A 144,179-nucleotide genomic window follows, 5' to 3' on the forward strand; every position below is an offset into this window, starting at 1 on the left:
TCCCGAGTGGCGCAGTGGTCTAAGGCACTGCATCGCAGTGCTAGCTGTGCCACTAGAGATTCTGGGTTCGTGTCCAGGCTCTGTCGCAGCCGGCCATGACCGGGTGACCCATGGGGCGGCACACATTGCCCAGCATTGTCCGGGTTAGGGGAGGGTTTGGCTGGCAGGGATGTCCTTGTCCCATTGCTCACTAGCGACTCCTGTGGCGGGCCGGGCGCAGTGCACGCTGACACGGTCGCCAGGTTTACAGTGTTTTCTCAGACACATTGGTGCGGCTGGCTTCCGGGTTAAGTGGGCATTGTGTCAAGAAGCTGTGTGGATTGGTTGGGTTGTGTTTCGGATGACACACGGCTCTCGGCCTTCACCTCTCCCGAGTCCGTACGGGACTTGCAGCGATGAGACAAATCTGTAACCATGAAATAAGGGGGAAACAAAAATGATAAAAAATTATAAATAAATGAAGTATTAAACTTCATAAGATCAAAATCTTTAAACCACAGGCAGTTTGTCTCACTGTTGGAAAAGACAGAGTCGGGTTATGCAGATCTCCCCTACCACACAAACAAGAGATGGCTGAGATTGGGGAAGGTGCTTAAAAGGGTGTGGGACCTGAAGTCGGAGATTGAGAAGTTTTTTCAAATGATAGGAAAATATGTGGATTTGTCTCCCTCATGATGCCATCTATTTTGTGCACTAGTCCCTCCAGCATAAAAGCACCCCCACAACTTGATGGTGTTCTTCGGCTTGCAAGCCTCCCCCTTTTTCCTCCAAACATAACGATGGTCATTATGGCCAAACAGTTTCATCAGACCAGAGGACATTTCTCCAAAACGTACGATCTTTGGCCCCATGTCCAGTTGCAAACCATAGTCTGGCTTTTTTATGGCAGTTTTGGAGCAGTGGCTTCTTCCTTGCTGAGTGGCCTTTCAGGTTATGTCGATATAGGACTCATTTTACAGTGGATATCTTCACAAGGTCCTTTGCTGTTGTTCTGGTATTTATTTGCGCTTTTCGCACAAAAGTACGTTAATCTCCAGGAGACAGAACACGTCTCCTTCCTGAGTGGTATGACAACTGCGTGGTCCCATGGTGTTTATACTTGCGTACTATTGTTTGTACAGATGAATGTGGTACCTTCAGGCGTTTGGAAATTGCTCTCAAGGATGAACCAGACTTGTGGAGGTCTACAATTTGTTTTCTGAGGTCTTGGCTGATTTCTTTGATTTTCCCATGATGTCAAGCCAAGAGGCACTGAGTTTGAAGGTAGGCCTTGAAATACATCCACAGGTACACCTCCAATTGACTCAGATGATGTCAAAAGCCCATCAGAAGCTTCTAAAGCCATGACATCATTTTATGGAATTTTCCAAGCTGTTTAAAGGCATAGTCAACTCAGTGTATGTAAACTTCTGACCCACTGGAATTGTGATAAAGTGGATTTTAAGTGAAATAATCTGTCTGTAAACAATTGTTGGAAAAATTACTTTTTTCATGCACAAAGTAGATGTCCTAACCGACTTGCCAAAACTATAGTTTGTTAACAAGAAATGTGTGTAGTGGTTGAAAAATGAGTTTTAATGACTCCAACCTAAGTGTATGTAAACTTCTGACTGTAGGTAGTTGGTTGGATGGGCTATTTACATATGAGCTGTGTAAAGCTGCAGCGATCAGTAAGCTGCTCTGACAGCTGACGCTTAAAGTTAGTAACTAGTAGCTAATTAGCTGGCTATCTTCTGATGTAGGTTCCAGTTATAAGGTAAAAAAAATAGCAGATCCGTACCACATTGGGTGAGGCGGATTGCATTTAAGGTATATTTAATTCGAAAATTGAAAAAAAGAGATTGAAATGTAAACAAAAATATTTCTCAAACACCCCCTGACCTATAGCGCTAATTAGATTTATCATTGTGTTATGTTTGTTAAAATAGAGCCCTAGGACTAAATCATATCAAACGTTAAATACACTTTAGATAAAGTTTGATTTAGTCCTATTGTTTAACTTAGAAATTTGGGTGAGATGAAGACGTAAATCCACCATATCAATTATTAATTTGTAGACAAACTGGAATAAAAGTAGACAAACTTGGACAAATTCAGTGGCACAGATGGAACTATCCAAGCAGAAGATACATCTCCTTCAAATGTTGATATTTGGTTGGGTTGACAACCAAACACAATTCAATATCACTAAATATCATTACATTTGAAATCAACCAGAACTTGAAACCCTAGGTGTCACAGGCGTCGAAAGGATTAGACCAAGGCACAGCGTGGATAGTGCTCATCTTTAGATTTTAATGAATGCACTTCAAACAACAAAATAACAATCCCTCAACAGTTCCGTCAGGTACAACAACTAAACGGAAAATAACCACCCAGAAAACCCAAAGGAAAACAGGCTGCCTAAGTATGGCTTCCAATCAGAGACAACGAAAGACACCTGCCTCTGATTGGAAACCATACTCGGCCAAACATGGAAAACGAAACATAGAAGTAGAAAACTAGAACAAATTCCCCTAGAAACAAAAAAAACCAAAACACACAAAACAACCCCCCTGCCACGCCCTGACCATTCTACTATGGAAAATTACCCTTTTCACTGGTCAGGACGTGACACTAGGCCTGTTGTATTGTCCATTTTTAGTTGAATTCACAGTGGAGTTGAAACAATAGCTGTTGATGACTTAGCACATTTTTTCAAATCCAATGTATTTTCCACGTAGATTCCAAGTCACAATATGTTGACAAATTACATTGAAACAATGTTGATTCAACCAGTTTGTGCCCAGTGGGAGGAGATGGATTCACACCACTAACTGCTCCTCCCCTGGTAGCAGCACATTATTATCTAGGATAGAGTTTTAATGTACAGATTTAAAATCATGCGAGCATCATGTTATGCGAACATCATGTTTGGTGGTAGTCCCCGAATGATTTGGAGTTATTACTGAACGGAAAGTATTAATTATTAATGACTGGGAAGAGATTGAGAGAGAGAACGATATAAACTGCCTGGAACTCAGATGCTGGCTCATTTGTCAATCAAAAGAGCTGAGTGTACTGGAGCAGATACTGTGTAGCCTGTTATAATGTTTTCAAGTGAAAAAGCTAGAGTGTGTGGTCAACCTAATCATGCCCATCAAAACCAGGGCATGCAGGCAGCCAGAGACATGGTCCTCATGTGGATTAGCTCATGAAACAATGGGAAGGACAGGGTTGTGGGTTCGATTCCCACAGGGGGGCCACTACAAAACTTTTTTTTTTTTAAATGCATGAAATGAAATGTATGCATTCACTACTGTAAGTCGCTCTGGATAAGAGCGTCTGCTAAATTACTAAAATGTAAAAATGTAAAAATTGAGCACAGAGCAAAAATAGAGTTAGAGGAATGAATTTAAGGCACATAACCTACACTCCCCTATGTACTTATTTGGACAGTGAAGCTAAAACTTTTAATTTGGCTCTATACTCCAGTATTTTGGATTTGAGATCAAATGTTTCATATGAGGCGACAGTAGTGAATATCACCTTTTAATTGAGAGTATTTTCATACATATATTTTTTATTGTTTATAAATGAAAGCACTTTATGTATCTAGTCCCCCCATTTGAAGGTGTCATAAGTATTTGGACAAATTATGACTCTACAAACTTGTTGGATGCATTTGCAGTTTGTTTTAGTTCTGTTTCAGATTATGTTGTGCCCAATAGAAATTAATCGTAAATAATGTATTGTGTCATTTTGGAGTCACTTTCATTGTAAATAAGAATGGAATATGTTTCGGAACACTTCTACATTAATGTGGATGTTACCATGATTACGGATAATCATTAGTGAATCGTGAATAATGATGATTGAAAAAGTTAAGAGGCACAATGATCATACTCCAAGACATGCTAACCTCTCAGCGTTACCAATTAACAGGGGAGGTAAGCATTTTTTCGGGGGAATGATCTTTGTTCTTCTGTAATGTTCTCACCCACATTATTCAGGATTAATTCATGATTATCCATAATCATGGTAGCATCCACATTCATGTAGAAGTGAATTTGTCCAAATACTTACACTACTGGTCAAAAGTTCTCGAACACCTACTCATTCAAGGGTTTTTCTTTATTTTTACTATTTTCTACATTGTAGAATAATAGTGAAGACATCAAAACTATGAAATTGTCACACCCTGATCTGTTTCACCTGTCCTTGTTATTGTCTCCACCCCCTCCAGGTGTCGCTTGTTTTCCCCAGTGCTTTTTATCCCTGTGTTTCCTGTCTCTATGTGCCAGTTCGTCTTGTATGTCCAAGTCAACCAGCGGTTTGTCCCGTTCTCCTGCTTTTTCTCCTTTTTTTTGTCCTCCCGGTTTTGACCCTTGCCTGTTTCTGGACTCTGTACCTGCCTGCCTGACCATTCTGCCTGCCTTGGCCTCGAGCCTGCCTGCCACTCTGTACCTCCTGGACTCCTGACCTTTTGCCTGTCAATGACTATTCTCTTGCCTACTCTTTTTTGAATTATTAAACATCTGAACTCCAACCATCTGCCTCCTGTGTCTGCATCTGGGTCTCGCCTTGACTTTTGATAGAAATAACACATATGGAATCATGTAGTAACCAAAAAAGTGTTATATAAAACATGTTTTGATTTGTTTTTGAGATTCTTCAAATAGCCACCACTTGCCTTGATGACAGCTTTGCACACTGTTGGAATTCTCTCTACCAGCTTCACCTGGAATACTTTTCCAACAGTTTTGAAGGAGTTCCCACATATGCTGAGCACTTGTTGGCTGCTTTTCCTTCACTCTGCAGTCCATCTCAATTTGGTTGAGGTCGGGGGATTGTGGAGGCCAGGTCATCTGATGCAGCACTCCATCACTGTTCTTCTTGGTAAAATAGCCCTTAAACAGCCTGGAGGTGTGTTGGGTCATTGTCCTGTTGAAAAACAAAGGATAGTCCCACTAAGCGCAAACCAGTTGGGATGGCATATCGCTGCAGAATGCTGTGCTAGCCATGCTGTGCTAGCCGTGCTGGTTAAGTGTGCCTTGAAATCGACATAAATCACAGACAGTGTCACTAGAAAAGCACCCCCACACCAAAACACCTCCTCCTCCATGCTTTTCTAATCAAACGACTACCCAGACTATTTGCATTGCCCCCACCTCTTTTACGCTGCTGCTACTCTCTGTTATTATCTATGCATAGTCACTTTAATAACGCTACATTTACATATTACCTCAATTACCTCGACTAACCGGTGCCCTCGCACATTGATCTTGTACCGGAACCCCCTGTACATAGCCTCACTATTGTTATTTTACTGCTGCTCCTTAATTATTTGTTACTTTTATTTTGTATTTTGGGGGGGTATTTTTCTTAAAACTGCATTGTTGGAAAACTTCTTCAGGATTGGTGGGTCCCCTGCGGGATGGTTGAGCTAACGTAGGCTAATGCGATTAGCATGACGTTGTAAGTAACAAGACCATTTCCCAGGACATCAACATATCTGATATTGACAGAAAGCTTAAATTCTTGCTAATCTAACTGCACTGTCGAATTTGCAGTAGCTATTACAGTGAAAGAATACCATGCTATTGTTTGAAGTGAGTGCAAAGTTTTGAACAAAGTTATTAATAAACAAATTAGGCACATTTGGGAAGTCTTGACACAACATTTTGAACAGAAATGAAATGGTTCATTGGATCAGTCTAAAACTTTGCACATACACTGCTGCCATCTAGTGGCCAAAATCTAAATTGCACCTGGGCTGGAATAATACATTATGGCCTTTATCTTGCATTTCAAAGATGATGGTACAAAAAAAGGTTTTTTTTCTTTGTATTATCTTTTACCAGATCTAATGTGTTATATTCTCCGACATTCCTTTCATATTTCCACAAACATCAAAGTATTTCCTTTCAAATGGTACCAAGAATATGCATATCCTTGCTTCAGGGCCTGAGCTACAGGCAGTTAGATTTGGGTATGTCATTTTGGTCGAAAATTGAAAAAAAGGAGCCGATGTAAGTCATTTGATTTGATTTGATTTACGGTGGGAAAAACACATGCGGAGATCATCCGTTCACTCACACTGCGTTTCACAAAGACCGGGCCGTTGGAACCAAAAATCTCACATTTGGACTCCTGACCAAAGGACAAATTTCCATCACTCTAATGTTCATTGCTCGTGTTTCTTGGCCCAATTAAGTCTCTTCTTATTGGTGTCCTTTAGTAGTGGCTTCTTTGCAGCAATTTTAACATGAAGGCCTGATTCACACAGTCTCCTCTGAACAGTTGATGTTGAGATGTGTCTGTTACTTGAACTCTGTGAAGCATTTATTTGGGCTGCAATTTCTGAGGCTGGTAACTCTAATGAACTTATCCTCTGCAGCAGAGGTAACTCTGGGTCTTCCTTTCCTGTGGCGGTCCTCATGAGAGACAGTTTCATCATAGCGCTTGATTGTTTTTGCGACTGCACTTGAAGAAACTTTCAAAGTTCTTGAAATTTTCCGCATTGACTGACCTTCATGTCTTAAAGTAATGATGGACGTTGTTTCTCTTTGCTTATTTGAGCTGTTCTTGCCATAATATGGACTTGGTCTTTTACCAAATAGGGCTATCTTCTGTTTACCCCACTACCTTGTCACAACACAACTGATTGGCTCAAATGCATTAATTAAGAAGGAAAGAAATTCCACAAATAATCTTTTAACAAGGTAGACTTGTTCATATTGAAATGGATTCCAGGTGACTACCTCATGAAGGTGGTTAAGAGTATGCCAAGCATGTGCAAAGCTGTCATCAAGGCAAAGGGTGGCTATTTGAAGAATCTCAAATTTAAATATTTTTTGATTTGTTTAACACTTTTGGTTACTACACGATTCCATATGTGTTATTTCATATTTTTGATGTACTACTGTGAAAAGTGATCTTAGATGTATGAAGGCAAATGTTTTTGTATGTTTTTTCTTAGGACTAGTTATACTGTACACTGTATGTCTTTCCCTGTGTGTGTGTGTGTGTGTGTGTGTGTGTGTGTGTGTGTGTGTGTGTGTGTGTGTGTGTGTGTGTGTGTGTGTGTGTGTGTGTGTGTTGTGGCGGATGAATCAGAATTAGTTGGGTAACATAGACAATTAAGATGTTTTATTTGCATAATATGCTTATGTGAGATACTTGTCATTAGAATGTATCCCTTTGGACTCTGGTGTTGGCAGTGGCACTTTTCCCTTAGCTAGGGCTCAGTCACTTGGGGCCCTGAGAGGGGAGAGGTCAGGCTTGTCTTTCACATATCCCTGGTGCTATGCAGAATATCAGAAAGAGAAGAGGACAGAATGGAACATTGTCTTTATATGTGAATGTGTCTTTACCTATTCTTAAACCATGTGAAGGGATGGCTTGATTAATGGGGAACCAATTATTTGTCTCCACAATGTCTGTGCACAAGTCACTCCCCTCAGTGAGCTTGTCCAGGAGTGGAATCAAGAGGGGGTTTACTTGAGATGGGAGTATCTAGAGTTGACAATTGATATATGCCATTGGATGAGTTGGTGTTTTTGTGCTATGAAGTACCAGGAACGAGATTAGAACCTCGTCTTAGGGACAAAACTGAACGATAATTTATAGAGAATGTTATCTGGCTAAGGGATACTCCTTTCTCAATTATAAAGTCCCTTTGTGAACTGTTCCTAAGATCTGTGGTTCGTCATGTAAGTTGAGAGGGGTGTATCTTGGCTTTAAAAGATCTTTGTACTTTTGTGTTGTCACTTTCAATGGTTCATTAGAGATAGCGCTTCATTGAAAGTCAAGTGCTTTTGCAAAGCTCTTATTATTAAAGATGTACAGTGGGGGGGAAAAGTATTTGATCCCCTGCTGATTTTGTACGTTTGCCCACTTACAAATAAATGATCAGTCTATAATTTTAATAGTAGGTTTATTTGAACAGTGAGAGACAGAATAACAACAAAAAAATTCAGAAAAACGCATGTCAAAAATGTTATAAAATGATTTGCATTTTAATGAGGGAAATAAGTATTTGACCCCTCTGCAAAACATGACTTAGTACTTGGTGGCAAAATATATGTTGGCAAACACAGAGGTCAGACGTATCTTGTAGTTGGCCACCAGGTTTGCACACATCTCAGGAGGGATTTTGTCCCACTCCTCTTCGCAGATGTTCTCCAAGTGATTAAGGTTGAGGCTGACGTTTGGCAACTCGAACCTTCAGCTCCCTCCACAGATTTTCTATGGGATTAAGGTCTGGAGACTGGCTAGGCCACTCCAGGACCTTAATGTGCTTCTTCTTGAGCCACTCCTGCCTTGGTCTTGTGTTTTGGGTCATTGTCATGCTGGAATACCCATCCACCACCCAATTTCAATGCCCTGGCTGAGGGAAGGAGATTCTCACCCAAGATTTGACGGTACATGGCCCCGTCCATCGTCCCTTTGATGTGGTGAAGTTGTCCTCTCCCCTTAGCAGAAAAACACCCCCAAAGCATAATGTTTCCACCTCCATGTTTGACGGTGGAGATGGTGTTCTTGGGGTCATACGCAGCATTCCTTCTCCTCCAAACACGGCGAATTGAGTTGATGTCAAATAGCTCCATTTTGGTCTCATCTGACCACAACACTTTCACCCAGTTGTCCTCTGAGTCATTCAGATGTTCATTGGCAAACTTCAGACAGGCATGTATATGTATTCTTGAGCAGGGGGACCTTGCGGGCGCTGCAGGATTTCAGTCCTTCACGGCGTAGTGTGTTACCAATTGTTTTCTTGGTGACTATGGTCCCAGCTGCCTTGAGATCATTAACAAGATCCTCCCGTGTAGTTCTGGGCTGATTCCTCACCGTTCTCTTGATCATTGCAACTCCACGAGGTGAGATCTTGTATGGAGCCCCAGGCCGAGGGAGATTGACAGTTCTTTTGTGTTTCTTCCATTTGCGAATAATCGCACCAAATGTTGTCACCTTCTCACCAAGCTGCTTGGCAATGGTCTTGTAGCCCATTCCAGCCTTGTGTAGGTCTACAATCTTGTCCCTGACATCCTTGGAGAGCTCTTTGGTCTTGGCCATGGTGGAGAGTTTGGAATCTGTTTGATTGATTGCTTCTGTGGACAGGTGTCTTTTTTACAGGTAGCAAGCTGCGGTTAGGAGCACTCCCTTTAAGAGTGTGCTCCTAATCTCAGCTCGTTACCTGTATAAAAGACACCTGGGAGCCATAAATCTTTCTGATTGAGAGGGGGTCAAATACTTATTTCCCTCATTAAAATGCAAATCAATTTATAACATTTCTGACATGCGTTTTTCTGGATATTTTTGTTATTATTCTGTCTCTCACTGTTCAAATAAACCTACCATTAAAATTATAGACTGATCCTTTCTTTGTCAGTGGGCAAACGTACAAAATCAGCAGGGGATCAAATACTTTTTTCCCCCACTGTAGTTTAAGTATAACTCTGACTGGTGTTTGAAGTTTGTAACTCTCCTCATTTGGTAATGCAGAAATTAGCCACCACTCTGTGTGTGTGTGTGTGTGTGTGTGTGTGTGTGTGTGTGTGTGTGTGTGTGTGTGTGTGTGTGTGTGTGTGTGTGTGTGTGTGTGTGTGTGTGTGTGTGTGTGTGTGTGTGTGTGTGTGTGTGTGTGTTATGGGATATTGATGGCCTGATTGTTGTGTGTTATGCCAGGCACTGTTAATTGCAATCCTCCTGCCATTGCATGTGTGAATTCACAGTTAACGCCACGCTAGCTGGCATAGATTGATATCATATTAATGAGCCTATATTGCTCTTTGCTTGATTCGATGAAATGAGATGGAATCAGCAGCCAAGTCCCTCTAGTGTAAACCAAACCACATCTCACTACCACATTACCCCAAAGGGCAGCAGCAACCTTGTCCACATGCTGTGCCTGGTTTATAAGCACTTAGGGTGATGGTCAGTCAGAGTGCCAGCGTGGAGAGCCTGTGGCTTTGTTTGGTGGCCATAAGGCCTTTGTTTTGGTCTTCAATCTTTAGTTTTAGCTGTTGGTAGTTTTCCTTTTCGTAAATATTGGTTTTCGTCACCCTCTGAACATAATAACCCGCTTGGGCTCGCCGACCCAAAGGAGTCAAGACAGAGCTGGCCCTGGACCTAAGGTAAGGTTGCTGTCTCCCTGGGCACATGTGCATCTAACACAGTCCTCAAACACTTTCTCACATAAATGCACACATTCATTCAGGTTACGGACCATGTAACTACACCTATAACCTCTAGACAGTTATGAGTGAGGCAACAATGTCTGTAAGCTAGTTATGGGTTTCGTAACACAACAGAGTTTATGTGATCGTAGCTGTTATCATAACATAACTTGTGTGATATAATATCTCATGCTGTAGATTTTGCCATTGCAAAAAGTTCTATATCCATTTGTTTAGGAAACACTTTGACAGCGACTAGGATGACAATACTTTATACAGCAATCCAAAGAAAGCTTATTATTCAAATGCCTAGGCTCTAAGTTAGCACTAGCTTATGCTGTAAAATATTTTGAAAGCAGGACACCAATGCCAACTGTTAGGGAATAGGTCAGGTAGTTTAGACTGCACACTCATGTCTGTGTGTTTCAGTGTGATGGGAATAATGTTTGTGGGTGCAGACTCATCCTTGTGTTTACAAGCAGTTGTGATTACTATCAGTCTACACTCTTAGAAAAAAGGGTTCCAAGAGGGTTCTTCGGCTGTCCCCACAGGAGAACCCTTTTTGCTTCCACGTAGAACCCTCTGTAAAAAGGGTTTTACATGAAACACAAAAGGGTTCTACCTGGAACCCATCTCCTATGGGGACAGCCAAAGAACCATTTTAGGTTCCAGATAGCATCTTTTTTCTAAGCGTGTACAGTATTTCTAGCCTAAATATGTGTGTGTGTGCTGTATATGTGCACCAATAAATGTACTACATTATTGAGTGTGTAACTGGCTGCAGGGAAGTCAGGCGCAGGAGAGCAGAAATGGGTAGCAAATGGAGCCCTTTATTGAGGCGAACAAAACACGGCACTCAGAAAACTAAACACACACGGGTTACAATAACCTGGCGCAAACCAGCCTGGAGTACACATACATTTACACACAACAATTCCACACACAGACATGGGGGTAAACAGAGGGTTATATGCAAGACGAGTAATGAGGGAATGCAAACCAGGTGTGCGGGAAAACAAGACAAAACAAATGGAAAATGAAAGGTGGATCAGCGATGGCTAGAAGACCGGTGACGTCGACCGCCGAACGCCACCCGAACAAGGAGAGGGACTGACCTCGGCGGAAGTCGTGACAATTGATGATAATTTGTTGGAGTTGATCAATAATGGATTTGATCTAGCTCATTTAACATCTCAGGGATGTGCTGATAATGTGTTGTGGGAATCTTCCTAAGATGTTGAAAGTTATCTCAGCAGAGGGTGAGAGAATGCATAAGAGTTGTATTCCCCATAATACCTTTAATCCAACATTGAATAAGAGGTGAATTGTGCATGTGAATGTCGTGGGCATATAGCAGTTCAAAATCTCTCACCCCCACTGGGTTAGTCTATACCTGCATTCTTCCTTATCAACATGTAGGCTACAGTCCATTGGGTCTACCAGTAATAATCTAGTTTTTACACTGAAAAGATAACGTTTATTGATTTGCCCCAAAATATAAGTCTTTCCTAGGGCTGTGGCGGTCATGAAATTTTGTCAGCAGGTGATTGTCAAGCAAATAAATATAAATACATAAACACATTTAGCATCTCCTGACTTCCACGCATAGCCTACAAGCCACTGAAAAAGACCTTTGGAACATCTACATTTTAAAAAGTCTAATAAATCCATGTAATATAGCCTACACCATCACAATAAATCCATAATTTATTTTAGACAGGTCTAAAGAAACATGATATGAAGAAAATGTAGTCTATTTCAGAAGAACAGTATAGCATACTCTGAGTTGTTCTTATGTTAGGCCCTGATCTGGCTATGCCACATAGCTATTCTGTGGTGAGTGGTTAACAAAGAAACAGCTACTCCTGTATGCTTAATCTAGAGGTATTTATGTCACTTTAGTTGTGATACAAATGTTGGGCTATATGTTTTGATTTGTATTACATTCTAAGGCTGCATGATGCGACTCTAATGATGATTTGAAAAAGTAGCATGGAAGGTATTAGCTCTGCTGTGTTTTTTTGCGCAGGCTGTACACACTTCATCAGTCTCTCATTCACAATTTGACAAACACTTGATAATGTCTAAATGTTTTCCAGAGGCATCCCCTTTGTGTGGCTTTAATGCCCCCTATAAAAATCCATGCCTTTTGTGGCCAGTGGCTGAATATAATAATTATAATTCCCTTCTCCCAGCTACATGCTCCAAAGCACCTCTCACTCACATGGCTCTCCGCCACGTGATCGGGTCTTTCTCACAAGCTACAAGTCAAGACAGACACATTGGGGACGTAACTGCGCGGGTCCTTATCAAATTCCGAGGCGCATAATGAAGATATTGGAAGAACTGCCACATTTACTTTTCGTCAGCTAACAAGATGAGTAGGCCTAATAAACAGCAAAAGCCCTAGCCCATGTAAATCTACTATTCCCCATAGTACAAAAGTTGTCCTATTTTGTGTGAGAAATAAATATTCCAAACATAGTCTGGGACAGTTGTGGGATGCTGTAGATTCCAAATTAATACAACCACCAGCAAAAAAAAATCTGTTTTATGCAATTAGCCTGACGCAACAGATGAGAACGTTTAGCTTAAAATGTTGATAAACTATTAGGCTATTTCTTCACATTATAAGCACAGCAATGCGCACAGGGCAGTAGGCTATAAGCACAAATGTTCCATTAGCAGGAAAACATAATTCTCAAAAGTGACCACAAACGCGATTTGCATGTCATGTTTTTATTATAAAGGTGCATTTTTATGGTGAAAATTATCTTCCCCAAACTTGAAACTCATGCGCTGCATATGTATGCAAGTTATGCTCTACACCCCTTGTAAAGTGGATTAATGTGCTCCATTTTAAGAAGTTATTTGGCCACTTTTTCCTAGGTTTAAGTGTTTACACAGATAATGATTAATTTATATTGCTCATAGCTTCAGGGCTTTTATAAATCTCCTCCTAAAGGCTCTTCTTGTAATTCACACAAGAAGCTGTAACAATTCTCATTCCTATGAACATGGCAGCATCCCTCATATTGGGTCATTGATTGCAGAATCAGCCAGAGACAATCATTATTGCTAGTTTAAAACCTCCTAACTTACAGAAAGTTTGTTTTTTATCTTGCCACTCATTCTTATAATAAGTTTGTCCTGTGGGATCTCTCCATCCAGAACGGAGTGAGACTGACTGCCAGGCAGTATGCCCTTGAGGAACAGGCTGCTAACAGGATTAGCCTCGCTAGCAGGGTCCTGCTAATTACAAGGTTTCTAAGCTAACAGTTAAATCACAGCTTCTTAGTGCCATAATAAAAAATAAAAAAATAGCTTATGAATCTCTTCACTCCTTTGCTTTCATCTGAATGCATGTGTTTATGAAAGATAATGAAGCCTCCAAATGTGATGCTCGAAACAGGAGCTTTTTGGTTATCCCCTCTTTGTCGTTTGGAAATGCTTTTGTGATTAATGTAATTGACTGCATTGTTTATCTTTGTTTGCCACCTTGGTGGAAATCAGTGGTGGTGACAAACATGCCATGTGTATTATTCACCAGACATGGCTCTGATCTGGCCACTGTTAAGTAGATAACAAAGAAACTGTATCTTCGCAAGGAACATATCATTCAAGGTGTATTTATTTCATTGTTTTTGCTTCTTCTTGTCTTATTGTCCTCATCCTGAGAGCTTCCTGAGACATACCATTCAATAATGGTTGATAGTATGTCATTTCTATCGAATCAAATGTTTTGTTATTTTCTATAGGCCAACACTACAGGCTTACAGCCTTCCTGCTTGGAGAAAAAGTAGGCTGTGTGTTCATTGTGCCACAAGAGGATTGACGATATTGACAATTCCTAATTCAAAACTGAGCCATGTACCAAATCATGTGTAAAGCATGCAGGCACAATCCCTGCTGTGCGCAGGTTTCAGTAGTAGATACAGTATTTCTGTATCTTTGGAATATCACTTTATTTTACAGTTGGCGGGCAAAGGTCTGACATAGAGAGCTGAGACAATTATCTAATTTGCAATACATGCTCTCCTGTGGTGACTTAATATGCATCTCCTGCACCAAGGATAAACCTGGATGTGAGTGCAAACAAACACAACAAACATAATTCGGCACAGCAGAATTAGTTAAGCTTAGGCAATTTATATGTAATTTCCTTCATTATATATTCTAAAATACATTAAAATGTGTTGGTTTAATTGTTCATAGCATGTCCAAATCGTTTCTAGATGCTAAATGGGTCATTTTACTATTTGTATCCTATTTTTCCCAAACGTTCAGTGCACATACTGTATGTAGGTAGACATACTGTACACTGAGTGCACAAAACATTAGGAAGTACCTTCCTACTATTAAGTTGCACCTCCTTTTGCCCAAAACAGCCTTAATTCGTCAGGCATGGACAAGGTGTCGAATGCGTTCCACCGGGATGCTAGCCCATGTTGACTCCAATGCTTCCCACAGTTGCGTCAAGTTGTTTGGATGTCCTTTGGGCACACTTTACAATCCATGTCTCAAGGCTTAAAAATCCTTCTTTAACCTGTCTCCTCCCCTTCATCTACACTGATTGAAGTAGATTTAACTGGTGACATCAATTAGGGATCATAGCTTTCACCTGGATTCATCTGGTCAGTCAGTGATGGAAAGAGCAGGTGTTTCTAATGCTTTGTACACTCAGTGTATATACTACTCACACACTTTGTTTGTTTTGCATATTTTAAATATTTACCTGAATTCCTTACCACCCCACAAAACGTCACTACCGAAAACAGTGAAAAAGTTGCAATAAAGGGAGAACCATGCACATCAATGATAATTTTGATTAACCTTCTATTAAACATTAATTTTAGAAATTGTATTTTCATATCAAATTAACAAAATAGTAAAAACATGAATTTTAATCTGATTTTCAAAACCTTTACATTTTTGAGAAATATAATCTGTATTGTTTTCTGTAAAATGTTCAGTGTTGATTGTATGAACCTGAAACTTGATTGTTTTAATTGATTATGCATCAAATTAATTATGTTGTTTGATGTTTAAATGATCACTTTACCTACCTTTATTTTGGAAAAATAGCAGGCGTTGCGGTGTCAATCATAGAGATAAATGGAAGACTATTGATGGATGTAACTAATTTTAGTATAGACATTACCGTTGAGAGCTTCCACCATTTAAAAGTAGTCAACTGAGTGGGAATTCCTATGGGTTGGGAGTGATCAGCCAATGATCAGAGAGCATTGTTTCTTCAAATTGGGTTGCCTGTGGTTTGTAAACCAAAGACTAAGGTAATATCCAGGAGCCAAGAACAAGATTTATGCCAGGACATTGGTCCTAAGATCCAGACCGAGACTCAGTGAGTTGAGACCATGACAAGTTAAAGACCAAATGTATGAGGTCTTGAGTGGTCTCAAAACCAAGATCACTATATCCAGTACAGTAGAATACAGTACAGTAGGGGACAGTACATTACAGTACAGTAGAGTACAGTACAGTAGACAGTGGTGTACTTAAGTAAAAAATACCTTAAAGTACTACACAACTCTTTTTTTTTGTTTGTACTTTACTATCCATATTTGACAACTTTTACTTCACTACATTCCTAAATAATACATTTTCCCTGAAACCCAAAAGTACTCGTTACATTTTGAATGCTTAGCAGGACAGGAAAATGGTCCAATTCACACACTTATCAATAGAAAATCCCTGGTCGTCCCTACTGCCTTTGATCTGATGGACTCACTAAACACACAACTTACTTTGTCAATGATGTCTGAATGTTAAAGTGTGCCTGTCTATCCGTAAATAAAAGAAAGAAAAGAAAATGATGCCGTCTGGTTTGCTTAATATAAGGAATTTGAAATGATTCATACTTTTACTTTTGACACATAAGTATTTTTCAGCAATTGCATTTAGTTTCGAAACTTACATATATTTAAAACCAAATACTTTTACACTCAAGCAGTATTTTACTGGGTGACTTTCACTTTTATTTTTACTCAATTATGACCATTGGGTTATTTTTCCCCCACTGACAGTAGACTACAGTACAGTAGAGAAGAGCACAGTAGAGTAAAGTACAGTGCATTACAGAACAGTATAGCACATTATAGATAATATATTTATGTTTTGGCTAAATACTGTTTTGGCCAAATTTTGACTGATTTTGGCCGAAATCAGGTACTAGGCTGTTTAAAGAAAAAACAGAAACTATAAGTTATAACTATAAGATGACACACAATTAATCTTATCCTTTCCCCCTTCTGATAACCAGGCGGCGAATCGCATCTCTGCATGTCTGTCAGACATATCAGTGTGGATGACGGATCACCACCTCAAGCTGAACCTCGGCAAGACGGAGCTGCTCTTCCTCCCGGGGAAGGACTGCCCGTTCCATGATCTCGCCATCACGGTTGACAACTCCCTTGTGTCCTCCTCCCAGAGTGCTAAGAACCTTGGCGTGATCCTGGACAACACCCTGTCGTTCTCCACTAACATCAAGGTGGTGACCCGATCCTGTAGGTTCATGCTCTACAACATTCGCAGAGTACGACCCTGCCTCACACAGGAAGCGGCGCAGGTCCTAATCCAGGCACTTGTCATCTCCCGTCTAGATTACTGCAACTCGCTGTTGGCTGGGTTCCCTGCCTGTGCCATTAAACCCCTACAACTCATCCAGAACGCCGCAGCCCGTCTGGTGTTCAACCTTCCCAAGTTCTCTCACGTCACCCCGCTCCTCCGCTCTCTCCACTGGCTTCCAGTTGAAGCTCGCATCCGCTACAAGACCATGGTGATTGCCTACGGAGCTGTGAAGGGAACGGCACCTCCATACCTTCAGGCTCTGATCAGGCCCTACACCCAAACAAGGGCACTGCGTTCATCCACCTCTGGCCTGCTGGCCCCCCTACCTCTGAGGAAGCACAGTTCCCGCTCAGCCCAGTCAAAACTGTTCGCTGCTCTGGCACCCCAATGGTGGAACAAGCTCCCTCACGACGCCAGGACAGCGGAGTCAATCACCACCTTCCGGAGACACCTGAAACCCCACCTCTTTAAGGAATACCTAGGATAGGATAAAGTAATCCTTCTAACCCCCCCCTTAAAAGATTTAGATGCACTATTGTAAAGTGGTTGTTCCACTGGATATCATAAGGTGAATGCACCAATTTGTAAGTCGCTCTGGATAAGAGCGTCTGCTAAATGACTTAAATGTAAATGTAAAATGTAAATGTAAATAAGTCTGACATAAGTATGACATATCAGCTCATCGCCTTGCTTCCACCCTTACGAAAAAAGGTTGCAGTCCGATTGCAGTGTAACTGCAGCACACTAACGCCTCGATCACACCGATAGCATCATTGCGCAAAATGGCAAGCAGCAGCATCTGGATATGTGTGCAACAAAAGTTCAACATTAACCTTCTGCTATCATTTCTGTCAAGCCTTCTACGCATACAGTTTGACGCATATGTATTCATATGTATGCACTGCAACTGCTTCTGCAACGCAATGCTGCAAGGCTATTAGCCTTCCATTTGAAATGAATGTGCTTCTGCTGTACCAAAATGCAATGACGCTATCGGTGTGATCGAGGCGTATTGGTTTAACTGCAGTGAGACTGCAATATAACTGCAGTATGCGGCAAATACTGCGTCCAAAATTACACCTTTTTCTTTAGTTTTGCAGTGTAACTGCAGTCATTCTGCAATTACTGCTCCAAAACACCACAGTCGTCTGCAGTTTCGGCACTTTTACTGCAATTTCAAAACTGCAATCTTTTTTTTGTAAGGGCGATGTTGTGCATTATAGTGCCATAAAGTCGATTTAAGCGGTACTACATTTCCTATGACATCTGGGGTGAAAAATCTTGTTTTAACTTTATAATGTCAATACATTTTTTTTATATTTCGTATTAAAACTGTAAATAATGTTCTGTAAACAAATCCGATCTGGACAAGAGAAATACCTATGTAAGAATGCTGTTTATTGACTATAGCTCAGCATTCAACACCATAGTACCTTCCAAGCTCATCATTAAGCCTGAGGCCCTGGGTCGATGGCGATGAGCTGATATGTCATACTTATGTCAGACTTATTTACATTTACATTTTACATTTACATTTAAGTCATTTAGCAGACGCTCTTATCCAGAGCGACTTACAAATTGGTGCATTCACCTTATGATATCCAGTGGAACAACCACTTTACAATAGTGCATCTAAATCTTTTAAGGGGGGGCGGGGGGTTAGAAGGATTACTTTATCCTATGCAATTGGGTCCTGTGCAATTGGGTCCTGGATTTCCTGACAGGCCGCCCCCAGGTGGTGAATGTAGGAAACAACATCTCCACTTCGCTGATCCTCAACACTGGGGCCCCACAAGGGTGCGTGCTCAGCCCCCTCCTGTACTCCCTGTTCACTCATGACTACGTGGCCATGCACGCCTCCAACTCAATCATCAAGTTTGCAGACGACACAACAGTAGTAGGCTTGATTACCAACAACGACGAGACAGGCTACAGGGAGGAGGTGAGGGCACTCGGAGTGTGGTGTCAGGAAAACAACCACTCACTCAACATCAACAAAACAAAGGAGATGATCGTGGACTTCAGGAAGCAGCAGAGGGAGCACACCCCTATCCACATCGACGGGACAGCAGTGGAGAAGGTGGAAAGTTTCATATTCCTCAGAATACACATCATGGACAACCTCAGGAGGCTGAGGAAATTTGGCTTGTCACCTAAAACTCTCACAAACTTCTACAGATACACAATTGAGAGCATCCTGTCGGGCTGTATCACCGCCTGGTACGTCAACTGCACCGCCCTCAACCGCAAGGCTCTCCAGAGGGTGGTGCGGTCTGCACAACACATCACCGGGGGCAAACTACCTGCCCTCTAGGACACATGTAACAGTATAGCTTCCGTCCCTCTCCTCGCCCCTACCTGGGCTCGAACCAGGGACCCTCTGCACACATCGACAATAGTCACCCTCGAAGCATTGTTACTCATCGCTCCACAAAAGCCACGGCCCTTGCAGATCAAGGGGAACAACTACCTCAAGGTCTCAGAGCAAGTGACGTCACCGATTGAAACGCTATTAGCGCGCACCACCGCTAACTAGCTAGCCATTTCACATCGGTTACATAGATACAGCAGCCGATGTCACAGGAAGGTCAAAAAGGTCATCAAGGACAACAACCACCTGAGCCACTGCATGTTCACCCCGTTACCATCCAGAAGGCGAGGTCTGTACAGGTGCATCAAAGCTGGGACCGAGAGACTGAAAAACAGCTTTGATCTCAAGGCCATCAGGCTGTTAAACAGCCATCACTAGCACAGAGAGGCCGCTGCCTACATACAGACTTGAAATCATTGGCCACTTTAATCAATTTATCACTAGTCACTTTAATAATGCCACTTTAATAATGTTTACATGTCTTGCATTACACATCTCATATGTATATACTGTATTTTATTTCATACCATCTATTGCATCTTGCCAATGCCGCTCTGTCAATGCTCATCCATATATCTATATATTCTTATTCAATTCCTTTACTTAGATTTGTGTGTATTAGGTAGTTGTTGTGGAATTGTTAGATTACTTGTTAGATATTGCTGGACTTTCGGAACTAGAAAGGGAAAGGTGGATACCTAGTCAGTTGTGCAACTGAATGCATTCAACTGAAATGTCTTCCGCATTTAACCCAAGCATTTCACTTCACTCGCAATAACATCTGCTAACCATGTGTATGTGTATGTGACCAGTAAAATTTGATTTGATACATGTCATTAAAAATAATGTATGTTCAGTAAGCACAACATTTATTTTGAAACTCTCACGCCTCGATCACACTGATAGTGCCTTGCATTTTGGTACACCAGAAGTATATTAATTTCCAATTGAACGCTGCATTTGCCAAGCATTTTGCACAAACACTGTTTGATCGAGGCATCAGACCAGGGATTCTGTTTATTTTAAACCCTCTATGCTAGGTTAGGGGTGAAAAAACAGACTGCTGCAACCTGATTGGCTGAATGCGATATGCAACATCCAGGACTAGTATTTATTTGCTCTAGCATGATTGTGGAAAATGGTGTTTCATAAAATAAGTAGGCATATTTTTCCAACTTCTCACCATTAAATCGAGTTAAGGATGAGCGTATTACCTGCTTGGCACATTAAGCCCAGACAATAGAACCTTCGTGCCCACTAACGGCTCCCCAGGCTACAACAGCAGTTGCATACAGCAGCCTATGCACCCTATTCAGTATCCATCTGGCCAGGTTCAATTAATTGGGAACGTTATGTAGGCTAATTATAGTCCATTTGTTTGTTTTAGGAGAAAATGTGAAAGTGATCAAATTTGGTTTATATTCAAAATTATGAAATGGAATTAATCAAGTTATGACATACATTTTTAATTAAGCCTACAGCTGCATAGGCCTACCCTACACATTGCAAACATGCATAAGCAAGCTCAGCTCATCTTCCCCAGGGCCAAGAGTTTTTCCAGGAGTAAAAAAAAAAACATGTGACCTGATTATTATGGTCCCATCATAGCCCATATAAAACCTTTTTAAAACAGATGAATCACTGTCATAACCTATAGGGTCCAGAGTTTTAACTGGTAAGGTTAACACATCAGGAAAAACTATGGGCCACACGGAAAAACATTTGCCACCTCTGGCAAATATTATGTTGTTATGAGTAATCAAAGGCATTCAAAAAATATTTGTATCCTAGTTTACGTCTGCTTTAATCAAGTGATTATGAGAATGTTGTGTAGTGCCTGTTTATATTTTTAATTAGGTTAATTAGACTTTCTCCTCTTAGATGGGCCTCATGGTACGCTCCAAGGTGTGGCCACTGGCCATGGGCTATGTTCTTATACCTGCATGTGGGCATGGCTCAAGCATGCAGAAACTGGTAAATGCCTGGTAGACAACCTGTGCCAAATTAGCAGACATGCTTATAGTAGTCATTTTGTTATTGTACGGTTTCTGTGCTTTGATTAAAACAGTCTACATTTTGCCGACCTTAGTTGTAGTACCTATTCTTTAATAACTCTAGGAAGCTACAGTACACCTGTTTTTTCCCTCTGCTGTGTCATGGTGACCGTGGGACGGTCGTCCTACGTTTTGACATCACATTGCCTACAGTCGCGGCCAAAGGTTTTGACAATGACACAAATATACATTTTCTCAAAGTCTGCTGCCTCAGTTTGTATGATGGCAATATGCATATACTCCAGAATGTTATGAAGCATGATCAGATGAATTGCAAAGTCCCTCTTTGCCATGCAAATGAACTGAATCCCCAAAAATATTTCCACTGCATTTCAGCCCTGCCACAAAAGGACCAGCTGACATCATGTCAGTGATTCTCACGTTAACACAGGTCTGAGTGTTGACGTGGACAAGGCTGGGGATCACTCTGTCACGCTGATTGAGTTCGAATAACAGACTGGAAGCTTCAAAAGGAGGGTGGTGCTTGGAATCATTGTTCTTCCTCTGTCAATCATGGTTACCTGCAAGGAAACACGTGCCATCATCATTGCTTTGCACAAAAAGGGCTTCACAGGCAAGGATATTGCTGCCTGTAAGATTGCACCTAAATCAACCATTTATCAGATCATCAAGAACTTCAAGGAGAGCGGTTCAATTGTTGTGAAGAAGGCTTCAGGGCGCCCAAGAAAGTCCAGCAAGCGCCAGGACTGTCTCCTAAAGTTGATTCAGCTGACTTTAGTAATTTTAAATAATACTATTATACATTTTATACATACAAATTATACCCATCCACCCCAAAAAAATTGTGTCAGAGGAAACACCATACACCTGGTGACCGTGTCAGCGTGCATGCGCCTGGCCTGCCACAGGAGTCACTCCAGCACGATGGGACGTGCTGTGGCACGAAGGATATCCCGGCTGGCCAAACCTTCCCTAACTCGGACGACGCTGGGCCAATTGTGCATCCCCTCATGGGTCTCCCTGTCGCGGCCGGCATGGGTCTCGAACCAGCATCTGTAGCAACGCAGTTTGCACTGCGATGCAGTGTCTTAGACTGCTGCGCCACACAGGAAGCTCCATCCGCAAAGTTTTTTATGCTTATCAATTGCCTTGCACAAAGTATCAAAATACTAAAATACTACACAGGACTCTTAAAGAATTTCATTTAAATGTTAATTGTATTTTTTTGATCACAGAAACAATGAGAAAATACGTTAAAATAAATAATGACAATAATAATAAATAATATAAAGCAGCCCGTGTAATCATCTGCCAGAGTAGCCCCAATCGGCCCGAGCCCCAAGTAATACATTTGGGCCAGATAGCTGACACCAGAATCGGCCCGAGCTCAGCACGCCCAGCACCCCTACGAGTCTACACACTAATGCCAAATAGCCTAAAATGAAAGAAAAACCTCAATGCAGCCTATAGATATAAATTGCACAATAATTAAACATTTTTGGACTGTAAGGTATTGTTTTCTTTTTAAGTCAATCCACACATCACTAGGCCTACTGCAGATGTTAATAACATTCTCTGAAGATTATAATTCCTCACTGCAGGAACTATACAGTGCCTTCGGAAAGTATTCAGACCCCCTGACTTTTTCCACATTTTGTTACGTTACAGCCTTATTTTAAAATGTATTAAATATATTTTTTTCCTCAATCTACACACAATACCCCATAATGACAAAGCAAAAACAGGTTTAGCAACATACATAAGTATTCAGACCCTTTACTCAGTACTTTGAAGCACCTTCGGGTTTTTAGTCACCTCCCTGACCAATGCCCTTCTCCCCGATTGCTCAGTATGGCTGGGTGGTCAGCTCTATGAGGAGCCTTGGTGATTCAAAACTTCTTCCATTTAAGAATGATGGAGGCCACTGTGTTCTTTGACCTTCAATGCTGCAGAAATGTTTTGGTACCCTTCCCCAGATCTGTGCCTCGACACAATCCTGTCTCAGAGATCTACGAACAATTCCTTCGACCTCATGGCTTGGTTTTTGCTCTGACATGCACTATCAACTGTGGGACCTTATATAGACAGGTGTTTGCCTTTCCAAATCATGTCCAATCAATTGAATTTACCACAGGTGGACTCCAATCAAGTTGTAGAAACATCTCAAGGATAATCAATGGAAACAGGATGTATCTGAGCTCAATTTAGAGTATCATAGAAAAGGGTCTGAATACTTATGTCAATAGGTATGTGTTTGAATGTTTTGTAATTTTGCAAAGAATTAAAAAAAAAAAACCTTTTTTTCGCTTTGTCATTACGGGTTATTGTGTGTAGGTTGCTGAGGATTTTTTTTTTTTTTTTTTTACATCTATTTAATCCATTTTACAATAAGGCTGTAACATAACAAAATGTGCAAAAAGTCAAGGGGTCTGATTACTTTCTGATGGCACTAGCGACTCGGGGAGAGACTTTTTCTGGTCCACACGTAATTTTGTAGTGCGTTCACATTTTTTTTTTGCAGCCCATATAATTATTTGTTGAGGTAAAACTTTATTTGAACTCACAGGTCACAATCTGACATGATGGCAGTACAATTTGTAGGCTTACATTAGACATTAGCTATTTTTACATGGTTTTAGGTAGCCTACATTTTTAAGCGCTACTGAACGAAGAGCGATTTGGGAGCCAAATGACCCTCTTTATTAAATGAATGGAGCCAAATGAACCGGCTCACTGAGAGTCGCTTCCGCCGTTAGTTGTTGCTAAGATACGCTCCCAATTTTCTAACCACAACAAGCAGCAAGCTTAGTAGTGGTGCGACGCAAAAACTTGTCAGTAAGGCTAAGTATTTAGCTAGTAGTATCTATTAAAGTAGTAGTGACATATAAATTACTTACCAAGTTAATTAACGTTATGTTAGCTAGCAAGCTAGTTATTTGCTAAAGCTAGCCAGGCTCGGCTAAGTTAACATAGCAACCACCTGTCAAGACTGAGCATCATGGATCTTCACATTCGCCAGTATTTGACCAAGGCACGCCAACAAAAAGGTAACACACTACTAGCTAGTTTCTTAGCTAGCTAAATAGTTGACTGACAATATTGTTGAACACGTTTCATATCATGTGGTTTTGTCTTTAGACACTGATGCGCTGAATGCAGCCTATGACATGATCAGAGAGGGGACACCTGAAGAGACAGCGTCAGATACGCGATGCATCTGCCCGGAGTTGTACGTTATGTGCGCAGAACAAGCCCTACAGGTAGGCCTATGATGTGCTATAATGTTGCAAACAATTCTATTAGCTACAGTGTTACAATGTTGTTACATTGTTGTTACAATGTTGCATTGTTACCATAGGTAGTTAGCTAGTGTTTGCTACAATCATGCAGTGGTGATTTTAGTCTTGTTGGGGCAAACTCCCCCCAAATTACTTTTAGATGCATGTCAGCAAAGCCACTAGACAACACTAAACAATACATGAATTGCACTATAATGGTGCCAAACGTTGCCCACAAACTAATAGGTCCTACATAAAGCTGTCCCAACCTCAGATTTCTTTTCAGCACCAGGGAGTGAATCCATACCACCGCTACACCTGGCTATCAGCGGTGCCTTGTCTGGCAGCGAAACTGTTCGGAAACAGTTCAGTTGATATGGCTGACTTGCTTAAACAATTGAGATGTACAAACTATGGCATAAGGGAATGATGAGCGGATAAGAGGCAATCCGTAATTTCAATTAAGACATGAATGAACGAGCTAATGATATGTACAGCGACAAAATTCAGAACATGGGCCATTCTTACAGTATTCTCCCTGTACACCAAGTCAAAACCGTAGGATAAATAAAGGGGCCTATAAGCAGACAATGAAAGCTCTTACAATATTAAATTATGACATTTCTCTAAAACAGGCTATAGGCTACATGTACACCAAGTCAGAACAGTATGTTAAGCTATGAGGGGTAAGGGACCAAATTATTAGGGTGTGGCACATGGGCTACTAACAGCTAACTACGCAACATACACTTAGTATTGCTTTCTTAGCTACAGTATACATATCTCCCTGGCATATTACATCATTTATGTAGTAGCATACAAATTTTTTTTGGACTCACCTTGTTGTGCTGTGCTCACTTGAACAGGAAGGTGGTGCGACAGTCCTTGTGGGAAAAGTTGGTCATCAAAGTCTGGCGTTCTCTGGATTTATGGTGCTTTCAAGAAAACTGGGAACTCTGGAAATCGAACTCTCGAATCATGGCGTCAGTGATCTTCAGGTCAGAGCTCTAGAAAGAGGCCAGAGTTCCCGACTTGGAATTCTGATTTGGATGACCGTTCAAAATGCATTTTCCCAATCGGAGCTCGTTTTTTTCCTGAGTTCCCAGTTGTCTTGAACTCACTGAAGTTTGAGATTTCCCAGTTCCGAGTTTCCAGTTGTTTTGAACGCTGCAGAAATCATGCTGGATTAACAGAATGGCCAATGTATTCAACCTTTTCATGCCCATGGTGTTGCATGTGAATGTTTATTCTTTTAAGCTTGGAAAAGGGACCCTTAAAACCCAGACCTGGACCACACACACACTCTCCACTGAATAGCAGGCAAGTGATTGCTTTTCAACGCTTGCAGTTAGCCACTGATTCCTTCCAAACCACTTATTGTTGAATTTGCGATTTCCAACTTGTAGAATGTTTGTCCAATGAGCACTGATACGTTTTATCTATAATTTCTCTTCAGATGACAAGGATTGAAAAAGATTTGCCAGTAGATTGTCAACTTGATTCATGATGACTGCTTGTCTAGCTTGCTAAGATTTTGAAAGTATGATGTTGACATGAACAGTCAAATCAAAGCTACGGTAGATACAGTTGGAGTCGAAAGTTTACATACACTTAGGTTGGAGTCAATAAAACTCATTTTTCAACCACTCGACAAATTTCTTGTTAACAAACTATAATTTTGGCAAGTCGGTTAGGACATCTACTTTGTGCATGACAAGTAATTTTTCCAACAATTGTTTACAGACAGATTATTTCACTTATAATTCATGGATCACAATTTCAGAGGGTCAGAGGTTAATGTGCACTAAGTTGACTGAGCCTTTAAACAGCTGGGAAAATTCCAGAAAATGATGTTATGGCTAAAGAGGCTTCTGAGAGGCTAATTGACATCATTTGAGTCAATTGGAGGTGTACCTGTGGATGTACACTGCTCAAAAAAATAAAGGGAACACTTAAACAACACAATGTAACTCCAAGTCAATCACACTTCTGTGAAATCAAACTGCCCACTTAGGAAGCAACACTGATTGACAATAAATTTCACATGCTGTTGTGCAAATGGAATAGACAACAGGTGGAAATTATAGGCAATTAGCAAGACACCCCCAATAAAGGAGTGGTTCTGCAGGTGGGGACCACAGACCACTTCTCAGTTCCTATGCTTCCTGGCTGATGTTTTGGTCACTTTTGAATGCTGGCGGTGCTTTCACTCTAGTGGTAGCATGAGACGGAGTCTACAACCCACACAAGTGGCTCAGGTAGTGCAGCTCATCCAGGATGGCACATCAATGCGAGCTGTGGCAAGAAGGTTTGCTGTGTCTGTCAGCGTAGTGTCCAGAGCATGGAGGCGCTACCAGGAAACAGGCCAGTACATCAGGAGACGTGGAGGAGGCCGTAGGAGGGCAACAACCCAGCAGCAGGACCGCTACCTCAACCTTTGTGCAAGGAGGAGCAGGAGAAGCACTGCCAGAGCCCTGCAAAATGACCTCCAGCAGGCCACAAATGTGCATGTGTCTGCTCAAACGGTCAGAAACAGACTCCATGAGGGTGGTATGAGGGCCCGACGTCAACAGGTGGGGGTTGTGCTTACAGCCCAACACCGTGCAGGACGTTTGGCATTTGCCAGAGAACACCAAGATTGGCAAATTCGCCACTGGCTCTTCACAGATGAAAGCAGGTTCACACTGAGCACGTGACAGACGTGACAGAGTCTGGAGACGCCGTGGAGAACGTTCTGCTGCCTGCAACATCCTCCAGCATGACCGGTTTGGCGGTGGGTCAGTCATGGTGTGGGATGGCATTTCTTTGGGGGGCCGCACAGCCCTCCATGTGCTCGCCAAAGGTAGCCTGACTGCCATTAGGTACCGTGATGAGATCCTCAGACCCCTTGTGAGACCATATGCTGGTGCGGTTGGCCCTGGGTTCCTCCTAATGCAAGACAATGCTAGACCTCATGTGGCTGGAGTGTGTCAGCAGTTCCTGCAAGAGGAAGGCATTGATGCTATGGACTGGCCAGCCCGTTCCCCAGACCTGAATCCAATTGAGCACATCTGGGACATCATGTCTCGCTCCATCCACCAACGCCACATTGCACCACAGACTGTCCAGGAGTTGGCGGATGCTTTAGTCCAGGTCTGGGAGGAGATCCCTCTGGAGACCATCTGCCACCTCATCAGGAGCATGCCCAGGCGTTGTAGGGAGGTCATACAGGCACGTGGAGGCCACACACACTACTGAGACTCATTTTGACTTGTTTTAAGGACATTACATCAAAGTTGGATCAGCCTGTAGTGTGGTTTTCCACTTTAATTTTGAGTGTGACTCCAAATCCAGATCTCCATGGGTTGATAAATTGGATTTCCATTGATAATTTTTGTGTGATTTTGTTGTCAGCACATTCAACTATGTAAAGAAAAAAGTATTTAATAAGATTATTTCTTTCATTCAGATCTAGGATGTGTTGTTTAAGTGTTCCCTTTATTTTTTTTTAGCAGTATATTTCAAGGCCTACCTTCAAACTCAGTGCCTCTTTGCTTGACATCATGGGAAAATCAAAAGAAATTAGCCAAGACCTCAGAACAAGTCTGGTTCATCCTTGGGGGCAATTTCCAAACGCCTGAAGGTACCACGTTCATCTGTACAAACAATAGTACGCAAGTATAAACACCATGGGACCACGCAGCCGTCATACCGCTCAGGAAGGAGACGCGTTCTGTCTCCTAGAGATGAAAGTACTTTTGTGCAAAAAGTGCAAATCAATCCAAGAACAACAGCAAAGGACCTGGTGAAGATGCTGGAGGAAACAAGTACAAAAGTATCTATATTCACAGTAAAATGAGTCCTATATCGACATAACCTGAAAGGCCACTCAGCAAGGAAGAAGCCACTGCTCCGAAACCGCCATAAAAAAGCCAGACTACGGTTTGCAACTGCACATGGGGACAAATATCGTATTTTTTGGAGAAATGTCCTCTGGTCTGATGAAACAAAAATAAAACTGCTTGCAAGCCGAAGAACACAATCCCAACCGTGAAGCACGGGGGTGGCAGCATCATGTTGTGTGGGTGCTTTGCTGCAGAAGGGACTGGTGCACATCACAAAATAGATGGCATCATGAGGCAGGAAAATGATGTGGATATATTGAAGCAACATCTCAAGACATCAGTCAGGAAGTTAAAGCTTGGTCGCAAATGGGTCTTCCAAATGGACAATGACCCCAAGCATACTTCCAAAGTTGTGGTAAAATGGCTTAAGGACAACAGCATGGCTACCACAGCATTCTTCAGCGATACGCCATCCAATCTGGTTTGTGCTTAGTGGGACTATCACTTGTTTTTCAACAGTACAATGACCCAAAACACACTTCCAGGCTGTTTAAGGGTTATTTAACCCTTAAGGAGAGTGATGGAGTGCTGCATCAGATGACCTGGCCTCCCCAATCACCCGAACTCAACCCAATTGAGATGGTTTTGGATGAGTTGGACCGCGGAGTGAAGGAAAAGTAGACAACAAGTGCTCAGCATATGCGTTAGCAAAGCATTCCTCATGAAGCTGGTTGAGAGAATGCCAAGAGTGTGCAAAGCTGTCATCAAGGCAAAGGGTGGCTCCTTTGAAGAATCTAAAATATATATATATTTTGATTTGTTTAACACTTTTTGGGTTACAACATGATTCCATATGTGTTATTTCATAGTTTAGATGTCTTCACTATTATTCTACATTGTAGAAAATAGTAAAAAATAAAGAAAAACCCTTGAATGATAAGATGTGTCCAAACTTTTGAGTGGTACTGTATATATATTTTTTGCTAAACAGGTGTCTCGGAACAGGTGGGGTTTAGCCTCAGCTGCCCTGAATGACGGGTCGCCACTGCAATCATGTCCCTAATCCCACATTCTATGCGTCTAACTTTTCTTTCTGTGCTTAGCACAGTCATGTCATGGTTGTTGGTATTAAAAGGATATAGTTAAGTCTAGGCTTCTCTATAAAATGTTTCTATTTAAGGTCAGGAAGTAGGCTATTTACTTTGAACAAGATTGAATACTCAACAATGACATATACAGCAAACAATGACATTTTGTTTATGAATGCAGAGCCAACCTAACAGGATAACACTATATTAAGAAAACATGAGAAGAAAAATAACATAATGGATTCTATAAGGATTCCTGTACAAAACACATTTTAACCGTACAGGAATTTCATTAAAGAAAAGACAAAATTGAGATGCTAAAATCCTCTCAATGAAAAGTTGAGACATGTCCTCTGTGTGCATCTGGCATTTGTTTTGAAAAGTGAGTGATCATGGTGTAAAGAGATCCTGGGGCTTGTGTTGGTAAGACCTGATGTTGTACAATGGGTCAAGTGTTCCCAAACTTTTTCACTCAGGCCCCCCTTCCAGGATTGGGGAAAGGTATGCAATGACTGACATGATGAGAAAAAACTGATGATGCACTTCCCAATTTGTGCATTCTACTATTACAACTTTCAAGAGTAAGTTAAAAGCCGGACTGAGTTGTATGAACTGAATGCATTCACTACTGTAAGTCGCTCTGGATAAGAGCGTCTGCTAAATGACTATAATGTAAATGTAAAAATGTCTAACCTAGAAGTGACAAAAGCATGGATACATTTTTCTGCATATTTTTTGGACAGAAAGTTTCTGATTTTTGCAATGTTACGTAGATGGAAAAAAATCTGTCCTTGAAACAGTGTTGATATGTTTGTCAAAAGAGAGATCAGGGTCCAGAGTAACGCCGAGGTCCTTCACAGTTTTATTTGAGACGACTGTACAACCAATAAGATGATTGTCAGATTCAACAGAAGACCTCTTTGTTTCTTGGGACCTAGAACTAGCATCTCTGTTTTGTCCGAGTTTAAAAGTAGAACATTTGCTTCCATCCACTTCCTTATGTCTGAAACACAGGCTTCCAGGGAGGGCAATTTTGGGGCTTCACCATGTTTCATCAAAATGTACAGCTGTGTGTCGTCCGTATAGCAGTGAAAGTTAACATTATGTTTCCGGATGACATCACCAAGAGGTAAAATATATAGTGAAAACAATAGCGGTCCTAAAACGGAGCCTTGAGGAACACATTTGTCAGAGGACAAACCACCTACAGAGGCAAACTGATATCTTTCCGACAGATAAGATCTCAACCAGGCCAGAACTTGTCCGTGTAGACCAATTTGGGTTTCCAATCTCTCCAAAAGAATGTGGTGATCGATGGTATCAAAAGCAGCACTAAGGTCTAGGAGCACGAGGACAGATGCAGAGACTGACGCTATTAAAAGGTAATTTACCACTTTCACAAGTGCAGTCTCAATGCTATGATGGGGTCTAAAACCAGACTGAAGCGTTTCGTATACATTGTTTGTCTTCAGGAAGGCAGTTGTCTTCAGGAAAGCAGTTAGTTGCAGTGCAACAGCTTTTCTTTTTAAAGGAATGGGAGATTCGATATAGGCCGATGAGTTTTTTATATTTTCTGGGTCAAGGTTTGGCTTTTTCAAGAGAGGCTTTATTACTGCCACTTTTAGTGAGTTTGGTACACATTCGGTGGATAGAGAGACACTTATAATGTTCAACATAGGAGGGACAAGCACAGGAAGCAGCTCTTTCAGTAGTTTAGTTGGAATAGGGTCCAGTATGCAGCTTGAAGGTTTAGAGGCCATGATTATTTTCATCAATGTGTCAAGAGATATAGAATGAAAAAAGTTGAGTGTCTCCCTTGATCCTAGGTCCTGGCAGTGTTGTGCAGACTCAGGACAACTGAGCTTTGGAGGAATATGCAGATTTAAAGAGGAGTCCGTAATTTGCTTTCTAATGATCATGACCTTTTCCTCAAAGAACTTCATGAATTTATCACTGCTGAAGTGAAAGCCATCCTCTCTTGGGGAATGCTGTTTTTTAGGTAACTTTGCGACAGAATCAAAAATACATTTGGGATTGTTCTTATTTTCCTCAATTAAGTTGGAAAAATAGGATGATTGACCAGCAGTGAGGGCTCTTCGATACTGCACGGTACTGTCTTTCCAAGCTAGTCGGAAGACTTCCAGTTTGGTGTAGCGCCATTTGAGTTCCAATTTTCTCTAAGCTTGCTTCAGGTATTTTCTGTATACCAGGGAGCTAGTTTCTTATGACTTTTTGTTTTTAGGGGTGCGACTGCATCTAAGGTATTACGCAAGGTTAAATTGAGTTCCTCAGGTGGTTAACTGATTTTTGTACTCTGATGTCCTTGGGTAGGTGGAGGGAGTCTGGAAGGGCATCTAGGAATCTTTAGGATGTCTGAGAATTTATACCACGGCTTTTGATGATCCTTGGTTGGGGTCTGAGCAGATTATTTGTTGCGATTGCAAACGTAATAAAATGGTGGTCCGATAGTCCAGGATTATGAGGAAAAACATTAAGATCCACAACATTTATTCCACGGGACAAAACTAGGTCCAGAGTATGACTGTGGCAGTGAGTAGGTCTGGAGACATGTTGAACAAAACCCACTGAGTCGATGATGGCTCCAAAAGCCTTTTGGAGTGGGTCTGTGGGCTTTTCCATGTGAATATTAAAGTCACCAAACATTTTTATATTATCTGCCATGACTACAAGGTCCAATAGGAATTCAGGCAACTCAGTGAGGAATGCTGTATATGGCCCAGGAGGCCTGTAAACAGTAGCTATAAAAAGTGATTGAGTAGGCTGCATAGATTTCATGACTAAAAGATCAAAAGACGAAAATTGTAAATCGAAATTTGCTATCGTGAATGTTAGTAACACCTCCGCCTTTGCGGGAATGTGCGGCGGATATGCTCACTAGTGTAACCAGGAGGTGAGGCCTCATTTAACACAGTAAATTCATCAGGCTTAAGCCATGTTTCAGTCAGGCCAATCACATCAAGATTATGATCAGTGATTAGTTAATTAGTTAACTGCCTTGGAAGTGAGGGATCTAACATTAAGTAGCCCTATTTTGGGATGTGAGATATCACAATCTCTTTCAATAATGACAGGAATGGAGGAGGTCTTTATTCCAGTGAGATTGCTAAGGCGAACACCGCCATGTTTAGTTTTGCCCAACCTAGATCAAGGCACAGACACGGTCTCAATGGGGATAGCTGAGCTGACTACACTGACTGTGCTAGTGGCAGACTCCACTAAGCTGGCAGGCTGGCTAACAGCCTGCTGCCTGGCCTGCGGCATATCTCATTGTGGAGCTAGGGGAGTTAGAGCTCTGTCTATGTTCGTAGATAAGATGAGAGCACCCCTCCAGCTAGGATGGAGTCCGTCACTCCTCAGTACGCCAGGCTTGTGTGAGTCTCAGAAAGAGGACCAATTATCTACAAATTCTATCTTTTGGGAAGGGCAGAAAACGGTTTTCAACCAGCGATTGAGTTGTGAGACTCTGCTGTAGAGCTCATCACTCCCCCTAACTGGGAGGGGGCCAGAGACAAATACTCGATGCCGACACATCTTTATAGCTGATTTACACGCTGAAGCTATGTTGCGCTTGGTGACCTCTGACTGTTTCATCCTAATATAGTTGGTGCCGAACATGGATAACAATATCCCTCTACTCTCTACCCTACATTTAGGCTACTCTACTAGCCAATTCATTTGGTTCACAGGAGTGTATTGTTGGTCCAGAAATAACCATGTCCATATTATTTAGGGCAGTATTCAGACTTCACTTTGAGCGTAACTCAGACTTTCAAGTGAATCATTCATTGATGTCAAAGGGAGACTCGCAGATGTCACATCTCTGAATACTGCACTTACTGTGTATAGCCCTGGTATACCTGAAATAGGACATTGAACTGTTCAAAACATCAGATTTGATATGATCTGACTGTGTTTTTACACTGACTGAGTAGGTAACTCAGGTGAGAAATACACTACGTGACCAGAAGTATTTGAACACCTGCTCGTCGTACATATCATTACAAAGTCATGTGCATTAATATGGAGTAGGTCCCACCCTTGTTGCTATAATAGTCACCACTCTTCTGGGAAGGCTTTCCACTAGATATTGTAACATTGCTGCAGGGGCTTTCTTCTATTCAGCCACAAGCATTAGTGAGGTCGGGGACTGATGTTCGGCGATTAGGCCTGGCTCGCAGTCGGCGTTCCAATTCACCCCAAGGTGTTAGATGGGATTGAGGTCAGGGCTCTGTGCAGGCCAGTCAAGTTCTTCCACACCGATCCCGACAAACCATTTATGTATGGACCTCGCTTTGTGCACGGGGGCATTGTCATTCTGAAACAGGAAAGGGCCTTCCCCAAACTGTTGCCGCAAAGTTGGAAGCACAGAATCGTCTAGAATTTCATTGTATGCTGTAGTTTTAAGATTTCCCTTCACTGGAACTAAAGGGCCTAGCTCAAACCATAAACTGCCCCAGACCATTATTCCTCCACCAAAACGTTACAGTTGGTACTATGCATTGAGGCAGTTAGCGTTCTCCTAGCATCCACCAAACCCAGATTAGTCCGTTAGACTGCCAGATGGTGAATCGTGAGTCATCACTCCAGAGAACCTGTTTCCACTGCTCCAGAGTCCAATGGCGGCGATCTTTACACTCTAGCTTGGCATTGCGCATGGTGATCTTAGGCTTGTGTGCGGCTGCTCAGCCATGGAAACCCATTTCATGAATCTCCCGAGGGACTGAGTAATGAAGTGGCTGTACATAATTTGAAAAACGTTTAAATGAAGAGAATCACAGTTTGCTAAGTAATTGACTGAAATTCACTACAATTGTGTTTATTTTCCACTTCGATGGTGAACTTTCTGTACTGCTAACATTCACTTCCAATCATTTCTGCTCGCATTGCTAGTCCCATTGTTTCTAATTCTTCCACATGTATGCAAATCGTTATGGGATATTACAATCCTCTTGTCTTAATCTGTATATTTTCATCCTAGCCTGTAAACTAATCCTGCCTGGCAGATCTTAATGTGCCTTTAGCTTCTACCAAGCCCCATTCCTCTCTTACATAATCTCAACAACAGCCATTAGAGTGTTATATGATGCAGAAGGGAATAGCCTAAGTTGTTTTGTAAATAAAAAGTTAACACATCAAAATACTGTTTAATTCCTAATGAGCCATCCTTGTTTACAGCAATTAGAGATTCAGGCTAATGACAAATATATTGTGGTTAAGATGAGCTGAGATGTATGTTGTTCATATATGGGTCAGGTTGGATAGCACAGAAGAAGTCAGCGTGAATAAGAATCACATTTGTCTTTTGCTCAGAGATCCATGGGCCATAAAGAATGGTTGAATAATGCTTAATTCTTGCCAACAGCAATATGAGCTCACATGGGGCAAATCTTAGGCATGAAGCCTACATGCTTCACAAGATTAAGCATTATTCATATGAACCCTTTAAGAAGACGTACGGGAAATCTCAACAAAGACTCATCATGATTGTATGCTTTTGCCCAGAGAAACACGTGCCATAAGAATTGTTGAATACACCAAACTGAATATTTACAGTGCCTTCGGAAAGTATTCAGACCCCTTGACTTTTTCCACATTTTGTTACAATACAGCCTTATTCTAAAATGGATTAAACTGACACGGATGTCGAAAGGAGGAGCGGACCAAAGTGCAGCATGTGTGTCGTTCCACATTTTATTTATACTGTGAAACTATGCAATACATAAATAAACTGAATGACAAAAAACAACAAACTGTGATGCAGAGGTGAAACATACACTACTCAAAATTATCTCCCACAAACCCAGGTGGGACAAACACCAACTTAAATATGACCTCCAATTAGAGACAACGATGACCTCATTTCTAATTGGAGATCATCCCAAACACAGCCCAACATAGAAATACAAAACTAGAACAACCCAACATAGAAATACAAAACTAGAACATAACAACATAGAAAAACTAAACTAGAAAAATATACTGTCACGCCCTGACCTACTCTACCATAGAAAATAACAGCTTACTATTGTCAGGACGTGACATAAAGCGTTTTTTGTCCTCTTCAATATTACAAACAATACCCCATAATGACAAAGCAAAATGTTTTTTTGAATTTTTTGCTAATTTATAAAAATGTTAAAAAAAAACGATGACATTTACATAAGTATTCAGACCCTTTACTCAGTACTTTATAGAAGCACATTTAACAGCTATTACAGCATCAAGTCTTCTTGGGTATGAGCTTGGCACACCTGTATTTGGGGAGTTTCTCCCATTATTCTCTGCAGATCCTCTTAAGCTCTGACAGGTTGGATTGGGAGCGTCGCTGCACAGCCATTTTCAGGTCTCTCCAGAGATGTTCGATCGGGTTCTGGTCAGGTCTCTGGCTGGGCCTCTCAAGGACATTCAGAGACTTGTCCCGAAGCCACCCCTGCATTGTCTTGGCTGTGTGCTTAGGGTCGTTGTCCTGTTCGAAGGTGTACCTTCGTCCCAGTCTGAGGTCCTGAGCGCTCTGGAGCAGGTTTTCATCAAGGATCTTTGCTCCATTCATCTTTCCCTCTATCCGGAGTAGTCTTCCAGTCCCTGCCACTGAAAAACATCCCCACAGCATGATGCTACCACCACCATGCTTCACCGTAGGGATGGTGCCAGGTTTCTTCCAGATGTGACGCTTGGCATTCAGACCAAAGAGTTCAATCTTGGCTTCATAAGACCAGAGAATCTTGTTTCTCATTGTCTGAGAGTCCTTTAGGTGCCTTTTGGAAAACTCCAAACAGACTGTCATGTGCCTTTTACTGAGGAGTGGCTTCTGTCTGGCCACTCTACCATGAAGGCCTGATTGATGGAGTGCTGCAGAGATGGTTGTCATTATGGGGTATTGTGTGTAAACAATTTAATCCATTTTAGAATAAAGCTGTAACGTAACAAAATGTGGAAAGGGGTCTGAATACTTTCTGAATGCACTGTATATTTAATAAACCCTGTTCTGGATTCAGACCGCAGTCAGCCTGTTGAGTAGAGCTTTTGCCCGTGAAACACTGGCTACCATTGCAAAGTGAACTTTGTTTAATGGGAAAACACATGTATACAAAGAAGGAAATAAATCAACATCGAACTCCGATTTCTGTCAACTTGTTGAATTACAGATTAAAAGTAGAATACTGTTTGAAAACAGCATATTTCAGGGTCTGTTTTGTGTTTTTAGCTGGGATGTGCAGATATCAGCCGAGACTGCCTAATGATGTACTTTGAAGTGAAACCCCCAGCCAATCAATTCCTGTGCCGAGCGTACCTCTGTCAGGGCCAGCTGGAGTCTCCACAGAGCTTTGGGAGTGTGGTGAGGACAAACACGACTAAAAGTCTTCTAGTTTGTGGTTGTTCAGCGATGTTTGATCGTCTAAGTGTATCTTCTCTGATAACCATTGGTTTGACATTTTATAATGGATGAACAGAGACAACCTTTGTGACTCTAGCAGCACTGTCTGTATTTTCCCATAGAACCAGCAGCTTAGCATTGGTTCCTCTGCTCTGACCTCTGCATACTTCCATATGAGGCTCTGGGCCCGGTTGCATAAAACACCTTAAGTTAATATCCCCGTTATCTTTTCCTTAAAGTTTCCCTAACTTTAAGTCCGTTGCACAAAACATTTTAAGGTGAATTTCCCCCTTAAAATAAGTGAAAAGTTAAGGGTGCCCATGAGGTCCCTTAACTGCTTAATTCAGTATGGATATCAATGTAAACAGCAGTGGTGTAAAGTACTTAAGTCAAAAATACTTTAAAGTAATACTTAAGTAGCTTTTTAGTCTATCTGTACTTTACTTCATTTATTTTTTTGACAACTTTTACTTTTACTTCACCACATTCCTAAAGAAAATAATGTAGTTTTTACTACATACATGTTTCCCTGACACCAAAAGTACTCCTTACGTTTTGAATGGTTAGCAGGACAGGAAAATGGTCCAATTCACACTTATCCAGAGAACATCCCTGGTCATCCCTACTGCCTCTGATCTGACGGACTCACTAAACAGAGAACATCCCTGGTCATCCCTACTGCCTCTGATCTGGAAGACTCACTAAACAGAGAACATCCCTGGTCATCCCTACTGCCTCTGATCTGACGGACTCACTAAACAGAGAACATCCCTGGTCATCCCTACTGCCTCTGATCTGGAGGACTCACTAAACAGAGAACATCCCTGGTCATCCCTACTGCCTCTGATCTGGAGGACTCACTAAACAGAGAACATCCCTGGTCATCCCTACTGCCTCTGATCTGGAGGACTCACTAAACAGAGAACATCCCTGGTCATCCCTACTGCCTCTGATCTGGAAGACTCACTAAACAGAGAACATCCCTGGTCATCCCTACTGCCTCTGATCTGGAGGACTCACTAAACAGAGAACATCCCTGGTCATCCCCCACCACTGGTTAACAGCATTTGTTGAGGTGAATGTTGCTTTCATCTGCTCTGGTTACAAAAGCAAAACATCAACCGGCTACCTACTTAGCTAAACAATGGAAGGAGCACAATCCATGGATACAAAGCTACTGTAGCTGGCCATTTCGCTATAGTTACTCTGTAAGCTTGCTTGAGGTACTAGAAAGTAATATAAACAAGTTGAGAAAAAAGTAAATACAAGAAACGTGGTTTATTATTGTCTGAATCAATTTGGTTATCCTGTCTTGATTGTAGAAGTTCTATTTTGCTATCTAACAAAATGAAAGCAAATCTATCTGAGAGAAGTTTAGTCCAATCAGGCCGTCTCCATGGAAACCAGATACTCTTTCTGCCATACATGCCTTCAAACTACCGTAAAACCCCTTAAGTATGCCCTCGACTAAGGAAATATTTGAGGGGCTCAATGCAACGCCCTTAAGCAATTCCCTTAGGTAAGGGAACATTGTGCAACATCATAAAACATCTTAGGTTATTTTTCCATCATCTTTTCCCACAAAAGTTTCCTTAACTTTAAGTCAGTTGCACAAAACATTTTAAGGCAAATTTCTCCCTTAAATTAAGGGCCCGGTTGAATAAAACATGGCTATAAAACCCTTAAATTATGCCCTTACTTGAGGAAATGTTTGAGGGCCTCTATGCAACACCCTTACATAAAAGTGTTTCTCTTAAGGGTTTACCTTTAATAAATCATTTTCCCTTACCTAAGGGAATTGTGTAAGGGTGTTGCATAAAGCCCCTCAAACATTTCCTTATGCAAGGGCATTATTTTAAAGGTTTTACGGTAGTTTGAAGGCACGTAAAGCAGAAAGAGTATCTGGTTACCATAGAGACGACCTGATTCACTGACAATGTCTCTTCAAAGAGATCACATTTATTTTGGATGATTGCAAAATAGAAGTTCTACGTTCAAGACAGGAGAAACAAATTGATTCAGAAGATGATAATAATAACGCGTTTCTTCAACTTTTTTTGTCTCAACTTGTTTCTATGACTTTCTAGCAAGCCAAGCTAACTTACAGAGTAACTTAGGTACCTAGCTAGCCAGCTAGCTTTGTAGCCATGGATTGCGCACCTTCCATTGTTTAGCTATGTAGCTAGCTAGATATCTATTTAGCTGGTGGATGTTTTCCTTTTGAAACCAGGGCAGAGGAAAGCAACATTCACCTCCACAAATTCTGTTTACATTGAGATCCGTAATGAATGAAGCGCGTAAGGGACCTGCACCCTTAACTTTTTCACTTCATTTAATAAGGGGGAAATGCACCTTGAAATGTTTTGTGTAACTTTAAGGGAAAAGATAAGTGGGAATTAACTTAAAATATGTTGTGCAACCAGGCCCAGATCCCAAGCTTTGATATAAATACGATGAATGACTCATATAACATACATCTATAGTGTTTATTATGATATTCCTCCTCTGCCTCTTTGTTATTGTGACCCCTCCCTTTCATACTCATTATTTCACTCTTAGGAGGAGATTGAAAAGGCTGTGATTTATTTTCTGAAGGCTATTGAGATTTCAAAGATCACACCAAGGTATGCAATCTAACATGAGTCATTTTCCTGTCTCCATAGTTGACCAAAGTGAGCCGTACCCACACTCTTTGTGACAGAAAAGTTGAATTATTTATTTGATATGTGGTCCGTCTTTCATATTGTCTAGCACAAAGTGGCATCATGTCAGTCTATGTTAAAATAGATCATAGAGGGGAAATATTCACAGGATGACGACAGGCTTAGGTGGGGAGTATGGGGGATGAAGGTTTACTCTGTTGCTGGGGCACAGAAATATCCAGGAGTGGGAGACTTAGTGAAAATGTAGGCCTTTTTTCGATATAGTTCATCTCTTGGTGCGCAAACATATGGTACAAGTATGAAGTTGCTCTTAAGATTCATATTTGTTTCACCTTAAGGGTGAAAAGGCTAGCCATAAGCAAATAGCAAAGCAATAAGAATATCAAACTGAATTATCTACTGGCTTATATGCCTTGTGACTGTACACAGATATGTTATGAGATTTATGCAAAAGGCTCTACAGACAGTAAGAGGTGCATTATTAAGTCATAATATCATATAGGGCCCACAGAGATCCTATTAAATTACAGATCTAATATGTAATTATATGTGTCAATGAAGGGCTGCTGGAACAATCCCAATTAAGACCAAAGGGAATGACTAACACAGCCCAGACTAAAGTACTCCTTCATCCCTGGAGGATAAATTAGTTTTAATTATGTTAGAAAAACTCCAGTAATCTCTGCATCCTTTTTAGTTGATAAATTCCACCCTCGTGGCCTGTAAGATTTACCATAGGGCTAAACTCTCCAGTCACTCATTGAAAGACTGCTAATTTATAGGAATTTTCATCCCAAAGTCAACACTTGGCTTAAATTAAAAATGTACTGTATAACTGTACTAAAAAGATCAGATACTGTTTTTCTGCTGTGTAAATTATTGATCTCAACAACAGGTTTTCTTCTTTCTCTCATACTCTTTACTTTCGGGCAGATACCACTTTTTGGTGTTCAATGCTTCAGTGCTCTACTTCCAGATGGTCCGCCCGCTCCTGCGGTCCGGGCCACGCCAGCACCTGGTGCCCACCCTCACTCAGGTGGTCAAGGCACTGGAGGAGGTTGAGGAACAAGACTACAGTTGGAGGGCTCAGCTCATGCTGTAGGTGGCTCTAACTGTCATGCTTTGTCTCATCATACAGTAACAATCAGTAATGCCAAATGTCCCTCAATTATGACACTGAACATTTATGAATCAAGATTTTTTTTAAATATATTTCAGTACAACGATTTGTATTGAGGTGCAGAGTATAGTGATTGTTGTATCCATTGTCTCTACATGCAGACACCTTGTCGAATGCCTTGTGGATGCTGGGAAAGGGAAAGAAGCTTCTAGTTTTGCCAAGGCCACCTCAGACTTCATAGAGTCACATATCCCTGACCTGTATCCAAAGATATTTTCCCTACAGGTAAAGCCTCGTTTTTTCTTTTTCTTATGTGCTGACTAAAGTCATGAACTCTTTTTTCGAATGTGGTGTCAGAGTCTGGAAAGACACAACTAGGGTCTCCCTTGTTTTGACTGTCTTTTGGTAGAGCATGGTTACATGTGGGGTTAAACTGGGTCGTTCTATTTATCTACTAATACAATTACGTTACTCCTAGGTACGACACAAGCTGTTTGACTTCACTAAAACCCCCCAAAAAACTGAAGCAAGTCCTGTTTTATCAGTCATCTACAAAATGCAGAAGCTCAAACAGTAAGTGTTCTCCCCACCTTTATCTAACATGATATTATTTGGTTTAATCAACTTAAGAGTTCTTTGTCACTTAACTTTTCCATGCCCCGTTGAGCGTCTTCGTAGGCTCAATGTTTTTTTTTGCGACAAGAGATTACACATCAGAGTATGTTTCTTTTCCAACTATGGATGTATTCTGTATCTTCATTGATGAGACTGAAAAGCAATAACCACAATAACCGTTAACAAGTTGCAGCTCCATATTTTGAAAGTGCTTCTGGGATTAGGTTGTGATGTGCATATTGATAGTCTTTTCCTTTGAAAAAGCATTTGAAGAATCATACTGCAGCCACTGTCATTTTTTCCCCAAAATTGTTTACAAGAAGCGAAAAGCTTTGATATCATTTTTTTGCAGCCATACACATTGTGCTTTTTAAAGACTAAAAGGTTATTGTTTGCTGTGGTATGTCTGTTTATTTGTTTGCCATGGTTTAATGAGTTGCGAGTGGGCTGTTCTTTATTAGTGGTCCTAAAGATCATGTTGCATAAGTTGATTTGGACCCTCTGTACCCACTGGACCTAGGTCATTGGGTTAGTGATATGCTGTCTCTCAGCTAGACCCGGAGCATCTCAGAGGGGACAAGGTTATTAGACCACTGATATTTATTGCCCGTTAGTATGGCTTTTGGTACTACTAAGAGGAAGACCAGCACCCTCTCCGCAGGCGTGTACTCTACATGTCAGACTATCTCACGGTTAACAAGCGGAGCTATAGACATGGGCAGCATGAGTCATACATCACCCAGACCCTACCATCATCATGAGAATTATAAACAGTAGGTTAACATGCCCTGGTTTCAGTGTGTGTGTGTGTGTGCGTGTGCGTGTGTGTGTTCATTCTGTGTTCCACAGTAAGGTTGATGACGTTTGCGAGGCCAGAAAAGAGGACGCTGCCAGGATTAATGAGATTTTCCGGATCCTTATGCATTCTGCTGCAGCCCAATCCCCTGTTATAGCTCGTGGCTCCAGCCCTTGTCTTGCTGAGAGCCCCTCACCCATCCCTCCAGCTGACAGGTCTACATCTCCTCTCCTGTTGCAATACTTACTATCATCACTACAATTGGCCTAGTAATTGCCCATATTTCGTTTGACTCTATTGACCTGTTGTTGAATTCATGTGAATTGATAGTCTATCTTCAACACCTATACAGTTGCTTTACATCTCAGTAGCATCAGTCTGAATATTACATCGATAAATAGTTTTTACTCTTACAGATGATCAAAGTATTGTGAATGTCTTATGAATGTCTGACTAACCATGTTAATCTTATACATTGTTTCTAAAGAGTTGCCTTCCTCCTGGAGCTAGCCTTTCTGGCCTTGCAGTTGAAACATCACCAGATGGCAGCGGACTGTCTGAGAGAGCTGAAGACAGCGGGAGTCACTGTGAGTGGCGGCCAATCACAGATAACTCTATTATCATGTCTCTATATTCCATATAGAGTAATGCAATTATGCAAACACATGCACGTAAATTGACCCAATTTTTCAGTCGAGGTCTCGACAAGAGACTTGATTAGCTAGAAGAGGCCCACTTATTCCCTTTACCATCAGTTGTATTTCTCAGTAATTCTACATTACATGTGTGGGTGGAAATGGGTATTGGGTAAGGATAAAAGTTAGACATACAACGTCATCTACACTCTCACTTTTTTTCCCACAGAGCATCTCAAAGAAATAATGCTGATCAAGGATCATTATTATAGAAAATGTATCATAATGAATACGATTATGGACATGGGGGTCCTGATCCTGAATCAGCGCTCTACTCTGAGACACTGTGGATACACATGGCTGGTCTCACTATAATTTAGTAGTAGAAATGCCATGCTCCTTACATGTTTTGAAATTCTCTATTTGTAGAGTGTTGGCCAGTGCATCATGATGGAGTGTGTCCAGTGTGACCTGGACCTCCAGAAGAAGCAGGAGGGGGGGATGAAGGACTACTCCAAAGCCAATGTGGAGGTGCCCTCTCCTGTGCATGAGTTAGCAACGTTAATGTGCCAGTTTGCCACCCAGAACATATTATAGTTCATCAATACAGTGTTAACTGAGCTCAGAAGAGCCTAGCACCCTTTACGCATTCATTCTTTTTACTGCAAACCAAGCTGTGGATGTCATTGGGAATGTGTGTTGTAGTATCATGATGTTACAGTATTATCTAGTTATTATACTGTTAGCGTGATTCAATATATTTGATGCACCATACTTTGTAGAATCTGTAGATGCATTAGGCAGTCCTTGCTGTAGTTGTTGCCTGGTCCCTTAGGCCCAGCTGAAGGTGATAGGCAGACTGGACAAGGTGCTGCAGAGTGCAGTAAGAGAGGGGGATGCCAAGGTGATGCAGGCGGTGTGTGCCTCACAGTGGAACACCTGTCTGCCCCTCCTTCAGCACAACCTCAGGAGGAATGTCAAGGGGGCGCTCCTCAAAGTGGCCCAAGTCCTGGAGGACACATACAGGTGACTAACCCACACACAGAGGCCATTATGTGTGTTTGTGCACTTTCATGCCTGCTTGTGTGTCCAATCTAGTGTTAACTTTGTTCTCGCTCAGTGTGCAGCTGGAGATGCGCTGTCAGGTCCACAGTGAGCTGGCAGTGATCGAGGAGGAGGAAGGGAGGCTGGAGCCCGCTCTGCTCCACCTCCAGAGGGCACTGCTGCTGGACGAGAGGGGGGTGCACCACGAGCGGCTCACCTCAGCCCTTAACCTTTTGCAGCTTCGCGGCACCCTATATCAGACCCCCAGCAGCACAGAGGACAAGGCTGCCATGCTCATCCAGCAGGTCTGCGGGCCCCTTTACACTAAATACAAAGCAGGACTGGGGAGACTTGACCTGACTTATCCTACTGTAAGGTGAAACCTGGCAGTAGGGTGAAGCAGGCATTCATTATAATTTCTGTGAAATATAGATTGTGATGTTCCTGATAGGCATGTTTGTTGTTGCCCGACTGTGTGATGAAAAGTCAAACTGTGATGATATGTCAAACTGTGAGATGGTCAGTCAGTTGGTAAAATGCTTTGAGTAGACATCAGAGTCGGCCTTGCAGAGAAGAGAGATCATAGTAGGTGAAAACAGCATGGGTGTCAGTCTCTGTTCTCATCTTTGTCTGTCTGTCTGTCTGTCTGTCTGTCTGTCTGTCTGTCTGTCTGTCTGTCTGTCTGTCTGTCTGTCTGTCTGTCTGTCTGTCTGTCTGTCTCTCTCTCTTCGTTGAAGGCTAAGAATGGTCAGCCACAGGAGGAGGTGAGAAAAAGACGGCCCATGCTGGTCAACGCAGGCCTCACCCTGGCCCCCGACGCTTTCCAGGTGGTGCTCGACGCAGAAAGCACTGCAAAAAGTACAAACTATGTTTTTGAATAGCCATTTCATTTTAGAATGACTTTCGTCTTTCACCAGCCGTCTATAGGATTGCCTAATCCTCCTATGTAAAGCTCATTATTGGTGATAAAGGTACCCTCAAAACTATGACCAAGTTTGGAGGGGGCTTAGTTGGAAAGAAAGGCTTACTTACTTCACAGCCCAGCATCCAAGTACTAGAACCATTTCTTGGAGGATTTGACTGACTCCTTGGTTCGATATTTCTGCATGACAAAAACCCTATAGCTCATATGCACTGGATCAAAGAACCTATGGAGCCCTGGGGCTAAGGGGCTGGCACTCTTTGATCTCTCCCCTCTTTGGCCCCCTTGTGCCCAGGATCAAATGAACACTCAGTTGCCTAACGACCCAGCCAGGGCCCTACATCTGACAGCCAGGCCATGAGACTGGAGCAGACTAGTTGCCTATACAGACACGGGTCATGACTACTTTTACCTAGCGATACCTCCTGTGTTACGACACTAACACCTCAAGCACAAACTGGCTTTTGAGGCATAAAGGCAAAGAAACCCGATGATGAAGCCGTTTGAACATCTAAGCAACCCGAGTGACCCCGGAGAAATGTGCTGAAGATGAACGAATGAATAATAGGATGTAGTGTTTGTACCATGCTGTCATTGGTCCCCAGATTGTCATCGGCAATGTGCTGTAGTGAGACGTGTCTGGCTGTCTGCGAACTCCGCAAGCGAGAGCAAGGGACTAACCTTGGAGCACTCTGCCTTTTAAAACGCTGCAATCAGACGGAGGCAGAGACCTCTTTTACATTATTCAAGCAGGAACACTATGTGCCTCTCGCTGTTGCAGACACAGTTGTGTGGATCCTTTGTTCAGGGATGTCGTTTCTTGATTTCTGATTAATCACTGATTCCTGGATTTTCGGAGTTAATTTTCTTTTTAGAAGCCGATAGCTTACTTTTTTTGATTTTATGCCAATCACAACGCTGTTTGTAAGGGCTGGGAAGAGTCTGTGGCAAGTTGTAGGCTCCTTGGATTCGTTCCAATTTGAAAGTGATTGTCCATCATTGTCATATGACGTATTTTTGTATTTGTTTGTGTGTACGGCACCAATATGATGGACTATTTATCACTATTCCAATGCAGTTGGTTTCTTCATGTAAATGTGTATTCAAATGTGTTTAGTCCCCTCAGGTACCAGTGGACTTGGCGGTGTGGCTCATCTCTCTGCTAAGGCTCAGCACCACTCTGCATGTGTTGAGAAGGTACAGGGACACCTGACCAGACAGGGAGCTGGCAAGAATGACAGGGAGAGGTGTGTATCATGTAAATATGAGTGAATCTGTGTGTGCATGCGTGTTTATGAGTGAGTGAGTGAGTGAGTGAGTGAGTGAGTGAGTGAGTGAGTGAGTGAGTGAGTGAGTGAGTGAGTGAGTGAGTGAGTGAGTGAGTGAGTGAGTGAGTGAGTGAGTGAGTGAGAATATATCAAGGTTTTCTACAAACATGTGCTCTTGTCTTGATATCTTACCGGCATTAATACAAATGAATGAACATGGTGCGTAATCAACATTTTATGAACATGAACCATTTGGTAGCTAGCAACTTTAAATACGTTTCTATGTGCTAGGACACTGATGAAGTCCAGCTGAACTATGTGGCTTATTCAATTTTTCTGAATACTACTGGTACTGAATATCATTAGTAGGAGGTTTTTCAGGGTGAGGATATGGGATGATGTGTAGCAGCACAACCAGCCTTCCACCAGGCTTCAGTAATACCCTGAAGAATAAACACATCAAAAAGATCTGGAATCACACTGGGGGAAGAACATACAACCAGGGCAGTCGAACTAGCTAAAGGAAACAAAGTATGGATAATTGTATACATTTTTTTCAGGGTGAAATTGTGGGCAGCCTTGGCAAAGACAGCTAGGAAGCAGGAGGTTTGGGATGTGTGTCGAGCTGCCTGTCGTTTCTGTCTGCTCTACGACGATGGACGATGGAAAGCTCCTAAATCAGACTGTGAGGAACTTCCCTTTTGACAACAGAAGGGATATATATATATATATATATATATATATATATATATATATATATATATATTTATATGTACTATATATTTATATAATATATATATATACAGTGCCAGTCAAAAGTTGGGACACACCTACTCATTCAAGGGTTTTTGTTGGCTGCTTTTCCTTCAACCTGCGGTCCAACTCATCCCAAACCATCTCAATTGGGTTGAGGTCGGGTGATAGTGGAGGCCAGGTCATCTAATGCAACACTCCATCACTCTCCATCTTGGGTCAAATATCCCTTACACAGCCTGGAGGTGTGTTGGGTCATTGTCCTGTTCAAAAACAAATTGTAGTCCCACTAAGCGCAAACCAGATGGGATGGCGTATCGCTGCAGAATGCTGTGGTGGCCATGCTGGTTAAGTGTGCCTTGAATTCTAAATAAATCACTGACAGTGTCACCAGCAAAGCGCTCCCACACCATCACATCTCCTCCATGCTTCATGGTGGGAACCACACATGCAGAGATCATCCATTTACCTACTCTGCGTCTCACATAGACACCGCTGACGGGCCTCATGAGGCAGTTTCATCATTGTGCTTGATGGTTTTTGCGACTGCACTTGAAGAAACTTTCAAAGTTCTTGAAATTTTCCGCATTGACTGACCTTCATGTCTTAAATTAATGATGGACTGTTGTTTCTCTTTGTTTATTTGAGCTTTTCTTACCATAATATGGACTTGGTCTTTTACCAAATTGGGCTATCTTCTGTATACCACCGCTACCTTGTCACAACACAACTGATTGGCTCAAATGCATTAAGATGGAAAGAAATTCCACAAATTAACTTTAAACAAGGCACGCCTGTTAATTGAAATGGATTCCAGGTGACTAGCTCATGAAGCTGGTTGAGAAAATGCCAAGAGTGTGCAAAGCTGTCATCAAGGCAAAGGGTGGGTGGGGTTCTACATGATTCCATATGTGTTATTTCATAGTTTTGATGTCTTCACTATTATTTTATAATGTATAAAATAGTAACAATAAAGAAAAACCCTTGAGTGAGTAGGTGTGTCCAAACCTATGACTGGTGGTGTGTGTGTGTGTGTGTGTGTGTGTGTGTGTGTGTGTGTGTGTGTGTGTGTGTGTGTGTGTGTGTGTGTGTGTGTGTGTGTGTGTGTGTGTGTGTGTGTGTGTGTGTGTGTGAGTGTGATATAAACTCAGCAAAAAAATAAACGTCCTCTCACTGTCAACTGTGTTTATTTTCAGCAAACTTAACATGTGTAAAAAGTTGTATGAACATAACAAGATTCAACATCTGAGACATAAACTGAACAAGTTCCACAGACATGTGACTAACATAAATGGAATAATGTGTCCCTGAACAAAGGGGGGGGGGGGGGGTAAAAAGTAACAGTCAGTATCTGGTGTGGGCATCAGCTGCATTAAGTACTGCAGTGCATCTCCTACCCATGGACTGCACCAGATTTGCCAGTTCTTGATGTGAGATGTTACCCCACTCTTCCACCAAGGCACCTGCAAGTTCCCGGACATTTCTGGGGGGAATGGCCCTAGCCCTAGCCCTCACCCTCCGATCCAACAGGTCCCAGCCGTGCTCAATGGGATTGAGATCCGGCTCTTCGCTGGCCATGGCAGAACACTGACATTCCTGTCTTGCAGGAAATCACGCACAGAACGAGCAGTATGGTTGGTGCCATTTTCATGCTGGAGGGTCATGTCAGGATGAGCATGCAGGAAGGGTACCACGTGAGGGAGGAGGATGTCTTCCCTGTAATGCACAGCGGTGAGACTGCCTGCAATGACAACAAGCTCAGTCCGATTATGCTGTGACACACCGCCCCAGACCATGACAGACCCTCCACCTCCAAATCGATCCCGCTCCAGAGTACAGGCCTCGGTGTAACGCTCATTATTTCGACAATAAACGAGAATCCGACCATCGCCCCTAGTGAGACAAAACCACGACTCGTCAGTGAAGATCACTTTTTGCTAGTCCTGTCTGGTCCAGCGACGGTGGGTTTGTGCCATAGGCGACATTGTTGCCGGTGATGTCTGGTGAGGACCTGCCTTACAACAGGCCTACAAGTCCTCAGTCCAGCCTCTCTCAGCCTATATAGGACAGTCTGAACACTGATGGAGGGATTGTGCGTTCCTGGTGTAACTCGGGCAGTTGTTGTTGCCATCCTGTACCTGTCCCGCAGGTGTGATGTTCGGATGCACCGATCCTGTGCAGGCGTTGTTACACGTGTTCTGCCACTGCGGGGACGATCAGCTGTCCATCCTGTCTCCCTGTAGCGCTGTCTTAGGTGTCTCACAGTACGGACATTGCAATTTATTGCCCTGATCACATCTGCAGTCCTCAAGCCTCCTTGCAGCATGCCTAAAGCACGTTCACGCAGATGAGCAGGGACCCTGGGCATCTTTCTTTTGGTGTTTTTCAAGAGAAAGGCCTCTTTAGTGTCCTAAGTTTAGTTAGTTGCCTACCTACCGTCTGTAAGCTGTTAGTGTCTTAACGACCGTTCCACAGGTGCATGTTCATGAATTGTTTATGGTTCCTTGACAGTATGTTTATGGTTCCTTGACTGTCAAGGAGGTGTGTAAACAAAAAACCTTAAAAATTTGGCAAGATAAGAAGTTGGGTCCACCCTTTACAATGAAGATCTGTGAAGTTATTTGGATTTTTACGAATTATCTTTGAAAGAAAGGGTCATGACAATTGGACGTTTTTGTTGTTGTTGCTGAGTTTATAAACACCACCGTTCAAAAGTTTGGGGTCACTTAGAAATGTGATGTGGGATATGAGATATGGCTTTTCTTTGCAACTCTGCCTAGAAGGCCAGCATCCCGGAGTCGCCTCTTCACTGTTGAGACTGGTGTTTTGCGGGTACTATTTAATGAAGTTGCCAGTTGAGGACTTGTGAGGCATCTGTTTCTCAAACTAGACACTCTAATATACTTGTCCTCTTGCTCAGTTGTGAACCAGGGTCTCCCACTCCTCTTTCTATTCTGGTTAGAGCCAGTTTGCGCTGTTCTGTGAAGGGAGTAGTACACAGCGTTGTACGAGATCTTCAGTTTCTTGGCAATTTCTCGCATGGAATAGCCTTCATTTCTCAGAACAAGAATTGACGAGTCTCAGAATAAAGTTATTTGTTTCTGGACATTTTGAGCCTGTAATCGAACCCACAAGTGCTGACGCTCCAGATACTCAACCAGTCTAAAGAAGGCCAGTTTTATTGCTTCTTTAATCAGGACAACAGTTTTCAGCTGTGCTAACATAATTGCAAAATTATTTTCTAATGATCAATTAGCCTTTTAAAATGATAAACTTGGATTAGCTGTGACGGTGTTCATAAGGAGTGGACCAAGGTGCAGCGTGGTAAGTGCTCATTATACATTTTATTATAACTCAGAACACTAAACAAAACAACAAACAAAGGAAAACGAACATCACGTTCTGCAGGCTTTCACTGAGCTGTACAAAAACAAGATCCCACAATTGAAGGAGGGGCTGCCTAAGTATGATTCCCAATCAGAGACAACGATAGACAGCTGCCTCTGATTAGGAACCATACTCGGCCAAACACAAAGAAATACAAAAACTAGATTGCCCACCCCACATCACACCCTGACCTAACCAAACTAGAGGAAATAAAACGTCTCTCTAAGGTCAGGGCGTGACATTAGCGAACACAACGTGCCATTGGAACACAGGAGTGATGGTTGCTGATAATGGGCCTCTGTACGCCTATGTAGGTTTTCCATGAAACAATCTGCCATTTCCAGCTGCAATAGTCATTTACAACATTAACAATGTCTACACTGTATTTCTGTTCAATTTGATGTTATTTTAATGAACAAAAAAGTAGTTTTTCTTTCAAAAACAAGGACAAACTTTTGAATGTGTGTGTGTGTGTGTGTGTGTGTGTGTGTGTGTGTGTGTGTGTGTGTGTGTGTGTGTGTGTGTGTGTGTGTGTGTGTGTGTGTATATACTGCTCAAAAAAATAAAGGGAACACTTAAACAACACAATGTAACTCCAAGTCAATCACACTTCTGTGAAATCAAACTGTCCACTTAGGAAGCAACACTGATTGACAATAAATTTCACATGCTGTTGTGCAAATGGAATAGACAACAGGTGGAAATTATAGGCAATAAGCAAGACACCCCCAATGAAGGAGTGGTTCTGCAGGTGGAAACCACAGACCACTTCTCAGTTCCTATGCTTCCTGGCTGATGTTTTGGTCACTTTTGAATGCTGGCGGTGCTTTCACTATAGTGGTAGCATGAGACGGGGTCTACAACCCACACAAGTGTCTCAGGTAGTGCAGCTCATCCAGGATGGCACATCAATGCGAGCTGTGGCAAGAAGGTTTGCTGTGTCTGTCAGCGTAGTGTCCAGAGCATGGAGGCGCTACCATGAGACAGGCCAGTACATCAGGAGACGTGGAGGAGGCCATAGGAGGGCAACAACCCAGCAGCAGGACCGCTACCTCCGCCTTTGTGCAAGGAGGAGCAGGAGGAGCACTGCCAGAGCCCTGCAAAATGACCTCCAGCAGGCCACAAATGTGCATGTGTTTGCTTAAACGGTCAGAAACAGACTCCATGAGGGTGGTATGAGGACCCGACGTCCACAGGTGGGGGTTGTGCTTACAGCCCAACACCGTGCAGGATGTTTGGCATTTGCCAGAGAACACCAAGATTGGCAAATTCACCACTGGCGCCCTGTGCTCTTCACAGATGAAAGCAGGTTCACACTGAGCACGTGACAGAGTCTGGAGACGCCGTGGAGAACGTTCTGCTGCCTGCAACATCCTCCAGCATGACCGGTTTGGCGGTGGGTCAGTCATGGTGTGGGGTGGCATTTCTTTGGGGGGCCGCACAGCCCTCCATGTGCTCGCCAGAGGTAACCTGACTGCCATTAGGTACCGAGATGAGATCTTCAGACGCCTTGTGAGACCATATGCTGGTGCGGTTGGCCCTGGGTTCCTCCTAATGCAAGACAATGCTAGACCTCATGTGGCTGGAGTGTGTCAGCAGTTCCTGCAAGAGGAAGGCATTGATGCTATGGACTGGCCCGCCCGTTCCCCAGACCTGAATCCAATTGAGCACATCTGGGACATCATGTCTCGCTCCATCCACCAACGCCACGTTGCACCACAGACTGTCCAGGAGTTGGCGGATGCTTTAGTCCAGGTCTGGGAGGAGATCCCTCAGGTGACCATCCGCCACCTCATCAGGAGCATGCCCAGGAATTGTAGGGAGGTCATACAGGCACGTGGAGGCCACACACACTACTGAGCCTCATTTTGACTTGTTTTAAGGACATTACATCAAAGTTGGATCAGCCTGTAGTGTGGTTTTCCACTTTAATTTTGAGTGTGACTCCAAATCCAGACCTCCATGGCTTGATAAATTGGATTTCCATTGATTATTTTTGTGTGATTTTGTTGTCAGCACATTCAACTATGTAAAGAAAAAAGTATTTAATAAGATTATTTCTTTCATTCAGATCTAGGACGTGTTGTTTAAGTGTTCCCTTAATTTTTTTGAGCAGTGTATATACACACACACACAAACTAGATGTATATATATATATATATATATTAAGATTAACTAATTGTATCAAGAGGAATTGATTATGAATCCTAGACTAGTAACTGATTAAACCTAAGTAGTGGGTATCTCTGGAGGATTGTAGTGTCCGATACTCTTTGAGTTTACATGTATGTGTAAAACATGTTTTCACAGCCTAATTGATTTCACTAAGCCAGTCTATCCACAGCGCTCAACTGCTTAATTGAAATCATTAAATCATCTTACCTGTTTATTTGGGTGGAAATTAGTTAGTTATCAACCAATGATATTGATAACTAGCAAGTGGCTCACTGGTTAGTGTCAGCGGTAATGGAGATTAGTGTAGGAGGGAGGAGAGACTGGGTTGTTAACAGAACCACTGATGCATAACTGCACATGCTCACTCTGGCTCACTCGATACCCTCTGGTCCCCAGGTGAGCACAAGGCGGGGGACGAGAGCCCGGTGGAGAGTGGACTCCATGGTGACCGGCGTCCATCAGCAGGGCGACTGGCCCAGAGTGCGGAGAAGGACCTGCTCCGTCTGCTGGCTGAAGTCTGCTTCATCAATGCTGAGGTCAGATGACCACCTTTGACCCTTGACCCCTGTCCCTTAATATGCTGAGAAAATCTGTCTTCTAACGAAAACTTCTGTAGCCTTCAAACGGTTTGGCTTACAAACTGCTATGACCACTCTATGGTAAGATGAGACTAACGAACACGATGTTGTTCTTCATTTTTCTCGACAAGCATCACGGAACTCATCTGATGTCGGTACCGTCGATCTGCCAAGTTCTCTCCGTAGCGTACAAACAGTTTGGGCTACGCTCACAAGCCTTAAGACTCATCTGAAGGTTGCCCGGTACCACTTAAAAAAAATGAATGGAAGTGTATTCGGAAGTAGTTTAGTGGCCAATTTTGGGGGGGGAAATATGGATCCCAAAAAATATAAATCATTTCATGATCTTTCTTATATCTCTGATATTGGACAGACAATTTAAAACAAACTTCCTTTTGATTTATTTTTGGACTGTCTGTTTTTCTATGTATGAATCTGTTATTCAATGCTTTTCTATGGGCTAATAGCAGTAAAGCCAAATTCAGTGTTTCATCAAATAATGTTGATTCTAAAATCCAAAATCAAATTGCTAAACTATCCTTGGTATGACCATCTTAAAATAATTCCATATGTTAGCTTACTAGAACCCCCCCCCCCCCAATCCACAGAGGAGGGTGTATTATGATGTGAGATAGAGAGACCAGTTAGAGAGCTAACTTTGGTCAACTCTGAGTTCATCTCAGGATAACCGGGCACCTGAAAGTGGCTCACCTTTAATGGCAACGAATCCTTCAGAACTTACCTGCTCCGGGGAAGACTAACTCAGGGCCAACTCCAATTATCCTGAATGAAATCAGATTCTCCCCTTCTTGCAAAGATGGCGTCATCATCCCCTTCATTTGAGGAAAACAACTGAGTAAAGGTAGAGTCAGCGATATGATGTTTATTTAACAGAACGCAACATGCAACAATTTAAAATATTTTATTGAGTTACATTTCATATAAGGAAATCAGTCAATTGAAATAAATAAATAAATTAGGCCCTAATCTATGAATTTCACATGACTGGGAATATAGATATTCCTGGCTGTATCACAACCGGCTGTGATTGGGAGTCCCGTAGAACGGTGCACAATTGGCCCAGCATCGCCTGGGTTAGGGTTCGGCTGGGGTAGGCCGTCATTGTAAATAACAATTTGTTCTTAACTGACTTGCCTAGTTAAATAAAGGTTAAATAAACATGTACAAATATGCATCTTTTAGTCACAGATACCTTTAAAAAAAATGACCTCACAATGGGCCTCAGGATCTCGTCACCGTATCTCTGCATACAAATTGCCATCAATAAAATGCAATTGTGTTCATTATCCGTAGCTTATGCCGGAACATTCAATTCTCTGGCAACAGCTCTGGTGGACATTCCTGCAGTCAGCATGCCAATTGCACTCTCCCTCAAAACTTGAGACATCTGTGGCGTTGTGTTGTGTGACAAAACTTTTATTATCTCCAGCACAAGGTGGACCTGTGTAATGATTAGGGCTGTCCCCGACCCCAAAAAATATATTGGGCAACATTTGTTTTACTTGTATATTTCCATACATAAACACATTTTAATCAAATCAACTATATGACCTGAGCTTTTCTGATGCTTTAAGCGACCTGTTTGATGAAATATTTAAGACACACATGACTAGAGGGAGTCTGACCGCAGTTGATTTGATTGTGCCGCCTGGCTCAGACTTGATGCGCTGTTAAAAAAAAATACAGCGAGTGACTGTGACTAGCCCTCGTTGCCTTTCTCTCCTCCCTGCTGCAGCGACCACCACAGAACATCAGTGTGTGTATAGTGCTGTCTGTGTTGCTGAAGCTGCAACAAAATTACATCCATTTCTGACTGAAAAGTTATCTTACCAAAATCCCTAATTTGTTTAGGAAATAGATTGCATATTCCCTCAACCCTTGCTCTCTTTACGTGACACATGTATTCTTCGCATGCACGTGACCAATAGGGCCTGACCTATAGCATGATAACATCAATAAACTGGTTATATCAAACTATGAATACTGTAACACATGTGACAGCAAAATGGATGCAGAGGACGTGACAAATAAACTCGAAATGGGGGAAGGTTTATTGGTTGCTCATGAGGTAAAGGGGAAGTCAGATGTGTGGAATAAATTTGAGTAGTTGTGGAAAATAGGTATGGAGCAAGCGCTGTGTGTATATTAGGCCTATGTGTGCCAAACAGGTGCCGTTAAATTACAATAAAAAAATTATGACAGTTTGGAATGATGTAAACTACACAAAATAAATTATAAGTGTACCAGAGAGTCTGTAGAAGGAGATCAAAGAAAAAGGAGGGTTATTATTATTAATATAATTTTTTCTGACAATTTGGAACAGTGTAAACAACACTAAATAAATAATATCAGAGATGTTGGTCTAACAAAAAGTGTAAAGCCTTTATTACAGCATAGCAAAGATTAAAAACAGCCAAATTTGTGAAATCGTTGCGTGAGGCTTGGTGCTCACGGAATCAGTAGCCTATCAACCAAACACTCAAACAGACAACAGAAGCAAGATCTGTCTTATTTCCATTTGTTCTTAGAGAGGTTGACTCTTAAAAAAAAAAGTGCCCCATGTGACGATACACAAAACGTTTTAAGTTTCACCTCAGTTGTCAGACAGCCACAGGAGTTAAAATCATTGTTCTCTGAGTTCACCAGTTATATTTGCTGCCTTCGATGACTATGGCTGTGTAGCTGCCCGTTTGTCTCTTTGCTATTTGCTAAGTGGTGTTATTTGCTCCTTTGAGGCAGAGTTATGGGGAGGGCAAGTCATCATCAATATCATCCGAGGTTGTCCTTTACAGGCCACCATACACAAGCTCCGCTCTGAGGGGGTACAGCTCAACACCCCAGCCGCCCCTCCAGAGGAGAGAGGACTCCGCCTCTCTGAGGACAATCCACAGTGGGCTGTCTACAGGTGAGGACACATCATCAAATCAAATGTATTTATAAAGCCCTTACATCAGCTGATGTCACAAAGTGCTGTACAGAAACCCAGCCTAAAACCCCAAACAGCAAGCAATGCAGGTGTAGAAGCACTGTGGCTAGGAAAAACTCCCTAGAAAGGCCAGAACCTAGGAAGAAACCTAGAGAGGAACCCGGCTATGAGGGGTGGCCAGTCCTCTTCTGGCTGTGCCGGGTGGAGATTTGCACACACTCATGTTTTTTTTTTATTCTGTCCTAAAATGTATTTCCATTCAAAATCCTATTTTTCTTACCCTAAGCTTAACCTTTCACCCAAACCCTAAACCTAACCACTAAACCCTTACCTTAACCCTAATTCTAACCATAACCCTAATTGTAACTCTAAACCTAATCCCTAAGCTTATAATTGCTTTTGTCCTCATGGGTATGTGGAACATTTTCCGTGTTTTCCTATCCTCGTGGGGACTTTTGGGGATTTTAGGTCCCCACAAGGCTGGAAGAATACACACACACACACACACACACACACACACACACACACACACACACACACACACACACACACACACACACACACACACACACACACAAAACATGCAGATAAATGGACAAAGCACAGCATATAATTTTACATTAAATTTAAACACTATTATAACTTATTTGTGGTTCTCAATATGACCAGTCAAGTGTGTATATGTAGTTACGGAGCTTGGTTCACCAGTTTGTTACATGTAATATGTAGTGTGTTATACAGTATTGTCACAAGCGTCGTATAGAGGAGACCAAAGCGTGTTGCGTGCTCATAATATATTTTAATGAAAAACTAACACTTATACAAAAGAAACAAAAACGACAGCAAACAGTTCCATCAGGCAAAATACAACTAAACGGAGAACAACTACCCACGAAAACTAAAGGAAAAAAGTCTGCCTAAGTATGGCTTCCAATCAGAGACAACGATAGACAGCTGCCTCCGATTGGAAACCATACCCGGCCAAAACATAGAAATACAAACATAGAATGCCCACCCTCTATCACACCCTGACCTAACTAAACAGAGAAAAAACAGCTCTCTAGTTCAGAGCGTGACAAGTATATTAAAACTGTAGTGTGACTTCCTTTGTTTTCTCATATATTATGCACTGCCGACAACATAACTATTGTTCCCCTCCTTCCCACTCCCAGAGATTGGATCCAGGACTTATCTGCCTACGCCACCTCCAACTTCCTGCGGGCAGCCGAGCTGGGAGCAGAGATTCGCGAGGCCTGGGTGGTGGTCAACGCAGCCGTGTACTTATGGAACTACAACAGCCACCTGGTGGCAGCTGGGGAGCACCGACGCCTCCTGCCCACCTTCCAGAGAGCCGTGGAGCTGCTGAGACAGACCGGACACGCTGGGTAAGTCTAAGAGGAACATCTCACTGGACGGTAACACTTAAACACTACAAATTGTAACATTTTCTTGTTGCTGTCACACACTTAATGCTCATCAGCCTTTTAGTGACATAGTACATATGTGACCCGATTCAGGAACCTAGGCGTATGTCGCAAGTCACGACTTCACAGGAGAGCTGTTTGATCGTAAAATAAAAATAATAATCAAAATGCGTTTTTTGGCAGAAATGCCTTCTCGAACATGTGAACTTTCATCTGCCTTAATATCAAACTTGTATGTAGGGTTGCACAATTTGGGGAATATTCAGAGGTGGAAACTTTCCGTGGGAATTAACGGGAATATATGGAAATGAACGGAAATATATGCAAATTAATATTAATATCATTTAAATGTAGATGTTTTTTGCATTGGATATATTTACCATATCGTATGGAGACAGAAACATAAACCTTTTACCTTATCATAAGTACACATAATTGCAAATGATTAAATCCTTCCAATAGAAATACCAAAAAAAACTATTTAGTTACGAATTGAACTTTAATTAAATTAGTTGACTCTTCACATGGGATGATTTCACTGAACAACAAAAGAAAGGGAATATTGAATTATCCCCAATGATCCATCACATCTCCCTTAAACGTTTTCAACATACATCTGTAAAATGATAGTCTAGAAACTAAAGCTTTGGTTGTCTTCCTCTCAGGCTTCCATGTCTTCTCCCTGGACCTCCTCAATGTTCACCGCTTGAACATCAGACTCTGAGGCCTCATCTTCACTGTTACTTTCCAACCTTGTTGAGGATGGCTCATTGTCAGGCTCAAAAAGCCTCAAATTTGCCCGGATGGCCACCAATTTCAACCCTTGTATTGGTCAGCCTGTTGTGTGCTTGGTGTGTTTTTCCCAAACAAGGACCAGTTGCGCTCTGAGGCAGCTGATGTTGGTGGGATTTGGAGGATGATGGAGGCAACAGGGGAAAGAGCCTCAGATCCACAAAGTCCCTTCCACCAGGTGGCTGATGAGATATGTTGGCACCATAGGCCTTGTTGATCTCTGCACCAAACAGGATGCTCTTGCCAGCATACTTGGGGTCCAACATGTATGGGCGTGTATGGGCTTCAGGCAGGAGTCTTCACGCTTTTTAATTTATTTCAGAACTGAAGTTTCCTCTGCTTGGAGCAACAGTGAAGTGGGCAGGGCAGTACGGATTTCTTCTCATACATCTGCAAGCGGAGTCTGAACATCAGACAGTGTGGTATTGTCTCCCTCAATCCATGCAATGCCTACTGCTATAGGTTTCAGGAGTTTCAAGCTGCTTACCACTCTCTCCCAAAATGCATTATCCAGGAGGATCCTCTTGATGGGGCTGTCCATATCGGCAGACTGTGATATGGCCATTTCTTGGAGAGACTCCTTCCCCTCCAGGAGACTGTCAAACATGATGACAACACCACCCCAACGGGTGTTGCTGGGCAGCTTCAATGTGGTGCTCTTATTCTTCTCACTGCTTGGTGAGGTAGATTGCTGCTATAACTTGATGACCCTTCACATACCTAACCATTTCCTTGGCTCTCTTGTAGAGTGTATCCATTGTTTTCAGTGCCATCATATCCTTGAGGAGCAGATTCAATGCATGAGCAGCACAGCCAATGGGTGTGATGTGAGGGTAGGACTCCTCCACTTTAGACCAAGCAGCCTTCATGTTCGCAGCATTGTCTGTCACCAGTGCAAATACCTTCTGTGGTCCAAGGTCATTGATGACTGCCTTCAGCTCAACTGCAATGTAGAGACTGGTGTGTCTGTTGTCCCATGTGTCTGTGCTCTTATAGAATACTGGTTGAGGGGTGGAGATGATATCGTTAATTATTCCTTGCCCACGAACATTCGACCATACATCAGAGATGATTGCAATACAGTCTGCTTTCTCTATGATTTGCTTGACCTTCACTTGAACTCTGTTGAACTCTGCATCCAGTAAATTAGTAGATAAAGCATGTCTGGTTGGAGGGGTGTATGCTGGGCGAAGAACATTTTGAAATCTTATCCAATACACATTGCCTGTGAACATCAGAGGTGAACCAGTTGCATACACTGCTCGGGCAAGACATTCATCAGCATTTATCTCACTATGTTCCTCTATTTGGGTCAAAAGAAGCTGTTGCTATCGATAGGGTGTCTGGTTCATCATTTTCACCTTGAATAGAAATAGAGGAACTTTTGTCAGAGGTTGCTTGTTGTGAGCACTGAGGGAACTTTATGCACTTGGCCAGATGATTCTGCATCTTTGTTGCATTCTTCACATATATGATTTGGCACAGTATTTGTAAATGTACACAGCTTTTCCTTCTACATTAGCTGCAGTGAAATGTCTTCACACATCAGATTGTATGTACAGAGTATGACGCTCTTCTGTGCTTCCAGGGAGCCGGTGTTGTTGGTTATGCTATGTGATGCGGTGTCCCAGGGGCTGATCCAGCCCTGGTCTGTGTCGGCTGCTGGGCCGGGAACTGGCCAGGGAAGGGAGGACAGCGGAGGCAGGGGGGAGCTGAGGAAGAAAGGAGCCGGGAAGGGAGCCGAGAGGACAGGCAGCATCCACAGCCTCCCCCTCGACCATGCGGCCCTCCAGGACATACGGAAGGCTCTGGAGGTGTGTGTGTGTGTGTGTGTGGGTCAAGTAGTGAGCTAGCCAGGAGACGGGGCCATGGGAGATTTTAGAGGTGACTTGCTAATTGGGTTTGGCAGAGAGTCAGGTTCTATTATCCTTCAATGTGCTGTCAAGGGTACTCCCTCCCCTGAAGTGGTCTTAATTTGGGCTCTGCAAAAACAAACACCCTCTCTCCCACTCTGAGCTTATTGGGATAGGCAGAGGGCAGAGGTGGACCTGCATAGAGACCTGGACTGTATTACTGCAGGGCAGTTTGAGGGATCAGAGAGCTGTGCCTGTGTATTCCTCAAGGGCAGCCTCTGGTCTTCAGGTTTCCCAAGTTTCTCTGAATAAGTGATCTCTAAATAAGTTCTTTGAGGGCTGTTGAAACTCTTTCTGTCTTACATCTTAGTATCTGCAGTATCTTTCTCCTATCATTTTTTTTTTAAAGGGGGGGGCAAAAAAAATGAAAGAATCAAGGCAAATCAATATTTCTACAACTAGGGCTCTATTTTAACAAATCAATATATCTAACCTAGCGCTATGGTAAATCTTAGTGCAGCCGCTGTTGAGTTGTGGTTGTTTTTAAATATTTATTTTATTTTCACAGCGGGAATCATGGGCGCAATAGCTGGCGGTGGCGAGGAAAGGCTGGGTTTTGATGAATAAATAAGTTGCAGGTGTGGCGAGGGCTTGACCACTCACTGGCTAATAAATGTTCTCCATAGCTTAATACTGCATGCTGTTGTCTCAAGTTGTTTAGGCTATTGACAGTCTTTGCGTTATCATCAGCTCCAATTCGTCTGGAGGGAATGGAATATTCTCGTCCTAGTCCTTTGTGGATTGATACTGTTTATTAAATAGTGTACAGCAACAAATAATAGCAGTAACAGTAAAATACATTGTTTTGCTTAATGTTTGGCATATTTGCGGTCTACATTGTTCTATTTGGCTTCAACATGTAGGCCTAAATGTCTTTACGTATCACATTTTCACTTCTCCAGAAAGAAAATAACATTAGCTCCTATAAATTGTGAATTTAGCAAAAGCATGAGGGCAAAAACCTCAAATATTTCAAGGCATTCTCACGAGTAGAATATTTTAGAACCTTTCATTGATAGACTGCTTGGCTAATGTATGGCCAGAATAAACAAAAAAGATACAAAGACACATTGCTGTTGAACCAGACTTATAGTAGGGTAGCCTACTGCGGGCTTGGTTTTTAATCAAATAAAATAGAAAACAAGGAATTGGACAGGAAAATAACTTAAATATTTCTAAATATGAGGGTCACCGGCATCATCGAATCTCTCGGACCATATGGACACATACATTATTATTATTTTTCATTAAGCAAGGAAGCTGATGTTAGACAGGTAAATTGCCGAACTTGGTTGCAGGTTATGGCAAATGCCAGAGCGACAGTTTTTACAAGCCTAAATTGCCAAATACCGTGCATTTGACAATAGCGGCGCCTTAGAGGCAGCCAAAATTAGAGCCCCTAGTCTGTGTGAAACCCAAGTGACTCATTCTGACATTCATCCATCTTTTACAGAGATTGATCTGCTTTGTTTTAACTATTTCATGTGAATGAAGTGCATTTGTTCCCAATTGAATCCCATTTCCTCCATCTATTCTGCTTTTCTCCAAAGGGTCTGCTATATCATCAGCACATACTCTGGATAGAAGTAACTTTATCAGTGAATTATTAACTTAGTGTTCTCTTTCAGAACTGAAGATAAAAATGGTTCTCCATTTTCAACATATAGGCCTATATATCAGATAAGTCTTAGATAGCTGACTTAAACAAACTCAGATTATGCAATGGATTTTCTCTAGATACTGTCATATGTGAAACTCAGAGCTGCAAAGCCCCGGCTATGGAGTCCCAAGGTTATGAGTGTATGTGGATTCGAAAAGAGTATTGTGCAGATTCACATGGTTAAGCTAGTTACTTTGCTAACTGCTATGGTTATGCAAACAGTTTTTAACCCTTTTGCAAAGCAGACAGCCTAGCTGTTAAGAGTGTTGGGCCAGTAACCGAAAGGTCGCTAGTTCGAATCCCCGAGCCGACTAAGTGAAAAATCTGTCTGTGTCCTTCAGCAAGGCACGTAATCCTAATTGCTGCTCTAAGTCGCTCTGGATAAGAGCGTCTGCTAAATGACTAAAATGTAAATGTAACCCTTATGCTGTTATGGTTACTATGCTAACTTTTATTTCCCCCACTTTATGGGCTTTTAGCTGTGTGACTATGCACTGCACCTGTCTAATGGCAATGTGCCGGGAGAGAGCGTCCCTATCGCAGCGAGGAAGCAGGTAATTTCTACGTGGGTGTGGACCAAGAGGCTCCTCCAGCAGCAGATTGGACAGAAGCTGGACATTGATGATGAGGTACAGTAACATAACAGTTGTCACGTCCTGACCAGCAGAGAGAGCAATTGTATTAGTTTTGGTCAGGACGTGGCAGGGGTTTTTGTGTTATGTGTAGATTGGTTGTTGGACTCTCAATTGGAGGCAGGTGGTTCTAGTTGCCACTGATTGGGAGTCCTATAAACAGGTGTGTGTTTTCCTTTGGGGTTGTGGGTAGTTGTTTTTGCACTGTGTTTTGTGTGCCTGCAAAACTGTTCCTGTCGTGTTTATTGTTTTTTTTTTCCTGTGGATGCTTTACTTGTGTTTATTAAAAATATGAGTATCCACATTCCCGCTGCGCCTTGGTCCATTCCTGACGACAGACCTTACAACAGTCCAAGTCTCCCTTGAGAAATATGTTTTCTGACCTCAATGGGACTTCCTGGTTAAATAAAGGTGAGATAAAATCAAATAAAAACATGCTCACCCATTCAAGTTAGTCAGTATGATGAGCTGTTCATGAATCTGCCTGGCTGTCAGCCCAGCACCTCAAGCTCAACCTCGACAAGACGGAGCTGCTCTTCCTCCTGTGGAAGGCCTGCCCGTTCCAAGACCTCCATCACGGTTGACAACTCCACAGTGTCTCCCTCCCAGAGTGCAAATAACCTTGGCTTGACCCTGGACAACCCTGTCGTTCTCCACAAACATCAAAGCAATGACTCTTCTGCAGGTTCATGCTCTACAACATCCAGAGTACAACCCTACCTCGCACAGGAAGAGGCACATGTCCTAATCCAGGCACTTGTCATCTCCCTTCTGGACTACTGCAACTCTCTGCTGGCTGGGCTCCCCGCTTGTGCCATCAAACCCCTACAACGCCGCAGCCCGCCTGGTGTTCAACATTCCCAAGTTCTCCCATCTCACCCCAGTTCTCCGCACACTCCACTGGCTTCCAGTTGAAGCTCGCATCCGCTTCAAGACCCTGGTGCTTACCTACGGAGCAGCAAGGGGAACTGCCCCTCCCTACCTTCAGGCTATGCTCAAACCCTACACCCCAACCCAAGCATTCCGTTCTGCCACTCCGTTCTGCCACCTCCCGCTCAGCCCAGTCAAAGCTTTTCTCTGTCCTGGCACCCCAATGGAGGAACTAGCTTCCCCCTGACTCCCATCCCCTTCACTCAAAAGTCAGTCACAGCAGCTGCCAGACAAGGGGAAAGAGACTTCTTCAAGTATGGGGATTATTTTATTCCAACAGCCATTAGGCTGTATAATCGATAGTTTGTTGTTCCATCGAGTATACAGCATATTGCGTTTTCACTTTAAATGTGTAGCTATAGCACTTTGAATGAATTCTATGGTGTAGTTTCTGTTTCATGTTTTATGTACTGTCTTTTTAAGCACATGACCAAATGAATTTCCCCTGATCAATAAAGTTGATCTGAATCTGAAGGACAGAGTACCTGCCCATCTTTTGAAAATGTCTGAACCCCCCCCAAAACACAACTAACTAACACCCTTGCCTTTTGTAAACTAAAACTTGCACTTTACTTTTTTCTACTAGCACTGGCTTTGTTAATAGCTACTTTGAGGAAACTATAACTGAGATGTAGTTGTCTCACCTAGCTATCTTAAGATGAATGCACTAACTGTTTGTCGCTCTGGATAAGCGCGTCTGCTAAATGACTAAATTACAAAATGTGGTTATTTCCCCAGACTCTGAGTCAGTGCAGTGTTAATGTGAGAAGAAATATGATTCATCACCCAACCGTCTGTATATAGTAAATCATTGTTTTAACTCAAGTTACAGTCATGGCCAAAAGTTTTGAGAATGACACAAATATTCATTTCAAGTCTGCTGCCTCAGTGTCTTTAGATATTTTTGTCAGATGTTACTATGGAATACTGAAGTATAATTACAAGCATTTCATAAGTGTCAAAGGCTTTTATTGACAATTACATGAAGTTGATGCAGAGTCAATATTTGCAGTGTTGACCCTTCTTTTTCAAGACCTCTGCAATCCGCCCTGGCATTCTGTCAATTAACTTCTGGGCGACATCCTGACTGATGGCAGACCATTCTTGCATAATCAATGCTTGGAGTTTGTCAGAATTTGTGGGTTTATGTTTGTCCACCTGCCTCTTGAGGATTGACCACAAGTTCTCAATGGGATTAAGGTCTGGGGAGTTTCCTGGCCATGGACACAAAATATTGATGTTTTGTTCCCCGAGCCACTTAGTTATCACTTTTGCCTTATGGCAAGGTGCTCCATTACGCTGGAAAGGCATTGTTCGTCACCAAACTGTTCCTGGAAGGTTGGGAGAAGTTGCTCTCGGAGGATGTGTTGGTACCATTCTTTATTCATGGCTGTGTTCTTAGGCAAAATTGTGAGTGAGCCCACTCCCTTGGCTGAGAAGCAACCAAAAACACATGAATTGTGTCAGGATGCTATACTGTTGGCATGACACAGGACTGATGGTAGCGCTCACCTTGTCTTCCCCGGACAAGCTTTTTTCCGGATGCCCCAAACAATCGGAAAGGGGATTCATCAGAGAAAATGACTTTACCCCAGTCCTCAGCAGTCCAATCCCTGTACCTTTTGCAGAATATCAGTCTGTTCATGATGTTTTTCCTGGAGAGAAGTGGCTTCTTTGCTGCCCTTCTTGACACCAGGCCATCCTCCAAAAGTCTTCGCCTCACTGTGCGTGCAGATGCACTCACACCTGCCTGCTGCCATTCCTGAGCAAGCTCTTTACTGGTGGTGCCCCGATCCCGCAGCTGAATCAACTTTAGGAGACGGTCCTGGCGCTTGCTGGACTTTCTAGGGCGCCCTGAAGCCTTCTTCACAACAATTGAACCGCTCTCCTTGAAGTTCTTGACGATCCGATAAATGGTTGATTTAGTTGCAGTCTTACTGGCAGCAATATCCTTGCCTGTGAAGCCCTTTTTGTGCAAAGCAATGATGACGGCATGTGTTTCCTTGCAGGTAACCATAGTTGACCGAGGAAGAACAATGATTCCAAACTCCACCATCCTTTTGAAGCTTCCAGTCTGTTATTCGAACTCATTCAGCATGACAGAGGGATCTCCAGCGTTGTACTCGTCAACACTCACACCTGTATTAACGAGAGAATCACTGACATGATGTCAGCCGGTCCTCTTCATAACATTCTGGAGTATATGCAAATTGCCATCATACAAACTGAGGCAGCAGACTTTGTGAAAATTAATATTTGTGTCATTCTCAAAACTTTTGGCTACGACTGTACAGTATCACAAGGGGATAGTGAGTCATTTATTCATTGCAAATGTCAGTCTCATTGATATACTGTAGATGTATGATTGTGCCTGTCAGAGATAGCGTTGTTAAGACATCTCTATGGTTTTGACTGGTAAGCCACGGTACCATTGTGATGAAATATTCAGTTGTATCTTTATCTCTTTTTGTCTTTCCAGTGTAAGAATGAGGCAGTGTCAGCCATGACACGTGTGTTGGTAGGAGTGGAAATGCTGTTATGCAACAGTCACCCCAGGCAGATAGAGTTCTCTGTCCCTAGTCTCTCTACGGTAGGTCCTGCTTTCTTGGCCAGGCGGCAACAGATGCCTTGAGACCGTACTGGTAATCAGAGCGTTTGTTCATGTCTATGTCTGTGAATTTGGTCAAAAAAATGTTTCCTCAAACAAACATCTTATTTGATATGTTTTGTTTTCATTTCCTAGCCCTATAGGACTGTATGCATTTCCGTCCTGCATTCTTGCATCATTAAACCCCAGTTCTATGGATGCAGAGGACAGAGCACTCATTGCCTCTTTCTCCCTCATCTCCCTCCTCTTCTCCTCCTTCCCTACTATTTTCCTCTCCGCTCTCCTCACCTCTCCTCTCTCCATCCTCTCCTCTAGCTGGTCCGCATGGCGTCAGACTGCAAGTGGAGTGACCCTGTGGTCGAGCTGCAGGTGTGGACACACCTGGCTTGCTTCTCTCACCAGGCCCAGGACCACAACCTGGTCATGACCTGCAGCCACAATGCACTGCAGCTGGAGGCCGCTGCAGCTCAGAGGTTGAAGGTCATGGCCTATGCTCTGTAGGTGTTGGTCACTATGGTGACTTTGATTCCGTCTGTTTTACCAAGGCTGAAATGGTCAGATCTTCCCTGTATGTTTTACCTGATATCTACCCATTTCGGTCAATTTGCCTTTTAAATCAAAATATGGGATGGGATCAAGTGTTTTTTTTACATAGCAAGTTGAGGTGCAAATGACACCTACAGTAATGTCCACAAGAGAACATTACAATATACTCAGGGCCATATATGCAGTAATCATTTTATGTTACAACAATGTGCAATATACTATCATTGAATTACTTCAGTTAATGGTTATCTTCACGGCTTTAAGGTCCCACTCTTTGTAGGATTCTGACAGTCAGTCATTGTAAAAAAAAATGGTGACTGTCAGTGTCTACGTTACTGTAGCAGTGACATTTTGTCAAATTCCTGACTGGCTGACTGATTCTCTGAATGGCATATTTGTCAGCTTATTTAATAAAAAAATGTTTGACCTTTTCAAGTTACAGCCGGTCGGCCGTGCAGGAGATGTTGAGCAATGCTGCATGTCTAAGAGGAGTGAGCATGGTCCACAAGTCAAATGGACATCCTCACAGTTACAGAGAAGCCTTGCAGATGCTCCAGTCCAGTGTCAGGTTAGTTTCTGTTTTCTGTAATTCCTAAACAATAGACTGCTCATTACTTTGTTCTCTTTTTGTCTCCCCTACATCTACCTTTATTTCACTTTGTTGCTTTGGCTACAGTATCTCTTTCTCTCTCTCGTTCTCGATCTGTCTTTATTTTACTCTCCATTTCAACCATCTTCATATCCATTCGTGCCATAGCAACCAATGCTTTCTCTCTTCTTCAGCTATGCGGAGCGGGCAGGTAACTCTGTCCTGTGTATGGCTACAGCGCGCCACTACTGGAACAACTGCCTGCCCTTGACTGAGACCTCACTGGAGAGACAGCAGCTCCGACAGCCTCTAGAGAAGATCCTGAAAGCCCTGGTCCACACCAGCAAGAAAGACCCAACTGTAAGAACCCCATCTTGAACTAGCCTGGTCGCAGATCTAGTTTTATAGCAAACTCCTGTCGAATTTGTCATGTTTCTCTGGTACAAGCCCCTCTCCACATTGGCTTCTGTACAGTATGTGTATCATTGGTGCTGTCACTGTAAAAAATACTCCTATTCAATCAAGTGGGGTTTGAAGTGTTCATGTGTATGATTCATTTTCTCTGGTGGTTTAAGCAGGGGGAAGAGAAGGGAGGGGCCTCCCTGACTGTGATGCCCTCTGTGACCTCATCGCTGGAAGCCTCAAGTGAGTCCCCACACAAACTTCAAATGTTCATACCGCACAAACCTTTGACTGCTGTTTCACAGCTAACTACTACTTTTTTTCTATAATCTTGTTTATGACTTTAATTCCATAAGCCTGCTTATTTATTTATTTCCAAAACGGCCTGTCTTGTGCTGTATCATTCTCAAACACCACTAGTAGACATGATAGATGAAGTCCCATTCCCACGCACACCAGTAGGCCATTAGATCTGTGGCATTTACATCCAAGCAGTCACATAGAGTAGTGCTTTTTCCTGAAGTTCTGTTAAGTTCTGTCACCCAACCTATTCACTCTCTACAGAGAACTTCAGGAAAAAACGCTACTCTATGTGACTGCTTGGATGTAAATGCAACAGATCTAATGGCCTACTGGTGTGCGCATCCAAATGATTTTTTATTCTCATTCTCTATTCCTCTCTTTCTGTGTCTGTGCATTTGTGTTTGCATGTGTGTGTGTGTGTGTGTGTGTGTGTGTGTGTTTTATCTATACATTTTTGTGTGTGCGCCTCTGTCTGTGTGTGCGTGTGTAGGCATGGGGAGCCCTGAGGATGACCTGACCCTGAGAGCAGCCATGTACAGCCTGCTGTTCCACATCCACGCAGACAGCTCAGATTGGACAGGAGCTCTGACATTGCTGGAGCAGGCTATCAGAGACATGCCCCGCACCAGACACAGGCTGTGAGTGCTGGAGAGAAATGATGCGGGGAATAAGGGAAAATAATGGGGAAGGCCAGGAGGAAAGGGAGAGAGGAGAGAGATGAAAGCGGTTAAAGGCCGTGAGTACTACACTGACAATAGGAGTAAACAGGGGATAGAAATGGTGAAAGGAGAGGAGAGGGGGAGCGAGAGAGAGAGAGAGCGAGAGAGGGAAGAGGTTATACAGGACTGCAGACTCCTATCACTGCGTCATCACATTTCTGTGTGCTTATTTGTACGCATGTTAATATGCCTCGATATGAATATGACGCTGTAAATAATTATGTGTGTTTTATTTTGGATATGGGTAATTCCATCATTATGGAGGCCTCAGCAAAAAAAGCCTGACCCTAATTGGGTGAATAAGCATAAAATATGTTTGATTTGTCAAATCCTTTGCTTAAACAATTCGTTTTTTGGGGGGGGGGGGTTTCAGCTTTTGTGAGGGCTTTTCAGAGCGTCAAATCCTTAGTAATGAAAACATTAGGTCTTGATAGTTTAGCCGGAGGAAATTATGCCCTTAATAAAGCATCACACACGTTTTTCAGTGTTTGAAAAGGAAATATGAAACGTAACTTTTTCATGGCAATTATCACAATCATATTTCTGTGGAGTTACCCATGTGTGAGAATGTGATACCCTTTTCACACTACTGAGCCAAGATAAGCTGTACTGTGCTGGCCTGGTTACACATCCACATAGTTACTGGAAATGATAATATGAAAAGAAAATGTCTGGGCCAGCACATTATGGTTTGGGTTGGCACAATGGTGGGAAAAGGGCATGAGAATGTGAAACTGTGCTTGTCTTTCCCCATGACTGTGCCCTAGGCTCCTGTTCAAGCACCGGGTGCTGGTGAAGGCTCGGCTGGGGGAGAGTGTGGTGATAGACATGCAGAAGTTCCGGGATGAAGGGGAGCTCTACTGCTCCCACATGTGGCACCGAGTGGCGCTGTGTTCTGGGGAGATGCTACAGCAGTTGGCCTGCTACCAGAATTCCATTACTTCTTTACTGGTAAGGAAAGGGGATACCTGGTCAGTTGCACAACTGAATACATTCAACCGAAATCTGTCTTCCGCATTTAACCCAACCCCTCTGAATCAGAGGTGCGGAGGGCTGCCTTAAACTACGTCCACGTCATCGGCGTGGGCATAGAGCATTTGTGTTTACTGAATCCACCAGATCATGTAGTAGGGATGACCAGGCATGTTCTCTTGATAAGTGCGTGAATTGGACAATTTTCCTGTCCTGCTAAGTATTCAAAATGTAATGAGTACTTTTGGGTGTCAGGGAAACTGTATGGAGTAAAAAGTACATTATTTTCTTTAGGAATGTGGTGGAGTAAATGTTGTCAAAAATATAAATTAGTAAAGTAAGTGCAGATACCAAAACAAATGACTTAAGTAGTAATTTAAAGTATTTTTACTTCTGTACTTTATACCACTGCACATGCACAAACATATACACACGAAGACACATTCATGAGCAAACACACACACACACACCTACACCACACACATACACATTCACTTTTGCATTTTCACTTTTGATTACTTTACATACACACAGTTCTTCAGTGTGCTCTTCGAAGTGTGAAATATTGCCGCAGTTCCTTGCCAGGTCTGAATCCAAGTGGCCCTATTGAGCTAAGGGACTCTAGTAGCATCTAGTGGAAGCTTAGTGTTATTGCAGCCAGGCTCTGTGCATTGCTTACGCTGTAGCTTTGTATGGGTGAACCTTATGGGTTTGTTGTGTTTGTGTAGAGTGTGAAGAGTCAGTGGCAGAAGGCGGATTTCCTGTTGGAGTTTGGAGAGTGGCTGTACTGTCAGAACTTTCCCCTTGCTGATGCCCAGCACCAGATACAGTGGGCTATCGACATCCTCCTGCACATGATCACTGACCAGGAAGAGAGCAATGGTATGTTTTTGCTATGTGTTTGTGTGATTGCTATGTAAAGGTCTGTTTAGTTACTGAAGAATCGTAAACAATGTCCTTTTTTTCTTTTCATTTTAATTAATAGAGAAGACCTGTTCCAAGGGAAGCAAACTGAATGAACTGGAGAGGAGAGAAAATTCCCAAGGAGGTACTGATTTCTCTTGGGATGAGTCTACACATTTATGTTGAATGCTGTGCGTGCGTGCTTGTACATGGACACCAGACTTGTGTTCAAATACTATTTCAGATGTTTTCAAATATTTTAGCAGGGGTTGCTTGAGCTTGCCTGGACCCAAAATAATATTTTCAAAACTGCAACCCTGCCACTAGCACTACAGACAGACCAGAGCGAATGGGAAAGTATTTTAAAGATTTAAAATGTGTTTGAACCCAGGTGGACAGTATGTGGGGAAATCCGACCCGAGTTAAGCACGCGTAACTGGAACGAAATTCCCTTTTTATGCAGTTTACTCTCTATGCGTATTCTGACCTTGAACTTTAAGCATGAGAATAGAATCCTATTCACCATTTGAGATCTAAGAGGTGTGTCTACAGATACGCCTCATTCTGACTTAATTCCCTCATAATTCCACCACCTTTACTCACAATGAAATTATGATTAAGGTCGAGCAACCTGTCGGTCCCAAGTGGAACAACATCCACTTAATTTTTTGGAAATAACACCATTCTCCCTGCACTGTAATTTACAAATTGATAAGGGCTAGGTAAATGGATTAAGCCGTTTGGATAAGGGGATTGTAAATATAAATCACAATCGTTTTAGATCTTAGGATCGCTGTAGACATGTGAAACCAGTCATATGGCAGCAAACTGAAGCATATCAACATGTCACCTTTTATCACCACAGTGAAGTTTATGAAATGCTGGCCTTATAACATGTAAGAATGACATTTGGAGATCAAAGCTATAGGCTTCTGTAGCCATGAGCAAATGACAGGCCTATAGCGCCAAACCTACCAAGTTGATTTATGATTTCTAAAATGTTTCAATTATTCCCAGACTTTTCACTGTATCTAACAACAAAAAATGGTGTTAAATATTAGCTACTATTGGTAGCCACCGTCAATTATCCCTACATTCATGTATTACTGTCACTTTTGTTATTTTTTTTTTTTTTTGCTGGATTCCATTATATCGTTAGTTTACCTTTATTTCCTCTGTCACGTTCGTGTGGTTGTTCCTTAGGGTTGCTAGCAATAGTGGGTCATATTAGGCTAACTTATTACAAGCTGTGCAATAATAGGGGTCGTGTAGCCTATTTGTGTCATTATGGAACGCAGACCATACGTAGCAGTTTAAACCTGGAGCATAGCGCATGGTTCACGACGACCGTTGTCATCACAGATCCATGATGAGTGAGTATTATTAGGGTAGATTCATACGACTACTGTTCACTCACCTATTGTACACTCACCTTCCAATATTTCAACTATTGAACAATTGAATATGGCAACTTCAGGATGAATCAAACCACTGTATTTTTGATTCGCCAAAATATTTAGTGTGTAAAAGCTCTCAAAATATATATTTTTTAATCATTCATGAATACCTTCTAACCCTAAATAATATTCAAGATCAGAATATTTTTAAATCTACCAATTGATGCTGAAAAGGAGACAAATATGTGTGTATTTAGTCCTACATGGCTTTCTTGAATTGATCCCTAATATTCTGAATCGTTCTCTCCATATATTCTAGTGAGTCTGTCGATAAAAGTCTAACTAAAGGTACCCAAATTAATTTGGGATTGCTTCAGATAAGTGTACTGAAAACTCTATTGAATGAAAACTCCACCAGAAAATCTGTTAGCAAGTGGAGGGTTTTCAGCAGTTGAATTACTTTTATTCAGCACGTGCAAGGGAACCATGCCTGCAAAGCCCTTTACGCATCTGCATAAGGTAAGTCTGAATACCAACTACTGACTAGTGCGTAGGAAAGGTGTGTGTAAGAAGGCGTACATTTCTTAAGTCTGAAACGGGCCCTATGTGTTTTTCCTCCTCCCTTACAGATGAGTCAGGAGAAGGGACAGGGCTGATACCAGTGAAGGTTCAGTCCCACATCGGGGTGCAGGGGGCCCTGTCTGGGCCCTGTCTCTCTGACCTCAGGGAGGTGAGGTGTCTGGACAGCCTGGTCAGAGCATACACTCTGCTGGCTGCCATGGGGGACAGGGCATCCCCCCAGCACCAACAGAACCTACTCAGGGCCTATAGCCTAGTGCTGCAGATCTGGCAGGTAGGGACTCCTTTAAAACTACCACACCTAAGTTGTGTTCATGAGGGCACACCGTAGCAAAACATTTTGTAATGGACAATAGGTTCAGATAGTACCTTTACGTTTCATGTTTACTGAACACGAGCCAGTAATTTCACTATGTTTTATACCAGCAGATGCATACAGTATAAGCCACAAAACGGTTTCTCTGTTTAAAAGAAATGTGATTTACGGGTAACAAAAAGACGAGTGATAGCAGTGTACTCCCATTGCAGGTGTCCATGGCAACTGCACGTGAGGTAATCAGGGAGATGAAGAATCCTCTAATCCCACCGTCCCGGCCATGTCCCTCTGCAACAGCCAAAAAAGACAAAGATAAGGAGAAGGACAAAGGCAAAAAATCTAAAGAGGTAGACCTGAACACCCAGGCCTGACCACCTTCAGAGAAGTCCATGGCTATTTTTTTGTTTTGTCATTGTATAGCATTGCAAATGACAAGTATTGAATGATACGATATTGTCACGACCGTCGTTTAAATAACTGGACCAAGGCGCAGCGTGAGTAGATTCCACATTTTTTATTACTCGTGAAACTTTTTAAAAAACGACGCCGATATAACGATCACGCAAACCGTAGCACACAAAGGCACTCACACAAAACAATATCCCACATTGCAGGTGGGAAAAATAACACACTAAGTATGATCCCCAATTAGAGGTAACGATTCTCAGCTGCCTCTAATTGGGAACCATACACCAACATAGAAATAAACTCACTAGAAATCCCCCTAGTCACGCCCTGACCTAAAACACCATAGAGAAACCCGAGGGCTCTCTATGGTCAGGACGTGACAGATATGTTATTTTACCATTGTACATTCTTGCCAATGTACAGTTCAATTGTACACTTTTGCCAGCTGAAAGCAATTAGGAATGAATATTTGGCCAAGGAATACCAGAGCTCTTCTGTGTTTAAACAGCCACCCCCTACTGAGGAGAAGCCCAAAGCCCGGAGGCCACAGGATGACGTGTTGCCCTCCAGCCCAGAGGAGTGGGCACAGTACGACTGTCCCGAGGATGTCCGCCAGGCCTTCAGATATGACACCAGCCCCCACTGCATCAACAGACACAGCCTCAGCAAACAGGCAGGCACCACTAAGCTCTCTCTGACTGCCTCTGTTATAGAGCCCAATGGGGTCATGTTCATTAGGGCACACCGTGGCAAAACGTTTTGTAACGATAGTTGACAAGTTCAGGTAGTCTCTCCCTGAAGTCTTTCAGTCTGTTTTCGTCCTTTTGGTCCCTGATGAATGTAAATTATTGAGTCATTATCGGAACAGGGACTGTTTCAATTGGCCGTGATGGCTTAGAGTCGAAGGCTTGAAAGCCGGAAACATTGACTCGATATTGATCCTTGTCTTGACAAGTCATAATTTGTTTGTTGGAAGAGGATGTCTACTCATTGATTTTGGGAGCAAATCAGAATGTTGGCAGAGACAAAAAAAGCTTATTTTAAATTAAAGACGCGTAGTGATTCATTTATCTTATGACACTCCAGTGTGACAGTATTAGGTGACACAATTATGCTTGGTAATCATACAAATTAACTGAGAACGTGCTCAGATGGTGCAGTCCTACACAGTGTCAAATATATGCTAAACGATGACCAGTCCAACACTTCATGTGATATCAGGCTGTACTGTAGTGTTTTTTTCTTCTCTGTCCTGTTCCACAAGCTGTATCACCACATGATACAGGTGGATAAAGTCTTATTGTCTATGGCTCAAAGTTTGTCCTACACGTTCTACACATCAAATTTAACCACTGTCCTGCACTTGAACTACTTATTAAATTACTAATTACAAACGCAGGATGTTAATGAAACGAAATAGTAATGATTAAGTCATGTGTTTACTTCCTTTTCTCCCTGTGTCTGGGTGGCTGCAGACTCAGAGCTTGTTCTTCCTGGACCTGCTGGTGAAAGAGCTGCAGTCTCTTTCACTCACCCACCTGACTCTTCCCATACTGCACCTGGCGGAGGTCATTGCCCATGACCTGCTGGACAGAAGGAGCCTCTCTGACCTCTACCGTCTCAGGTGAATAACGCCAATTTCGCATCTAGAGTTTATTCTTTCTGTTCGTGCGCAGGTGCAAAACTGCTACTTTCACTGCAAATAGTCTATGGGGCATTTTACCAGACACCAAGCTAATACTGGACTAAAAAGCATTCTCAATGGAGATTCTCCATTTATCTTGCTTTTTAGTCCAGGACTAGACTTAATGTGTCCAGGAAATGGTGCATATACACTGAGTATACAAAACATGAAGAACACAGTCTGTCATGCACTTTCCTTGACAGACTGACCAGGTGAATCCAGGCGAAAGCTATGATCCCTTATTGATGTTATTTGTTAAATCCACTTCAATCAGTGTAGATGAAGGGGAGGAGACAGGTTAAAGAAGGATTTCTAAGCCTTGAGACAACTGAGACATGGATTGTGTACAGTATGTGTGCCATTCAGAGGGTGAATGGGCAAGACAAAAAAATTTTCAACTCAATATTAGGAAGGTGGTCCTAATGTTTGGTATACTCAGTGAATGTTAGTTAAGGCTACTGCTTTTACTTTTGGCTTGTCAATTTTTGAAAAACAGTGTAGAGCTAAACATTCAATATGAAAGGTTTTCCACATGCGTGGTCCAAATCCTTGCCCATTTCAGAATCATTGATTTATTGTGAAATATTACCTAATAGTTTTCCCATTTATTTCCTCATTCTAACGTTTTAGAATTGTGAGGAGCTGTTCTCAGCTGGATATGGAGACGTCTACAGTGTACCACAAGAAGCTCCTGAGCCTGACTGGTATCCATGAGCAGGAACAAATGGAGTATGTGTGCCTCACTCTTTTCCACCAGCTCCTGTACATACTGAATACTCATTTGTATTGGATCTGTAGTGTTTGCCCTGATTCTGTTATTAGTGTTTTGATCTCCTGTCCATGCATTATTTCATTGCAGGTGTCGGAAAGCTATAGCTTTACAAAGAGAGAGAAACAGCCTGTATATGGATTATAATGGCAAAACGGACAATGAGGTTAGTTTCAAAGCGTCATAGCTGAAATTAAGAAGCATACCATACAAGGTGTATTATCACCGTAAGGGTTTATAGACCTTGAATTGAAGAGAAAGAAAGTGAAATGACCCCTGAAATGAATAACTGTAGTTCTTAGTTTTATTCAACTTTTATTATAGTTTAAAGCATGATTGGCAAGCAGCACAGGTTGATTACAGTCAAATCCAGACAGGGATATAAGTCTAAACTGCACTTTCATAATGTGAAACCCATAACACATATCACAGGTTCATGAGAGTTTAATTAGTGGCTTGTTAAATATCAAATGGCCGTCACTCATGTCAATCTGGCATGACGATGATCCTCATTTTTTACGAGCATTATTAATGGTTGTATTTTTTCATTGCCTTACCCAGAGTTATGTAGCCCATGAACAATCCTTTAGATTTACAGTATGTTCAGACTTAACTTATTGAGTTCATTCCATATTTTCCATGAGGTGCAGGGCCAGGGGATTGAATGGAATTTAAGGATCAGAATTCTGACATTGCTGCCTTTATCCATTTCTGTTTCCAGAAGTCTAAGGTTGACAACATCTGTCTGTCTGGAAAGCAGTGTGGGGATCTGTGGAGTCAGGATATCTGGCTTGATAAGGCTGAGATATGCCTTGGTATGGGACTGTACCAACCCGCCAGACAGCTACTGGCAGAGGCCCATCTGGTGGCTAAGGTTATTTCATTTTGAGTAATTTTGTCAATAGTTTGGTTTTCAATATTTCTCTTAAGTAGTCCACTGCATATTTGTGAAGTGTTTCTCTGTTTTGGTTGAAATGTGACTCCTATTTATGTGTATGTGAAGTCATAACAGTTTAGCAATTCACTTTTATTATATTTTTGTGGTCTCTTGTATTGTGTGCTCAGGAGCTGGGAGATCAGGCTGCAGCAGGGAGGAGTCTGCTCTCTCTTGCCACCCTGGCCAATAAGGAACAGAACCACTCTCAGGCCTTGGCACTGCTGGAGAAAGCCCAAGACATGGGAGGTGATGAGGACTTCTGGTACAAGCTCACCCTGGCCCTGCTGACAGCTACGGTGACCCAGAGGGGCCAGGATACAGACACCAAGGTCAAAACTATTCTAGTTTATTCTATTGAAGCTCCTACAAGCCTCTGCTCAATTGTCTCCTCTGAAGCAAATATTGTCCTTTTCAATGTGACCACTCTCTCCCGTTACAGACAGATCAAATAGTAAAGCAAGGCTGTGGAGCCCTGAAATCGATGCTGGAAAAGAGGCGGAACCGAGCTCCCGTGCTCAGGTTCCTGATCACGTCTCTGGAGAGCAGGTAAGGCTCTTTGATGTCTGTGTTCTCCGAATTCAGTCCTGGAAAGCTTCTGGGTTGTGCAGGCTTTCGATCCAGCCCCGCTGTAAATCACCTTATGGTCCAGAGTCAGACTCACCACCTTGATTAGTTTGATATTTGAATCAGGTGTGGTACTGCAGGGCTGGATCAAAAGCCCTGGTGTACAGTGTTCTCCCCTGTGCTGTGACCAAAACAGACCTCTAGATGTCATTGACTCACTGTGATGTCTGTCTTTCAGAGGGGCGGTGGAGCGTCTACATGCAGCCAGCCCTGTCGAGCCAGGTGAGGCTCTGTCCACCCAGTCAGTACAGAATCTCATGACTGCCTGTGACTCCCTGAGAGCGAGCACCAGTGAGTTCCTCCGACTGGGCCACAGAGAGCAAGCTGCTGAAGCTCTCCTGGAGCACGCACAGGCATTGAGGTCAGACATCAACACAACACATCATAGTATGATCTATCCAATTTGGGATCAATAACGTTCATTCATTCATTTGTGTCTACAATTCCTCTGTTGGTCCGCTTCAAATCATTCACAGCATGTTCTACTTTGTAGGATACTGGCTAAACACACTGACAATGAGGGAAAACTGCGCCACCTGCTGGATGCCTACTCCTTCATGCAGCAGGCCGTCTCCGTACAGGAACATGTGGTTCTGAACGCCCAAAGCCTGTTCCCATCACAAGAGGTAAAGCACATACTGTATACCTTCCCAATATCAGCCTTCATGTCAGAACATACCACACAGTTCAAACTCTTAGGTAATAATTTTGACCTATTTTAAAACATGTTGTAATTTTACTAATCATCACCACCAGGTTGAGTCAAGTTATTCGGTTAGATTCTGATCTAAGGATGACGTATGTATGAAACAGAACACATGTATTTATTTTATAATTTGTACCCCCTTTTTCTCCCCAATTTCGGGATTACGATCTTGTCTCATCGCTGCAAATCCCCAACGGGTTTGGGAGAGGCGAAGGTCGAGTCATGCGTCCTCTGAAACATGACCTGCCAAACTGCGCTTTTTATTACCCGCTCACTTAACACGGAAGCCAACTGCACCAATGTGTCGGCGGAAACACCGTTCAACTGACGACCAACGTCAGCCTGCAGGTGCCTGGCCCGCCTCAAGGAGGCGCTAGAGCGCGATGAGCCAAGTAAAGCTACCCCGGCCAAACCCTCTCCTAACCCAGACGACACTGGACCAATTGTGCGACGCCCTATGGGACTCCCGGTCACGGCCGGTAATGACTACAGCCTGGGGTCGAACCCTGTAGTGAAGCCGCAACACTGCGATGCAGTGCCTTAGACCGCTGTGCCACTCGGGAGGCCACAACGCATTAATTGGAACCATATCTCAGCAGTGTTCTTCATTGTGAAGGAATTTGTCTTAATAAGCGTGCAAATCCTATTTTTCTCAGCTGTTACAGTTCCTCAAAACAGAGTTCTGGCTATGTGTCCTGGAACTGAAAGCATTTGCAAACAAATTACACTCTATTTAGAGAGTAACTGAACATGTTGACAGGGCTGCGATATTAGATTTGCTTGTGAAAAGTCCATATATGGCTTGTCAGAAAGCCTGATTCGCTGCTTGGACTCCTGTCGACCCAGGGCTGCCAAGTCCAAGCCAGTGCTGCTAAATTATTTATTGAATTCATTTTGCCCTTTGTTTCACTAGGGATCTACATTGTTACATTTTCCAAATGGATGATTTAATTATAGAACAAGGAATTCCTGAAAAGGAGAGAACCATTCATTATAAATATGCTCAATAAAAATGGCATAATCTGTTTTTTTTTACTGAACATGGTATCTCAGCCAAATCATTACTGAATGTGTGTGGACTCTGGTGGATCCACCTATTTGCTCCAGACCTCAGTTCATATCCGATATAGCCTACAGAATAAACAGACACACACACACACACACACACGTTTTATTTTTTCATAAACACCTGATGGTTAAGAGCCAACTTTCAAACAGGCCAACATCCAAACTGCCATATGTAGAAAAAGCATTCCAAAAGTCAATGTCAAAGATGGAGCAGACATGACTTGCACACTGCCATTTTGAAGTGCATCTTGATCTAATCATGAAAGGACATTGAAATTGCATCTTGCTTCATTATTAAACCACCTGCTGAAATCCGGAAGAATCCAGTTAGCTAGATACAATCTACTTTGAAGGCCCAATTCTGCAATAAGGATTCACAGTCTATATCCCTGTGCTTTCAGCAAATGATACTGCTGCCCCAATAAGTTACATTGAAATGACATACCAAATATGAAAACAGCAGTGTATATGAACTCACTTACTCTCGTGGAACCAGACGAGTGTCTGAAAATTGCATATAAAGTCTGTCACGCAAGATTTGAGTTTATTTGACCCAATCTACATTTGTTTCTTGGTTCCTTCCCTTTCGTTACGTTGTAAATGAAGGTGTCACTTTTGTTCAGTCTGAAGATGTACACTTTTCCATTACAAAGGAAATCAAATTCAGATCTAAGGCTTTTAAAGCTATCTTGCACTGGGTTGAAAAATGAGCTGGGGCACAATAACACATTTTAACTTCTTGCATTTGCATTTACAGTCGTGTGTGTGTTCTTGTTGTCGTGTCTGTCATAATCTTTGTCTTTTTCTCGCTCTCTCTTTCTGCCCTCTGTACCTTCCACAGTGTCAGCCCTTGTCTCTTCCAGCCACGAGGAGGTTGTTGCAGGTCAGACTGGCTCTGGCTGAGCTGTCCTTAGCCATGCTGGAACAGGTGTGTGCTGAGGAGAACAGACTAGCCGTGGCCCAGGACAGGAAAGCCTCTGTGGAGAGAACCGTGGAGGAGTTTGTACGCATTACACCAGACCTCGGCTCTGTAGAGCAGGTAAGGGCATAGACAGAGGTCGTGTCCAAATACACATACTTGCGTTCTAAATAGTAGGCCTTTTGGGTATGCGAACAAATTGAACGTTTTATAGTATGTGACATTTCTGAAATGTTTTATGCTTTAAATACCAGGATGTCATACTCATTTCGATTTTCATCAAGTAGAATTCGTTGCACACTGTTGAGGAAGAGAATCATATTTTCACACTCACTTGTGTTTGACAACAGTTGATAATCAGAATAGGGGATGCCCTCAATTTTTTTTTACGAATAGCAGCGAACAAGCGCGATTTTCAAACCTGTTTGATTTGCTTGGATAGCTAGCTAGCTAATAGTCAATGCCATGGCAAGCAGGCTAGGATCTAAGCTAGCTAGCTAGCCTGTTATGCTAGCGACGACGCTTACCGTTTAGCTAACTAACTTCAGCAAGCTAAATACATGGCTCTGAGTCTGGCTGGCACTGGCAGGAGTATGGGGTAACGTTAGTTACAATATGGTGAGGGTGAATTCAATTCTTCAACATCTTGCTAGCTAGCAACATTAGCAAAGCTAGCTGCAGGTATATATTGGCTGCCTAGCAACATGACGTCATTTCTGGAGGCAGTGTAAACACAATGTGTTAGTCCACCAAGGCCAACCCAACCTGGGTTGACTTCAAAGTCCCAATGGAAACGGGGATAAGCCAGTTCCAATGTGATCGGTACCCCTCCCCTTGGCCCTAATTACCCCTTCAATGTTTGCAGATCTGTAAGGTGGAAGCAATATGATGGACGCTTTACCACTACACCTATACAGACATGCTAACATCAAGGGATTAGTGCCAAGGGGGAGGGATAGGGATCAATTTGAGACTGGTGGATAGACATAGCGAAAGAAAACTACTGGCCTACACAGTTATTGGACAAGTTACAAACAAAACAATTTCCTCAATTCTGGGAGGCTTATTACAAGTCAATGCCGACTTGTGAGAGCGGGAGAGGAGATTGCCGATTTCATCAACTAGCGCTTTGAATTGCAAATGTTCCATCTAATATTAATGTGTGAAGCTAATGATCAGGTTCAGACAGGGACAGGCTCGTAGGATATGGGCATGCAGACTGCAGAGCACACACACTCCTCTGGTCAATCTTCAGTAGTTCTGTGGGAGGACTGCAATCATGTCTGTCTGATAGTAAAGAGCTTTTCTCCCAAAGTGAAATCTCCACCGCTATAATGGGACTGATCTGATCAATACTGGCAGTGATTAAGCTTATTGCTTGATGACTTGCTTCATGTTGTTTCTCTCTGTTGCTGCTCCCCGTCATATCAGCTCCCCCATGAAAAAAACAATGCGAGATCTCACTATGAGTAAGATCTGGTCTGTAGCTATAACCTTTAAGGTTTTTTTGGTTGAGAAATGGCCCGTCTTCTGCAACCAAGATGATTCATTAAACCATTGTGCATTCGATTGGGAGGTGTTTGTGTTAGTCATGAAATTCCCAAAGTTGGTACACGGGAGGGAGAACCTCCTCCATTAGAGGAAGTCCACGTTGGTTTTGGAATAAGGGTTAGGACTACCTATTGTGTAATGATCGACGCCGGGGATGAGAAGCAGGTACGGGGAGTTGAACATTGAATGCGGAACAGACAGGTAACAGGACAGGAACAGCGTCGGCACATGGGTGTACAAAGACATACGGACATTAAAGCAGAAGCCGGGAACAGAGTGGGGAACCAGACATATGTAGGGAAGGTAAGGACAGAGGTGATTGAGTCCAGGTCAGTCCAATAATCGCTGATGCGCGTGACGGGAAGGCAGGTGTGCGTTATGATGATGGCAGGAGTGCGCAATGCTGGGGAGCCTGGCGCCCTCGATTGCCAGGGGGGAAGAGCTGGAGCAGGCGTGACATAGTGCAGTGGTTCCCAACCAGTGTACACTCACTTATAAAGGTGACCTGTCGAATGCACATGGAATTTTTACTTGGGGGCACTAGTGCCGGTCAGATAATACATTAAATGGCACATGGTTACAACTGTATCGTTGTTTCAAGTCCAGTGACCTCAGGCTGTTATTACATTTGTATCATTTGAGGGGTGCGCAGTAATTTGTATCATTTTTCTTCATCTGTGAAAACCATTAGCAAATGCAAATCTGATTTAGGTTCAGTCAGTCATTTATTTCTTAATACATGGCTCTGGGCTTAGCTCTACCACAGCCTCGGCCATAGAAACAAACGGAGCATGACATTGTGTCCGTGGTTGCACCTTTATAATGCCTAAAACCACTCGTCTGTAGCTCAAACTGTTCAAAACTAAAGACCTATTTTACCAGAGCTACATTTTCTTCTTGGTGCAGATTCACGGAACGCTCTTACAGGGGTACACACAAATTAACATGAGTAAGGAACTATCATACTATCAAAACGATTCAAATATTTCAAATAAACCCTATTTAATGTCTAAACTTTAGTCACAGAAAATAGATAATTTGCAGTGTTGGATCAGATGAGATGGTCATTACCACTAAATAAATTAATAGGGACATTTTAGGTGTGCTGCAGAATTTTGTATTCCATCTCCCTCCCTTCTTCATTTATATATCCCTCCATTTCCTCTGTGTCCCCCAGTAACCACCCCATCCCCTTTGTTCCCTTTGTAGGAGTGGATAACTACAGGGAGGACCCTGGGGCAGGTAGCTTTGAGCCAGCTGGCCACGGTCAACTTCATGTCCCTTGACTGTGTGGAGACCAGAGCCAGCTCTCTGAGCCTGATGGGGAAGTGCCTGAGGCTGCTAGCCATGCAGAGAGACCCGCTCTACCCCTTCACCCTCTGGGATGGACACAACCTGGTACAGACACTGACAGACAATACCAAAAACAGTAAAAATTGACTAAAAGTTACTTTTAAGGGGACTCGAAGTGACTTTTAGAGATGTCATTCCTCTTCACAAAAATCTAAGAGCTAAAAAAAAAAATGTCAGTGTTCATGACCAGATTGTAAACTAATCTTGATTCTATGAACAGGAGGAGGACCGGTCAGAGTCTAAAGCCAGCCCTAAGGAGGAGGAGGAGTTAACCGGAGAGAATGGCCTAGAGTCAAGCAGAACGGAGCCCAGACAGTATGCAGCCAAATATGCTGAGTTACAGGTACTGTATAGTCTACCTGGAACCTTTCCTCCTCTTTAATCTGGTGTCTTTAGACAAATCTAGTCGTTCTTATCTTCAACAGAAGTCACTTTCTTGGCTAGTCTTGATATACTGTAAAAGACAGTCTTTATTTTAAAAGTAATCTTGGATACCTAGAAGTAAAATTCTCTCGTGAAAGTTTGTCGTTTCCTGTTTTACTTTTGGGGGAATGACATTAACAATTGTGATTATCTTTGTGCAAAGCAGTGATGGAAAAGGTACCCAATTGTCATACTTGCGTAAAAGTAAAGAAACCTTCAAAGAAAATGACTCGAGAAAAAGTCACCCAGTAAAATACTACTTGAGTAAAAGTCTAAAGGTATTTGGTTTTAAATGTACTTAAGTATGAAAAGTAAATGTAATCGCTAAAATATACTTAGGTATCAAAAGGAAAAGGAAAGTATAAATCATTTCAAATTCCTTATATTAAGCAAACCAGACGGCACGATTTTCTTGTTTTTTATTTATTTATGGATAGCCAGGGGAACACTTCAACACTCAGACATAATTTACAAAGGAAGCATTTGTGTTTAGTGAGTCCGCCAGATGAGAGGCAGTAGTGATGACCAGGGATGTTTTCTTGATAAGTGCGTGAATTAGACAATTTTCCTATCCTGCTAAGCATTCAAAATGTAACAAGTACTTTTGGGTTTCAGGGAAAATGTAAGGATTAAAATGTACATTATTTTATTTGGGAACGTAGTGGAGTAAAAGTAATGTAAATAGTAAAGTACAGATACCCCAAAAAACTACTTAAGTAGTACGTTAAAGTATTTTTTACTTAAGTACTTTACACCACTGGTGCAAAGAAAGGAAGCGAAGTCTCCTCCCTCGCAAACGGAAACTCTCGGCCAAACCCCTCCCTTCCGCTAATTTCACCCGTGTTTATCATGGCCAAAAAGGAAATGTTATTGTTTAATGAATTTTTATGATACAGCCAATTTTGACTTTGTGACTGTGGAATCTATTGGAAACCGTTTATCATCCGCACACAGGCTTGAAAATCACCACACCAGTTTAAGCACCGCCTTCGTCCAATCCTGATTCATCCAAATAATCAATGACAAAAACCCCAAACCAAGAACTACTGTTGCTCGTAATCAGAAAATGTTATGTGCGCTTTGACAGATTCTCCCCGTTTCATCTGTCCACGAGAGATTATATTAAAAGTAACCTAAGAAGGTCAAGTCCATTCAGAAATGTTACTCTGAAGTTGGTGCAATAGATTAATAGCAGCAGGTGGCATTATGATAGCATGGTGGCATGCACAACTTGTAGCTACTTGTTTTCTCTCTCTGTTTGTGTGTGCGTGCGCGCACATGTGCGTGTGTACGTGTGCATGTGTATTCCAGAGAAGAAGACGTTCTGCCCAGCAACTTCTGGCTCAGGCCAGTGAGACTTTAGCACAGGCCGTCAGCCTCTCCCTCCAACACAAACTCCCCAGCTCCATCCTCTCAGAAGCCTGCCTCAATATGCTGGAGTGTCACGGCCAGTTTGACCCATGTGCCACTGGTCAATACCTGGCCCTGCTCCAGGTACAGTATGTACAGTTGAAGTCGGAAGTTTACATACACTTAGGTTGGAGTCATTAAACTTGTTTTTCAACCACTCCACAAATTTCTTGTTAACAAACTATAGTTTTTGCAAGTCAGTTAGGACATCTACTTTGTGCATGACACAAGTCATTTTTCCAACTATTGTTTACAGACAGATTATTTCCCTTATAATTTATTGTATCACAATTCCAGTGGGTCAGAAGTTTACATACACTAAGTTGACAGTGCCTTTAAACAGCTTGGAAAATTCCAGAAAATGATGTCATGGCTAAAGAAGCTTCTGATAGGCTAATTAAACATAATTTGAGTCAATTGGAGGTGTACCTGTGGATGTATTTCAAGGCCTACCTTCAAAGTCTGTGCCTCTTTGCTTGACATCGGAAAATCAAAAGAAATCAGCCAAGACCTCAGAAAAAAAACTGCAGACCTCCACAAGTCTGGTTCATCCTTGTGAGCAATTTCCAAACGCCTGAAGGTACCACGTTCATCTGTACAAACAATAGTGCGCAAGAATAAACACCATAGGACCACGCAGCCGTCATACCGCTCAGGAAGGAGACACGTTCTGTCTCCTAGAGATGAACGTACTTTGGTGCGAAAAGTGCAAATCAATCCCAGAACAACAGCAAAGGACCTTGTGAAGATGCTGGAGGAAACAGGTACAAAAGTATCTATATCCACAGTAAAACGAGTCCTATAGCGACCTAACCTGTAAGGCCGCTCAGCAAGGAAGAAGCCACTGCTCCAAAACCGCCATAAAAAAGCCAGACTACGGTTTGCAACTGCACATGGGGACAAAGATCGTACTTTTTGGAGAAATGTGCTCTGGTCTGATGAAACCAAAATATAACTGTTTGGCCATAATGACCATCATTATGTTTGGAGGAAAAAGGGGGACGCTTGCAAGCCGAAGAACACCATCCCAACCGTGAAGCACAGGGGGTGGCAGCATCATGTTGTGGGGGTACTTTGCTGCAGGAGGGACTGGTGCACTTCACAAAATAGATGACATCATGAAGCATCAAAATGATGTGGCTATATTGAAGCAACATCGAAAAGACATCAGTCAGGAAGTTAAAGCTTGGTCGCAAATGGGTCTTCCAAATGGACAATGACCCCAAGCATACTTCCAAAGTTGTGGCAAAATGGCTTAAGGACGACAAAGTCAAGGTATTGGAGTGCCATCACAAAGCCCTGACCTCATTCCTATAGAAAATATGTGGGCAGAACTGAAAGAGCGTGTGCAAGCAAGGAGGCCTTCAAACCTGACTCAGTTTCACCAGCTCTGTCAGGAGGAATGGGCCAAAATTCACCCAACTTATTGTGGGAAGCTTGTGGAAGTCTACTCGAAACGTTTGATCCAAGTTAAACAATTTAAAGGCAATGCTACCAAATACTATTTGAGTGTATGTAAACTTCTGACCCACTGGGAATGTGATGAAATAAATAAAATCTGAAATAAATCATTCTCTCTACTATTATTCTGACATTTCACATTCTTAAAATAAAGTGGTGATCCTAAAACAGGGAATTTTTACTCGGATTAAATGTCAGGAATTGTGAAAAACTGAGTTTAAATGTATTTGGCTAAGGGGTATGTAAACTTCCGACCTTAACTGTATGTGTGTAGGGAGGGGTGTTTGTGTACATGCATGTGTATGTCTGCATGTCTGCTGTGCAAGTGTGCGTAGTTAGAGGCTGTCTTGGTCACTCTAAGATGTTCTGTCACAGTCTAAATGTTTGTGTTAGTGCCCCTACTCCCCTTAAATTAGATATTGTGTGCTTTTGCTAATCTCTGTTAATCTCTATTCCCAGAGCTGCTCCTGCACGGCTATGATGGCTGACATTCTAAGATCTGCTTGCACTGACACTCGTGTGTCCCAGCTCTCTGCGCTACTCAACCTACACAGCAACCTGCTCCCTTCACAGGAGGAGACCCCCACTAGTCTGCTGAAGGGAGTGGAGGACTCACTCAATGGCCTCTCCAAGGTACTGTCCCACAAAATACCCTCAATACAACAGATGTTTTCTAGGCACCATAGAGATTCACTTGAGCCCCCATTAGTGGTTCCCCATGAATGTATTACAATAGATTAAATATGCCTTGTTTTGTTTCATACATTGAACTCCATGTGGTCTCTCTGTGGTGTATCTATCTTTCTTAGCTGGCTAATTGCCCTTTAGAGTGTTCATTACAAGCTTAGGATAAAGAATATGTATTTGCAGTTGCCATTTCAATTATGTATCAACATAAATAATGTGCTCAGTATAAATGGGTAAAAAATGTATCAACATGTAGCAAATCTGTGCCCAGACCTACAGCCACCTGACCATCAACCCAAGTCACCTGAGTCTCCTGGGAGAGCTGCCCTCTAACCTGAAAATCCTGCTGCTTCAGCACACACAAGACAGGTACATATCAACACGGGCTTTTAGTCTATCTACCGTGTGTCAGACACACACAAGCCCACGAGTCTCCTCTGGCCCCATCTGTTGGTCACGTGTGGTCACATTTCACATTGGGTTAGTTAACACACATTTTCTGGAGCTGGGTGCAATTTTTCCCTGTGGCTCAGTTGGTAGAGCATGGTGTGTGCACCGCCAGGGTTGTGGGTTCAATTCCCACGGGGGGCCAGTACAAAAAAAAAAGCATGAAATGAAATGTATGCATTCATTACTGTAAGTCGCTCTGGATAAGAGCATCTGCTAAATGACTAAAATGTCAAATGTAAATTTGATGACGCCACACGAGGGATACTCTCATCCTATGTCCTCTGTAGAATCAGCACAGTCGGGCTCCTGCTATACCATTTAACATACTTTACTGTAAATGCCAAACATACTTTACTGTAAATGCCAAACATACTTTACTGTAAATGCCACCCATACATATAAAGTTCTGCCGTGACACGGTTTGCATGGCAAATAGGTGAAATGTGTGTTCTTTTTTAGGTCAACTCTCTATGGAGCTTTCTATGAGAGGAGCAAACTTACAGAGAGTCAGAGAGGAAAGGCCATGCAGGTTTCTGGTGAGGCTTCTCAACCTTTGGGATATTTTCATGTAGTACATATTCAGTAGGTGGTAACCAGTAGCACGCTTGCATTTATGGAATAAGAAGATGGATGCCAACCTTTAGAGGTTTATTATTTATTTTTGTGTGTGGGTGGGATTTTCATTGCTCTGATATGCAATTCGTTTTTTAAGGCTAGGCAAATATTCCATTGATATGCTGCAGCAATGCACTTAAGTGTTATCAGCATTCAGAATTAAACTATAAAGAAATAAATCATTCCAGCGTAACATTTAGTATGCCGGGTCTCTCCCTAACAACAGTGCCCATGAAAGGTTGAGAGCTAATTTAGACAGAGACACATGCAAAGATGAACACTGAATAGTAAGATACCTGGACACGGACCCTTTCACCTTTCGTCTGCAGCTGCTAGCCAAGCATGGGAATAGCAGATTTTCTAATTCTAAAAAACAAAGTAACGTTTGCATATTACCTCCTCAAATGACCTTTCTGTAGACTCTGCTGTTCAAAAAGGCACAGGCTAGCATCTGGGCTTGTTTCGGGAGAATGAGATGAAATACGTTCATCACAAAGAAGAGAGGGGGAGGGATGGAGAGACAGGGTTCGTACGGTCTTGAAAATCCTGGAAAAGTAATGGAATTTTTAAATGGTGTTTTCCAAGCCTGAAAAAGTAATGGAAATTAATTTCTGTTAATTCAATTTATTTAAGCAGAGTTTTTAAATATTTTATCAATCAAATAAAAATCAACATATCATCCAGGATCGGAACGACACTGTGTTTGCGAGCATCACCTGCGTGTGTACGAGACGAGTGGGCCGTTGCCCATGGAGAGAGAAACAGTCGGACATGCAGCAGCAGGTAGACCTAGCCTATAAAATATGATAGAGAACAGACTAACTAGGCAGCCAATTCAAAACAAAACTTGTACCCTCTAGTTAACTGTTTAGCGATTGATAGCATGTATTCATGTTTTCGTCATGTCCCAAAAAACTTTCCACCTACATTTGCGAATAAGCCCATACAAAATTGATTAAATTTTTTGAACGATTCATATGATTAATTTAAATGATTATTTTTGATGAAATGAATGATTCACTTCACCATTGTATTAGTTGGGATCCAGTTCAATCGTGGTGAATCGAATCATGTGAATCAAAATAATAAAATGGGAATCGTGAACATTAATTTTAGGAAAAAATATTAGATTTAGCCTTTCTTTTAGATTTTATGGTTTATTGGGCATCCAATGTATGGGACATTGCAACTCAATAGATGCTAGTCAGCCAGCAAAGTAAATACTTCTAAAGTAGCTAAGATAAATATTTGAAAAGGCGAGGAGCTTAGATGCAAAAATGTAATAACAATGTTTTGACAGCGAATATGTCTTCATCAGGCTATAGGCTAAGATAAATATGACTAAACAATAAAAGGTTTATTTCCTGAAGAAAATGTGTGTGCCTGCTTCAGCAGAATAAAAAGATTTGTAGCTTACCATAGCCGTTTGATCTTTGATATGTTGAATGAGCACATTATTTAAAAAGGCATTAAACATATTTGATTGTATTGTTGCAATGTTTTACATCAAGGGTGGTCAACCATCCTCCAGGAGAGCTAATGGGTGTGCAGGCTTTTATTCCAGTCCCCCTCTAACAAACTACATTTTGAAAATGAGCTGGTCAACCGGACCTTGATAAACTAGCTCTGGTGTGTTTGAGCAGGGCTTGATCAAAAGCTTGCACAACCAGTAGCTCTCCAGACTGAGGGTTGACCACATGTGTTTTATACAGTTGCCTAACAGGTATTATACTTTATGGGGGGTTAAGTGCCTTGCTAAATGACAGAAGATGGTACCACCCATGGTGTCGATACCACATTATGCTTACTTTTTTATACGTACACAGAGACGCTGCCAATTGTTGGTCATGGAAATGTGGTTAAAAGTCGTGGAGAACTCATTGAAAAGTCATGGAATTCTATCTTTCAAAATGTGTATGGAGAGAGTGAGGGAGGGAGAGACATGGAAGGGAGAAGGAAAGAGAGGCAGAGAAGGAGGATGTGGGCTCGGGGGGACCAGTTACAGAGGCTGTGCTGTTCTTTTGTTGCAGGTATGCTGGTCTGTACCAGGGTCGCCAAGGTTGCTGTCCAGCCCAGGGCTCTGCTTGATCTCCGGAACAGAACACAAGCCTTCAAACGCGAGACCAAACACAACTTGTTGAAAGAGGCGCATTGGCTTGGCAATGAGGGCAGGGCGGGGAGCGAGCGTCACGTTCACCTAGTAGGTCACAAACCCTCTACAACCTGTTTATGAACCCACTACGACCCTTTGCGACCCTTTGACTTGGCTGTGCAAGTAACATTTGTAATTGGTCGCATCAATGCGACCTGCAAATTCAAAACATATTTGGGGGGCAGCTAAAACCATGATTGGGTCGAACAGTAGCTCAAACAAGATAACTCAGATGTGCTTTTGGAACAACATTCAAAATGCAATCGCAGGGAATGAACTGTTTCAACACACATACTGTTGTGACTGTTAGAGAGAGGGGGGTCTCAGCTTCCTGTAGGTATTAAGTTTATTTCTCATCTCTCAATATTGACTGTATTAGCACCTTTTTTAACCATCTATATGGGTTTGAGAAATCTGGAGCATGGGAAGTGTGCATCTGCCATTTTCAGTGATTTCATTGGCTAGTATGCTTAATTCAAAAAAGCTGTGTTAATGTATCCAGAAACAGGTGCATGGGAATAATATGATTACTTCAAAGAAAAGAGAAACTCGCATCATACATTTTATTAAAGCTTTTGTGTCGGCCTCTTGGCCTTCGTCAGAGCTTTGAGCTTTAATCAGTGACACGAGCAAGAGAAGTTTGCGGGTTTCTCTTTTCTTTGAAAACTTTGGCTTTTTTTGTTGCTTTTTTTAATATATTACATGTACTGTTAGTTTTATTAATTACACAATGGTGAATTAGCCCAAAATGAATAATGATATTGGTACACACACAAAAAAAAAAATCTCTATTGAACAAAAGGAATCTGCAATTCTGGAGCCCTATTTTGAGAGTAAAATATAGCAACAATAGCCTAATTGTCAACCCAAAATTCATGGCAATCACTTTTTCAGATTGCACACAAAAATATCTTGATCATGCATTTCTGCTTGGACATGTTAAATTCAACTTATTTCTTGAAACATACCGTCTAGGTAGCACTGTGAATTACTTTATGAGATGATTGCAAAAAAATATATATATTGCATGACGCCTCAACAAGATTATGGTGCGACCAAATCATGACCTGGTGCCACCAACTGAAAATGTTAGTGGCCCTGCTCTATTACCCCTCCACAAACCCTCTACAACCCCTTGTTCTCTTTTTCTCTATTAAAATGATCGACTGGCCTCATAAATAAACCAGTCTACAACAATATCCTGGAGCTGAATTTCTCTCTTCCCTCACTTTCTGACGATATCGGATTTTAATGTCCAAACATTGTTCAAGTTATGTAGGTCTGTATAATCGTTGTCAGTGCTCGAGACAAGTGTTGATTTTACATGTCAGCTAGGCTTTTTCTTTTTGTCCCTGTATAGAAATCGAACTCAGAAGAGAAATTGGAATCTCATTTCAAAGCCATTGTACAAGAAATGGAGGACTATTTGTGTCCAATCCTCTCTCAGTTTGACTTCTCATGCTTCAGGTAAGTCAGTACAAGTCCAGATATTGTCCTTTATTGTACAATGGTCATTTTAGGGTAAAACAATTTTATACCGTTTTCTTAGCTGTACTGGGAGGTCAAAAACATTCTGCTGCTGAGTTCTGTTTATTGCAGAACTTAAACTAAACCCAACCCCTTACCCTATCCTTAACCAATTGGGAACTTACTGTATCTAAACATGACCAGCCTCTTTTCTTGGCTAAACCACTCAACCAATCACATTGTTTCTGCCCTTGAGGCAGAGCTTGAATAAGGAAAGATTGAATAAGGAAAATTCCAATGCAGTTGATTTTGTCTACAGTTCATTATAGAGCTGGGCAATATGGGCAAAAAGCCATATTGCAATAAATTGCCTGAATTGATGCATTAACGATAAATAGAAAGATAAGACTACAACATTAATGTGCAACACATTTTTTTTTTAATCCGTTAAACTACTACTAGCAATTCGATGGTTGTAGCCATCATTTGTCCCATTAACATCACCCATATTAGCAAACTTATTTCATTTCAAACTTCTCTAGTATAGTCTATGATCGGTATGGTCAGTGTTGATTATTTTCTGTTTACCTTCCCAGGTCTAGTTCATCATGTGTGACTTATTCATGTGTTGTATCAGCTAGACATTCACATTGCAAGGTTTTGTGTCAGTGTGGCCTGTGATCTTTTTCTCTCTCTCTCTCTCTGTGTTGGTTTGGTTTTACTATCCTTATGGGACCAGAAGTCCTCACAAGGATAGTAAAACCAGGGACATTGTGTTTCATCCGACACATTGGTGCAGCTGGCTTCCGGGTTAAGCGAGCGGGTGTTAAGAAGCGCTTCTTGGCGGGTAATGTTTCGGAGGACGCTTGACTCGATCTTCGCATCTCCCGAGCCCGTTGGGGAGTTGCAGCGATGAGATAAGATCGTTATCACAAAATTGTGGAGAAAAAGTGCAAAAATGTAATTTAAAAAATTAGGGTTAGGTTTAGGGGTTTAGGGTTAAGGATAGGGTTAGGTTAATGGTTAGACTGGGGTGGTATATCGTATATTATAAACTGGGTGGTTCGAGCCCTGAATGCTGATAGGCTGACAGCCATGGTATATCAGACCGTATGCTACGGGTATGACAAAGCATTTATTTTTACTGCTCTAATTATGTTGGTAACCAGTTTATAAAAGCAATAAGGCACCTCGGGGGTTAGTGGTATATGGCCAATATACCACGGCTAAGGGCTGTATCCAGGCACTCCGTGTTGCGTCGTGCGTAAGAACAGCCCTTAGCCGTGGTATATTGGCCATATACCCCCCCCCCCCATCCGTTGGAAAAAGCCAACGGATGGTTTTTCAATACCATCAAAACAATTTCTTTTAAGTTTTTCAATACATTTTTATATTTATAGCTACTTTAAGTTGATACCTGGAGTCAACTTGTGCAATGCGTTAGGAGATAAAGCAGATTGCATTCTTAATTTCACCTATCACATTATTTTACATTATGAAGCTTACCGTAGTTCCCCAGAACAGTTGAGCCAGTCACGTGTTTGTTTGTAAATAGCACAACGGGAGAAAGCAGGTGCTGGTGAGTCCATAGTGTTCTATTTCTATCGGCGAGTCTCTTGTGCGGCGCACGTGAGGTATTTATTTTATGTTTATTTAACTAGACAAGTCAGTTAAGAACATTCTTATTTACAATGACGGCCTACCCCGGCCAAACCCTAACCCGGGGGAGGACAGGCTCATTGTAATGAGCCCGTCCTCCTATAGCTCCTCCTACCAGCCTCCACTGGTGTGTATGTTTGTGCGTGCGTGGGAGTGGGTTTCTTTGTGCATGTACAGTTGAAGTCAGAAGTTTACATACACCTTAGCCAAATACATTTAAACGGAGTTTTTCACAATTCCTGACATTTAATCCTAGTTAAAATCCCGTTTTAGGATCACCACTTTATTTGAAGAATGTGAAATATTATATCAGAATAATATTAGAGAGAATGATTTATTTAAGCTTTTATTTCTTTCATTACATTCCCAGTGGGTCAGAAGTTTACATACACTCAATTCATATTTGGTAGCATTGCCTTTAAATTGTTTAACTTGGGTCAAACATTTCGGGTAGCCTTCCACAAGCTTCCAACAATAAGTTGGGTGAATTTTGGCCCATTCCTCCTGACAGGCTGGTGTAACTGAGTCAGGTTTGTAGGCCTCCTTGCTCGCACACGCTTTTTCAGGTCTGCCCACAAATTTTCTATAGGATTGAGGTCATGGCTTTGTGATGGCACTCCAATACCTTGACTTTGTTGTCCTTAAGCCATTTTGCTACAACCTTGGAAGTATGCTTGGGGTCATTGTCCATTTGGAAGACCCATTTGTGACCAAGCTTTAACTTCCTGACTGATGTCTTGAAATGTTGCTTCAATATATCCACATAATTTTCCTACCACATGATGCCATCTATTTTGTGAAGTGCACCAATCCCTCCTGAGCAGTATGACTGCTGTGTGGTCCCATGGTGTTTATACTTGCATACTATTGTTTGTATAGATGAACGTGGTACCTTCAGGTGATTGGAAATTGCTCCCAAGGATGAATCAGACTTGTGGGGATCTACAATTGTTTTTCTGAGGTCTTTGCTGATTTTCTTTTGATTTTGCCCATGATGTCAAGCAAAGAGGCACTGAGTTTGAAGGTAGGCCTTGAAATACATCCACAGGTACACCTCCAATTGACTCAAATGATGTCAATTAGCCTATCAGAAGCTTCTAAAGCCATGACATCATTTTCTGGAATTTTCCAAGCTGTTTAAAAGGCACTGTCAACTTAGTGTATGTCAACGTCTGACCCATTGGAATTGTGATACAGTGAATTATAAGTGAAATAATCTGTCTGTAAACATTTGTTGAAAAAATGACTTTCTACAAAGTAGATGTCCTAACCGACTTGCCAAAACTATAGTTTGTAAACAAGACATTTGTGGAGTGGTTGAAAACAAGTTTTTATGACTCCAACCTAAGTGTATGTAAACTTCCAACTTCAACTGTATGTGTCTGCATGCATCAGTCTGTCTATTTGTCGAGTTAGGTGTCAGCTGTGACGTTCCTCTGTGTTCTCCGCCTCCTCGTGCTTCTCTGGGCCTTGTACATTCATTTTCTCATGTCTGGACCAGGTCTCCACTGTATCCCTCCTGATCCTCCCTGTCCTTATCTACTTCACTCAGACACCAGACGCCATCAATTTCCATCCCGGAGTCCATCCGGCCCAAAGAAAAGGAGGAGAAAGCAGGCCCAGATAAAGGTCTAGCGGGTGCGTATGGCTTGTCCCAGAAACGGATATATGCAGTGTAAGGATCAGGGGACTGATGTTCAGAATCCGGAGAGTGCTTGATGTGTGGTTATGTACTGTACTATACCTGCTCATTGCTTGTGATTAGCCCACAGCTGGATTTACTTAGATTAGATTGAGTTTACTAATTCCCCCCCATCTCCCATTTCTTTAGATTTTTGTTATACCAGTTTGTTTATTGACTAAATGATGTACAGTGGAGCAACATCAGCATGTTTTTACGCAAAACGCAAATGGTATTTAATTCCCTAAACACAATACTAACTGAAATATATATGATGTTCAAATATTTACTCTAGTGCGAGATACAGTACAGCTATAGTGTATGTAATGGAACATATAACTTACCACATAGCTAACTGGACCAGGGCTTAAGAGACCCATTTCAGATGGTGATTTGTACTTTGGATTTTCCCTCGCACCATTACATGTATAAGTATACGCTGAGTGTACAAAACATTGGGATCGCCTTCCTAATATTGAGTTGCTCCTAGGGCTGTGGCGGTCCTGACATTTTGTCAGCCGGTGATTGTCAAGCAAATAACTGCCAGTCTCACGGTAATTGACTGTTAATTAACATAAACACATTTAGCACCTCCTGGCTTCCACGTATAGACTACAAGCCACTGATGCAGACCTTTTGGACCAGCTACATTTTAAAAAGTCTAATAAATCCATAGTCTACACGATCACAATAAATCCATTATGTATTTTAGACAGGTCTAAGGAAACATGATATGGTGAAAATGTTGTATATTTCAGAAGAACAGAATAGCATACTCATTGCCCTTATGTTAGGCCCTGATCTGGCTGAGCCATATGGGTGTGGGCTACACTAGTTCATTTAGCAGACAAGATTTGCTTAGAATTCCGTGGCCCGGTTGATAGTATGAAGAATAGAATTGAACACAGATGAATAAAATAGAAAGGATATTTTCTCAACGATTTCTGAGGGTGTGCGCACATGTGACTTCTGTGTTGAGCGGTTAACAAAGAAACAGGTCCTCCTATATGCTTCATTTAGAGTTATTTATGCAACTTTAGTTGTGATCAAAACATATAGCCCAACGTTTGTATTTTTAATACATTGTAAGGCTGCATGATACGACTCTAATGATGATTTGAAAAAAGTTGCATGAAAGGCATGAGCTCTGTTGTTATTTGCGCAGGTTGCACACATTTCATCAGTCTCTTATTCACAACAGTTGATAATGCCTCGAATTGCCCGGCGGCATCCCCTTTGTGTGGCCGTAATGCCCCCTAAAAAATCCCTTGGGCTGAATATAATAATTAGAATTCCCTTCTCCCGGCTACGTGCTCCGAAGAAGCACCTCTCACTCACATGGGTCTCTCAGCTCAATTCTTATTAGCCAATGCTGTCACGTGATCAGGTCTTACTCGCAGGCTTTTCGTCAGCCAGCAAGATGAGTAGGTCTAACGAACAGCAAAAGCACTAGGCTATCAACTTTTGTACTACAGGGGATAGTAGAGTGACATAAACTCAGCAAAAAAATAAAGGTCCTCTCACTGTCAACTGCGTTTACTTTCAGCAAACTTAACATGTGTAAATATTTGTATGGGGGGGCAAAATCAAAAGTAACAGTCAGTATCTGGTATGGCCACCAGCTGCATGAAGTACTGCAGTGCATCTCCTCCTCATGGACTGCACCAGATTTGCCAGTTCTTGCTGTGAGATGTTACCCCACTCTTCCACCAAGGCACCTGCAAGTTCCCAGACATTTCTTGGGGGAATGGCCCCAGAACACTGACATTCCTGTCTTGCAGGAAATCACTCACAGAATAAGCAATATGGCTGGTGGCATTGTCATGCTGGAGGGTCATGTCAGGATGAGCTTGCAGGAAGGTACCACATGAGGGAGGAGGATGTCTTTCCTGTAACGCACAGCGTTGAGATTGCCTGCAATGACAACAAGCTCAGTCCGATGATGCTGTGACACTCCGCCCCAGACCATGACGGACCCTCCACCACCAAATCGATCCCGCTCAAGAGTACAGGCCTCGGTGTAACGCTCATTCCTTCGCCGACAAACGCGAATCCGACCATCACCCCAGGTGAGACAAAATCATGACTCGTCAGTGAAGATCGCTTTTTGCCAGTCCTGGTCCAGCGACAGTGGGTTTGTGCCCATAGGCGACGTTGTTGCCGGTGATGTCTGGTGAGGACCTGCCTTACAACAGGCCTACAAGTCCTAAGTCCAGCCTCTCTCAGCCTATTGCGGAATGTCTGTGCACTGATGGAGGGATTGTGCGTTCCTGGTGTAACTCGGGCAGTTGTTGTCGCCATCCTGTACCTGTCCCGCAGGTGTGATGTTCAGATGTACCGATCCTGTGCAGGTGTTGTTACACGTGGTCTGCCACTGCGAGGACGATCAGCTGTCCGACCTGTCTCCCTGTAGCACTGTCTTAGGCGTCTTACAGTACGGACATTGCCATTTATTGCCCTGGCCACATCTGCAGTCCTCATGCCTCCTTGCAGCATGCCTAAGATAGGTTCACGCAGATGAGCAGGGACCCTGGGCATCTTTCTTTTGGTGTTTTTCAAAGTCAGTAGAAAGGCCTCTTTAGTGTCCTAAGTTTTCATAACTGTGACCTTAATTGCCTACCATTTGTAAGCTGTTAGTGTCTTAACGACCGTTCCACAGGTGCATGTTCATTAATTGTTTATGGTTCATTGAACAAGTATGGGAAACAGTGTTAAAACCCTTTACAATGAAGAGCTGCGAAGTTGTTTGCATTTTTACGAATTATCTTTGAAAGACAGGGTCTTAAAAAAGGGACGTTTCTTTTTTTGCTGAGTTTAGGCTGCTATGTCAATCTACTATGCCTCATAGTACAAAAGTTGACCTATTCTGTTCGAGAAAGAAATATTCCAAACATAGTCTGGGACAGTTGTGGGATGCGATAGATTTACATTTACGTCATTGATACAAGTGAATACAGTATAACCACTGGCATCCCAAAAAATTATTAAGCAATGAGGCTGACGCAACTGATCAGAACGTTTAGCTTAAAATGTTGATAAACTATTAGGCTTTTTCTTCACATTATAGGCGCAGGAATGTGCACACGGGAGTAGGCTATTAACACAATTTTTAAAAGTGACCGCAAATGTAATTATGCATGTAATGCTTTTATTAAAAAGGTGCATTTTTATGGTGAAAATTATCTTCCCCAAACTTGAAACTCATGCACTGCGTATGTATGCCAGTTAGGCTCTATACCCCTTGTAAAGTGGATTCATGTGCTTAAATTTAAGTTATTTGGCCGCTTTTGTTGTGATATAAACCTTACCAAAATATATAAGCCTATGGGCTAGGTGTGTGACTATTATTGGAAAAATTCGCAAAATGGCATGCTCTGTTTCTTGCCTTACTGCACACAACCTGGGCGTGATTCACAAGTGATAAATTATATCATTCACAAGTGAGTTAGCAAGTTTGGTAGGCTACTAATGACCAGCAGCATCAGTGCTTGGAGAAGCCTAATTACAGTGACTAAACAGTCACATGGAATTTAACTTCCTTCATGGCTCGTGACTGCCGGTGTGGAGGTAATACGGTCACTGTAACAGCCCTAGTTGCACCCCTTTTGCCCTCAGAACAGCCTCAATTCATCTACAAGGTGTTGAAAGCGTTCCACAGGGATGCTGGCCCATTTTGACGCCAATGCCCAGTGCTTCCCACAGTTGTGCAAAGTTGGCTGGATGGGGATCATAGCTTATCAGAGCAGGTGTTTCTAATGTTTTGTACTCTGTGTATAAAGTATGTTGTATGGCTTTTGCGATCACATTTTATTTTCACTGTATTACTAATCAGAATGTGTGAATGGCAACAAAAACTATATATACACTAATATAAACATTTTCACAGCAAGCTGAGCATATTGTATTGATGTTTGTACACTGTGTGTGCGGGTGTGTGTGCTCACATTTATCTGTGTCTGTTTGTGTGAACAGTGGGGTCTCCTGCAGAGCTCGGGGAGTATGTCGTGCTCCTGGCTGACTGGATGCTCATGGAACTACCTCTGGAAGCGTTGGCAATCCTGCAAGAAGAGGGGCTGAGCTCTGTATCTCGTGACTTCTCACTGCAGCTCCTCCACACTCGCCTGCAGAGAGAGGAACCAGGTGAGGGGTTACACACACACACAAATGGAGTTGCAAGTACAGTTTTCATTTAATTCAGTTTTCATTCATGCGCAGATACTGTGTGTGACGGTGTGCGAGCGAAGTGTTGCCTCGCTCATTTCAATATCTCCGGTGCTGCTCGTGGCAACGTCATTTAGCTGAGTCTACCTTTAACAAAAAACATTATTTAAGGTAGTTCATCACACATGCATAAATTAGGCAACTTGCAAACTTTGCAAGTGCAAATTAGTATTTAAGTCCGTCCAGAGGGTTTTGTACTATACAAGCATTTCATCTATTCTTACCCCTCCATCCAATTGGCAAAGCTTCATTAAACTTTTTGGAATACTAATGATGTTTTCATGACAATTTGTTCAGGCAGGATTAACACCCTCTCCCACAGTGTAATCTCTTCAAACCTCAGTTGGAATGACTTTGACAGTGTTTGCCTGGCTACAACGCTCCATTCCAGCCATACTCAATAGGCGGACTATAATACCCCCGATCCAGACCTACAATGTGTTAAGAAACGCATTCGGGCTTTAAACTTACTGTTGAGTGAAACTTACTGTAATAAAAGAATGCAAAAGAAGCAATTATCGAAATCATCTAGCCCATTTTTTAGCTAGGTAAGTTAGGCTAACCAGCTATCTAAACCTTGTAGTTATCATGGCCAGATTCTCTGCTGAGGCCTCTATTTGATTCGGTTGTAATGTTTGAGTCATTCAGATATCATATGAACACACATAAGACATGGCAAAATGTGTAGAAATGCAGGAAATAATCTTTAAAGTGACAAAATGTTCTCTCCGCCAAAAAAAGGGTTGTGAACAATGTGTCAAGTTGAAGTTTTATCACATGCACAAGTACAGTGAAATGCCTTGCAAGCTTTACCCAAAGTGGTAAACCCGAAATAGCTTTACCCAAAATAATCAATATCAAAATAGTATAACTAATACAAATAAAAATAAATATTAGGCGAAAGTGGCGGGTAGCAGGATCACTAATATTAAACGGTATGGTAGCAACTTAAGGGTGGGACATTTTAGTAAATAAAATATTACATTTACATAAGTATTCAGACCCTTTACTCAGTACTTTGTTGAAGCATCTTTGGCAGCGATTGCAGCCTTGAGTCTTCTTGGGTATAACGCTACAAGCTTAGCACACCTGTATTTGGGGAGTTTTTTCCATTCTTCTCTGCAGATCTACTCAAGTGCTGTCAGGTTGGACGTGGAGCATCGCTGCACAGCTATTTTCAGGTCTCTCTAGAGATGTTCGATCGGGTTTAAGTCCGGGCTTTTTTTTTTTTATTCACATGTATTTTTTTTAATCAGTTTTAGAATAAGGCTGTAACGTAACAAAATGTGGGAAAAGTCAAGGGGTCTGAATACTTTCCGAATGTAATGTAACAAAATGTGGAAAAAGTCAAGGGGTCTGAATACTTTCCGAATGCACTGTATGTGTTTTAAAGTAGTACAAAGTTAATATTTGGTCCCATATTCCTAGCGCGCAATGATTACATCAAGCTTGTGACTCTACAAACTTGTTGGACGCATTTGCTGTTTGTTTTGGTTGTGTTTCAGATTATTTTGTGCTCAATAGAAATGAATGGTAAATAACGTACTGTGGCATTTTGAAGTCTCTGTTATTGTAAATAACAATATTCTATATTTTTAAACACTTCTACATTAATGTGGATACTACCATGGTTACATTTAGTTCTGACTGAATCGTGAATAATGATGAGTGACAAAGTTAGAAGCACAAATATCATACCCCCAAGATATGCTAACCTCTCACCATTACAATAACAGGGGAAGTTAGCGTTTTTGGGGGAGTAGGATATACGTGTGCGTCTGTAACTTTCTCACTCTCACTTTTGTTGGTGGGAGAGGGCAGAGTGGAGTGCCGTCGTCTGTGGATCTGTTGGGGTGGTATGCAAGTTGGAGTGGGTCCAGGGTGTCCAGGATTATGTGTGCCATGACCAGCCTTTCAAAGCACTACATTACAGATGTGAGTGCTACAGGGCGGTAGTCATTGTTACGATGCTGATAAATTACAACATCCATCCGGACCTTTGTCGCCTAGGAAATTTGTGTGACCGGACCTTCTCAAAAAGTATTTGAGTACCTGCTCTATTCTTTCCTAATATGGCCTGCGTATCCAAATTAATTTGTAATTTGGTTGTAAAATTCACATGACAAGTGAACTTACATTTATATCTGGGAAGGTAATTCTGATAATGACGCAGAGAAATGTGAGCCTCACATTCTTGAGGATACAATAAAATAAGTGTCAGATAGTGTTCAATCAATATATTTTATTAGCAAGCTGCAGTGTCTATCCAATAAGTTATGTACTGCACATAGATCATGGTGCTCTTACATAGGGTACCAGTCAAAAGTTTGGACACACCTACTCATTCAAGGGTTTTCTTTATTTTTACTATTTTCTACATTGTAGAATAATAGTGAAGACATCAAAACTATGTTGTAACCAAAGAAGTATTAAACAAATCCAAATATATTATATATTTGAGATTCTTCAAAGTAGCCACATTTACATTACATTTACGTCATTTAGCAGACGCTCTTATCCAGAGCGACTTACAAATTGGTGCATTCACCTTATGATATCCAGTGGAACAACCACTTTACAATAGTACATCTATATCTTTTTTTTGTTGGGGGGGGTAGAAGGATTACTTTATCCTATCCAAGGTATTCCTTAAAGAGGTGGGGTTTCAGGTGTCTCCGGAAGGTGGTGATTGACTCCGCTGTCCTGGCGTCGTGAGGGAGCTTGTTCCACCATTGGGGTGCCAGAGCAGCGAACAGTTTTGACTGGGCTGAGCGGGAACTGTGCTTCCGCAGAGGAAGGGAGGCGAGCATGCCAGAGGTGGATGAACGCAGTACCCTTCTTTGGGTGTAGGGACTGATCAGAGCCTGAAGGTACGGAGGTGCCGTTCCCCTCACAGCTCCGTAGGCAAGCACCATGGTCTTGTAGCAGATGCGAGCTTCAACTGGAAGCCAGTGGAGTGTGCGGAGGAGCAGGGTGACATGCGAGAACTTGAACACCAGACAGGCTGCGGCGTTCTGGATGAGTTGTAAGGGTTTAATGGCACAGGAAGGGAGCCCCGCCAGCAGCGAGTTGCAGTAATCCAGACGGGAGATGACAAGTGCCTGGATTAGGACCTGCGCCGCTTCCTGTGTAAGGCAGGGTCGTACTCTGCGAATGTTGTAGAGCATGAACCTACAGGATCGGGTCACCGCCTTGATGTTAGCTGAGAACGACAGGGTGTTGTCCAAGGTCACGCCAAGGCTCTTAGCACTCTGGGAGGAGGACACAATGGAGTTGTCAACCGTGATGGCGAGATCATGGAATGGGCAGTCCTTCCCCGGGAGGAAGAGCAGCTCCGTCTTGCCGAGGTTCAGCTTGAGGTGGTGATCCGTCATCCACACTGATATGTCTGCCAGACATGCAGAGATGCGATTCGCCACCTGGTTATCAGAAGGGGGAAAGGAGAAGATTAATTGTGTGTCGTCTGCGTAGCAATGATAGGAGAGACCATGTGAGGATATGACAGAGCCAAGTGACTTGGTGTATAGCGAGAATAGGAGAGGGCCTAGAACTGAGCCCTGGGGGACACCAGTGGTGAGAGCACGTGGTGCGGAGACGGATTCTCGCCACGCCACCTGGTAGGAGCGACCTGTCAGGTAGGACGCAATCCAAGAGTGAGCCACGCCGGAGATGCCCAACTCTGAGAGGGTGGAGAGGAGGATCTGATGGTTCACAGTATCAAAGGCAGCAGATAGGTCTAGAAGGATGAGAGCAGAGGAGAGAGAGTTAGCTTTAGCAGTGCGGCGAGCCTAATTGACACAGAGAAGAGCGGTCTCAGTTGAATGGCCAGTCTTGAAACCTGACTGATTTGGATTAAGAAGGTAATTCTGAGAGAGATAGCAAGAGAGCTGGCCAAGGACGGCACGCTCAAGAGTTTTGGAGAGAAGGGATACTGGTCTGTAGTTGTTGACATCGGAGGGATCGAGTGTAGGTTTTTTGAGAAGGGGTACAACTCTCGCTCTCTTGAAGACGGAAGGGACGTAGCCAGCGGTCAAGGATGAGTTGATGAGCGAGGTGAGAAGGTCTCAGGAAATGGTCTGGAGAAGAGAAGAGGGGATAGGGTCAAGCGGGCAGGTTGTTGGGCGGCCAGCCGTCACAAGTCGCAAGATTTCATCTGGAGAGAGAGGGGAGAAAGAGGTCAAAGCATAGGGTAGGGCAACGTGAGCAGGACCAGCGGTGTCTTTTGACTTAACAAACGAGGATCGAATGTCGTCAACCTTCTTTTCAAAATGGTTGACGAAGTCATCCGCAGAGAGGGAGGAGGGGGGAGGGGGAGGAGGATTCAGGAGGGAGGAGAAGGTGGCAAAGAGATTCCTAGGGTTAGAGGCAGATGCTTGGAATTTAGAGTGGTAGAAAGTGGCTTTAGCAGCAGAAACAGAGGAAGAAAATGTAGAGAGGAGGGAGTGAAAAGATGCCAGGTCCGCAGGGAGGCTAGTTTTCCTCCATTTCCGCTCGGCTGCCCGGAGCCCTGTTCTGTGAGCTCGCAATGAGTCGTCAAGCCACGGAGCAGGAGGGGAGGACCGAGCCGGCCGGGAGGATAGGGGACATAGAGAGTCAAAGGATGCAGAAAGGGAGGAGAGGAGGGTTGAGGAAGCAGAATCAGGAGATTGGTTGGAGAAGGATTGAGCAGAGGGAAGAGATGATAGGATGGAAGAGGAGAGAGTAGCAGGAGAGAGAGAGCGAAGGTTGCGATGGCGCAATACCATCTGAGTAGGGGCAGAGTGAGTAGTGTTGGAGGAGAGCGAGAGGGAAAAGGATACAAGGTAATGGTCAGAGACTTGGAGGGGAGTTGCAGTGAGATTAGTAGAAGAACAGCATCTAGTAAAGATGAGGTCAAGCGTATTGCCTGCCTTGTGAGTAGGGGTGACGGTGAGAGGGTGAGGTCAAAAGAGGAGAGGAGTGGAAAGAAGGAGGCAGAGAGAAATGAGTCAAAGGTAGACGTAGGGAGGTTAAAGTCACCCAGAACTGTGAGGGGTGAGCCATCCTCAGGAAAGGAACTTATCAAGGCGTCAAGCTCATTGATGAACTCTCCAAGGGAACCTGGAGGGCGATAAATGATAAGGATGTTAAGCTTGAATGGGCTAGTGATTGTGACAGCATGGAATTCAAATGAGGAGATAGACAGATGGGTCAGGGGAGAAAGAGAGAATGTCCACTTGGGAGAGATGAGGATTCCAGTGATGCTCGATGCTCTAGGGGTATGCGAGAACACGTGGTCAGACGAGGAGAGAGCAGTAGGAGTAGCAGTGTTTTCTGTGGTAATCCATGTTTCCGTCAGCGCCAAGAAGTCGAGGGACTGGAGGGTAGCATAGGCTGAGATGAACTCTGCCTTGTTGGCCGCAGACCGACAGTTCCAGAGGCTGCCGGAGACCTGGAACTCCACGTGGGTCGTGCGCGCTGGGACCACCAGGTTAGAGTGGCAGCGGCCACGCGGTGTGAAGCGTTTGTGTGGCCTGTGCAGAGAGGAGAGAACAGGGATAGGCAGACACATGGTTGACAGGCTACAGGAGAGGCTACGCTAATGCAAAGGAGATTGGAATGAACACTCAATGACACTCAAATATAACTTTCCATCAAAGCCACCCTTTGCCTTGATGACAGCTTTGCACACTCTTCAGATTCTCTCAACCAGCTTCATGAGGAATGATTTTCCAACAGTCTTGAAGGAGTTCCCACATATGCTGAGCACTTCTTGGCTGCTTTTCGTTCACTCTGTGGTCCAACTCATCCCAAACCATCTCAATTGGGTTGAGGTTAGGTGATTGTGGAAGCCAGGTCATCTGATGCAGCACTCCATCACTCTCCTTCTTGGTCAAATAGCCATTAAACCAGATGGGTTGGCGTATCACTACAGAATGCTGTGGTGGCCATGAGAATAGAGAATAAAGTGGCATTGCTTCTAATAAAGCCTTGAATTGCATCCCGAAGTATGCTTGGATCGTCAACCGATCCTAATGCTAATGCTAATGAATTCTGCGAGATCTATTGCAAATTGATGTTTGAAACTTTTATTTTGTAAGAGAGTGGTATTGAAGCGCCAGCGAGCTGCAAAGTTCCTGTTAGCACATAAATTAGCCATATACAAAACTATATTGTCTGACCGAGTATTTGGCATACACTGAGTATACAAAACATTAAGAACACCTGCTCTTTCCATGACATTGATTGACCAGGTGAATCTAGGTGAAAGCTATGATCCCTTGTTGATGTCACTTGTTAAATCCACTTCAATCAGTATAGATAAAGGGGAGACAGGTTAAAGAAGGATTTTTAAGCCTTATCATTTTTCATGATAAGACTTGTTTTATTTTTGTGTTTTATTTATACATGGGCATTTGCAGTGTATCTCGCAGCCTGTCTGGATGTAAAACAAGTGTAACAAACATCAGACATGCATTCAACATTTTGAACCTCTGAAATGGTCTTCACATGTAAAATTACAGTAAGTAAATTGTATTTAAATGTTTTATTGTAGTTCTTTTGAAGGATGATGTTTTCTTAACCTTTCCGAAAATATGCACATTTGGAATTTCCAAAAGAAAAAGTAATTCATGTTATGTTTGAGCAAGCTTAATTAACTTTAAAAAGGTTAAATGATTTGCATAACACCAGTGGGTGCTCAAAGGTTACCGACTTAAATGAGCAGAGACGGACATAGGGCATTTGGAATCTGGTGTGTGTGTGTGTGTGTGTGTGTGTGTGTGTGTGTGTGTGTGTGTGTGTGTGTGTGTGTGTGTGTGTGTGTGTGTGTGTGTGTGTGTGTGTGTGTGTGTGTGTGTGTGAGACGCGGGCACACACATGTCGTACTGAGCAGAGATTGTATGTGGATGAGGGTGGCTGGAGTATATATAAAAAAGTGACATTTACTTTCCACACCTAGGACAAACATTACCATAATTCTGACATCTATAGTTTACCACTGTGTCAAGAAGATGTAGTGCCTGAAGCACCTTTTGGAAAGCGCTATTTGTTATTCTACGCAGTAGTTTGCATGAAACATGCACCGGATGTATTTGAGCATACAAAAGACTTCCTTTGGGAAAGCAATGGTTATTTTGTTTAGGTGTCTGTCTGTTGTTTCTGGATTTAATCATAGGGTACAATTACGGAAAAGGAATTCTACAAGGCCTGACGTTTAAGGGTTCAATGCTTTGCAGTTCACTAGTTTGCTAATCTCGGTTAACATGGAACTATAATCTTGCTTAATTTGGTCAGACGTAGTCTGTCCGCGAGAGATTACTAGTTTGCTAGTGGTCACTGCAGAAGGAAGTATTTATGGGTCGTAGGAAAACTTTCTGAGTTTCTGTATTCTTTCAGCGTCTTCAATGATACCTAAATGTCATTGGCTTTGGCAATAAACCTGAAACTAAAGTAAAGTCATTAGGATTTGTCAAAATGCTGTGTAATTTAAACTGCCAGACAACTGCTTCCTTTATTATTTCTGCATTCTGTTTGTGGCAGTTGAAAGTGACAACAAAAAGGAGACCAAAGGTGGAAAGGGAGCCAAGGGGAAGGTAGATCAAAGCAAAGCCATCAAAATGGTGAGTTCAGTAAATAAATCTAGGCCTGCCTTTTTACCTGCCTTCAGCACAGGAAATTATTTAAGTCCCCTTGCCCGCCTGTGACTTCTCAATCAATTACATAATGTTTCTGTAATGATCCTGTGTCTTGCTTCTAAATCATATTTACTCCCTGTCACCCTTTCACTCTTGCTCTCTTTCTCTCTCTTCCTCTGCCTTTCTTTCTCCCCCTCTCTCTCGCTCTCTCAATCCCGCGCTCTCTATCTCCCTCTCACTACTCCACTCTCTCACTCCCAAGTCAAATTTGTCTCTTCCGCTCTTGCTGTCACCGATATTTGTTTGGATGTCTCTATCCAATATTAGTCTACCTTGATTTAATCTGTGTTTCTTGTTACCCAGGTGCCGGTCAATCGTGTCTTGCCCCCCAACACCCTCCCAGTAGACACACACAACTTCAAATGTATACTTTACTTGTTTGACTTTAATAATGACCTTTAACACCTCCAATAAGTATTTCACAGATTTTCAGTGGTGAGATAATCTGTATTTCTAGGAATTCCTAGATAGGTATTTCTTAAATATCTTCCCGGTACAGCCAGATGAGGACTGGCCACCCCTCAGTGCCTGGTTCCTCTCTAGGTTTTTTCCTATGTTCCTGCTTTCTAGAGTTTTTCCTCACCACTGTGCTTCTACCTATACATTGCTTGCTCTTTGGGGTTTAACCCTGGGTATCTGTAAAGCACTTTGTGACAACTGCTTATGTAGAAATGGCTTTATGAAATTGGATTTGGGAAATAAGATTGTTTGTAATGTCAGACCAGTGACATACTGTGGAGAAAATTGTCCTTAATACACCTCATCTAAGATATCATAGACCCTTACAACGAAGAGGAATATGGTAAGTAAGCATGATCTCAGTTGTCATTATTATGTTTCTGATTTTGCTAATAATTTCCTAAGAGAATCGTTGATCACGATACGGCCCCAGACGATAAGCTATGTTGTTCTGACAGCCCTGGCCCATATTCATAAAGTGTCTAGGATCAGATTTGACTTTTATATCATAATGTATACGATTATATGGACAGGGGGTACCTGATCCTATCAGCACTTCTACTCTGAGACAGTTTATGAGTATAGACCCTGATCTCTACTGATATCTTTGTAAACTGTGCTATGATGGGTTTTGTTGCAGTAGACACCTAGGGGCATGGCTCTCCTGAACGAAACATCCAAGAATACCATAAAGAGGTGCCTCCAATCTAGTGTAGAATATGCCCCCAAAAAGTAATTGATTCAAGATAGCACTGTTTTCCAATCCCATTTATTGATTTGATCTTTTGTTTTAATAAGCATGAAAATGTTGCCAGCGCCAAATAGACGTGGTTGTAGTGGTCAGAGTTTTTAGCCTTTAGCCGACTTTTATGTTGATGTCCCTACGCATGGGTGAAGTCTGCTACTTACTTAAACTGCATACTGTGTACTAATCATACCAAATACTATATAGAATGTACTGTTTAGTAAAATCATATGCAGTAAGCAACAAATATCAATATACTACTCATCTTTATTGAGATGGCCTCATTGAATGCGCAATCTCGCTTTTTCACCGACGTTCATACATTTTTGTAGAACACGTCCCCTATTTTGATTATCAGCTGGTGTCGAACACACTTGAGTGTGAAAGAACTATTCAGTTCTGTGAAGCGAATTCTACTAGATGAAAAGCCGAAATGAGTATGACATCCGGGCATTTAAAGTATACTTGATTTTCAAAATTTCACATACTATAAAAGGTCATTTTTTAGTATACTCAAATGGCCTACTGTTTACGATGCTAGTATGGGTATTTGGACTGGTTGTGTTCAAATACCCATACTTGCATCGTAGATAGTAGGCTGTTTGAGGATGCGAAATAAGAACGTTTTATAGTATGTGAAATTATGAAAATCTAGTATGCTTTAAATGCCTGGATGTCATTCTCATTTCGGCTTTTACAACAGCTGATAATCAGATATGGAATGGGGATGTGCTACCAAAATTAACCAATAACACAAAACAACGCAATCGTGCATGATGCATTCTCAGTATGCAAAAATAGAACGTTTTATAGTATGTACATTTAAAAAAAATCGAGTATGGTTTAAATGCCAGGATGTTATACTCATTTCTGATTTTCATCTAGTAGAATTCGATGCACACTTTTCCAAAATGCATTGGAAGCGGTGGGCTGCGATTGATAGGCCCTACTTCTCTTCATGTAGCCAAACAACAAAACTAGAGTACATAAAAGGATCCGACCCAATTTTTGCCTAAAATGACATACCCAAATCGAACTGCCTGTAGCTCAGGACCTGAAGCAAGGATATGCATATTCTTGATACCATTTGAAAGGAAACACTTTGAAGTTTGTGGAAATGTGAAATGAATGTAGGAGAATATAACACATTAGATCTGGTAAAAGATAATACAAAGAAAAAGCTTTTGTACCATCATCTTTGAAATGCAAAAGTTAGGCCAAAATGTATTATTCCAGCCCAGGCGCAATTTAGATTTTGGTCAATAGCTGGCTTCAGTGTATGTGCAAGTTTAAGACTGATCCAATGAACCATTCCATATCTGTTCAAAATGTTGTATCAAGGCTGGACAAATATGTCTAATTGGTTTATTAATACATTTTCAAGTTCATAATTGTGCACTCTCCTCAAACAATAGCATGGTATTATTTCACTGTATTAACTACTGTAAATTGGACAGTGCAGTTAGATTAACAAGAATTTAAGCTTTCTGCCCATATCAGATATGTCTATGTCCTGAGGATTTTTTTTGTTACTTACAACCTTATGCTAATCACATTAGCCTACGTTAGCTCAAGCCTCCCGCGAGGGGGCGGCACCCATCCCGTAGTGGTTAATTAGGAAGATGGATTTCTGCTTTCTCATTGAAAAGTGTTTCTTGTTCTCTTGGCCTTCGTCAGAGCTTTTAAACTAAATATTAAACCATCTTTTGATTTCTGAACGTGTCGACACAGGGGACTCGGGATGTGGCTACGTTATTGATGTCATGTTAGTCAGGCCTTTTGATTTGAACATATGGATTGTTATAGTTTGTAGGCTAGGCTACCTATTGAATTATTACATTTATGGATCGAGCCTTAGCAGTCACTTTCATCTCGCTCCCAATGATCAGTGCTTTAGTTTATTACGTTGCTGTCCAACGGTTCTGAATTTGCGACGCACCCAACTGTCCAAATTGTTCTGTGCAATAGCCTTTTGATTTGAGCATTTGAAAAGTTTTGGTGTGGCTATTTGATGTAATGTATATAGGCTATTTGATTTAATGTATATATGTTACAGCACTTAGGTTTCACTAATAAATATGTTGAAATGGAACCAGATTATACATTTCTGTCTTCAGTCCTTTTTAAACAGGATAGATGGGCGATATGGTCTACTATGGTATAAGTTGAATGTGATAGTGTTCCTATAACCAGCCTCAGAAGGCCTATTACTCCATTTCTATTCTATTCAGAGTTTTGAGAAATGAATCAAATTAAAATGAACTATTATCATGCTGGTTAATGTGGTTCATGCCTGTTAAATTTGGAAAAATCCACCCACATACTGCCTGCGTTGCGGCCATGGCATACTGCATAATTTTTAAGAAACAGTACAGTACGTGCTAAATACTATGCAACGATGCGTACATAGTATGCGGTTTAAGTACAGTATGTAGTACGCTAGTATGGGTATTCGGACACAGCCTCTGTGTTTAGAGCTAAGACTCCTTCTCAGCAAGGAGAATTTTGCAATGATTAATGTGCTGTTTGCCAAAATCCAATGGACTATTGACTGGCCTTGACGTGTCCTCCTCCCTCCACCATCGGGTCCCCAAACTCCCTTCACACTGTTCATTTTGTCAGTGCAATTTTTAGATACAACTTAGATTTAGATTATTCCATCCAGCTTCTACTATAGATTGGGTGGTCCTACAGTAATGTACCTCATCCAATGATAATAAATGATGAAGTAGCTGGAACTGTTGTTTATTCTCTGTGTGTGTGTCGTGTGCGTGTGTGTACGTTGCGGGGGGGGGTATATTTCAGAAGGCAGCAGCCTGACAGAGAGGATGAAGAGGACTTTGGAGGCATACAGCCAGCAGTTCACCCCACTGTGGGAGGGCTTTTTGGGGAGTGAACGCACTCCCAGGTCAGAAGTCACTTTCACTCAACACACTCATTAGCAGTAATGACACAAGTGCTCCAGTAGAGTCACAAATGTATGTCATGTATTCCTGTCCACTGGCATACCAATCTGATGGCTGATGTGTTTTACGTGATGTTTTTTCATGGCATGCTGCACTCTAAGCCACTAACACTGATGTGTGTGTCAGTCTCGCAGAGCTGGAGCAGCTGCTGACAAACTGCAGTGCTTTCATCTTCCATGGAATGGAGCGCTTTCTCGCTAACATCCCACCATCCAAGCTGGCTGCCCTCAACCTTTCTGGTACTGTATCCAATACCTACCTACTTTTGTTTGTGGTTTGAGTTTGTTTGGTCTGAGTTTCAAGAACCTTCTTGTGAAGATGTTGGACGATTTTGAGGTAGATTTTATTTTATAGTATCAGCTTTTTCCATCAAATACCGACCGTTTCAATTTTTGGATCAGAAAACAAGCATGCCCTTAACCAAAGCCAAAGCTCAAATACCAGAACACAAATAAATAACCAGAACCTGCCTCATTCCAACTATGCCTCCCTCCCAGTAAGCTGCTGTTGTATATATGCCACCACTGCAGAATTAGCACAACATACCTTTTGAAGTGACCCATTCGTCTGAAAAGGCGTCCCAAATGGCACCCTATTTCCTATGTAGTGCACTACTTTTGACCAGGGCCTCTTGTTAAAAGTAGATCACTACCTTTAGGGAATACGGTGCCATTTAGGATGCATCCTGTGTGTCAGAGATTTGTTGTCTGCCATCTACTATTCCACTGGAATGTAAAAAAATTCATTCAACTCCAAAGACTGGTATTCAAAGGCATTAGGCTATAAGTTCAGAACACGGGACATAACTCTTCCGTTATGACGGGGAATATTTGTAAAGAATTATATAAAAATGTCACGTTATGTCAAAGATTTGAGGGGCTTTGGATATTATGTGATGATAATATGATTTATTTAATCAAATTAAGGATTTTCCAATGTCAGTGATGGAGAAACAAAAACCCAGATATACATTTTAAATAGTACTGTGTGTAGCTTATGTACGTAAATGGAGCAGTAGACTTAATCTCTTTAAACACATCAATCTTTAATTCCCCGAGTGGTTATAATTAGAAAGACAGCAATGTAACATCAATTAGATTTCATTATAGGCCCTTTGCTGTTACATTTTCCAAGTTTCACCAAGCACTTGTAGAAATTATACAGCGATTCGGAATGAATGGATTAGGGATAATCACTAGGCTTAGATGATTTATTAACATGATATAGGCCTAGTAATTGTTTGATGTAGGTTTAATGTGTGCATTGGAGATGTTCATCAGATGTAGTGTTCTGATTGTAGTTATTATAGGCACTAGAGAGCAAACTGTCAATTGACGTTAATCTCACATTGAACTGTTCCCTTTTTTTTTACTTCCTCCAAAACAAAACATCCACACACGTTTTGGGTGTGGATGACACTGGGTGTATTTGATCTGATTGACAGGGGAAGTCAGGATGACCTTACACATCACCCTGGGCCTCACAATACCATCCACTATCACAGACAGGCTGGGCTTTGGCACTTCTAACCCAACAAAGTGGTGAGGAATGTTCAGACTATGTTGCCTCGTCTGAATAACAGCTGTTACTCGATAACAAGCCAACCCCACCCAGTTAACAAGCCAGCAGGTACAAGGTGTTTGCAGATGTTATAGATAGTTTCAAGTTTTAATGTCATGCACAAGTACAAGTACAGGGAAATGTCTTTCTTGCATCAGACCGAGATGTTCAGAACTGATCTAGAGCAGCTCTCTTCTCTTTTTCCTTTCGTTTACACACACTGACCTAAATTCATTGACCTCCTTCATAACCTATCTAGGGGCTACAGACGAGAATTAGCCCTTTTACTAACTCTGGTGCATTTACATTAATTAACATTTCCTTGTTTACATCAATGTGCACGGTCCCTGTCAAATAAATCCCATAAATAAATAATACCGTTCAAAAGTTTCGGTCACTTAGAAATGTCTTTTTTTTTTTAATTTAAGAAAAGCAATTTTTTTGTCCATTAAAATAACATAAAATTGATCAGAAATACAGTGTATACATTGTTAATGTTGTAAATGACTATTGTATCTGGAAACGGTAGATTTTTTAAACTGAATATCTACATAGGCGTACAGAGGCCCATTATCAGCAACCATCACTCCTGTGTTCCAATGGCACGTTGCGTTAGCTAATCCAAGTTTATAATTTTAAAAGGCTAATTGATCATTAGAAAACCCTTTTGCAATTATGTTAGCACAGCTGAAAACTGTTGTTCTGATTAAAGAAGCAATAAAACTGGCCTTCTTTAGACTAGTTGAGTATTTGGAGCATCAGCATTTGTGTGTTCGATTACAGGCTCAAAATGGCCAGAAACAAATACCTTTCTTCTGAAACTCGTCAGTCTATTCTTGTTCTGAGAAATGAAGGCTATTCCAATCGAGAAATTGCCAAGAAACTGAAGATCCTGTACAACACTATGTACTACTCCCTTCACAGAACAACGCAAACTGTCTCTAACCAGAATAGAAAGAGGAGTGGGAGGCCCCGGTGCACAACTGAGCAAGACGACAAGTACATTAGAGTGTCTAGTTTGAGAAGCAGACGCCTCACAACTCCTCAACTGGCAGCTTCATTAAATAGTATCCTCAAAACACCAGTCTCAACGTCAACAGTGAAGAGCCGGAGTCGAGTTCCTCTGTCTGATGTCTGTGTTCTTTTGCCCATGTTAATCTTTTCTTTTAATTGGCCAGTCTGAGATAGGGCTTTTTTTTTTGCAACTCTGCCTAGAAGGCCAGCATCCGGAAGTCGCCTCTTCATTGTTGACGTTGAGATTGGTGTTTGATGTTATTTTAATGGACAAAAAATGTGCTTTTCTTTAAAAAATAAGGACATTTCTAAGTGGCCCCAAACTTTTGAACAGTAGTGTACCATTCCACCCATAGAGTGCCTTTTGGGTAGTGTAATTTGGTCCCAAAAAAACAATTTATTTCACCTAATTTCAAAATGTTGTCATAAAGAGCACATAGTCAAGAATTTCGCTACACCCGCAATCTGCTAAATATGTGTATGTGACCAATAAAATTTGATTTGATAAAAAGCATGTATTCACATCTCAAAAGGATTAAATTAAGAATGAAGTGCCATTTAAAGTAACAGGATTGACGTAATAAGGCTGACGATTTCATCTTAAATCAGGCATAACTCCCTTTGTGACGGGGAATGGAATGAGTTACTTAAATTGAATGTAAGTAAAAAATACAGTGCCTTGCGAAAGTATTCGGCCCCCTTGAACTTTTCAAACTTTTGCCACATTTCAGGCTTCAAACATAAAGATATAAAACTGTAATTTTTTGTGAAGAATCAACAACAAGTGTGACACAATTATGAAGTGGAACGAAATTTATTGGATATTTCAAACTTTTTTAACAAATAAAAAACTGAAAAATTGGCCGTGCAAAATTATTCAGCCCCTTTACTTTCAGTGCAGCAAACTCTCTCCAGAAGTTCAGTGAGGATCTCTGAATGATCCAATGTTGACCTAAATGACTAATGATGATAAATAGAATCCACCTGTGTGTAATCAAGTCTCCGTATAAATGCACCTGCTCTGTGATAGTCTCAGAGGTCCGTTTAAAGCGCAGAGAGCATCATGAAGAATAAGGAACACACCAGGCAGGTCCGAGATACTGTTGTGGAGAAGTTTAAAGCCGGATTTGGATACAAAAAGATTTCCCAAGCTTTAAACATCCCAAGGAGCACTGTGCAAGCGATAATATTGAAATGGAAGGAGTATCAGACCACTGCAAATCTACAAAGACCCGGCCGTCCCTCTAAACTTTCAGCTCATACAAGGAGAAGACTGATCAGAGATGCAGCCAAGAGGCCCATGATGACTCTGGATGAACTGCAGAGATCTACAGCTGAGGTGGGAGACTCTGTCCATAGGACAACAATCAGTCGTATACTGCACAAATCAGCCTTTATGGAAGAGTGGCAAGAAGAAAGCCATTTCTTAAAGATATCCATAAAAAGTGTAGTTTAAAGTTTGCCACTAGCCACCTGGGAGACACACCAAACATGTGGAAGAAGGTGCTCTGGTCAGATGAAACCAAAATCGAACTATTTGGCAACAATGCAAAACGTTATGTTTGGCGTAAAAGCAACACAGCTCATCACCCTGAACACACCATCCCCACTGTCAAACATGGTGGTGGCAGCATCATGGTTTGGGCCTGCTTTTCTTCAGCAGGGGCAGGGAAGATGGTTAAAATTGATGGGAAGATGGATGGAGCCAAATACTGGACCATTCTGGAAGAAAACCTGATGGAGTCTGCAAAAGACCTGAGACTGGGACGGAGATTTGTCTTCCAACAAGACAATGATCCAAAACATAAAGCAAAATCTACAATGGAATGGTTCACAAATAAACATATCCAGGTGTTAGAATGGCCAAGTCAAAGTCCAGACCTGAATCCAATCGAGAATCTGTGGAAAGAACTGAAAACTGCTGTTCACAAACGCTCTCCATCCAACCTCACTGAGCTCGAGCTGTTTTGCAAGGAGGAATGGGCAAAAGTTTCAGTCTCTCGATGTGCAAAACTGATAGACATACCCCAAGCGACTTACAGCTGTAATCGCAGCAAAAGGTGGCGCTACAAAGTATTAACTTAAGGGGGCTGAATAATTTTGCACGCCCAATTTTTCAGTTTTTATTTGTTAAAAAAGTTTGAAATATCCAATAAATTTCGTTCCACTTCATGATTGTGTCCCACTTGTTGTTGATTCTTCACAAAAAATTACAGTTTTATATCTTTATGTTTGAAGCCTGAAATCTGGCAAAAGGTCGAAAAGTTCAAGGGGGCCGAATACTTTCGCAAGGCACTGTATATATAAAGTTAAACATTTCTAGCCTATCTATCAATGGGTAACAGGGTTGATGTGTTATGCTCAACCCGTTCAGTTTTCCACCACAAAACACCAGAAAATGGTCAAAAAGAGTCAAACCAGCTGACATGCTTTTACACTATGATTTACACTATCTTTTGAAAATATCATTTAATGGAATAGTTTGACAATATTAAAATGAGAGTTCAGTAGAAACAGGGTTTAACTTCAAATGAGGGACAAATGTAAATAAATCACTAATAATGTGAAATAAATAATAATCTTCCGTATTCTGGGGTCAAGAGGGTTGAAATCTTCCTAGAAGTCGGAAAAACATGCACTTTAGCAAGTCTTTATTCATATAAAAAATCTGAGTTCATTGAATTGTCCATGTGGTTTATGTTAGGGGCACTTCATTTAATATAACATTGGCTTTTAAAATGCAATATTGGTGCACCAGTTTTACATAAAATATCAAAGGGACACAAAAGTCACTTTGTGGAACGACCCATGACCAGATGATGATAATGTGTTGTTATTTGTCCTCAGAGTGCCAGATGGCTGTCCTTTTCGACCTCGTCCAGAACAGTGCCAGCATGCTACGGCAATCCAAGCTAGATGTGCAAAAGAGGTAATTGCATGAGCTCTCTATGACTTTATCCAATGAAGTGAATTAAGTTGCATCCCCTCCTTCACAGCTGATACACCACAGCTGTTTGATGCTTAGTCTCAGGATGGATATAAGACGTTGGACAGTTCCTTTTTAGACCTCATGTGTCTCCGTCTCTCTATCCTTCTTTCTACCTCTTATCTATATATTCTCTATCTCCCCCTCTCTCGCTCCCCTTTATCTATATTTCTCTTTCTATCCATCTCTTTTTCTCTCTCTTTCTCGCTCTCTATCTCTCTCGCTTTCTCCCTCTCCTATAGTGATGGGCACCTGGCCCTGGAGAGGCCCCTGGAGACAGCCCTGCTACTCACTCTGAGTGGCGTCCGTTGTGTTTTGCTCAACCAGTGGCACAGCAGCCCCCAAAGGAACATAAATAACATGGACTCCGTCATGGAGAGTGAGTTCAATACACTGTTACTGATGCACATTACTGTATGTAAATTAAACACAGTTTCATATAAACCTAAACTGGGACATGACAGCTTTAAATTTAAGGTGTGATATGAAGTCTAAGAATAGCCATATTATGTGTTGTGTACTGTGTGTTTTCATGTGTTGTAGATCTCCTGAGGGTGGGCCTGACCTCTGGCCAGACTGTCCATGCACTGAGGAAGGGAGAAGTCCAGAGGACAGAGAAAGAGACAAACACTGCAGGATCAGATGGTAGGCTATATACTGTATACCATCACTACAACTCTGGAGCTGGGCCATATTCAATCATATCTGGTAGTATTCTGTTAAGGCAGTGAGCAAATATATTGAAATTGATATGTAGTTAAATATACCCATTTGGAAGAATGTTGAGTGCTTACAAAAATGCCATGGGATGCATTTGCTCCGTTGTTTACATTTTTGTTGGTGGCACTATGCGGGAATAATGCCATTCATCAAGTGAGCCTTTACTAGGATTACTAGTGTAATCCTTTACACTAGTGGGAATTGGCCTATATGGATAGGGCTAAATTGAAATGTTTCTTACAGAATAAATATGAATGGCATATGCATGACCATGGTTGCAATTGAAAGGCAACAGTTTGGAGATAATGGGAAAATTATTAGACCAAAGGTGAGTACAGAACAGTTCACCTGACACAAGACTGAATCCAAACCTTACACTGTTGATTTTATGTGCATTTTACTTTTACTGTACTTTTTTGCTGTATTTGTTTATAACGAAATCTGAAAATGTTCTGGATACATTCAGTAACCTAATAAGAATATTCCTGGAAAATGTGGGGTAGGTGCAATACAAATTACAGGGGTTTGAGTGAGACGACTAACTGGTGTCCCCACGTGGCCATACACCTCCAAAGTGTGCACAGTTCCTAAGCAATTTCAACTATAAGGTACTTTTTTTTAGCTTTTGTAACTGCCGTTGAGGAACTAGAGCAAGCATACTTGTAGTCGTTTAATTTGGAACACAACCCTGCTTCCCTGCCATCAGACAATTACTGTTGTTTACACAATCCAAAAACGGTCAATTATAAATCACAATCTGGGTCAGGTCGGCATGACTTGAAAGCTTGTTCTATTCCTAATATGACTAGGTAAGTTATAAAATATAATTTTACAGTGTTAGGATTTCACAAGGCAATTAAAATACATTGTTCGTAGTTTTGGTGTGCATAGAAATGAGTTATGAGTATATTCAGGTGTGTATGCAGCTGTGGATTTTCTTCACAATAAACAAACAGGCTCATGTTCAGAACAACCCAGGGTATGATGCCATGTAATCTTGTAACTGTACATCAAACATAGTGATCATGAATATTGACATTGTATATGACATGAGTTTGGAAATGTGAAGTGCACATTTGGACTCACTGGTGTTTGGCTTGCTTTTATGGCATCAAAGCAGTATTTATTATAATCCTCAACGTCTCATCTTTCAGAATACACCGAGTCATCTTCATTTACAGCATTTCCCTAAGTCGGATAACAAAACATTGACAAAAGTTGCCCAATTAACCGGGATAGATGGGGGCAACTTTTGGTCACATGATGCTCAAGTTCATGATGCTCAAGTTCAGTACGGCTTTCAGTCAAAACCCATACAGCACTGTGAAGCGGAGAACCTGTACTCAACATCATGTATAGCATGTTACTGTACAGCCACTGCGTTCCAATGTAGGTGCTTATTAGTGCCCAAATCTGCCATTTTCAACTTGTATACGAGTACGAGTGTAAAGGGTTAAGTGCATGTATTCAGATGTCAATTAGTCTTGCCACCAAGCAAAATGTGATTTTTTGCTTATCCCATTCATGACACAATTCCTAGAATTAAAATGTTCTTCAAACGGAATACTCTGTCAATTATTAGGATTTAAAAGACGGAGCACATTGCGTGTGCTACCTATGTCACTCTCACTCCCTTTTAGTCCTAATGAGTCATCTCTCTCTCTCTCTCTCTCTCTCTCTCTCTCTCATACTCCATCTCTCTTTTCTCTACAGATACCATATGCCATGAGGATTCGGTAAATAGAGATGGGAATGCTCATGATGCTCAACCAAGACTGACCACTTCACCATCAGCCTTCAATTGTGTCATCTATGGACTGCCTAACTTAGTTATTACATGATCCACTTCAGTCCCTCGTAACATTCCTTCAAATTTAAGGATATTCATAAAATTGTTTTATTAAAGATAAACATCAACACAATGTCATCTAATAACACAGTTATTCCTAAGGCTGTACAATTACAAACAGATCCCAAAAATGCATTAGCTGTTTCTCTAAGAGACAGTTCACCATTCATTGCTTGGCTTCAGTGAATAAATAAATATATTGTTTGCCTCCACTTGTTTCATCTGTTTTATTGCGCCTAGCAGAAATAAGCCATCTAATGCACCTGGTGCCAGTGGTGGGATAGACAGGGTTGGGTAAGAAGGAACTCTCTAAAGCATTATCATCCACTCCCCAAGCGTTCTCCCCTATGGAGCTCTGCCATGCTTTGGAATTACACTGTTATCAAAACCAATAATGTAATAAAACTCTATAAAAACATAGGGATGTATAGTACATAATATTTGGACCACATGGGTTGGTTGTGAGAGGACTAAGTCTACAGTAGGCCACAGGACAGCACCTGGGGCTGTATGTATAAAGCGTCTCAGAGTAGGAGGGTTGATCTAGGATCAGGCCCCCCCATGCTGTCTGTGACCTATTTCATTGTAATCTAAAAGTCTAATCTTATCCTAAATTAGCACTCTTGACACGCTGGATATATACGGCCCCTGGTCACGAATAACATTTGTGCCCCTTGACGTTCCAGCAGATGCAACTGAAGTAGTTGTGTGTGTTGATCTTGAGATCTTTCACCCTGTCGATACATCACACATTGTTAGCAACCATGTTGTTTATGGTGCTCGCTTCCGTGTTGTCTTTTGGTTGTGTGTTTACTCAAGATATACCTTAACAGTCTACTCTAGATGATAAGTGGGATGTTGGCTGTTATCTGGTATCCAAGAGTCACTGTAAAACTCTTGACAGCCCTTTCTTTCCATATTTCTATGTCTCCTTCTATCCATCTCTTGGAGATCACTCAGATTAACATAAAGGACTGAATGATCAATGAGTTAAAAACTGATCTGACCAAACATAGTTTAGAGGAGCCATGGGCAAGTCCAAAAACTCTAGAAAATCTACTTCTCGTAAAGCAGGTATGTTGTATGTTATTGTAGAGGCTTCAATGCTTATTGAGTGAATGTTTGCCTTGAGGCAGATTTTTAAGTATGACCACCTGAATCTCAAGGCAAAGTGAATGCGAGCCATCTTTGAATTAACGTTAAGGTTAGTCTTAGCTGTAAGCACCCTTGGTAGAGATGTTTGAACTAAGATAATTGTTTTCTTTTTCGATGTTCTCTGATTTCTGTAACATGCATGTCACACAAGTATCTTTAAATAAAAATTGGATTTTGTACTCTACGGTAAATCAACATTCTGTCGACATGAACAAAGCAGAGGCTTTGTCAGTTCACATGGTGTCTGAGAGAACATGATTCACTGTTTCAATTAAATGGGGCTTTTTGTGTGGGGTTTATTGATTCTAATTCAGGGACATGTGGTTATGCAGTGCAACCAGAATATTAACCATAAGCTTGTAATCCTCAGTTTCCCAGTAGTTGTTGTTATATCCTGCTGACTTTTATCCTGCTGAAAAATGGTTGTTAATTGGTAAAAATGTTTGCTCCCTCAAACATCTTTGTCTTGTGGTGGGTGGATAATGGTCTTATACTTTAAGAGGTCCATGAACTCTGGATGTGAAGCTGTCCTCAATTACTTTATATCAAAATAGAAGGCCCTGCTAGGTCGTGGCAGTGTGTGTGTGTGTGTGTGTCATTGTGGTTGAAGGTTCCTCCAAGGAGCGTTCTGGGAATCCAGGAGACAAGTGGGAGAGAAGGAGGCGGACAGTGATAAAGAAGGTACAGTAAAGGCTGGGTTCCAATAGAGGGAGAAATGAGAACGCCCATTCATCCCTGTTTCCCTTGTTCAGATAATATCAGTTCAATGGGCAGGCAACGTATGTTCTTCCTATATAACGTACTGTATATGGTTTGTATGGCCTCAGGCTCAAACTGGTATCTGTAGATTATTACCCCTGAACAGCTCTGTTTGGAGTAATACATTTTGATACTATGTTCAGTAAGAGTGAGGAAGGAAGAGCTGTCTCATTAGCTTATCAGACAACTCTCAATTGATGTAACTGTGGTCATACAAACATGTGCCCATTCCATACCAACATTTAGAGCCATAAAAATGCCTTGTTTATGATAAGGCCCTGAGATGAGCGGCTCAAGGTCTGTTACTGTAGGCAAACACTGTGTACCAGGGGTCCAACCTTTACTACCTCTTCCCAGTTTCCAGTATACACAAGATGCTTATGATTGCACTGCATTCAATCTATAGACTATTGTCAACATATCACTGAATGTCAAGTATTTTGCAAGTACAGTATGTGCGTACAAGCCAAATCAAGGGCATTTCTTGGTTTGAAGATTGGGGACAATACTGTAATTATTCTATACTTGAGATATTTAAAGTGTAATGCAAAGTTGTCAGGCAAGTATTACACTACTCTACATTTAATATACATTGTACAAAAATATAATGGAACATATAAAGTGTTGGTACCATGTTTCATGAGCTGAAATAAAATATCCCAGAAATCTTCCATATGCACAAAAAGCTTATTTATCAAAAACGTTGTGCACAAATTTGTTTACATCCCCGTTAGTGAGCATTTCTCCTTTGCAAAGATAATCCATCCACCTGACAAGTGTGGAATATGAAGAAGCTGATTAAACGGCATGATCATTACACAGGTGCACCTTGTGCTGGAGACAATAAAAGGCCACTCTAAAATGTGCAGTTTTGTCACACAACACAATGCCACAGATGTCTCAAGTTTTGAATGATCATGCAATTGTCATGCTGACTGCGTGAATGTCCACCAGAGCTGTTGCCAGAGAATTGAATGTTCATTCTACTGCCAGTGTTTGTCAATTGAGATTGTGTGGCTGTGTGCTCGATTTTATACACCTGTCAGCAACCTGTCAGCAAATAGCCAAATCCACAAATTTCAAGGGGTGTCCACATACTTTTATATCTATCCACCTGTGGTAAATTCATTTGATTGGACATGATTTGGAAAGGCACACACCTGTCTCTACAAGGTCCCACAGTTGATAGTGCATGTCAGAGCAAAAACCAAGCTATGAGGTCAAAGGAATTGTCCGTAGAGCTCTGAGACAGGATTATGTCGAGGCACAGATCTGGGGAAGGGTATCAAAACATTTCTGCATTATTGAAGGTCCCCAAGAACACATTGGCCTCCATAATTTTTTAATGGAAGAAGAAGTTTGGGAGCACCAAGACTCTTCCTAGAGCTGGCTGCCCGGCCAAACTGAGCAATCGGGTCACCTCCTTGGTCAGGGAGGTGACCGAGAACCCAATGGTCACTCCTCAGTAAAAGGCGCATGACAGCCCACTTGGAGTTTGCCAAAAGGCACCAAAAGGACCATGAGAAACAAGATTATTTGGTCTGATGAAACCAAGATTGAACTCTTTGGCCAGAAACATTGCACCATCCCTACGGTGAAGCATGGTTGTGGCAGCATCATGCTGTGGGGATGTTTTTCAGCGGCTGGGACTGGGAGACTAGTCAAGATCGAGGGAAAGATGAACGGAGCAAAGTACAGAGAGATCCTTGATGAAAACCTGCTCTAGAGCACTCAGGACCTCAGACCGGGGCGACGGTTCACCTTCCAACAGGACAACGACCCTAAGCACACGGCCAAGGTAACGCAGGAGTGGCTTCGGGGACAAGTCTCTAAATGTCCTTGAGTGGCCCCGACTTGAACCCGATTGAAAATCTCTGGAGAGACCGGACAATTGCTGTCCAGCGATGTTCCCCATCCAACCTGACAGAGCTTGAGAGGATCTGCAGAGAAGAATGGGAGAAACTCCCCAAATACAGGTGTGCCATGCTTGCAGCATCATACCCAAGAAGACTCGAAACTGTAATTGCTGCCAAAGGTGCTTCAACAAAGTACTGAGTAACTGATACGTTAATATGGTATTTAATTTTTATTACATTTTTTGTTAAAATTCTAAAAACCTCCTTTTGAATTGTCATTATGGGGTATTGTGCGTAGATTGATTAGGGGAAAAAACGATTGCATTCATTTTAGAATAAGGCTGTAACGTGACAAAGTGGAAAAAGTCAAGCGGTCTGAATACTTTACGAATGCAATGTATGTGTGTGTTGGGCTTTGTTTATTTGTTTGTGTTGGGCTTTAGCTGAGATTATTCTTTACAGAGTCAAGTATATTTACCCAGGCCTCAATTGTTCCTTCAGTAGCACCATTCTTTCTCAGTAATTCTAATGTCATAACTTCTAATAGTAACTGTATCCACTTGCGAAATGGGAGAGAGAGTGGGGTGATTACCATCTAAGAGCGTACATCTTTTTTTTTGCGGCAGTGCTGCCTGCCAGTATCAATCGTCTCTGATTGATTGAGAGATTCAAGGACCTATCATCGTTAAGTAACATGGTATGTAGATGCAATGCATTGAATATTTGCATTCTTGCACTTCAAAATGAATTTAGTAACTTTGTCCCAGAAGCATTAACTGCAGGGCACCTCCACATCATATGAAGGAATGTGCCTACCTGATTTAGGGAACACAGTGAACAGTTGGGAGTTGGGGCCAATTTCATCGTTAAACTTTTTCTAGGTGTTAAATACAGTCTGTGAACAAATTGAAAATGTATAAATTGATGGTTGGGATTACGGTCATATTTTTCCATATTCTGTTCCAGTTAAAGTGTTGTTCAGATTCACTTAGATCTGTTGATCATATTTTTTTAATGGCTAGCTCAGAATTTGAGCTTTCCAAAAGTTGTTTATATATTATAGCGATCAGTCCTTTTGGGAGGCCCGATCATTTATTTTTAAATTCCATCATTGGATGGTTCGGTAGTTGGGTTTCCCGAGGGACTCCTAAGTTGTACATATAGTAAAAAGGAGTTTCCTGGTAATATGTATGCTTCTTTCAAATCTTGGAATGTTCTCAAACCATTACTGTCCATGATATCGGCAAGGGTACGGATTCCACATTTGGACAATTGGGGGAATGCAAAAAGCTGCCCTCCAGATCGCTAGGCATTATTGGGAAATATTGGAGTATGGGCATACCATTTCGATTCCCAGTTACATGGTGTTTAAATTTTGTGCCAAATAGAAGTTGTGTGAGCAATAATAGCATAAAGCATAGTTTACATTGTTTAAGGGATATAGCAGTGGATATACAGTTGAAGTCGGAAGTTTACATACACCTCAGCCAAATACATTTAAACTCAGTTTTTCACAATTCCTGACATTTAATCCTAGTAAAAATTCCCTGTCTGTGAGGTCAGTTAGGATCACCACTTATTTTAAGAATGTGAAATGTCAAAATAATAGTAGAGTGATTTATTTCAGCTTTTATTTCTTTCATCACATTCCCAGTGGGCCAGAAGTTTACAGACACTCAATTAGTATTTGGTAGCATTGCCTTTAAATTGTTTAACTTGGGTCAAACGTTTCAAGTAGACTTCCACAAGCTTCCCACAATAAGTTGGGTGAATTTTGGCCCATTCCTCCTGACAGAACTGGTGTAACTGAGTCAGATTTGTAGGCCTCCTTGCTCACACACGCTCTTTCAGTTCTGCCCACATATTTTCTATAGGATTGAGGTCAGGACTTTGTGATTTCCACTCCAGTACCTTGACTTTGTTGTCCTTAAGCCATTTAGCCACAACTTTGGAAGTATGCTTGGGGTCATTGTCCATTTGGAAGACCCATTTGCAACCAAGCTTTAACTTCCTGACTGATGTCTTGATATGCTGCTTTAATATAGCCACATAATTTTCCTGCCTCATGATGCCATCAATTTTGCACCAGTCCCTCCTGCAGCAAAGCACCCCCACAACATGATGCTGCCACCCCCGTGCTTCACGGTTGGGATGGTGTTCTTCTGCTTGCAAGCATTCCCCTTTTTCCTCCAAACATAACGATGGTCATTATGGCCAAACAGTTCTATTTTTGGTTCATCAGAACAGAGCACATTTCTCCAAAAAGTACCATCTTTGTCCCCATGTGCAGTTGCAAACCGTAGTCTGGCTTTTTTATGGCGGTTTTGGAGCAGTGGCTTCTTCCTTGCTGAGCGGCCTTTCAGGTTAGGTCGATATAGGACTCGTTTTACTGTGGATATAGATACTTTTGCACCTGTTTCCTTCTGCATCTTCACAAGGTCCTTTGCTGTTGTTCTGGGATTGATTTGCACTTTTCACACCAAAGTACGTTCATCTCTGAGCGGTATGGCGGCTGCGTGGTCCCATGGGGTTTATACTTGCGTACTATTAGTTGTACAGATGAACGTGGTACCTTCAGGCATTTGGAAATTGCTCCCAAGGATGAACCAGACTTGTGGAGGTCTACAATTTTTTTTCTGACTTCTTGGCTCATTTCTTTTGATTTTCCCATGATGTCAAGCAAAGAGGCACTGAGTTTGAAGGTAGGCCTTGAAATACATCCACAGGTACACCTCCAATTGACTCAAATGATGTCAATTAGCCTATCAGAAGCTTCTTTAGCCATGACATCATTTTCTGGAATTTTCCAAGCTGTTTAAAGGCACAGTCAACTTAGTGTATGTAAACTTCTGACCCACTGGAATTGTGATACAGTGAATTATAAGTGAAATAATCTGTCTGTAAACAATTGTTGGAAAATGACTTGTGTCATGCACAAAGTAGATGTCCTAACCGACTTGCAAAAACTATAGTGTGTTAACAAGAAATTTGTGGAGTGGTTGTAAAACGAGTTTTAATGACTCCAACCTAACTGTATGTAAACTTCCGACTTCAACTGTAGGTATTCCCCTTGTCCAGATGGGATGCAGTGTGCAGTGCGATGGGGCGGTATGCAAATTGTAGTGGGCCTAGGGTGTCGGGTCAGGTGAAGGTAATATGATCCTTAACTTGCCTCTCAAAGCATATCATGATTGCAGAAGTGAGTGCTATGGGACAATAGTAATTTAGCTCAGTTAAGTTCTCTTCCTTGGGTACAGGAACAATGGTGGACATCTTGAAGTAAGTGAGGACAACAGACTGGGATAAGAAGAGATTGAATATGTACATAAACAAATCAAATCAAATGTATTTATATAGCCCTTCGTACATCAGCTGATATCTCAAAGTGCTGTACAGAAACCCAGCCTAAAACCCCAAACAGCAAGCAATGCATGTGAAAGAAGCACGGTGGCTAGGAAAAACTCCCTAGGAAAAACTCCCTAGAAAGGCCAAAAACCTAGGAAGAAACCTAGAGAGGAACCAGGCTATGAGGGGTGGCCAGTCCTCTTCTGGCTGTGCCGGGTGGATATTATAACAGAACATGGTCAAGATGTTAAAATGTTCATAAATGACCAGCATGGTCAAATAATAATAATCATAGTAGTTGTCGAGGGTGCAACAAGCACCCTCGGTGAACAGGTCAGGGTTCCATAGCCGCAGGCAGAACAGTTGAAACTGGAGCAGCAGCACGGCCAGGTGGACTGGGGACAGCAAGGAGTCATCATGCCAGGTAGTCCTGAGGCATGGTCCTAGGGCTCAGGTCCTCCGAAAGAAAGAAAGAAAGAAAGAAAGAAAGAAAGAAAGAAAGAAAGAAAGAAAGAAAGAAAGAAAGAAAGAAAGAAAGAAAGAAAGAAAGAAAGAAAGAAAGAAAGAAAGAAAGAAAGAGAGAGAATTAGAGAGAGCATATTTAAATTCACACAGGACACCGGATAAGACAGGAGAAATACTCCAGATGTAACAGACTGACCCTAGCCCCCCGACACAAACTACTGCAGCATAAATACTGGAGGCTGAGACAGGAGGGATCAGGAGACACTGTGGCCCCATCCGATGAAACCCCCGGACAGGGCCAAACAGGCAGGATATAACCTCACCCACTTTGCCAAAGCACAGCCCCCACACCACTAGAGGGATGTCTCCAACCACCAACTTACCGTCCTAAGACAAGGCCGAGTATAGCCCACAAAGATCTCCGCCACGGCACAACCCAAGGGGGGGGCGCCAACCCAGACAGGAAGACCACGTCAGTGACTCAGCCCACTCAAGTGACGCACCCCTCCCATGGACGGCATGGAAGAACACCAGTACGCCAGTGACTCAGCCCCTGTAATAGGGTTAGAGGCAGAGAATCCCAGTGGAGAGAGAGGAACCGGCAAGGCAGAGACAGCAAGGGTGGTTCGTTGCTCCAGCCATTCCGTTCACCTTCACACTCCTGGGCCAGACTATACTTAATCATAGGACCTACTGAAGAGATAAGTCTTCAGTAAAGACTTAAAGGTTGAGACTGAGTCTGCGTCTCTCACATGGGTAGGCAGACCATTCCATAAAAATGGAGCTCTATAGGAGAAAGCCCTACCTCCAGCCGTTTGCTTAGAAATTCGAGGGACAATTAGGAGGCCTGCGTCTTGTGACCGTAGCGTACGTGTAGGTATATACGGCAGGACCAAATCGGAAAGATAGGTAGGAGCAAGCCCATGTAATGCTTTGTAGGTTAGCAGTAAAACCTTGAAAATCAGCCCTTGCCTTAACAGGAAGCCAGTGTAGGGAGGCTAGCACTGGAGTAATATGATCAAATTTTTTGGTTCTAGTCAGGATTCTAGCAGCCGTATTTAGCACTAACTTAAATTTATTTAGTGCTTTATCCGGGTAGCCGGAAAGTAGAGCATTGCAGTAGTCCAGCCTAGAAGTAACAAAAGCATGGATTAATTTTCATTTTCGGACAGAAAGTTTCTGATTTTTGCAATGTTACGTAGATGGAAAAAAGCTGTCCTTGAAACAGTCTTGATATGTTCTTCAAAAGAGAGATCAGGGTCCAGAGTAACGCCGAGGTCCTTCACAGTTTTATTTGAGACGACTGTACAACCATCCAGATTAATTGTCAGATTCAACAGAAGATTTCTTGGGACCTAGAACAAGCATCTCTGTTTTGTCCGAGTTTAAAAGTAGAAAGTTTGCCGCCATCCACTTCCTTATGTCTGAAACACAGGCTTCTAGCGAGGGCAATTTTGGGGCTTCACCATGTTTCATTGAAATGTACAGTTGTGTGTCGTCCGCATAGCAGTGAAATTTAACATTATGTTTTCGAATGACATCCCCAAGAGGTAAAATATATAGTGAAAACAATAGTGGTCCTAAAACGGAACCTTGAGGAACACCGAAATTTACAATTGATTTGTCAGAGGACAAATCATTCACAGAGACAAACTGATATCTTTCGGAAAGATAAGATCTAAACCAGGCCAGAACTTGTCCATGTAGACCAATTTGGGTTTCCAATCTCTCCAAAAGAATGTGGTGATCGATGGTAACAAAAGCGGCACTAAGATCTAGGAGCACGAGGACAGATGCTGAGCCTCGGTCTGACGTCATTAAAAGGTCATTTACCACCTTCACAAGTGCAGTCTCAGTGCTATGATGGGGTCTAAAACCAGACTGAAGCATTTCGTATACATTGTTTGTCTTCAGGAAGGCAGTGAGTTGCTGTGCAACAGCTTTTTCTAAAATTTTTGAGAGGAATGGACGATTCGATATAGGCCGATAGTTTTTTTATAATTTCTGGGTCAAGATTCGGCTTTTTCAAGAGAGGCTTTATTACTGCCACTTTTAGTGAGCTTGGTACACATCCGGTGGATGTGGATAGAGAGACGTTTATTATGTTCAACATAGGAGGGCCAAGCACAGGAAGCAGCTCTTTCAGTAGTTTAGTTGGAATAGGGTCCAGTATGCAGCTTGAGGGTTTGGAGGCCATGATTATTTTCATCATTGTGTCAAGAGATATAGTACTAAAACACTTTAGTATCTCCCTTGATCCTAGGTCCTGGCAGAGTTGTGCAGACTCAGGACAATGGAGCTTTGGAGGAATACCCAGATTTAAAGAGGAGTCCGTAATTTGCTTTCTAATGATCATGATCTTTTCCTCAAAGAAGTTCATACATTTATTACTGCTGAAGTGAAAGCCATCCTCCATTTGCGAATGCTGCTTTTTAGTTAGCTTTGCGACAGTATCAAAAAGAAATTTCGGATTGTTCTTATTTTCCTCAATTAAGTTGGAAAAATAGGATGATCGAGCAGCAGTGAGGGCTCTTCGATACTGCACGGTACTGTCTTTCCAAGCTAGTCGGAAGACTTCCAGTTTGGTGTGGCGCCATTTCCGTTCCAATTTTCTGGAAGCTTGCTTCAGAGCTCGTGTATTTTCTGTATACCAGGGAGCTAGTTTCTTATAACAGATGTTTTTAATTTTTAGGGGTGCAACTGCATCTAGGGTATTGCGCAAGGTTAAATTGAGTTCCTCGGTTAGGTGGTTAACTGATTTTTCTCCTCTGACGTCCTTGGGTAGGCAGAGGGAGTCTGGAAGGGCATCAAGGAATCTTTGGGTTGTCTGAGAATTTATAGCACGACTTTTAATGCTCCTTGGTTGGGGTCTGAGCAGATTATTTGTTGCAATTGCAAACGCAATAAAATGGTGGTCCGATAATCCAGGATTATGAGGAAAAACATTAAGATCCACAACATTTATTCCATGGGACAAAACTAGGTCCAGAGTATGACTGTGGCAGTGAGTAGGTCCAGAGACATGTTGGACAAAACCCACTAAGTCGATGATGGCTCCGAAAGCCTTTTGGAGTGGGTCTGTGGACTTTTCCCTGTGAATGTTAAAGTCACCAAAAATTAGAATATTGTCTGCTATGACTACAAGATCCGATAGGAATTCAGGGAACTCAGTGAGGAACACTGCATATGGCCCAGGAGGCCTGTAAACAGTAGCTATAAAAAGTGAGTGAGTAGGCTGCATAGATTTCATGACTAGAAGCTCAAAAGACAAAAACGTCATAGTTTTTTTTTTTGTAAATTGAAATTTGCTATCGTAAATGTTAGCAACACCTCCGCCTTTGCCGGATGCACGGGGGGTATGGTCACTAGTGTAACCAGGGGGTGAGGCCTCATTTACACAGTAAATTCATCAGGCTTAAGCCATGTTTCAGTCAGGCCAATCACATCAAGATTATGATCAGTGATTAGTTCATTGACTATAACTGCCTTGGAAGTGAGGGATCTAACATTAATAAACCCAATTTTAAGATGTGAGGTATCACAATCTCTTTCAATAATGGCAGGAATGGAGGAGGTCTTTATACTAGTGAGATTGCTAAAGCGAACACCGCCATTTTTAATTTTGCCCAACCTAGATCGAGGCACAGACATGGTCTCAATGGGGAAAGCTGAGCTGACTACGCTGACTGTGCTAGTGGCAGACTCCACTAAGCTGGCAGGCTGGCTAACAGCCTGCTGCCTGGCCTGCACCCTATTTCATTGTGGAGATAGAGCCCTGTCTATGTTCGTAGATAAGATGAGAGCACCCCTCCAGCTAGGATGGAGTCCGTCACTCCTCAACAGGCCAGGCTTGGTCCTGTTTGTGGGTGAGTCCCAGAAAGAGGGCCAATTATCTACAAATTCTATCTTTTGGGAGGGGCAGAACACAGTTTTCAACCAGTGATTGAGTTGTGAGACTCTGCTGTAGAGCTCATCACTCCCCCTAACTGGGAGGGGGCCAGAGACAATTAATCGATGCCGACACATCTTTCTAGCTGATTTACACGCTGAAGCTATGTTGCGCTTGGTGACCTCTGACTGTTTCATCCTAACATCGTTGGTGCCGACGTGGATAACAATATCTCTATACTCTCTACACTCGCCAGTTTTAGCTTTAGCCAGCACCGTCTTTAGATTAGCCTTAACGTCGGTAGCCCTGCCCCCTGGTAAACAGTGTATGATCGCTGGATGATTAGTTTTAAGTCTAATACTACGGGTAATGGAGTCGCCAATGACTAGGGTTTTCAATTTGTCAGAGCTAATGGTGGGAGCCTTCGGCGTCTCAGACCCCACAACGGGAGGAGTAGAGACCAGAGAAGTCTCGGCCTCCGACTCCGACTCGCTTAATGGGGAGAACCGGTTGAAAGTTTGTCGGCTGAATAAGCGACACCGGTTGAGCATTCCTACAGCGTTTCCCTCCAGAAGCCATGAGAAAGATGTCCGGCTGCGGGGACAGTGCGAGGGGGTTTATACTAACGTTACTATCTGTACTTACTGGTGGCACAGACGCCGTTTCATCCTTTCCTACACTGAAATTACCCTTGCCTAACGATTGCGTCTGAAGCTGGGCTTGCAGCACAGCTATCCTTGCCGTAAGGCGATCGTTCTCCTGTATATTATAAGTACAACGACTGCAATTAGAAGGCATCATGTTAATGTTACTTAGCTTCGGCTGTTTGAAGTCCTGACGAACCATGTCCAGATAAAACCTCCGGGGTAAAAAAAGTTGAATGAAAAAAGTTGAGTGAGGGAAAAAGTTAAAATATACGGTAATGAAAAAGTAAAAACCGTCAGATAGCAAAGTAAGATCGGCAACAAAAACACACAGCAGCGTAAACAAGTCTGCAAGTTGTTTACGCAGACCACCCCACCAAGCTGGTCTGCACATGCTCTGAGGACGTGGCTTGGGATGCCGTCTAGGCCAGCAGCCTAGCGAGGGTTAACATGTTTAAATGTCTTACTCACGTCGGCCACAGAGAACGAGAGCTTACAATCCTCGTAAGTGGCGATTGCCCGTGTCTGCGGCTCGCTGTTTTCCTTGAAGCGGGTGAAGAAGGTGTTTAGCTTGTCTTTGAGTGAGGCGTCAGTGTCCACGACGTGGCTGGCTTTCCCTTGCCTGAGCCGTTGAATTGTGACTCCACTTTGTCCCTGTACTGTTGCTTTGCCTCTTTGATTGCCTAACGGAGGGCATAGCTGGTTTGTTTGAAACATCCATGTTCCCAGTCACCTTGCCGTGGTTAAATGCCATGGTTCACAATTTCAGTTTTGCGCGAATTCTGCTCTCTATTCACGTTTTTTGTTTTGGATAAGTTCTCATCATAACAGAGGGAACAACATCCTAAATGCACTTCCTGATGAACTCAGTCACCGAGTCAGTTTATACGTCAATACTATTCTCAGAGGCAACCCGTAACATTTCCCAGTCCGCGATATCAAAACTCATACGTGTGACATATCTGTAACTATACGGTGTGACCTGTTTTCTGTTTGGGGAACTTCGTCACTTTCAGATATAAGTTAATTGATTTTGCATAGTTTAATTAGATTCCTCTTAACAAGCCATCACACTCCATTTGCCGTGACGGTGCTGTGATGCCGCCTGCTTTGTTCCAGGCCTCTATTGACTATTTTCACTCTCAATGTTTTCTCCTAAACTTCAGCCCTTCTCCCAAACTTCCAGTGTTGTTCCTAATATGTTAATATAATAAGAAATGTATATTTGTCTAATTCTTTAACGAGTATGTTATGACATTGTTTATGAATTGCTGACATATTGTATCTAAACTGGATCTAGTTCAGGAAATTGATTGCGGCTTCCTGTCAGTGACTGTTGAATGGATCAATTCAAAAAGAAAACATTTAAGAACTTTTAGCCACTTCAAAAGTCTTTGGAACATAACTGTCAATGTAAATTTGCTAAATCTACCCCGCAGTCATTCTCTACCTGAATTGATGTCCCTGAATTCTCCATTTAGTTTGGTATCTAAAGCTTATCTAGTGACTTTAATCAATATTCCACCTAAAAGGCTTTGTAGAATACACCGTTCTGTTCATGCAAAGCTCATTGATTGCAGCCTTGTGAATGGCTGTGAAAAGGATCCATTATTGACACATTTTCCTGCCGTTTCACAAGTGTTTTGAAACAAAACTTGATTCGAATCTCCTGAGCTGGTTTGGGCCAGTATCTAAAGCTTGCCTGGTGACACTATTGCAACGACATCCCACCTCAAAGGCTTTGTAGAATAGCAGCCTTTTTGTTGTTCAAGGCAGTATGGAAGTAGAGCAATTCTCATTGACTCATCCTTGACTTGTGGCATTGCAATGACGCAATTGGTGCTCCATTGCAATTAACACTCTGACCTTCCATGAGTCATTGACAATAGGTCCAATGTGATTGCCACAGGTTGGCAATAGAGAACAACACTCTCAATAGAAGCACTCGTAATCTTATTTACAGCTTTCACCCACTAAAATGAGACAATAGCCAAGGAGAGCAGAGATTGGTTTAGTCTGAAATGGCACCCTATTCCCTACAAAGTGCACCACTTCTGACCAGGACTATATAGGGAATATGGTGCCTTTTCAGATGCAGCCATGCTTTAACACTCTGATAGTCTTTTACTAGCGTAGTCAACATAGCCAAAGAGTTTATATTCAGACCAGGTTCCAGTCTGCAAGTCTTTAGAAGCAGGAGGTCAGAATAGTACATTTACTCTGGTGCTTGAGAGCAGTGCACACAGTAATTGAGTGAAAGGATTACAGATCTCTTGATGATGTTAATGTTGTTTGCTTCCTTTGCATGGCCATGTCTGTCTTCTTGCATGTTAAACAGAAATAACAGCATTTTCCAACTAAGGAGCAATGCAATAATCCACAGTGCATATCAGTTTGCAGATCCCGAAAAATATGACATGCAACTGTGTACAAACACACACATAATTATTTAAAACAAGCTTTTTAATGATTTGACCAAAGCAAAGAGAGTACAGTACATTCATCTGCTCAAGGCCCTTATTTCTGCCCTCTGAATACACCAGGTGAATGGCAGGTTCAGCTCCTTGGTATCAACCAATTCCACCCTGCATCAGGACATTGAGACCATGATAGGAGAGAAGGAGAAGTTTCAACAGCTACACAGAAAGCTGCAAAGGGTACGAAGGGGAGAAACCTCTTTTCAACATTTAGAAAATGTGTTTTTTTGTCAAGTCTGGGGTCCAGGAGTTGAAATCCGTAGTTCTGAGGGAGAAAGTTCTACATTCTACAAAGAGAATGAGTTGATTTCCAAAGTTTTGTCTGCAATGCAGTTTCTTTGGCAATTTTACTGGGTTTGGGTTTGACACAACAGAAACTATCGGAGACCTGTCGGCAAAAGGGAAATGTTTTTGGACGAGGCCATTGAACACATTAACATGAGGTACAGTACTCTTCCTTCCTCCAGCTCTCGGTGTACTTGTGCGTAGTGCTTTATTAAGCCTTTAAGTAGGCCTACAGTCATTTAGGGCAGGCTCCGCCACAGTGGGAATGGAAATATCATGTGATACCATTTCCTCCTTCCATCAGACTCGCTGTGCTATAAAGCCTCGATCGGGCCCTATCAGGATAATATGTCAAAGTAGCATCACTCATATTGGTTTCTCATACAGGGATGTTTGATGTTGTTGAGGTGCACTGCTGTGGAAAGGGAATCTTTTTACATCTTTCTGTCCCCTCGTTCAGGGAGAAAGTTCAGATCCGCCTCCTCAGAGGCCAGGATCAGCGGCTAAAGGACAGGGAGAGGCGAGGGAGCTCCACAGATGGCTGTGCCACACTCAGAAAATAGAACAGTTCCACCAGGAGAAGACCAAAGTCAGACGAAATGACACGAGTTTTCTCAAAGCTGAGGATAACAGAGGTGTGCTGCTGATTCATGTTGTTCCCAATCCTTGGGGGTGATCGGCCTTTAACTTTTACTAAATTCTACTATCCCCCAGAAACTTGTTTCAAATTCTGTATTCACATCATATACTTAAGTTAAAATGATGTGTTTTACTTGAAAGATACTATAAGCATTATCTGTAATTTCTTGGAATGCCATTGTCATCACTCTCCCTCTCTCCCAAAAGCAAAATAGCTCATATTTCATTTTACACCATATGCAAATCTGACTTTTGTTCCTTTAATACAAGGTCATTAATACAATACAATGCCATATGGCAGTATATACACCTAGTCCACATTACAAAACAATGCATACATTGTAAATAGAGTGCAAATGGAGTGCTCGTATATTACTTTAACAGCGTATTTCATGCTTTGTCTGAATGCCACTGACCGACAAATTAGTAGAGGCTGAAATCAGAGTTCCCCATCTAACATGATCAGTGTGGCCCTCAGACACCCTATGCTTCCAGCTCTCTACTGTTTTGTCATTACCGATGGATTTTGAAAATGACGAGCCTGTTGATTGAAGGGGCAAAACTAAGTGATATTTCTCTACCTCTCGTTAAAAACATAGAATAACATTTGAAATAGATTTCTTTCTACAAACTGGTTTGCCTTTTCTGTTCTTTATCTATTTTTCCATGTGACCTATTGATTCATTCATCATACCTAGACATGCCCAGGCCTAGCACCAAAGCTGATGGCATAAGCAGGGTAAGGGTTGTGCTCATCAGGGCACAATGTAACAAACTGTTTTGCAAAAGAAAAGGAAAATGATGGTTCTTATTGGACAAGTTCAGGTTGTCCCTCCCTCTTTTAGTCACCCTTTATTCCATTTGGTGTCCAATGAATGTGGACCAGGAGTCTTTATTTACCATGTGATTTGACAAGTCTAGAACAAAGGCTCAGAGCTATTTCAGGCCAGGTCATGTGGTCGGGAAAAACTCCTGGCCCTACTTACGCCTTGGCATCTGATTGGTGTTGGGCATCTCTTCAACAACAGTCCCTGAATGTTACTTGTTACTGTTCCTGGTGTGTGAATATAGATTACACTGTGCTGCTGCTCCTTACCTCCTCGAGTGTGAGTCAAAAGAGAGCACGGAGCCCTGTGATAAGGTTTCTCAGGGCTTTGTTAAGTTGTACCACAAGCCCCTGGACCTACCAGGCAAGCCCGAAACATTTCTATAATGGAATAGGGTGAGTAGTTTCAAGGGCACAGTGTGCTTCCCATATAATTAATAGGATCTCTATGGTTCTTCCATTTTGGTAGCTACAGTTGTAGTCCTCAGACCATAGAAATAGAACTACATGCTTCACAATGTCTTGTCAGCCATTACTGAGTGTACCTATGACGGTGCAGTCAGGGATGTGGTCAGAGGCTCTCCCATTCTAGTCGTTCTATTTCTATGCCTCAGACTCCAAAGGAACTGTCCTTTTACAGGACTGCAAAAGAAGGAGAGCAAAGTGGAGCAGCAGATGTAGCTGAAATAGTATGAGTTTGCCGTGGAAAAGATTGGTGACATCGTGGAGCATAGCACCAAGAGGAGGAGCCAGCCAAGGGGAGGAGCTACAAGCCAGACCGTCCCCACAGAGGATCTGGGAGTGGAGGAAAGGAGATGGGCCCTGCTCTGGGAATCAGGTAGATCCTTTCACACTACTGATCTGAACCAAGCCAAACCGAGCCAAGCTGTACTGTACTGGCCTGCTTAAGCATCCTCCTTAGTTGCTGGAACCATGCTGAAAAGGACGACGTGCAAAGAAAATATCATTGTCAGCACAGTAATGTTCAGGAGGGGACAATAGTATAAAAAAGGTACCATCCAGCCAATATCCTGACATATGGTTGGACATTCATATATATAATCTACGGATGTCAATAGAAGACTTGCATAAATGTGCATGAATGCATCTCTGCTGTCCACAAATATACAGTAAGGGTAGCTATTAAAAAGACTGCCTAGTCAGACCAGTAATACAGTACTGTTTCAGCTGGCTGATAGGCATTATTACTCAAGTAGTGTAAAGCAGAGCACAGAGAATTTTCGACCGCTTTACTATTTTCGACCGCTTTACTCAATTTCCGACTTGGAAGACAACGCCTTCTAAACGTCCATGGCTAGTTGCAGACAGCATCAGATACATGTGCTACACATTCATAGACAGAGGGGATCTGCTTCCCTCACTTGGATGATTTTCCTGTGAGATTCTGCCACTTGCAATTTGAAGGAAAATTATGAAAGCACAGAGACTAAAAATTAATTATTTTATCATTTAAATGTTTTTATTGGTCAAATATTTGTGCAAGCGTGGGTTCCTTTGGCGTCCACGAATACATGCCAATGGTGGTCCGTTTGAATTTAGAAAATGCTCCGTTATTCAATTAAATCCATGTTTTTCTCCATGAAATATCCAACATATTGTATATTTCAAATCTTCTCATTGATTGAGGCAGGTGAGTGTCCTTCAACGCAACACCTGATTTCTGAGTCGTGCTTATGACATGCTGCACTTTGGGGTGGACACCCGCCTGTCTCAATCAGTGAGAAAACTATTTAAATAGACAAGATAGCAAAAATGTAGGATCCAAAAGGTACACAAAAATGTAAGAAGCAGGCAAATTACATCCAAATGAAACGGTAGAAAACTGTAGCTCTATAAGGCTTCTTCCATTTTATATATGCAAAATGGCTCTAACAGTAACAATGACCAGTTTCTGGAACCAAAATGTAAAAAGTATGATATAAAAACAATATGGTTTGTGAGTACAGTATAGCTAGTCAGAATGTTCTCTCACAAGTGAAATATTCTATTCAGTACCATTAAAGCACTTCCTGTCTTTTTTTTGTGTAAGCCCACAGTCATAGCCACAGAATACAGTTACACACGTCATAATTTGTTATTAAAAAATAATGAGTCGAACAGAACAGCTCTCCCAAATGCACAGGAGGTTGGTGGCACCTTAATTGGTTTCCATGTGTTTGATGCCATTCCATTTGCTCCAGCTATTATTATGAGCCGTTCTCCCCTCAGCAGCCTCCTGTGGCTCACTCAGGGAATATAAAATTGGCCCTTTTTCTCTGATGAACAAGAGGAAGAAGTATAGGAACTGTGAGATGACAGATTGGACACGCACACACTGTAATTCACCGGGGGGGGAGACATTGAAAGATAACCACTATAATGTAAAAGCTTTGGGATTCAATAATTAGACCAATCTTGACAAGAGACATCGTTTTTCCTGTGTAAAGAAAAGCAATACGTTAGATAGAATGCCGCTGACAACTGCATTCTAAGTGTTTCAAAAAACTGAGCTGGAATGTAATTGGACAGACTGAGAAGGAAATAAGTACCGAACATTCTGTTTGTCTACACTACCTCATGGCTCCATTATGCTTCTCACTCTATACCCAATTATAAAGAGATCCTCCCTGAGCTGCATTTTAAAGGCCTATTATCCTCTTCACCATTGATTACATCAAGAGACAGTGGAGAAAATCAACACACCATATGTAATATGAAGTTACACGGCGCAAATAAAGTGTGCCGCAACTGAGAGCATTCAGAGGGGTCATCTCGATCGCATTGCGTCAGTGTTGCCGTGACAACCCCCGCCGTTGACTGGGTCAGCCTGCCTGCATGTCAGTCATGGAGCCGTGGCGGAGCACACTGGCGTATTGTGGTTGACAGAATGAGGATGATTTGGATGGTGGACTATAAATAAATAAATAAATAAATGCAAATAAATGTTCCTGCAGCGTCCCCGGGGGCTTCAGACTCCTGGTGCTGGCAGGCAGGCAGGCAGACGGTTCCTCGGCCCAGGTGCCTCTCAGCCTTCCACCTTCCTCCTAACAATCACCTCACTGGAAGGACATAGCTGACTCAAGAGAGATAAACAGCTAGGTTTTGTACATGCATTTCGATAAAGGAGGAGGTCTATGGAGAGTTGTGAATTAAGGTCAGAGACAGAACCATGGCTGGTGGATACCAGTGGGCTAGCGTCCAGATGGTGGGTATTATGGAGATATGGTCTCACTGTTCACACCATGAAACCTCTGTGAAATACACCAGTGACCGAATATTGGCATGAAGGACAACAAATTAGTAATTGAGCTGTGATACTGTACAAATGTTACAAAGGAGAATTCAGTGTCACAGCTCAAAGTGCAGAGCAGCTAAATGTAGCCAAAGTCAATTGCAGGGACAAAGGGTAAATTCTCCAGTGCTTCCCTGCAATTTACCATGGACGTCTGTACATTCTCATAACTAACAGAGTGAATGTAACCTGTGCATTTTTTCCCCCAAGTTGCTCTCGGGGACCTGTGCTAAGTGTGGGAGATGTAATGCAGCTGTAGAAGGGAGTGTGCACCTGCATGTCCGTCCATCTGTCTGCCTGCAGTGTGTTTTGAAATGTAGGAAGATAGCATCAGTGTGTCTAAATGCTCCAACTTTCCCTTTACCTTCCACCTTTACCTTTTCAGCGGTTCACAGTAATGCCGGATGTCTGGTGACGAGCACTAGATTGCTTTTTTCTCTGCCTGAGATTTCATTTAACAGAATAAGGGCTAGATCAGTCGACAAATAAACACTTCACTTTCAGTCAATTAAGGGCATAATTCTAATGAGCCTCTAGCGGATAAACTGAGAAGGAGCTGTGCTCTATGCATAGCAACTTAAAATGAATGGATCGTGCTCAGATTCAAAGATATTAATAGATATTTCAATAAACTATTGAACCTAAATGTAAGGATACACAGAGCTGCTCACACTCTATCCCCTGGATGCCATTTAAAGCAAATACACTTGAGGTTTCATGCCTCACATCTCACACTTAAGCCTTGTTCACATTGGCAGTTTGAAGTGATCTACACACTGAATAAGGCTGCAAAGCCAAAACGTCTGTGTATGCCAGGGTTTCCCTACTGATGGGCCGCAGGTCGAATTTAGCCCCTGGGGGATTCTATTTGGCCCCCCAAGTTCTGAGCAAAAAATAAATAAATATTGTAAAAACAACAGCAAATCAGCTCTGAGTGATTTTAATTTTGGAAATCTGTTCCAAAGTAATCCCAGGCTTAATAGAGAGATATACACTGCTCAAAAAAATAAAGGGATCACTAAAATAACACATCCTAGATCTGAATGAATGAAATAATCTTATTAAATACTTTTTTCTTTACATAGTTGAATGTGCTGACAACAAAAATCACACAAAAATAATCAATGGAAATCCAATTTATCAACCCATGGAGGTCTGGATTTGGAGTCACACTCAAAATTAAAGTGGAAAACCGCACTACTGGCTGATCCAACTTTGATGTAATGTCCTGAAAACAAGTCAAAATGAGGCTCAGTAGTGTGTGTGGCCTCCGTGTGCCTGTATGACCTCCCTACAACGCCTGGGCATGCTCCTGATGAGGTGGCGGATGGTCTCCTGAGGGATCTCCTCCCAGACCTGGACTAAAGCATCCGCCAACTCCTGGACAGTCTTTGGTGCAACGTGGCGTTGGTGGATGGAGCGAGACATGATGTCCCAGATGTGCTCAATTGGATTCAGGTCTGGGGAACAGGCGGGCCAGTCCATAGCATCAATGCCTTCCTCTTGCAGGAACTGCTGACACACTCCAGCCACATGAGGCCTAGCATTGTCTTGCATTAGGAGGAACCCAGGGCCAACCGCACCAGCATATGGTCTCACAAGGGGTCTGAGGATCTCATCTCGGTACCTAATGGCAGTCAGACTACCTCTGGCGAGCACATGGAGGGCTGTGCGGCCCCCCAAAGAAATGCCACCCCACACCATGACTGACCCACCGCCAAACCGGTCATGCTGGAGGATGTTGCAGGCAGCAGAACGTTCTCCACGGCGTCTCCAGACTGTCACATCTGTCACATGTCCTCAGTGTGAACCAGCTTTCATCTGTGAAGAGCACAGGGCGCCAGTGGCGAATTTGCCAATCTTGGTGTTCTCTGGCAAATGCCAAACGTCCTGCATGGTGTTGGGCTGTAAGCACAACCCCCACCTGTGGACGTCGGGCCCTCATACCACCCTCATGGAGTCTGTTTCTGACCGTTTGAGCAGACACATGCACATTTGTGGCCTGCTGAAGATCATTTTGCAGGGCTCTGACAGTGCTCCTCCTGCTCCTCCTTGCACAAAGGCGGAGGTAGCGGTCCTGCTGCTGGGTTGTTGCCCTCCTACGGCCTCCTCCACGTCTCCTGATGTACTGGCCTGTCTCCTGGTAGCGCCTCCATGCTCTGGACACTACGCTGACAGACACAGCAAACCTTCTTGCCACAGCTCGCATTGATGTGCCATCCTGGATGAGCTGCACTACCTGAGCCACTTGTGTGGGTTGTAGACTCCGTCTCATGCTACCACTAGAGTGAAAGCACCGCCAGCATTCAAAAGTGACCAAAACATCAGCCAGGAAGCATAGGAACTGAGAAGTGGTAACCACCTGCAGAACCACTCCTTTATTGGGGGTGTCTTGCTAATTGCCTATAATTTCCACCTGTTGTCTATTCCATTTGCACAACAGCATGTGAAATTTATTGTCAATCAGTGTTGCTTCCTAAGTGGACAGTTTGATTTCACAGAAGTGTGATTGACTTGGAGTTACATTGTGTTGTTTAAGTGTTCCCTTTATTTTTTTGAGCAGTATATAAATGATCATATACAAATGTAAGCAAGGTTTGAAATGATTGTTTTAGTCAAGTATTATATCTGTTTGGGCTTCTTGCGGTCAATTTGCTGTCTACAAATTATTTGTAATTATATTCCGGCCCCCCACTCAAAACATTTTTGGCCTGCGGCTGAATCTAGTTGATGAACCCTGATGTACGTTATCCCTTATGCATGTGGTAGCTAACTAGCATGTTCATTGATTACAGACAAATTAGTGAATGTGCTACAAAGCTAAACAGCTACCTAGCTAAAAAGGTACTGGCTAGCCAAAAGGGGACTTGTTTTGAAAGTTGGATCATCTTATCCTTTGAGGCTTTAAAGGTGTTCTTATGGTATGATTTTGAACATTCAAAGCAACTGGGAAATGTCCATGGCAGCCATTGTTGTCACCTTAGCTTGCTACATAACTTCTGAGTGATAGGAAACAAGTGCACCACAACCAATCAGCTTACACCAGTGGGCACACACCCATGCTTACTATGATAATTAGCTTAGACATGCCAGCAAATGACTGCTGTCTGAACACATACAGTGCATTCGGTATTTATCAATACCCCATAATGACAAAGCAAAAACAGGATGCATCTGAACTCAATTTCATTTTGCAAAAATGTCAAGAATAACTGTTTCCATTGAACATTCTTGAGATGTTTCTACAACTTGATTGGAGTCCACCTGTGGTAAATTCAATTGATTTGACATGATTTGGAATAGCACACACCTGTCTATGTAAGGTCCCACAGTTGACAGTGCATGTCAGAGAAAAAACCAAGCCATGAGTTCGAAGGAATTGTCGGTAGAGCTCCGAGACAGGATTGTGTCAATCACAGATCTGGGGAAATGTACCAACACATTTCTGCAACATTGAAGGTTCTCAAGAACATCATTCCTAACTGGAAGAAGTTTGGAACCACCAAGACCCTTCCTAGAGCTGGCCGCCCAGCCAAACTAAGCAATCGGGGGAGAAAGGACTTGGTCAGGGAGCTCCAGAGTTCCTCTGTGGAGATGAGGATGACAACCATTTCTGCAGCACTCTACCAATCAGGCCTTTATGGTAGAAATGTTATTTGTCACATGCGCCGAATACAACAGATGTAGACCTTGCAGTGAAATGCTTAATGACAAGCCCTTAACCGACAATGCAGTTTTTAAAAAAATACCAAAACCGTCTGGTATAGAGGTCCTGGATGGCAGGAATGTACTGTGCCGTACGACTACCCTCTGTAGTGCCTTGCGGTCAGAGGCCGAGCAGTTGCCATACCAGGCAGTGATGCAAGCAGTCAAGATGCTCTCGATGGGGAATAGGTTTTGTCGTGCCCTCTTCAAGACTGTCTTGGTGTGCTTGGACCATGTTAGTTTGTTGGTGATCTGGATGCCAAGGAACTTGAAGATCTCAACCTGCTCCACTACAGCCCCATCGATGAGAATCGGGGCGTGCTCGGTCCTCCTTTTCCTGTATTCCACAATCATCTACGTTGTCTTGATCACGTTGAAGGAGAGGTTTGTCGTCCTTGCACCACACAGTCAGGACTCTGACCTCCTCCCTATAGGCTGTCTCGTTGTCGGTGATCAGGCCTACCACTGCTGTGTCATCGGCAAACTTCATGATGGTGTTGGAGTCGTGCTTGGCCATGCAGTCATGAATGAACAGGGAGTACATGAGGGAACTGAGCACGCACCCCTGAGGGGCCCCAGTGTTGAGGATCAGCGTGACGGATGTGTTGTTACCTACCCTTACCACCTGGGGGCGGCCCGTCAGGATTCCAGGATCCAGTTGCAGAGGGAGGTGTTTAGTCCCAGGGTTCTTAGCTTAGTGATTACCTTTAGGGCACTATGGTGTTGAACGCTGAGCTGTAGTCAATGAATAGAATTCTAACATAGGTGTTGCTTTTGTCCAGGTGTGAAAGGGCAGTGTGGAGTGCAATACAGATTGCATCATCTATGGGTCTGTTGGGGTGGTAAATTGGAGTGGGTCTAGGGTTTCTGGGATAATGGTGTTGATGTGAGCCATGACCAGCCTTTCAAAGCATTTCATGCCTACAGACATGAGTGCTACGGGTCTGTAGTCATTTAGGCAGGTTACCTGTTCTTGGGCACTGGGACTATGGTGGTCTGCTTGAAACATGTTAGTGTTACAGACTCAGACAGGGAGAGGTTGAAAATATCTGAAGACTCTTGCCAGTTGGTCAGCGCATGCTCGGAGTACACGTCCTGGTAATCCATCTGGCCCTGCGGCCTTGTGAATGTTGACCTGTTTAAAGGTCTTACATCGGGTGTGGAGAGCTTGATCACACAGCTGTCCAGAACAGCTGATGCTCTCATGCATGTTTCAGTGTTACTTGCCTCAAAGCTAGCATAGAAGTAATTTAGCTCATCTGATAGGCTTGTGTCACTGGGCAGCTCTCGGCTGTGCTTCCCTTTGTAGTCTGTAATAGTTGGCAAGTCCTGTCACATCCGACGAGCGTCGGAGCCGGTGTAGACGATTTGATCTTAGTCCTGTATTGATGCTTTGCCTGTTTGATGGTTCGTCGGAGGGCAAACTATCAAATAGTGGCCAGGCGGAAGCCACTCCTCTGTAAAAGGCACATATTAGCCCACTTGGAGTTTGCCGAAAGGAACCTAAAGGACTCTCAGACCATGAGAAACAAGTATATCTGGTCTGATAAAACCAAGATTGTACTCTTTGGCCTGAATGCCAAGTGTCACGTCTGGAGGAAACCAGACACCGCTTATCACCTGGTCAATACCATCCCTACGGTGAAGTATGGTGGTGGCAGCATCATGCTGTGGGGATGTTTTTCAGCGATAGGGACTGGGAGACTAATCAGGATCAAGGGAAAGATGAACTGAGCAAAGTACAGAGAGAGCCATGATAAAAACCTGCTCCAGAGCGTTCAGGACCTCAGACTGGGGTGAAGGTTCACCTTCCAACAGGACAACGGCCCTAAGCACACAGCCAAGACAATGCAGGAGTGGCTTCAGGACAAGTCTCTGAATTGCCTTAAGTGGCCCAGCCAGAGCCCGGATTTGAACCCGATCGAACATCTATGGAGTGACCTGAAAATAGCTGTGCAGCTACGCTCCCCATCCAACCTGACGGAGCTTGAGAGGATCTGCCGAGAAGAATGGGAGAAACTCCCCAAATACAGGTGTGCCAAGCTTGTAGCATTACATTTACATTTAAGTCATTTAGCAGACGCTCTTATCCAGAGCGACTTACAAAATGGTGCATTCACCTTATGATATCCAGTGGAACAACCACTTTACAATAGTGCATCTAAATCTTTTAAGGGGGGGGGTTAGAAGGATTACTTTATCCTATCCTAGGTATTCCTTAAAGAGGTGGGGTTTCAGGTGTCTCCGGAAGGTGGTGATTGACTCCGCTGTCCTGGCGTCGTGAGGGAGCTTGTTCCACCATTGGGGTGCCAGAGCAGCGAACAGTTTTGACTGG

At 42.4% G+C, this 144,179-nt stretch overlaps 1 protein-coding gene across 7 annotated transcripts; it reads left to right on the top strand.

The window, feature by feature from the left end:
• The first annotated feature begins 23,707 nt into the window (after positions 1–23,707).
• Positions 23,708–118,719, top strand: cfap46 (cilia and flagella associated protein 46). Of its 7 annotated transcripts, none has more exons than XM_014200152.2 (60): positions 23,708–24,181; positions 24,273–24,394; positions 36,550–36,681; positions 39,280–39,344; positions 40,317–40,481; positions 40,665–40,788; positions 40,982–41,076; positions 41,968–42,129; positions 42,402–42,501; positions 42,979–43,080; positions 43,385–43,575; positions 43,670–43,898; positions 44,331–44,451; positions 45,633–45,762; positions 46,344–46,468; positions 52,495–52,634; positions 55,490–55,602; positions 56,796–57,008; positions 59,428–59,653; positions 61,892–62,041; positions 65,454–65,564; positions 65,898–66,079; positions 66,565–66,696; positions 66,912–67,077; positions 67,293–67,362; positions 67,913–68,060; positions 68,909–69,092; positions 69,842–69,995; positions 70,099–70,161; positions 72,043–72,266; positions 72,521–72,655; positions 73,225–73,389; positions 74,192–74,340; positions 75,031–75,129; positions 75,260–75,335; positions 75,891–76,043; positions 76,235–76,435; positions 76,546–76,652; positions 76,909–77,091; positions 77,224–77,356; positions 79,346–79,543; positions 82,184–82,372; positions 82,548–82,670; positions 84,062–84,244; positions 86,081–86,254; positions 86,580–86,677; positions 87,218–87,294; positions 89,404–89,573; positions 90,886–90,992; positions 94,204–94,289; positions 98,305–98,472; positions 106,051–106,133; positions 106,512–106,572; positions 106,978–107,010; positions 110,221–110,320; positions 110,505–110,617; positions 115,800–115,881; positions 116,181–116,317; positions 116,482–116,583; positions 118,372–118,719. In XM_014200152.2, the coding sequence occupies exons 1-60, from the start codon at positions 24,133–24,135 to the stop codon at positions 118,497–118,499; spliced, it is 8,001 nt and encodes a 2,666-aa protein (XP_014055627.2). In that variant the 5' UTR covers positions 23,708–24,132; the 3' UTR covers positions 118,500–118,719. The 7 variants fall into 7 exon arrangements, with proteins under 7 accessions (XP_014055627.2, XP_014055623.2, XP_014055615.2 ...); XM_014200148.2 differs by having other exon boundaries at positions 67,296–67,362; positions 110,218–110,320; XM_014200140.2 differs by having other exon boundaries at positions 23,709–24,181; positions 110,218–110,320.
• Positions 118,720–144,179: the final 25,460 nt, after the last annotated feature.

Source organism: Salmo salar, chromosome ssa01 (assembly GCF_905237065.1).
Source record: "Salmo salar chromosome ssa01, Ssal_v3.1, whole genome shotgun sequence".
NCBI lineage: Eukaryota > Metazoa > Chordata > Actinopteri > Salmoniformes > Salmonidae > Salmo > Salmo salar.

Bases quoted from the DNA above. Each gene is read 5' to 3' on its own strand.
- cfap46 (XM_014200140.2), top strand. From the start codon at position 24,133: ATGGATCTTCACATTCGCCAGTATTTGACCAAGGCACGCCAACAAAAA. The intron at 76,044-76,234 runs GTTATTTCATTT...TTGTGTGCTCAG, and splicing joins AGGCCCATCTGGTGGCTAAG to GAGCTGGGAGATCAGGCTGC. The intron at 77,092-77,223 runs GTCAGACATCAA...TCTACTTTGTAG, and splicing joins GAGCACGCACAGGCATTGAG to GATACTGGCTAAACACACTG.